The 136,351-nt window shown below is 31.6% G+C and overlaps 27 protein-coding genes across 44 annotated transcripts in view; 16 read left to right on the forward strand and 11 right to left on the reverse strand.

The window, feature by feature from the left end:
• Positions 1-730, forward strand: part of LOC123008215 (serine/threonine-protein kinase Warts) — a 9,563-nt gene extending 8,833 nt beyond the window's left edge. Inside the window, exon 6 of the mRNA XM_044403911.1 lies at positions 1-730. This exon is cut by the window's left edge and continues 1,084 nt beyond it. The gene's annotated coding sequence lies outside the window, so the exon portion shown is untranslated.
• A 138-nt stretch (positions 731-868) lies between these two features.
• On the forward strand, positions 869-5,710 carry LOC123008217 (ras-related protein Rab-11A-like). Its single transcript, XM_044403917.1, has 4 exons — positions 869-1,135; positions 1,440-1,561; positions 4,358-4,879; positions 4,933-5,710. Exons 1-3 carry the CDS (start codon positions 1,096-1,098, stop codon positions 4,841-4,843), a joined length of 648 nt encoding a protein of 215 aa, XP_044259852.1. The 5' UTR covers positions 869-1,095; the 3' UTR covers positions 4,844-4,879; positions 4,933-5,710.
• A 127-nt stretch (positions 5,711-5,837) lies between these two features.
• Positions 5,838-9,032, forward strand: LOC123008216 (phosphatidylserine decarboxylase proenzyme, mitochondrial). 4 transcript variants are annotated; one of them, XM_044403912.1, is made up of 7 exons: positions 5,838-6,102; positions 7,149-7,267; positions 7,562-7,744; positions 7,801-8,039; positions 8,220-8,374; positions 8,425-8,594; positions 8,646-9,032. In XM_044403912.1, the coding sequence occupies exons 1-7, from the start codon at positions 6,071-6,073 to the stop codon at positions 8,951-8,953; spliced, it is 1,206 nt and encodes a 401-aa protein (XP_044259847.1). In that variant the 5' UTR covers positions 5,838-6,070; the 3' UTR covers positions 8,954-9,032. The 4 variants fall into 4 exon arrangements, with proteins under 4 accessions (XP_044259847.1, XP_044259848.1, XP_044259851.1 ...); XM_044403916.1 differs by lacking the exons at positions 5,838-6,102; positions 7,149-7,267 and adding an exon at positions 7,337-7,526 and having other exon boundaries at positions 7,604-7,744; positions 7,801-7,839; positions 7,898-8,039; XM_044403913.1 differs by lacking the exons at positions 5,838-6,102; positions 7,149-7,267 and adding an exon at positions 7,302-7,463.
• Positions 9,033-9,317: 285 nt separating this feature from the next.
• Positions 9,318-10,606, forward strand: LOC123007653 (PRADC1-like protein). Of its 2 annotated transcripts, XM_044403061.1 has the most exons (5): positions 9,318-9,458; positions 9,538-9,628; positions 9,679-9,815; positions 9,865-9,980; positions 10,031-10,606. In XM_044403061.1, the coding sequence occupies exons 2-5, from the start codon at positions 9,541-9,543 to the stop codon at positions 10,317-10,319; spliced, it is 630 nt and encodes a 209-aa protein (XP_044258996.1). In that variant the 5' UTR covers positions 9,318-9,458; positions 9,538-9,540; the 3' UTR covers positions 10,320-10,606. The 2 variants fall into 2 exon arrangements, with proteins under 2 accessions (XP_044258996.1, XP_044258995.1); XM_044403060.1 differs by having other exon boundaries at positions 9,325-9,628.
• A 68-nt stretch (positions 10,607-10,674) lies between these two features.
• Positions 10,675-12,044, reverse strand: LOC123007657 (40S ribosomal protein S23). The gene is made up of 4 exons (XM_044403068.1): positions 11,886-12,044; positions 11,411-11,570; positions 10,857-11,055; positions 10,675-10,803 (listed from the first exon to the last, which is right to left on the reverse strand). The coding sequence occupies exons 1-4, from the start codon at positions 11,887-11,889 to the stop codon at positions 10,735-10,737; spliced, it is 432 nt and encodes a 143-aa protein (XP_044259003.1). The 5' UTR covers positions 11,890-12,044; the 3' UTR covers positions 10,675-10,734.
• Positions 11,945-15,101, forward strand: LOC123007648 (zinc finger protein 184-like). Of its 2 annotated transcripts, XM_044403053.1 has the most exons (4): positions 11,945-12,358; positions 12,513-12,610; positions 12,929-13,120; positions 14,917-15,101. In XM_044403053.1, the coding sequence occupies exons 2-4, from the start codon at positions 12,527-12,529 to the stop codon at positions 14,917-14,919; spliced, it is 279 nt and encodes a 92-aa protein (XP_044258988.1). In that variant the 5' UTR covers positions 11,945-12,358; positions 12,513-12,526; the 3' UTR covers positions 14,920-15,101. The 2 variants fall into 2 exon arrangements, with proteins under 2 accessions (XP_044258988.1, XP_044258987.1); XM_044403052.1 differs by having other exon boundaries at positions 11,948-12,358; positions 12,929-15,101.
• A 291-nt stretch (positions 15,102-15,392) lies between these two features.
• LOC123007636 (glutamate dehydrogenase, mitochondrial-like) lies at positions 15,393-17,093 on the forward strand. Its single transcript, XM_044403033.1, has one exon. It carries the CDS (start codon positions 15,420-15,422, stop codon positions 17,061-17,063), a length of 1,644 nt encoding a protein of 547 aa, XP_044258968.1. The 5' UTR covers positions 15,393-15,419; the 3' UTR covers positions 17,064-17,093.
• A 101-nt stretch (positions 17,094-17,194) lies between these two features.
• On the reverse strand, positions 17,195-33,637 carry LOC123007634 (guanine nucleotide-releasing factor 2). Of its 5 annotated transcripts, none has more exons than XM_044403030.1 (13): positions 33,402-33,637; positions 25,271-26,081; positions 22,348-22,476; positions 22,120-22,292; positions 21,603-22,073; positions 21,427-21,555; positions 21,306-21,329; positions 20,558-20,783; positions 20,121-20,506; positions 19,447-19,615; positions 18,757-19,395; positions 18,571-18,702; positions 17,195-18,518 (listed from the first exon to the last, which is right to left on the reverse strand). In XM_044403030.1, exons 1-13 carry the CDS (start codon positions 33,442-33,444, stop codon positions 18,389-18,391), a joined length of 3,462 nt encoding a protein of 1,153 aa, XP_044258965.1. In that variant the 5' UTR covers positions 33,445-33,637; the 3' UTR covers positions 17,195-18,388. The 5 variants fall into 5 exon arrangements, with proteins under 5 accessions (XP_044258965.1, XP_044258963.1, XP_044258967.1 ...); XM_044403028.1 differs by having other exon boundaries at positions 22,348-22,494; XM_044403032.1 differs by lacking the exon at positions 33,402-33,637 and adding an exon at positions 26,411-26,532 and having other exon boundaries at positions 22,348-22,494.
• Positions 31,173-32,638, forward strand: LOC123007652 (microtubule-associated protein Jupiter-like). The gene is made up of 3 exons (XM_044403059.1): positions 31,173-31,296; positions 31,689-32,252; positions 32,299-32,638. The coding sequence occupies exons 2-3, from the start codon at positions 31,691-31,693 to the stop codon at positions 32,403-32,405; spliced, it is 669 nt and encodes a 222-aa protein (XP_044258994.1). The 5' UTR covers positions 31,173-31,296; positions 31,689-31,690; the 3' UTR covers positions 32,406-32,638.
• On the forward strand, positions 33,621-35,763 carry LOC123007651 (leucine-rich repeat-containing protein 57-like). The gene is made up of 2 exons (XM_044403058.1): positions 33,621-34,001; positions 34,051-35,763. The coding sequence occupies exon 2, from the start codon at positions 34,085-34,087 to the stop codon at positions 34,799-34,801; it is 717 nt and encodes a 238-aa protein (XP_044258993.1). The 5' UTR covers positions 33,621-34,001; positions 34,051-34,084; the 3' UTR covers positions 34,802-35,763.
• A 787-nt stretch (positions 35,764-36,550) lies between these two features.
• Positions 36,551-41,027, forward strand: LOC123007642 (programmed cell death protein 4). Of its 4 annotated transcripts, none has more exons than XM_044403041.1 (4): positions 36,551-36,699; positions 39,299-39,749; positions 39,844-40,306; positions 40,361-41,027. In XM_044403041.1, exons 2-4 carry the CDS (start codon positions 39,371-39,373, stop codon positions 40,842-40,844), a joined length of 1,326 nt encoding a protein of 441 aa, XP_044258976.1. In that variant the 5' UTR covers positions 36,551-36,699; positions 39,299-39,370; the 3' UTR covers positions 40,845-41,027. The 4 variants fall into 4 exon arrangements, with proteins under 4 accessions (XP_044258976.1, XP_044258980.1, XP_044258978.1 ...); XM_044403045.1 differs by having other exon boundaries at positions 39,850-40,306; XM_044403043.1 differs by having other exon boundaries at positions 36,564-36,699; positions 39,287-39,749.
• Positions 41,028-41,054: 27 nt separating this feature from the next.
• LOC123007654 (high affinity copper uptake protein 1) lies at positions 41,055-45,223 on the reverse strand. 3 transcript variants are annotated; one of them, XM_044403062.1, is made up of 6 exons: positions 44,897-45,223; positions 42,688-42,815; positions 42,508-42,635; positions 42,362-42,457; positions 41,918-41,947; positions 41,055-41,674 (listed from the first exon to the last, which is right to left on the reverse strand). In XM_044403062.1, exons 2-6 carry the CDS (start codon positions 42,811-42,813, stop codon positions 41,473-41,475), a joined length of 582 nt encoding a protein of 193 aa, XP_044258997.1. In that variant the 5' UTR covers positions 42,814-42,815; positions 44,897-45,223; the 3' UTR covers positions 41,055-41,472. The 3 variants fall into 3 exon arrangements, with proteins under 3 accessions (XP_044258997.1, XP_044258998.1, XP_044258999.1); XM_044403063.1 differs by lacking the exon at positions 44,897-45,223 and adding an exon at positions 42,941-43,176; XM_044403064.1 differs by lacking the exon at positions 41,918-41,947.
• A 61-nt stretch (positions 45,224-45,284) lies between these two features.
• Positions 45,285-45,909, reverse strand: LOC123007658 (anaphase-promoting complex subunit 15). The gene is made up of 3 exons (XM_044403069.1): positions 45,692-45,909; positions 45,578-45,637; positions 45,285-45,524 (listed from the first exon to the last, which is right to left on the reverse strand). Exons 1-3 carry the CDS (start codon positions 45,812-45,814, stop codon positions 45,366-45,368), a joined length of 342 nt encoding a protein of 113 aa, XP_044259004.1. The 5' UTR covers positions 45,815-45,909; the 3' UTR covers positions 45,285-45,365.
• Positions 45,910-46,191: 282 nt separating this feature from the next.
• LOC123007649 (tudor domain-containing protein 1-like) lies at positions 46,192-47,180 on the forward strand. Of its 2 annotated transcripts, none has more exons than XM_044403054.1 (2): positions 46,192-46,384; positions 46,451-47,180. In XM_044403054.1, the coding sequence occupies exons 1-2, from the start codon at positions 46,192-46,194 to the stop codon at positions 47,062-47,064; spliced, it is 807 nt and encodes a 268-aa protein (XP_044258989.1). In that variant the 3' UTR covers positions 47,065-47,180. The 2 variants fall into 2 exon arrangements, with proteins under 2 accessions (XP_044258989.1, XP_044258990.1); XM_044403055.1 differs by having other exon boundaries at positions 46,261-46,394.
• Positions 47,097-47,832, forward strand: LOC123007655 (COMM domain-containing protein 10-like). The gene is made up of 2 exons (XM_044403066.1): positions 47,097-47,238; positions 47,287-47,832. The coding sequence occupies exons 1-2, from the start codon at positions 47,207-47,209 to the stop codon at positions 47,828-47,830; spliced, it is 576 nt and encodes a 191-aa protein (XP_044259001.1). The 5' UTR covers positions 47,097-47,206; the 3' UTR covers positions 47,831-47,832.
• LOC123007638 (U3 small nucleolar RNA-associated protein 15 homolog) lies at positions 47,828-49,668 on the reverse strand. Its single transcript, XM_044403037.1, has 3 exons — positions 49,413-49,668; positions 49,108-49,364; positions 47,828-49,063 (listed from the first exon to the last, which is right to left on the reverse strand). The coding sequence occupies exons 1-3, from the start codon at positions 49,500-49,502 to the stop codon at positions 47,848-47,850; spliced, it is 1,563 nt and encodes a 520-aa protein (XP_044258972.1). The 5' UTR covers positions 49,503-49,668; the 3' UTR covers positions 47,828-47,847.
• A 256-nt stretch (positions 49,669-49,924) lies between these two features.
• Positions 49,925-52,006, forward strand: LOC123007641 (DDB1- and CUL4-associated factor 12). Its single transcript, XM_044403040.1, has 5 exons — positions 49,925-50,550; positions 50,602-50,997; positions 51,044-51,259; positions 51,311-51,499; positions 51,547-52,006. The coding sequence occupies exons 1-5, from the start codon at positions 50,143-50,145 to the stop codon at positions 51,700-51,702; spliced, it is 1,365 nt and encodes a 454-aa protein (XP_044258975.1). The 5' UTR covers positions 49,925-50,142; the 3' UTR covers positions 51,703-52,006.
• Positions 52,007-52,073: 67 nt separating this feature from the next.
• Positions 52,074-56,395, reverse strand: LOC123007637 (poly(A) RNA polymerase gld-2 homolog A-like). 2 transcript variants are annotated; one of them, XM_044403036.1, is made up of 8 exons: positions 56,211-56,395; positions 56,035-56,161; positions 55,277-55,982; positions 54,659-55,164; positions 54,342-54,603; positions 54,124-54,289; positions 53,805-54,077; positions 52,074-53,367 (listed from the first exon to the last, which is right to left on the reverse strand). In XM_044403036.1, exons 4-8 carry the CDS (start codon positions 55,114-55,116, stop codon positions 52,916-52,918), a joined length of 1,611 nt encoding a protein of 536 aa, XP_044258971.1. In that variant the 5' UTR covers positions 55,117-55,164; positions 55,277-55,982; positions 56,035-56,161; positions 56,211-56,395; the 3' UTR covers positions 52,074-52,915. The 2 variants fall into 2 exon arrangements, with proteins under 2 accessions (XP_044258971.1, XP_044258970.1); XM_044403035.1 differs by having other exon boundaries at positions 56,035-56,395.
• Positions 56,396-57,824: 1,429 nt separating this feature from the next.
• LOC123007656 (E3 ubiquitin-protein ligase RNF181-like) lies at positions 57,825-58,624 on the forward strand. Its single transcript, XM_044403067.1, has 3 exons — positions 57,825-58,160; positions 58,212-58,321; positions 58,378-58,624. Exons 1-3 carry the CDS (start codon positions 57,971-57,973, stop codon positions 58,510-58,512), a joined length of 435 nt encoding a protein of 144 aa, XP_044259002.1. The 5' UTR covers positions 57,825-57,970; the 3' UTR covers positions 58,513-58,624.
• A 418-nt stretch (positions 58,625-59,042) lies between these two features.
• LOC123007644 (serine protease snake-like) lies at positions 59,043-60,506 on the reverse strand. The gene is made up of 6 exons (XM_044403048.1): positions 60,332-60,506; positions 60,074-60,265; positions 59,921-60,021; positions 59,754-59,869; positions 59,281-59,707; positions 59,043-59,232 (listed from the first exon to the last, which is right to left on the reverse strand). Exons 1-6 carry the CDS (start codon positions 60,399-60,401, stop codon positions 59,056-59,058), a joined length of 1,083 nt encoding a protein of 360 aa, XP_044258983.1. The 5' UTR covers positions 60,402-60,506; the 3' UTR covers positions 59,043-59,055.
• On the forward strand, positions 60,159-62,039 carry LOC123007645 (serine protease snake-like). 2 transcript variants are annotated; one of them, XM_044403050.1, is made up of 6 exons: positions 60,159-60,667; positions 60,750-60,905; positions 60,957-61,060; positions 61,119-61,222; positions 61,277-61,679; positions 61,729-62,039. In XM_044403050.1, exons 1-6 carry the CDS (start codon positions 60,598-60,600, stop codon positions 61,906-61,908), a joined length of 1,017 nt encoding a protein of 338 aa, XP_044258985.1. In that variant the 5' UTR covers positions 60,159-60,597; the 3' UTR covers positions 61,909-62,039. The 2 variants fall into 2 exon arrangements, with proteins under 2 accessions (XP_044258985.1, XP_044258984.1); XM_044403049.1 differs by having other exon boundaries at positions 60,160-60,667; positions 60,714-60,905.
• A 2,643-nt stretch (positions 62,040-64,682) lies between these two features.
• LOC123007640 (adenylate kinase 8) lies at positions 64,683-66,576 on the forward strand. Its single transcript, XM_044403039.1, has 8 exons — positions 64,683-64,878; positions 64,925-65,128; positions 65,183-65,282; positions 65,335-65,525; positions 65,575-65,749; positions 65,795-66,023; positions 66,073-66,241; positions 66,288-66,576. The coding sequence occupies exons 1-8, from the start codon at positions 64,792-64,794 to the stop codon at positions 66,534-66,536; spliced, it is 1,404 nt and encodes a 467-aa protein (XP_044258974.1). The 5' UTR covers positions 64,683-64,791; the 3' UTR covers positions 66,537-66,576.
• On the reverse strand, positions 66,571-85,933 carry LOC123007646. Its single transcript, XM_044403051.1, has 6 exons — positions 85,564-85,933; positions 80,208-80,427; positions 74,602-74,737; positions 74,489-74,546; positions 71,388-71,618; positions 66,571-67,929 (listed from the first exon to the last, which is right to left on the reverse strand). Exons 2-6 carry the CDS (start codon positions 80,278-80,280, stop codon positions 67,393-67,395), a joined length of 1,035 nt encoding a protein of 344 aa, XP_044258986.1. The 5' UTR covers positions 80,281-80,427; positions 85,564-85,933; the 3' UTR covers positions 66,571-67,392.
• A 5,480-nt stretch (positions 85,934-91,413) lies between these two features.
• On the forward strand, positions 91,414-94,589 carry LOC123007639 (dynein regulatory complex subunit 5-like). Its single transcript, XM_044403038.1, has 4 exons — positions 91,414-91,750; positions 91,797-92,136; positions 92,183-92,754; positions 94,339-94,589. Exons 1-4 carry the CDS (start codon positions 91,469-91,471, stop codon positions 94,570-94,572), a joined length of 1,428 nt encoding a protein of 475 aa, XP_044258973.1. The 5' UTR covers positions 91,414-91,468; the 3' UTR covers positions 94,573-94,589.
• On the reverse strand, positions 94,583-101,277 carry LOC123007633 (apoptotic protease-activating factor 1-like). The gene is made up of 14 exons (XM_044403027.1): positions 100,902-101,277; positions 100,672-100,820; positions 100,421-100,618; positions 100,126-100,140; positions 99,864-100,072; positions 99,570-99,813; positions 99,279-99,517; positions 98,693-99,224; positions 98,454-98,638; positions 98,279-98,402; positions 96,679-97,418; positions 95,769-96,618; positions 95,566-95,717; positions 94,583-95,519 (listed from the first exon to the last, which is right to left on the reverse strand). The coding sequence occupies exons 2-14, from the start codon at positions 100,810-100,812 to the stop codon at positions 95,297-95,299; spliced, it is 3,852 nt and encodes a 1,283-aa protein (XP_044258962.1). The 5' UTR covers positions 100,813-100,820; positions 100,902-101,277; the 3' UTR covers positions 94,583-95,296.
• A 1,907-nt stretch (positions 101,278-103,184) lies between these two features.
• Positions 103,185-112,517, reverse strand: LOC123007650 (BTB/POZ domain-containing protein KCTD12). The gene is given in 3 exon segments (XM_044403057.1): positions 103,185-105,571; positions 112,097-112,482; positions 112,485-112,517. Coding segments are annotated over 3 exon segments (771 nt in total). The 3' UTR covers positions 103,185-105,219.
• Positions 112,518-135,937: 23,420 nt separating this feature from the next.
• The window catches only part of LOC123007643 (chymotrypsin-like elastase family member 2A), a 10,100-nt gene continuing 9,686 nt past the window's right edge, over positions 135,938-136,351 (reverse strand). The window contains exons 4-5 of the mRNA XM_044403046.1: positions 136,258-136,351; positions 135,938-136,207 (exon numbers count right to left, since the gene is read on the reverse strand). The exon at positions 136,258-136,351 is cut by the window's right edge and continues 568 nt beyond it. Of these exons, the coding sequence (XP_044258981.1) occupies positions 136,011-136,207; positions 136,258-136,351 (291 nt within the window). The 3' untranslated portion in view covers positions 135,938-136,010. The remainder of the gene's footprint in view (positions 136,208-136,257) is intronic.

Raw genomic sequence — 136,351 nt, forward strand, 5'->3', positions numbered from 1 at the left:
CCGTACTTAAAGCCTCAGTTTCGACGTCAACAGGCATTTAATTAAAAACAAATCGAAATCGTTGATTTGTTGCCACAGTGATTGAGCTGTTTTGAAATATTTTTATGGATAGTCAGTTGTATGCAACAATAAATTATTATTATTGTATATTGTGTACAATACTTTAGGGATTTGTAAATATAATTAAATCATCGAATGTGTAATGATCGGTCTAAAGGTACTACTAACCACTTGCGGGATTTTTGTTAAGTTGTTAGATGGAAAATTGTGAATTAGTTGAAGAGAGCAAGAAAAATTAACAAGCACTGCCTTTTTTAACTAAAAAAAGAATAATTATTTAATAATCTTGCAGTAAATCAAAATAGTTTTGTAAGAGCATAATGTTTAATTTTTTTCTCAGAAAAAAAAATGCTGTGTTACAATTAGTTATAACGATACGCTCATAACTTAATGCTTAGTTAAAATATTTATTACATTTCTCCTCATTCTAAAATTTATTTGTAACACCCTCTTAGCTTAAGTATGGATTAATTTAGCATATAATTTTTCTAGTCTATTGGAATTTTTTTATCGTTTAAATATATTATTGATTTAAATGTTGTTTATAGGTCATAATGTTGTTCCTTAATTATGCAAGAAAAAATAGTAAAAAGCGATGCACTTAGGAAATTATGATTTGAGTGCCTACATAGTGTAAATGTGTGTAAATAATTATATATTTTTGGAAACATCCCGTCTTGTGATTTGTAACCTTGAGGCTACGCCACTGTGATGACACGCCGCTGATTGATAATAATGTGGCATTTCGCACGCATGCGTAGACAATCGAAAATCTGACAGTTCAAAGGGGCGTTCTAATCTGCGAACAATAAAAGAAGAGTGAGTCGCCATTTTGTTCGCTATAAAATCATAAAGATCTTACCAAAATTATATAAAACATCTCCGACCGAAACCAAAACTTAGCGTTTGAAATGTGTCTGTGATATAAACAGTGGAGTGTAAATAGCGGTATATTTGTGATATGCACTAATAATTGTCTGTGTGTTTTTATTTTGGTGCATTTTGGAGAGGGTGTAGATCAGCTGAAGGGACAAAATGAGTACGAAAGACGATGAATACGATTATTTGTTCAAAGGTAAGAGTCTAAATCGGGCCCTTGTTATCAAAATTTGACGTTGCGGACCTTGGAGGTAATTGACACTTGACGTAAATTTTGTTCCTGTGTGTGACAAGTCAGCAATGTCAGAGGTCAACTTTGAAGTCCTTACACGAAAAATAATCAATTGAAGAGGCATCAGGGTGCCCCCTTCATGCCTTTTGTGTATTAGTCACGCACAACTTCAATTAGGATAATCAATGAATTTGGCTTTTAAACCGTACCTGACAAAACGGTTCAAAATGCAAATAAACCGCTATTTACGTGCCGATTCTTTTTGCAGTTGTCCTTATTGGAGACTCCGGGGTAGGAAAAAGCAATCTGTTGTCTAGATTTACTAGGAATGAATTTAATTTGGAATCAAAATCAACAATAGGAGTGGAATTCGCGACTCGTAGCATGCAGGTGAGTTGAACCTCCAATAACATAAAAGGTTATTGTTATTGCATCTTATTTAGTCACGATTCGAATTTCCCGTAAATATCATAATCCCACTTACTCAAATCTCTTAGTCATATTATCAGATTCCGACAAATATTGGTGGGTGTAAGTGGACGCATAAACAGCTCAAGAAACATTGTTTTCCACTCTATCAATCTTGTGGAAGACGTCATAATCAGCTGTCTGAAGATATCCGATTATCGTTAATGCACCGTTGTGTCATTGGGTTGTGAAAGTTAACATCCCATGGCACACATATCATTCACCTAATTTGCATTATATATTTTTTTAAATCGGGAATCTGGGTTAAGTAAGTGTTGGTGGAAACGCAAAATTAACCATAATATTCAGAACAGCTCTTTTTAATAGTGAACTTCTGTGAGAACTGCAGAAGATTACAATGTAATGCATTTTTTTATGCCACACTCATTACAACACATAACAACAATGAAAATGTTGCCACTAATGACTATGACAAAGAAAAATCAATGCGTGTCTGTGATTCATACACATTTTTAAACTGTGCCAATTGGGTGACAAAATTTTCTGTTTGAGGAAATGTATTATCTAAAGTGCTGTTGTGGAAATTTGCTCCAGTTTGGTTATAAATAATTTAATGATTAATGGTAATTCGTGTTTCTGTACATGACGTCACACCTGATTAGGTTAATGTAGAGAAAATGTAAAGCAATCAGTGATTTTTTTTCGTTACGATCATAAAATACTCATATCGTTTGTGCTCCAAACGTAATTAAATGATTCCATACAACTTTTCATGAATATTTTTAAGCATTATTGATTAATATTTTACACTGATGTTGAGTTCTGGAACATCGAAGACTAGTAATTTCTTCGTTTTACGTAAAAAAAAATGTTTTATTCGTCATTTAATTTTTTTTATTGACTAGCAATTAGAGTTCTTGAAGACACGTTTCCTTGTAGTGACGTTCAAATATTATTTAAAATTATAGGATTGGTAAATAGACAGTAGAAGATGAAATTTGTTTTCAGGAGGAGGTTAAACTTTAGACAGTTCTAAACATGTTTTCGAACTTTTATTTATTAGGGAATAAAATAACCGTCCTGAGAAATAAATTTGCGGTTCAACCTTAAAGATATTGACCGCCATCAAACCTCAAGATAAAAACAGTTTTGAAACTTTTGTAAACGAAATGTGGTTGAATCCTCAGGGGAATAGATTTTTAAGAGTTCTTTCGACGTTGAGCTATAACATGACTAAATAAAAAATAAACTTCACTTTGTTGCTTTTCAGAGTTTTCTTTATTATAAAAACATTTAATCGATTTTGATGGTTTTTGTTCTGTTATACAGTATGTCCCCGGATTGAGTTTACAAGAGGAAAAAAATTATCTTTGATTTTACGCCAAAACTGCAAAGGAAAAAAAATTTTCCTTTACTTGAAACCAGAAAATCTGTAATTAAAACTTCATTATTCTAACTCAGTAGAAAGAAAAGTTCATTTTTCTCTTGATTTTGGACTTTTTATTATTTTGACAATGATGTAACTTTGACAAATAAATGAGTTTACGCAAGTTAAATAACAAAAATGTTTGTGAAAAACATAATTTTAATAAACAGCAACTCAAAGAAACAGCTTAAGATAAAAACCAAAGTCATTTTTAACAAGAACTATTATTATTAATTTAATAAATTATTTGTCAAAGTGACATATAGTTGTCAAATAATTAAAACCGTTAATGTGATAAGACTTAAAAAGCAGAGAAAAATTATTTATTAAGTCCAAAGTCCAAAATCAAGAGAATAATGAAGTTTTAATTACAGATTGGCTGGTTTCAAGTAAAGCAAAAACTTTTTTTCCTTTGCAGTTTTGACGTAAAATCAAAGATAAAAAAAATTTTCCTCTTGTAAACCCAATCCGGGGACATAATGTACAGTTGGAGACAAAATACTTTGGTCATCAATGTCACTTGAGAGACATTAAATTGTAAAGCATGCTTTAGGGCTGTTAACCTTATTTTTAGATACAGTCATAGTTAGATACTGTCAATCATAGTTGACAAGTTGTATGTTCATATTTTTGATAGGAAAATATAATAGCTGTCATTAATTTGAAATTGTCATTCATTTTAACGTTAAAGCTTGAATTACACTAAAGTGTCAGAAAAGTGACGACCAAAGTATTTTACCTCCAACTGTACATACTATATTAGTGGAGTTGCATTTTTCGTTCGTTAAAATAAAAATACAACGAAACTAATTTATTTATTTTACCCAAGAAAGTCTATATTTATTAGGAATTATTATACAGGGTGTCAGAACTTGCGTACCAGAGAAAAATGCCAAGCAAGATAAGATACCAGAAACATAGAAAATATACCTGTAGCAAAATTGTTGTCTATTTACTGTAGAATTTTAAATTATTGGAAATGGTGTTATTTTTAACAATGATCAAAAATTAACATTGCCATTTATTTTTATTCATGTCGAGTGTTTGAATTACCGTCTTTTTGCAACTTATAACTGTATAATATTTTAAAATTATCATCTAGGCTAGACAATCCTTGAGGACAATTTATTTTGTCGTATTTTAATATGAATTATTATTGCAACGTCGATATTTTACCTTTCATACCACCTTGACAAAAACCGCTCGACTATGCATAATTTGCCATATTCGTAATTGTTGATGGTAGCGTTTTTTACGAGTCTCGGAAACGAGCGAAATGAATCTAATTTTAACACGTGTACAGTCTTGAAAGCAAACTCTGATGCTTGCAGGTCGATGGTAAAACAATAAAGGCACAAATCTGGGATACGGCAGGCCAGGAAAGATACCGCGCCATCACAGCAGCTTATTACAGAGGGGCTGTTGGTGCTCTCTTAGTCTACGACATTGCTAAACATCTGACTTACGAAAATGTGGAACGTTGGTTGCGTGAACTCAGAGATCACGCAGATCAAAACATCGTCATTATGTTGGTTGGTAATAAGTCGGATTTAAGGCATCTACGCGCCGTCCTAACCGAGGAAGCTAAAGCTTTCGCTGAAAGAAACGGCCTTTCATTCATAGAAACGTCAGCTCTTGATTCGACTAACGTCGATTTGGCTTTCCAGAATATACTCACAGAAATCTACCGAATTGTCTCACAGAAACAAATTAGAGATCCTCCCGAAGGCGACGTTATTCGACCACATAACGTGGAACCAATAGACGTAAAACCAACGATGAACACTGATGGTGTGCGCAAACAGTGCTGTCAGTAGTGTACACACTGTAGCAATACACTAGCCCAAACACAGGTGAGACTGATAATAATTGATTGAGTTTTGTTTGTAATTTTTTTTTGTTGTAGAATTCTGCATCATGTAGTGAGCCTCTGTACCACCCACCCATGGCTATTTGTGTTTTTGTTATAATTTACATAAATCTGAATGTCCTAATGCTAACATATTGTGACTTAGCGTGGAGCCCCCACATCTGTTTGCTGCGCACTTAGAAGCTGTTACAGTTTTTGTATACTACTATAATTTTCAGTAAATTTTTTCTATATAAAATATATCTGTAGGTATTTAAGTAATGAAATGTTTATTTATCAATAATATGCTTTAAGGCATGTGATCATATTTAACGATAGTTTTACCAGTTCAGGTACAGACCTAAGTTAAGAATATCTGTGTCTCTTGGTAGATATTGAAAAACAATAATCTTTGGTTTTATTTTTAAATGAAATATTGTAAATGTGCTCTGTTATTTATGATTGAAAAATTTACTACAATATAATAACCGTTATTTACTGATTTTGTTGGTTTGGTAAGTTCAGACTTACGATTGTGCTAGACGTAAACTATCGTTTCAGAACCTGGAGTAAATTACCAACAGTACCATTCCAATGTATTTTTTTTCACAAGTATTGTGAAAGACTGTTGTCCAATTTGCTCAGATTAAGGAGTGATAGTTGAAGTTACTAAAATACGAGTTACAAAATGTGTTTTTGTTACTACCTTTAGCTATATTAAAGTTAATAGATTGAGATTGTACACCTGTAACAAAATAACGGTCTTTGTATGTAATATAAGCTTATTCGAAATTTATTATACATTTAGTTTTTAAATAAAATTTCTGTAATTCAATGCGATGTTTTATTGACTGAAAATTGCGTTTTAATCTTTAAAAATGTACTTACATATGCAACCAACTACACAATGTTTTATGAAAATTTCTAACAAAAATACATTTTTTATTTTCAACTTGTGGGACTATTTTGACTTGGTTTTTATTACGAGTATTTAGTATTTTAATCATTGAAAAAAATTACTCATTTCGGCCTAAAGCACAATCGACTTTTCTGTTACTTATAACTAGAATAGTATTCGGGCGCAAACTAAAATACCTGTCAAAGAAGTCAACCGTATAACCTCACTTTTGATGCAATAAAAATGTATGAAATGTTTTAATTTGTGTCTTATAATTTACGAGAAAATTTATCCATAATGTCTTTTTACATTTTAAATAATTCTCGCAAGTAAGTATAATTGAATATTGTTCTTATTTTTTTTCTAAACTGGAACATTTTTTATTGTTGTTACTTTGGTCGGTCTTTGGTAAATAAGAACTGATTCGATTCTTAGAATTGATAATATTTCTTTCTAGAATTTATTATTGTTTATAAACAAGACTTGTTTCACCAAAATATGGAAAAAAATCAAAAGTTTCTCCACAATCAATACGTTAAATTATTGAATAAATATTAAATAACTTTAACGTAGGTGTATTGAATAATTTAATGTGTAGTAATGGTTGATCACTAATTTGTTGTCAAAAAATGAAGACGCAGTTCTTCACCACAAAGCGTATAAAAATAAGATAAATAAAGATGAAAACTTTATATAATCTTTATCATAATTTTTGCTAAAACTATTTGAATCACGTATCTTTCAGTGGCAGCACGTAACTAAACCATTTTCTAAACATTCTTGTCATGATAATGATATTTAAACGAAAAATTACAATCAGTTGATTCCTGGTTATAATTAATTGCCTTTTGACGCAATTTATTATATATCATTTTTATTTATATTACGAATCTAAAAAGACTATTGCGCTATCTCAAATTGCAAATTTACTGTCTTTGGTAATAAATTGATTATATTTTGAATTTTAAAATTAAAAATTAAGGTCAAGTGTATTTTCAAAAGTTTTGAATCGTTTTTTAAAGATTCAGGAAAATTCAGAGATTGGTCCACTATTTTAACTGTGCAAAATTAACTGAGACAATGCTACAATACCGCCAGTTTTTATCGCAATTTAACACTTTGGGTCTATAAATAAAATTTTATGTGCCCAACAATATCAATAAATTAAGGCAGTATCTAAGCCACGTGATAGATTTGCATCAAATCAAATCAAACTTTGACCAATCTTGCGATATTTTTGTATTTTGCAATAACCACATTTTTTACTTATTCGAATAATCTGGTCTATAAATCATAAATTAACTTTTTTGGTTATCTCTTATAAAAATAATGATCAATTGAATTGATTTTTTGTTTGTTTTTTAAATAATTACAGAATATGTCAGCGGACCATCATCTACAAAAATTGGGGTTCAAATTTTACAAATAAGGGTTTAAGAATATCCTCCAATTTTATATCTACAAGAAACTTGTCAAGCAAGGAACGAACTTCTGGTAAGTATCAGAAAAACCAACAATACGGAAGGCCAAGGCAGATAACCCCCAGCATCACTATAAGTACGATAAAGACACTCAAAAGTAACCCATTTGCTTAATTCGATTAGTACTCACAACATGTCTCCGTTATTAATTATTTCTGAATTAACGATTTGGACAGTATACTCTTTAAATGAACAAATATTTTCTAAAGGTCTGGAAAAAACACACGTCATATTGGAACTTCATCAATCATGACATCAATTTTTAACTACTGGTAAAATTAATTTTTCTCTTTTTTTTTAAATCTAGATCGATTTGAATGGAAAGGAATTTTGACTAGATTCGTTCCAGTAGGAATCTGTCTCATTGCTGTGATGCAATGGCGTTCTTACCGAAAAAAATCCTCAGAACGCTTGGCCAAAAAATGGGAAATCGACTGTTACTGTATGTTGCCTTTGAGAACGGTTTCTCGGTGGTGGGGCTGGTTTGCAGGTATAAAATATTTTTCTACTTAATTGAACCTAATTAATTTGATTTTTATTATGTAGACAAAAAAATACCGGAGTTTTTACGACCTGTAGTCTATGGTTTGTATGCTAACACTTTCGGTGTTAAATTGTCGGAAGCTTTACATGAGGATTTAAGGTCTTATCCAAGTCTAGCGGACTTCTTTGCGAGGCCTTTGAAAAACGGAATTCGGACAATCGACCACGAGAGTGATTTAGTTTCACCTTGTGACGGCACTGTGTTACATTTTGGCACGGTTCACACTGGCGAAATTGAACAAGTTCGTATTTTTATCAATAATTCTAGAAGTTTGAAAGAGTTCTTTTCGGTTATCAACTTGTTATTCATTGACTCGTTTTATCAATTCGTGTAATTTGCTATTGTTTACAACATTGTAGACTGTTTGGTTTCCTTTGAGACACTGTTTTTATTACATACATGAGTCATGGTATTTTTTTAGGTGAAAGGTGTAACTTATTCGCTTGAAAATTTCTTGGGTGAAAACACTTGGAATAATAACAATAACAACGTCAAAGATTACAGAACGTCACTGCTCCACAACGCCCACACTTTGTATCAGTGTGTTATTTATTTAGCCCCTGGGGACTACCACCGGTAATAAAAAACTATAAAAAAAAAACATTTTTTGCTTATTTTTTTTTCAGGTTCCATTCGCCTGCAAATTGGAAACCAACCCACCGGCGCCATTTCCACGGAGAACTCTTATCAGTGAGTCCCAGAATCGCTAAATGGGTTCCTGGGTTGTTCTGTCTCAATGAACGCGCTGTGTATTTGGGTTCATGGGATCACGGATTTTTCTCATATGCCGCAGTTGGTAAAAAATCTAACATTTTGTTACTATTTATTATTGAAAAATGTATTCTAGGTGCCACAAATGTAGGGACAGTGAAAGTCTACTGCGACAAAACTTTACACACAAATCACCCCAAAAAGTCAGATCGTTGCAAAGATCTGTGTTTGGGAAATGACACGTATTTTAAAAAAGGGGATCCGTTTGGGGAATTTCGAATGGGTTCTACTATTGTCTTAGTATTTGAAGCACCCGTCAATTTTCAATTCACGATTTTACCGGGTGATAGAGTACAAATGGGTCAAGGCTTAGGTCGAGTTGGGCAACATAAATTTGTTGATAGATTACAACCGACCCCTCAATTCATTAATAAAGCGATTTAAATCTTAGAATAAGTATTAAGTAATATTTTAATTGTGATACTTAACTACGCTTTACAAATAAATATGTCTTTAATTTTTATCTTGTGTTTTTGATTTAAAATAATATTAGCTCTGTTCGCGCAGCATTTTCAGAACTAACCCTGAACTAGTGCTAGATTTATTTATTTTTCTGTACAAGTAGTTAAAATGAAAAAGAAATAACTAAATAAAAAAAATAAATAATTTTTAAAAGATTAAAAAAATAGAAACTGCATTAATTTTTTTTAATAAAATTATGGAGGTGAAAGTTACAGATTTTGAAACTTGAGTTTTCCAGAATATTCATCCGGGTACGCCACTGACCTGGACGCACTTGACATTTCGAGTCAGTGGCGGCGCATTGTCAAATGTGATTACAAATTTTGTAATAACTTTCGAAACTAGTGGTGACAAAGCTGGTTTAAGTAATTAGTGCAATTCCGAGGGTGAAACAGTATTGAATTACATAACAAAATAGAAATCTGTTGTAAGAATAATGATTAAACGCTCGAAATTACCTTCTAACCTAACTTAACAGCTTTTCAAAAATGTTTGATATGTTTCAGATCATGAAGCTCAGGCAGGTTTTGTTGTTAAAAAACTATTTCTTAACATTAGTCGGTTTGTTGGTTTTTGTTATAAAGACAGAAAGTGGACGTAAGTGTTTGGGGGTGTTCGGAATAATTTATTATGAATGTTTTTTTCAGCAAATAATTTACACGTTCATGACGGTGCCACAACGGCTGAAATAATAGCTGGTGATATATTTTTTGAAATAATTGACCCCCTAGAATTAGAATATACATACAGAATAAGGCCTGCCAAAGATTTTGGAGCACCTTTTGTAAGTAAAAAATGCGTTTGGAGGCTTTTTTGTTATGGATTTGTTTCAGAATGAATCGTTTTATATAAAACATGTCCCTCTTGTGCCTATTCAACCAAAATTCGGTTGTACGCCTCCTGAGAATCTTGAGGATATTGAAGGAAATGTTGCTCTAATTGAAAGAGGGTACGTGTTCATTTCCGTTTTCTAATACATTTTATTTTTCAATCTCTTAGGGAATGTTCATTCAAAATGAAAGCAATAATCGCTGAAAAAGCCGGTGCACAAGCGGTAATTATAACAGATGTTTCCAAGCCGACTGAAGAATACTTTATTGAGATGATTGATGATGACTCATCTGATGAAGTTCACATACCTGCAGCTTTTCTCATGGGGAAAAACGGTATTATGATAACAAAAACTCTGGAAAGGTTGAAAAGATCATATGCAATAATTAATTTACCCGTAAATTTAACGTTCACACCAGTACATGAAATGAATCAGCCACCATGGTTGGGATGGTAATTGATACCCCAGTTCTAAGTTGAATGAAACACAAATCAGGGTCAAGTTCCTCAATTTTTAACCCCATTTGGACACTGTACTTATTTTTATTTATTGCCAAATAATTTATTTACTGGTGTGGGGTTGTAATTTTGTACATATTAACATCGTCTGAAATGGCCACTCGTGTGCCATGTGTGGAAAAATTGCTCACCTCTAGTCAACTTAGCAATAATTTTTTAAAGAATTTACAGTTTTACTTGTTTGTACATATCACTTTATTTATTGAAATAAATTTTAAGACGTTATTTATTTCGTTTTTATTCCTCTACCAAACAAAGTAGGGAAAAATAAGGGACTAACACAAAACATTAACTTAATTCCGGAATTTTATTAAAATACCAGTATCCAAGTTGTAAAAATTAACAAATATAAATTACGACCTAGGTCTTTCCTTCTTTTCTTTGTATAACGCTAGTAGGGATACATTGGCTACTTTGACAACCTGTAACCAATAAAATGTAAATTGTCGCCTTTAATGAGGGCTCTTTGCTATACCTTGAACCTAACTCCAGGAATATCACCTACGGCATGACCTTTACGACCGAAACCTGCGACCAAAACTTCGTCGTTTTCCTCAATATGGTTCAAACAACCATCTCTGGGGACGAAAGCGGTGATTTTTTTACCGTTCTTGATCAATTGGACCCTAACACACTTACGGATAGCGGAGTTGGGTTGTTTAGCTTCAACACCTCTGCAAAAACATTAATCATTTCATGTCTCCCTAGACCAATTTTAATGTAATTATAAAAATAAAAAAACATGCACAGATCATACTTGCCTGTTGACGATGTCGAAATCAACTCCCCGCACAGAATTTTCCTGTGATTGAATCAAACTCACCCATTCACAAGCAAATCCTGCGCAGGGCGCTAATTACCCCAGGATTGAAATGTGGTACACATATCAGAGCGTAAAGTCAACCAAATTGACTTCCCAATGGTTCAGAGTACCATTCTTTAATATAGCACTATCAAAATATAAACTAAGGTACCAAGGAAGTACTTTAGTTGTCTCAAAGTGCACTTGTGTCAAAATAAGAAACTCACACTTTTTCAAGTACAATTCCTTTGGCATGTGAAGCACCCCCAAAAGGATTGGCCTTCCAGCGAGTCCCCAAATGAGCTTTTTTGTAATCTTTGTCGGCCCATCGTTGCTCTCGGCGATGGTTCACATGTTTTCTAGCCGTTCTCAAACCGCGGGGCTTGCCTGAAACACAAAAAAACATAAATCACAAAAATACAAATACGACGACGTTGAACAAAGTCTGTGGATCACATTTATAGCAAGAAATATCAATTTTATTTTCATTTAGCAAGAGGATGAAATGGATTTCTTTTAGAGGACTAAAAAGTGAGCGAAGTTACAATCAATATTTTGCAAGATAAGTTACCGTGAAGACACTTGTGGCTAATGAAATATGATGGACCAACACACAAAGTAATTAATTTTGGAAAATTTTGGCAAATTTAATGACTAAAACTTGAAAAAATGTATTTATTTACGGTAATGCATGACACTCACCCATGTTGGCTGCAGCAAAACTTCGGCAAAAGAGGGTCAGGAATGCCAACCTGACGCCGTCTAAAGTCCGAACGTTGGCAACGCCTCGAATTGGATTGTTATTTTTTGAGTTTATCAGTAAACAAACCTTGTCCTGGACTATAAATTGTGTTGCCAGTTTGTTATTAGTGCTCTAATTATGATTTCGTGTCGATTATGTGTGTTAATCAAAGAGCATTGCAATTTTGTTTTTGATTTTTTGAGAAATTGGGGTTATTGTTGATATTATGTTGGTAGTAGACTGGAATCGATCCAATTTTTTTGTGATAGAAGAGGATAAGCGATTTTTGACAGTTCGAAGCGCACTTTTTGTATATTTTTTTAAGCAACCTATCGAGTTCTTGGCTGTATAGCTTTTTTTGTACTTCTATTCTGGACCAAGTTATAATGTTTGCGTGGTTTACGTTTTTGCTCCGTATTTTCTAACAATTAAGGTAATTATCAACGCCTTCTTTTGATAGTAATCTAATTACTCGTTTGTTTATTTTGCGATTTTTGACAGTAGCAAAAATAACACACTCCGTAAACAAAAGCACATTTGCGGCTTATTATTAGAAAAATGATTTCCCAATGTTTGTTTTATTCCAGATACGGTATTGAACATGGAAAATGCTCAAGAAAGGGATTTTCACAGAAGTTTGGAGCCTGACGTGATCATTAATCATGAACTCAGTGAAGATGAAGAAGTGAGTCTAATTATTACCAAAAAGGCCCCCATAATGTGCTAAATCAGACGGAATAGGGGGACATTTCGTTTTGTAATCGATAAAATTTTGCTCAGGCCTCTTTAAGGCTTATTTTCCAAAATTGTGCTTTCGGAGCCTACTACCTATTCTGAAACATTTTTAACACAACTAAGTGGGCATCAGTGACATTTGATATTCATTTGTTTTCTTTGTTGGCGGTGCCGAAGAATTAGATACGCCGTTTTTTGATAACAACAATTATTAAAAGATCTTTTTGTCAAAAAAAAAATTCAATGTTAAATTATGTTTTTTTTTCAGGAAGTTACGTGCATAAAGAGCAAGGACGTCCACTCTTCAATCAACGGACATCCCAAAACGGTGCAACCAGACATATCCATAATTCCCTTAAATAAAAAACCCCAAATCAAAATAAAACTCTTCAAAAAGGAGTATTCCCCCTCAAAGGACGACACGAAAGTACAAAGCATCTCTCGATCTCCTCGTCAAACGGTAAGACTGGTATCAAAAGACGAAGCAGAACGTGCTGGCGACACGTACACTCGACGCAAATCTCTCCCTCTAGAAAAATGTCACATTTGCAAAAAATTCTTCCGTCGAATGAAAACGCATTTACTAAAACACGAACAAACCAATCGAAACCCAAACGATCCGCTCACTTGTACGTTTTGCATGAAGGGTTTCAACACTCAGAGCAACTTACTCATCCATATGAGGACTCATACCGGTGATAAACCTTACGTCTGTGAGGTTTGCCATAAAGGGTTCGCCCAGTCATGCAATTTGGTCAATCACGTGAGGATACATACGGGGGAAAGACCGTTCAAATGTCCTCATTGTGACAGGGCGTTTACCCAATCGGGGAATCTTAATAATCATATAAGACTTCATACAGATGAGAAGCCGTTCAAGTGTCATTTTTGCGATAAAGCGTTCGTCCAATCCGGAAATCTTAATTCTCATATAAGAAATAATCATAAGTTTGTTGATGATGGCGCGAATGATTCTGTTAGTGAAAAAGTAGAAGAATATAAATGCTAGCTTAGGTTTAAAGATGATGACTTGATTAAAGAAGAAACGGAATGAACTAAATGGTAATATTTGGGGTTTACTCATGTGGGTTAAAATGTTATTCTTTTTCGGCTTTTTCGAAAACAACATGGTTTGTTGATAACTGAGGTTGCGTAAATGACCTGAGAAAAAATTATAATTTTAATAATTATCTTTTTTGGGACTTGACAAACAAAAATTATCTCTGTGATTGCTTCACTTTTTTTGTTTTTGATTTTTATTTCAGTTATTATTAGCAGATGAGTAATTTTATTATTTAATCTTTAGGACTTTTCAGGGAAAAAATATTGTTAATTGATAAAAATTGTTTTCGTAGACATTCTAGGTGTGAAAGCCGTCAATAACACATATTATTCTTATGACCCACCTTTATACAGAGTGTTTCAATATGATATTCCTATGTGCAAAAGTTCTATTTGTGACGAGTAGTTCAAGGTGACTGTTAAAGGCACCATTTTTTATTTATTCATAGAGGTGTATTATGGGCAATATTACACTATTATTTCAAGGAAATATAATTTACTTGGACAAACATACTGTGTTTATGAATACCTCTATAACATAAAACTATTAGTTTATTTTATTCACTGACATTTATAGACTGTAAAATAGATAGATATTTTTAATAAATATTAAAAAATTACAAAAAAAAATCATATAAATGGATAAGTGTAAATCTATAATTAGTAACACTTAAGATTAATCCGTTACTATGTTTCTGGGTAAAAATTTTTTTTTACAACAAACATGTCAGCTTAATTATTTAATTGAATTCTACCAGTTGTGAAGAAAATTATTGTAGACTTAATACTTTTATTTGTAGAGTGCATTATGGCTAATTTTTACGTACTAAATTGCAATAATTCTAAAAAATCTAGTCAAAACATTGGAGCCATATTTTTTTAATTTTGTTTTTGGATGTAGCCAAAAGCAGCACGCTAATAATTGAAACATTCTGTAATAACATCATTAGGTGCTATAAAGTTTCCTATACAGATTTGCCATATTTCTGCTCAAAAAGAGTTAACGCAACTGTTTTAATAATAAAGATATTTAGTCAAGTCACTATCACGTAATACTCATTGCTTTCATGATATTCGTATTTTTGTAGTTACTCTATATTATCATTTTTTATACTATATTATATACTTACATAAATTTATACTTATAAGACTTAGTTTTTACAACAAAGTCTGTAAATTGTCGGATTGTTTTAGTGATTTTAAAAGACTAATTGGATGAGACTGTAAGTTTGCATAGTATGTCGCTGATAATTATTAGTGCAGAATGAAAACACGCGACAGCTTCCAGCAAGGAGAGGATTTTGAAAAGGAGAAAAATACGCTTAGGACTGGCACAAACTATGCAAGTTTTTTTAGACTATCGTGCAATAACTAGAGATTTATTTGGCCAAATTATTGATCTCGAAAAATGTATTTATTTATCGTCAATCACCGGTCATGTATACTCATCAATCTTCTGACTTCCATTCAATAGATTTGTAGTTTCTGTTCTATTATTATTATTGTCCCAAGTGTACAATATGTTCCTTACACTTAACTAATACAAATTTGTACTGTATTTTGCATGTCACTGTAGTTTTATATATAAAACAAATAAATATACGAGAAGTATTCCGTTTTAAATTCACTCCCATTCAAGTGAGCTATGTCACACTTCAATCAAATTCAACCATTCCTAGAAAGCCAAACTTTTTACGATGTTTTTATTGAAGACTATTTCAAGAAAACTACCTTTAAACCTGTGGAAATTCCCTTACTTACCTTTCTACTACCCTCAAAATCGAAACTATGCCGACCATAAAATCCCAGACCGCCTCAAAAACATGGAAGATGAAAGAGACCCTCAGTTTTTTGACATGGTCGAATATTTTTTCCACAAGGCTTGCATTTTGATTGAGGATCGATTAATCGAAGAGTTGGGGGAGATAAAAGGGACCAAGATGTCTATCGAGAGTCGTAAGGCTCGAGTAAAGGGTATTCTATCTTTGATGGAACAATGCGACTATATTCTGGATTTTTGTTTTCCTATTAAGAGAGATAATGGAACATATGAGACAATCCAAGCTTATCGGGCCCAACACAGCTCCCATAGAATGCCCATGAAGGGTGGTATTCGCTATTCACTCGACGTTAACATGGATGAAGTCCAGGCTTTGTCTGCTTTGATGACCTTTAAGTGTGCTTGCGTTGATGTACCTTTCGGTGGAGCTAAAGCTGGGATTAAAATCAACGCGAAGAAATATTCCGAGAATGAATTGGAGAAAATCACTCGTAGGTTTGCGTTAGAATTGGCCAAGAAAGGGTTTTTGGGGCCAAGTGTTGACGTCCCAGCCCCAGATATGGCAACAGGGGAGAGGGAAATGGCCTGGATTGCGGATACCTACTCCAAGGCTATGGGTTACAGGGATATCAACAGCAAGGGATGCGTCACCGGAAAACCCATCAATCAGGGAGGAATTCATGGTCGGGTTTCTGCAACCGGGAGAGGACTTTTCAACGGCCTTGACCTCTTCATCAATGACCCGCATTACATGAGTTTGTGTGGTCTTACTCCAGGGTGGCAAGGCAAGACTTTTATTGTGCAAGGATTTGGCAACGTTGGCTTGCATGCTACTAGATATCTACACAGGGCGGGGGCTAAATGTATTGGTGTCATTGAATTTGACGGTGCCCTCCATAACCTCGAAGGAATTAACCCCAAAGACTTGGAGGAATATAAATTAACCCATGGAACGATAGTTGGGTATCCCGGTGCTAAAGCTTTCAATAAGGACGCTCTCATGTACGAACCTTGCGATATTTTGGTACCCGCAGCTGCGGAAAAAGCAATTCGCAAAGACAACGCGGATAAAATCAAAGCTAAGGTTATCGCTGAGGGGGCGAACGGGCCAACAACCCCTGCCGCTGATAAAATTCTCGTTAAGAAGAATATTTTAGTTCTTCCAGATTTGTACGTGAATGCTGGGGGTGTAACAGTGTCTTATTTCGAGTGGTTGAAAAATATTAATCATGTTTCGTTCGGGAAACTGACCTTCAAATATGAAGAGGATTCGAATAAGCTATTGCTCAAGTCGGTTGAGGAGTCGTTGAAGAAATCACTAGGGAGTGCTTCTAGTAGAGTCGAGATTGCACCGACTGAGGCATTTAGGCTGAGAATGGCAGGGGCTTCCGAGAAGGATATAGTCCAGTCTGGACTGCATTATTCAATGGAAAAAGCAGGCAAGTCCATTAAACAAACCGCAGAGGAACATAAATTGGGGTTGGACTTACGAGCGGCCGCTTATATGAACTGCGTGTCTAAGATTTTCTCAACTATTAATGTAGCTGGACTTACTTTCTAAATTTTGTTGTATGAATGAAATTTTATTTAATCAGACATTTTTATTTGAGTACTTAGAAGTACAATATCACACTAACATACATACTTTGAAAGCAAATACACAAACATGTCACGAAAAAAAAAACAAATAAAAAACTATAAACAAATTTACACAATTTATGTACATCATACCATCACTATAAAAGTACAACTCATTTAATATCATGAATATGAATGAATAAAATGGCACACAAAGTAACACTCATATATGGCCGTTCCTAATAAAGCCAGTTAGCTGTGCCTATTTCCACGCAATCGGTGATCTACGTGTTATTAGGCACGGCTAAATCCATAACGGAACCGTATAAAGAATATAAATAAAAACACTTAAAAAAGTTGACATCACAGTTGTACAGAAATGTGCAACAAAAAGACGTCGTTTCATAAGAGTGAATCACAATCGAAAATAGTACGCCCCTATCACTGCATATTTTGCCATCCATGATATGTTAATATGCAAGAAAATTTCGTCTTACACATTTCTGCTGAAAGAAGTTTAAACAGAATAAACATCTACCTATAATACAATTGAGCTAAAAGTGATACATTTTTGAAAAAATACACTCCCGACATTTGCAAATCTAAAACACATGTATAATTGGTCTAAAAAATATTGCAACATAAACCACGAGTTTTGTTTGGTTTGATAATTCAATGGGTTTAGAGCAGTCTACTTAGCTGTCCTTAATTTAAATTAGCTTATATTTAGTTAGGCCTTCTAATAGTTAACTTTTTCTCTAACAGTAATGCTCGTACACATAACTATTAAGTTAATTAATCTAACACTCAATTTGCGGTTGCAATAAATGGAAGAAGTGCTGTAACATCGTCTTTATGTCGTTGAACTTACATAGTGTTTATTTTCAGTCCGTTAAAGTAATCAATACTTTTACAAATACCATTTATAACAAAAAAAAATAGAACATTCAGAAAATAGTATAGCTCAGTCTTATGCATAAAGCATTCATAATAACAGAGTAAAGACTTCGCAAAAAATTGATTGGTTTAGACGAAAGCTAAAAAAAATTCGTTGCATAAAAATTCCTTGTTTCATAAACATAATTTTTTAAGACCTAAGTTGGAGATTAAAAGCACCGCATTTTACGTTTTATCGCGACAAAACTCTTGGTTGTAAAGGACGAAGAAGTCTCACGAAAATTCTCCCTAGCTCATTTCATAAAATACTGTTTTTTACATGTACATTATAAATAAATATTATTTAAATACAGCTCAAAATTGCGTTAAAATCGACAAGTATTGCTATTACACTAAGATGGCCACTACTTACTAAGTAGCTTTTTTGCCACCACGGGGTTTTATGGACTCTGATAATTGCCACATTGCATCTTCACCAATGAAATCATCAAAGTTTTGGAAAAACTGAATAATACGGTCTTGTTTTTTGAAAGTATAGATACTGAAAAATAAAAATCAAATACATTGTACGTCTTTTATTATTGTGTATTTACCCTTTCTTAAACTTTTTCATATTTTCAACAATATTGTACTGTTGCCATCTCTTCGAAAAGTTTATTGTACCATCAGGTAATAAGTTACTATTTCCTATGTGAACAAAAGTTAAGTCTTGCAGAACCAACCCTCTGAAAAAAACATAAAATCAGATCCAAGTCAACAAAATTTGCCAAACAGCTTACATGTAGGGGATGCAAGGGGGCTGAGTCTCAGCCAAAGCCACTCTATAAGCCCTAAAACTCGACGAGCTGTCTATCAAAGCACAATACTCTTTCAACCCTTCTTGCACATGTTTCTGCCACTCCAACCTTCGAATCGGAGCCGAATCCAGCGCCGACAGCAGTGCCAAATACGAATTAAAATTATTGATTTTCCTCAAATGTTTCATAATTTTAATAAATTTCAAAAAATACTTTTCCCGGACATCTTTTCCCTCCGCTGTTAATATCCTCGTGCGTGCCCAATACGACATTTTATTAAAATGTTCAGTGAACCTTGTCAGATTTGGACTCCTCTCCTCGTTTTGTTCCTGTGCCCAAATCAACACTTCCGGTATTTCGATTTTCATAAACAAATCAGCATCAAGAAGAGTCATCTGTTCGGCGATTTGCTCCGATTTAAAGTCGAGCAAAGTCGAAGTTCTCGCGGTGAGTGAGAGACTCGTTACGACATTGGTGTATTTGAGACTCATTTGTTTGGCTTCATATCGTTCCAAGTGTTTCACTCGGAGGGCTTTAGCCAAGGTGATTTCACCAGAAGAGATGAGTTGTTGTACGAAATGCATGAGTTTGCATTGGAGCTGGTCGTCCAAATCAGAAACACTAAAATGTCTTATTTTTAGAAAAAAAATCGTAAATATGGTTTTAACTTACGTCAAATCATTGACTACGCGAACGATTAAAGCGAAAGCCTCCGATCGTAATTTCTTATTGTTGGGTTTGAAAGAAAAGTGTTCGTATCTTCTTATAAGTTTAGTAATTAGGTCGAAAGGGGTGATGAAAGTGCGGTATGTTGTTAAAAATGCTTCTTGATACGTAAAAACTAAAATAAAGATTAAAAAAATTATGCCAAAATACACTTATTATCAAGCACAGAACAAACATGCGAAGAAAAAAAGCAAAATTTCTAAGATTTTAACTACAACAATATTCCTTATTTTTTAGCTTTTTGACAACTTAACAAATAAGATCAACAATCATTTTATCATGCATTTGATGTTTATTATAGATTTTTTTTGTTGAAGTTTGTTATAGATTTAAAAATATTTATCGATGTAAATGTGGTTGGTTGTTCGTATTTTTTTACATTGTATTAATAAAAAATTGCTGAGTTTTGTTTTTAAATAAATAAATCGTGTATAAAAATGTCACAAAAATGGAAAAAAGTGAAGGAAAGTGGCTGAAAGTCTTAACTTTTTACGTACCATTTTCCTTTTCTTCTGCAATTCGAAGTAAAAACATTTTTATTAACAACACATTACACGGCAGAAAGCATAGACGTTTATGAACAGAAATTTAAAATACAAAGTTGTGCAAAATTTGCTTACCTCCATTTTTGGTGGCCTTTGTTGCTTGAATAATGAGGCCATCGATGGGCCCCCCTCTGATATCAGGTCCCTCTTCATCCGGTTTCTTCATAACTAACCAATCATCAACGTTTACTTCTTCCATTAAGTCTATATCACAGCGATTAACTTCACTAATTTCATTCTTATCTTCAGCAGTCTTCAATACAGAATTCGCAGTATGTTCTAGCAAATCCGGTAGTGTTTTAACCGGCGATTGCGGTTTAACTTCGTTATTTGTGGGTGTAGGCGGCGGCGACGGTTTAACCGAACTGTTTCGAGACCTCTGTTTAGGCGGGAGAGCTGGGGGAGGAGAATTTGATTCCATTATGACGGTGTTTGGGGAATGCAAAGGCGATGATGATACTCTACACATAAACAATGGGTTAGACAAATGATTTCTTATTATGGGGTTGTACCTTTGGTCCATTGTGGAATGTGGTGGTACGTTTAGAATTTGAATTTGAGTATGTGATGAACGACTAGAACTGTGTGAAGTGTGACTGAATGAACATGACTGGGTTGTTGGTAGACCGGGGGTTGGAGGTTGGGCCCAATGGGACTGCACCATGTGCACCGAATGCCGCATGAATTCCTGTTCATTGGCGTGGGAGCAGTTGCCGAACATTTCCATGTATGCCATTACTGGAAAAGCAATTCAAATTCAGAGGGTTTTCAAACCAATTTTGTTATTTATCAGTTATGTCAAACATTTGTATGGTGTGTGCCTTGTTAACATGCAAAAGTCGAAGTTTCATTGAAAAGTAAACTAAGCAAAGCGAAAATTTCAACAAAATATTTCAAATCAGTCTGTTTTGATATGTTCCAGTGAGAATGGTACGAAAGTGCACAAAAGGTACCAAAATTCCTTGCCCCTTGTACCGATTTACAGTTTTCTGTAACTGCTGAATTTTTGGTATCCTGTATCTACGCTTCCGTAAAATGGAGATGTTTTGCAAAAAATCTGTTAGTATAACCACTTTTTGCTACACTAAAAAAGACAAAAATTGTACAATGGACACTATAAACACAAAAATGTTACAGTTAGAAAAACAAGTGCTGAACCACAAATCACACCAAACTGTTTAGTTTGAACAACAAAAATTGGTCAAGCTTGTAAAAAAGAGAAAACGAAAAGGAAAATGTTCTTTCTAGCGGCTTACTTACCAGAGTAAGCCACAGACTGGAACACTATGAACAAATTTAATCGCATTAAAAACGTTCTAACGATCTATTTTTCTATATTTTCAACTATACGCTAATTTAAAGAAAATTAATTGAAACTTACTGTGTTTTTTCTTGGGTGGGAGAGGTGGAGGCTTATTGCTGTCTTGTCCTATCGTACTTGACATACTAGTACTACTCGCAAGGCTTTGATGGGATTGGTGCATTGGGCAAGTGACTAAAAGTTCCCCTCCTGAAATCACATTTCTAACACAATTACAATTAGTTAAGACCACGCACCTAAATTACTATCAGGTACATTATCATAAGGTGAGGGTTGCCTTTCTTTTCTCTTCGTTTTCTGTGGAACAGCAGGCGGGTGTATCTCATCAGCGTTGCTATCAATCTCGGTGATGCTCATTTGTTGTCCAGCACTGACTATCGTCGACACCAATGAACTGCTACTACTGCTACTGCTCGTCTTTTGATCGAAATTCTTGATAGTCAAAAGCGAATCGCCTTCTTTGTGTGAACTGTGCATCCTACTTTCGGTTTTAACCGATTCAGCTAACATTTGTTTCGACGTGTGTTGAGTCCACTGTGAGCTAACCGAACTCTGTTGAGAGCTTCGTTTGGAGTAACTCGATCGGTAAGACTGCGACGATATAAAACCTGAGTCGGTGTTTGATAGTCGATTGTAGTCGGTGATTTGACTGGATATGTTTGAGCTTAATGATGATTCCTCCCAGGAACTGTGAGACCCGTTAGCGCCTACAAAACACTGTATTTCTCACTTTAGAGTGGATATTCTCATTACCGAAAATATCAGATGAGTGATTATCGACTTCACTGTCACATGTCCGCTCCATTATTCCTTTAATTTCGTCGTCTTCCTCGCCACGCGAGTGATTTAATACCGAGTCTAAACTACCCGCACTTGCTGATAAGAGGGAAATTGAGTCTTCAGGGGATTTCGACCTAACTGAAACTCTAAATACCAAAACAAATCGATAAGAAGGTAACATGAAATAAAAGGTTGGCTCACCTTTCTAGACTAGAAGCAATAGGGGAGTTATCCATACTTGAACATTCATCTGTCAATCGATGTAATTTATAGTGTTTCTTCTTTGGAGGTAAGGGAGGTGGTGTTATACAACTGGTCGGTTCCGAGTGGCTTATATTAAACAAAACACTGCAATTGGTTTGGTTATTTCGACCTGAACACATACAACATTTAATGTAATAAGACAGAATTTATGATACGGTTTGGTCGTTAAATTGGTAGTAAATGCGGTTACAATACAATTAATAGGCCAATTACGTGACAGATTTTGAAGCCAGGTTTATGGACTAGAGTGGAGCTCTATTTCAAGCTTTTCCGCTTTTTACAATTCACGCCACTTTTGATGATTTAATTAAGTAGGTAATCAGAAATATATTGAATTTTTAAGCTTTCTTCAATGAAGTTTTCAAAATTATTCTGAATCATCGAGAGCTAAACCGTTTCATTTTCTTCTTTAAAAACTTTTGTATCTAATTCACTAAGCGACATGTCTTTTCTAACAAGCATAATTCTTGGTATCAGTCTTAAAACACACCATTTGGCGTTTTTATTGATAGTATTTTGCTTTTTCGATGATTTTTTTTCGAAAACTTTATGTAATATTTAATATTTTCGTGTTGTCATTTCGACAATTAAAAGATACAGAGTGTTTCACACAACTTTACGAGGCATGTGCCGAATGTACGCACCCAAATATACAAAAGTCACAAAACACTAGATACAATAAATACACATTTAATTATTTAATTTTTGGAAACCCATGACAGTAGTTGTCAAACTAATCACTGTTTCATTAATAGTCATAAACTGCAGTTTTTCAGAAACAATTATCATTTGTTCTATTAAGACACAGCGTGAATATGATTTTAGTTTATCTATCTTAATCACTAACTAACTAAAAACGTTGTAATTTTTTATAGGGTGAACAAACGAGAAGATTATTCAATTTTTCAAAATTTGTAATCGAGTTCGTATCGGAATATGTATTATTGATTGCATCCTACAGGCGCAGGCCTCGTAAAATTACGTGAAACACCCTGTATATCGAATTGGCTAAAAAAATAGGGATTTCCATTAAAAAAAAATCGATAACGTCATTATTCAAAAACCTAAAGTGTAAAATTTTAAATCAAGTGAAAATTGTGTATTTTTTTAAAAAAGAATTCGCCTGTTCGAGCATTTTTGCCAAAATAAAGTATTTTCAGTTTTAATAAGATTATTCCATAATTTTGCCGCTCACTGTATATGGAATTCGACAATGATGGGGGATTTCTGCAGGTTTCTGCAAAAGAAAGGCTTTACTCCTCAAAAAAAAACAAATACGAAATTCTTGAAAATATTTCTTTGTTAAATTTAGGTTCAATTTATTATCTAGTGTTTCATTTTGTGCAGTTTAAATTTAGAAATGGTTTAATACAACATGAGCGATACTTCGACCACTCTTTAAATATGAAAACAAAAATAACAAAAAAAACCTTACGTGACGGAAATTTCTGGACAAAATTACGTAGGATACAAGTATTTTTATCAATGTTAGAAAAAAAATTGCAAAAATGTCTCCTAGTGTTATTATTTTAAACAAAATTTTTGTTGTTTATTGCCAGTTTTTAATAAAACTATAACTTCACATTTGTATTTTTCTAGTCTTTGATAAACTAAAATAGGAACTGTCTTAAGAAATTTTTAGTTAAAATGTTTTTTTTTTTTCATTTAAATATTGTATTTTAACGTTTTGTGGTGGGCTAAACCGAAGCCTTATTTGTCTAAATTTGTTTATACCGGGTGCGGCATCCATTACGCCCAGAAAGAAAATCCCCACTTCTAATTAAATAAAATTGTTGAATTTTTTCACACTTACCTGGGCATTAGTAAGGTACATTCTCTAATTTTTTGTTAATTTTTCATTTACAAACAAAGCCAAAAAATAAATAAAAACTATGTTTCTCAAAAAAAGTTTAATTCTAATTTTTATACTGACCTACACAGATTCACTTCCTACAATTGGTTACAAAATCAGAAAAGAAATACCAATTAGATTTTGAATTAAACGCAATTTTCCGTCTTAACTTTGAAAATCATTTTTATTTATAACCTGCTACTTGTGCCATCGTAAATTTTGGTGACAATGGGGAATTGCAATTGGGGTAAGATTCCAAGATTTACAACAAATAGACCTTTTAAAGCGGTCGGCTACCAGTAAATGATTCTTTTGTTGGCAAATTATACCATTTTGTCATAAATCACGGGTCTGGTTTGTGTTTAAATAAAAAAAGCGATTATTTGGCTAACCAAGTCAAAATTTAAAATTGTGATATCAAAATTTTACAGATTCATTTAGAGTAAAAACTTTGTAGGTAGATTAACATAAAGTATTCATAAAACACACAAAATTGTTACGGACTCATTTATTATCAAAAAAAATTAGAAAAATTCTCAAATTATACCCTATCAATAATTTAGGTATATGAAATGTCGCCAGTTTTAATAAATTAGAAGTCGCGATTTATCAATGGGCGTAACCGATGCCGCGTATTTTAACAACAACACAACAAAATTTCGGTTGTTTATGAAGGTTTATTGTTAGTTTTTAATAATTAACAATTTTGAAAATGTTTCTTTCTACCTAGATGATAGTCTCAAGAACTGAGAGAAATTGTAATTTTTCCAACTATTGATTATATTTTCAGTTAACAATTTACTTTTCTAACATTTAAATTTCCATAATGTTTGTCACAATTTCATTAAGCAGTATCTTGTTTACTCAAAAACGCAAACAGATGTAAAGATAAACAATATCAACAAACATTGCTCCACTATTGCCAGATTTGTATGTTTGGCTTTACAATTTTAGTTTACAATCATAAACCCTGTCTTTTCCTTGAATTGTTTGAATTAAAATACTAACCCATCTGGTAGCGGGGGCTTGGGAGGTGGACTGGAATCCCTCAAGATCGACTCCGTGCTATGACTACTTCTCACAATCGGCGGCCCACACAAATTCTGCTCCAACAACTGCCTCTCCCTTGGAGTCAGAGGAATATCAGGTAAAGAATTTCGTTGTGCTGGCATCTCTAAACTGGTGTTAACGTACGAACTCCTTGGTGTTGTCTTATAAGAAATTTGTTGGTGCGCAATCTTCTCCTGAACCAACCTTATGAGCTCCTGCACCGCCACCTCGACTTGTGCCACTATTTCGTTAACATTTTCTTTCGTTAATTCGGTGCTTTTGTCATCAATCAAAGCATCGTCGCATAATTTGATCAATCTGGCAACACTCTGATACATGTGACTGGTTGCGGAAAAAATCGCGTTGCTCGAATCCGAATTGATCGACGATCTTACAACGAGATTTATTTGCCACACGGTGTCGAGCACTATGGTGCCATTCCCCGGCAACATTTCGAGCTTTTGCTTCGAGACGACGTCCCGGAAGTGTTTCAGCGTGGCCTGGGTCTGTTTCCAGAGGTTCTCCAGTTCCTGCAAAGGCCCTTTGGTTGTTGAATACGCGTGGTTGACCATATCCGATTTGGATGGTCGCTCTTTAGGGCTGTGTGAGCGGATGCCCGGGCCTGTGGGGCTGCGCATTTGGGAGATTTTGCCCAAAAAGTCGTCTTTGAAAGATCGAGCGCGGCGAGCGAGTTTGGTGCTTTTGAAAGAGGGCTTGTGGCCGCCGGGACCGGACCCGGCCAAAGGTGAAGCAATGGGACTGTCGCTTTCTACAAAAAAATATTTAGATTATTAGAAACACTGGAGTTATCACACCATAAAAAATGAAAGATGTTACATACATCACGTACTCGAGTGTAAAATGATACCAAAAAATTCTACATTTATATTCTGAGGAAAATAGAGACAACAATGTCAAGCGTTTGCAAATATTTGCGTTAACTCTGGCATAGTCGCTACATAATTACAACGATATACTCTGTTCATTCTATTTTATGTGCAATATTTGCGTTACGTAAGTTGAAAAAAAAACAAGATTTTACTTCTAGGTTTAGCCTATAACTTAAATTTCAAACACAAAACCAAAAAAACAACTTACCTATCATGATTACAAATAACTTCAAGACTTAATTTTTGTTTGTTGTTCACATAAAGGTAGAGTAATATCTTATTTATATTAAGATAATAAATATTGCGAAAATGGCAATAGGGAAAAAGTTTTTATGAACGTTTTTCAACTTTTATTAGGTGTGTAAGATTTTAAGAAGCAAAAACAATTTTTTGCTTTCCTGGAGTAATTGCAAAATACGTATTTTGTCAATTAACAATTAGTAACAGTTTAATTAAGGGTTGTTTTTCATATCAATTTTTATCTCCTATTTTATGGTAATTAGATAGCTTAATTTTTAACTGTTATTTCTCCAAATAATTTGATTGGTTGGTCCTAAAGTCATGGGCGCCCACAGGGGGGGCCAGTGGGGGCCGTTGCCCCCCCTGGGACAATAGTGGTTGCTATTTTATATAAAAAAAGATTTTTTTGATTTTTCACAATCTCGTTCTAATTTAAATTTTCATGAACGAAATAAGAAACTACTTTTTACATTTTTATCACGAACCGAGTGATATGAAAACAGACGAATAAAACTGTTATTATTAATTTCACTCTTTTTTTTAAATTTATTTAATGTTACTGATGATCTTCTTGTATATGTTTTTTTACAATTATTTAGTAAAGAGACAAAAATTTTGCCAATAAAAGTCACAAATAACATTAAACAAAATTACAATTTAGGATACAGCTTCCTTGTTTCCTCTTTTAATAGCCTATAGCAACAAAACTTGGAAAATTATTTTTCCAACAGAAATAAATAGAGTCAAAGTGCAAACTTTAAACCCTTATAACTTCGAAATTTTTATAGATAAAATTTTTTTAACATTTTTCCATGTTCCTGGTATCTTACCTTATATGGCATTTTTCTCTGGGGCGCGAGTTCTGGCGCACCTGTATATAAAAATCTTGATCAAGACCACCCTGTATAAAAACAGAGTACACAACTCTTTATACCTATAAAGGAATTTTTAACAATATTTTGAAAGTACTTTCGCTTCTTTAATTCATTACAATTTTTATAGGTTTTGAGTTGCGTAATTGCAAAATTTTGGCAAAATTATTAATCTTTTTACTCAATATTTCAACATGAATGGGAAAGTGGCTTGGTAAATTTTTTTTTGTTAGTATTTATTTGAAAAAATTGTGTTTTTTTATATTGAAAATTAAAAAAAAAATAAACTTACCTCACTTGCTGGTATATTTCCGTCTTTTTTTTTAAATTATCGTCATATTTGTTTAAATTTCTCGTCTCAATTTTTTGAACATTTTTTTATATAACTAAATTTTAAGTTCATACATTATCTACTATTCGTTTACTACTTTATCAGTTTTCATTTTTATCTCTTGACAACGAGTAGAGATAAAGTCACCTTTGGACAAATTATATTCGTACTAATGTAATTATTGTCAGTGACACTGATAACAACAATCCAAAAGTAATTATTATGATTATGCGGTTTGTCGGATGCACTTTCATCCGCATAGTGTTATCTTACTACACAAGGGAAGTAAAGTCGTAAGTAGTAATAAATGAATTTTTATTTATTTATTCAGAATACAGCAAATATTGTTACATTGCGTCTTCAAAGGATTTAAAATGAAACTGCTCCAATAAATTACAAAAGCATTGCAAGCCTATTGAATCAGAAATCGAAACCTACACCGGACTCGCTAAATAAGGAAAACAAGTTTTACTTTAAACGCTGTTGATAATTTAAACAAAAACTTCATGCCAAATATGGTATTAAAAGAGGATCATAAAATAAAATTAAAGAAAACTGAAAATAAAAAAATGTGAGAATCGTCATTTTCCTTGTACGGCACTAACCCCATGATATTTCCGGTCACTTAAAAATTCAAGATCAGCATCTAATCCCATAAAGACACTTCAGAGACATACGTTTTATAAATAAGTAATGAAGAGACATTTTTGAGATCGTCTTGTTAGGATGTCAGTCTTTAGCAATTTATTTACATACAATGTTACAAAATAAATTTGCATGCATCCTATACTAAAAAAGGAAGTGACCAAAAGTAAAGTTGATAAGTTTACCAATAATGACGTCAATGTGTGTCATATGTATTCGACGTGATTAATGTGCTAGGTAAACTTTCTAAAAATTGTAACAACTAAAAAGTTTGTAGCATTTAAAAAAATATCAAATTATTCAAGCCTTAAATAACACTAATAGTAAGTTTATAACGACATTGCAGCTATTTTTAAGTAATGATAACAATGATGTAACCACATAATTACCCAAAGGCAAGGTTTACAAATTAATTACTTCAAGTTATTCTTAATAAAATTTTAATAGTATTTACCTGTGTTGTTTTACTTAAAAAAACTTCAAGAGCACTTTTTGCGTCCAAGCCAAACAACAAACACATTGGAACTGCACCCAAAACCACTAATTAATAAACTTAAACTATTACTAATTACCATAAAATAACACTGACTAATACGAGGAAATAAATTTATTCCAGACAATGAGTCAAAAAATCACGAGCGATTTTACAGCCACTGAAAACATGCTCAGCTCGAGTGAACAAACTTAACTTCAGCAGTAAGGAGACGACTGATTCAAGAAACTGAGGACGAGTAGGGGAGTTATTTACTGAAACAACAGATACAATAATGTGTTGAAAAACATAACCTATCCCACTCGAATCTACGACCTCATATTACAAATTATTTTGTAGCGTTTTATGGGCCTAAATTTAAATGGGCAAAAGACGCGTAAAATGTACAAATATTTACAAATTTTCTGCATGTGTGGAATGTGAATCATACGTCTTCAACATTTTTATAGGACACGTTAAATTTTTTCGTGTTTATTTTTTAACACGTAAATATTTATAAGCAAAAAGTACGCTCCAAATTTTCAACACAGACAGTATACTAATACTATTAATGAATAAATATTTTCTTTTATTTTCACTGGGCCACTCTGTACACTTATTATACAAAAGTAGATTACAAGATAAACATGTGGCTTTGGTATGCATATCATAGAAATAAGAATCTAATTCTGTTCTGAATGCACTCGGAAAATGACAACATCTGTTATAGATTTTGTTACAGAGTTCTATTTTTGTATATTAATTAGTAAGTAAATAATATTATGATGACCTTATTGGGAATTATTTGACACGATGACGTAAAAACTACTGAATTAATAAATTGTCACGAATGGGTATAACACCTTCCAAGCCCACACAAAAATTCCCATTTAAATCATCACAAAATCTCTATTTTCGATATGTGGTAACGTTTACTCGAAGATTTTTATGATCAAACTTCCTGTATTACACCATCATCAAGTAAAGTGTTGTGTAATTTTTAATTAGACATAATTAAAACACGATTTTCTTAGTCTCGATGGTAAAATTATTACTTTTAAACGTATATTTCCCAAGACTAAAATCGCCTTCCAGAGTTCTGGAAAATTAAAAAAACTTTTCCAAAATTTAAGGATTTATTAAAAAGGCTTGTGGGCGGTAGTTAAATGCGATAAAAAGACGCTAATTAAACCAAAGATGTCTATTTTAATGTCATTAAATGTGCAAGTTACCTTGATAAGAAAATAATGCGAATTTGCTCATTTACTCTTTTATACAGGCTGCGCCAGAACTCGCGCCCCACAATTTTTTTAAGTAAGGTAAGATACCAGGAATGTGAAAAAAATGTTTACAAAATTCTATCTGTCAAATTTTTTTGACATTTGACATTTTTTAAATTTATTTAATGGTACTGATGATCTTGTATATGTTTTTTTACAATTATTTAGTAAAGAGACAAAAATTTTGCCAATAAAAGCCACAAATAACATTGAACAGAGTTACAATTTAGGATACAGCTTCCTTGTTTCCTCTTTTAATAGCCTATAGCAAAAAAAACTTGGAAATTATTTTTCCAACAAAAATAAATAGAGTCAAAGTACAAATTTTAGACCCTCATAACTTCGAAATTTTTATAGATAATTTTTTTTTAACATTTTTTCCATGTTCCTGATATCTTACCTTATATCGCATTTTTCTCTGGGGCGCGAGTTCTGGCGCACGCTGTATAAGGTTTGGCCAATTGTGTCAAAATTTTACTAGTCAGTATCTCAGATTAATAATTCAAATGAGTTTTTAAGTTGAATAAAAAATAGAGAGGGTTAAATTATTATTACCTCAAAAATTTTATTTTAAATGTTAAATGAGAAAAATAGGAGAATAATAATTGTATAGTTGAGTGAAAAACGGAAATAGTTGCAAAAATTAAGACTTTTTTTTCAGACAATTTCTCAATCCTCCGTCAATACTCAAAGTTAATTCTTTTTTCATAATAAATAATATAAACTCACAGACCCAAAATTGTTAATTTATTTTAAATGAGTTAGGAAATGCAAAACTGAAAGTTGAGAAAAACGTTTTCTTTTTCCAGTAATTCATAAATTAAAGGATAGTTTGTTAAAACCTTAAACAAATAACTTTAAAGCATCTTTTCTTACACCTGTAATCACGACGATAATGTATGTACCTGCATTAAGATAAAAATTTGTTTATTTACACTGCAACAAAGTAAAATTTACAACTTAAACGTGGCTCAAAACTCGATTTGTTTTAATGTTTGTTAAAACAACATATTTTTCGTAATTTGTGGAAGTTAATGGTCTTTAACAAACGATCTAAAGAAAAGCAAAGCAAAACAAAAAATAAATGTCTTTAAACTTTTATTAATCACTTTTAAATAACAATATCCTTGAAAACAAAATTTTGACATTCGTATTTGTATTGTTATTTTTGCATGTTTTTGGCATACGATTTGTAAAAATTTCAAAAGTTGAAAATTTAAAAAGTGTGTTAAGTGTAGACAAATCAAAGTAAAGGTACGTATTTAAAAGTCCCTTGTTCCAAATATGAATTTTATCAAATATGATGCTTAGAATGACTATTTTCAATCAATGACAATTTTAAGTGTCATTTTTTGGGAAATATTTTCGACCAGAAATCGATTATTGAAAATACCTCATACGGAATCATTTTTACGCATACAATTATTTCAATTAAAAGTTAAGTTAAATGCTATTTCGTGGGTGAAATATAAAATGTAAGCCATCCTTGAAAATGGATTAAAGCAGTCGTTGTGATTTGATGGCTGGCATATGTTTATTAACTTTGGGTGTTAATACTGTCATTTCTATTTTTTGTCTCTCACCCACACACTTTCACTTAATCATCTCAAATTGTTTAAATCAGTTGAAAAAAGACTGGATTTTAGTTATGGGTGACGTAGAAACACCATCAAACGAAAACGTTACTGAATCTCCTCCACCAGAAAACGCCACTTGCGACATTCCTAAACCTTCAATCGACATTTTGAAAGAAGCCAAACCCAGCGAAAACATCGCAATAAATGAATCGAATGAAAACGTGGAAAATCCACCAATTATAAATATAGAAACGACTTTAAAAACTTCAACGACTGAAGATCCAGTTGAGGAAGAACCAGTTGATAAATTAAAAAATGACAACAAAAAAGTGGACGAAAGTGTCCACAATGCCGAAGAAGCCGTAATTAAACAAAAAGAAAAATGCTCACTGAGAAACAAAAGCGACATTTTCTCACTGAATGAAAATAAAAATGCACCGTCTACGATTTTTTCGGTTGGAGGAGCGCCCTCAAAGACCATCCATAACACAAGTGTCAACTCAAGCAAAAATTCTAGTTCGAATGAAACCATCAGTTCAGGTGCCTCGAGACAAAGTCAGTTGAGAAACCCTTTGACGGGGATGGGAGTGAGTTCCAACGATGAATTTCGAACAAAACCGTCGAAAAGAAAAGGCAAGTCTGTTCCCAGTTTAAAATTAAATTTATTGAATTATTTCAGATGGCAATCCTTTGCTTGGTGTTGGTTACAAAGACGACGACCAAGTGTTGAACGCACCACCGAGTCAGAGAATCCCCCCCGGTGGTTGGTCAAAAGGTTTATGGTGAATCAAAGCAAGAAAAAATCAAAATTTTAGTGATGAATGAAACGCCAATCTCACCTTCATTCTCGTCTAGTTGCGAAACCGATAATAAAACAGTCCAGTGACGTCTTGGCCATTTTTTTCGATTGTACAATTTGTATCTTCTTCTACACCTCGTTTCATAAAAATCGTCAAAATCCGGCATTGCACTGAACAAAAACGTAAATCAACGTTTCAGAGTCGCGGATTTTTTTCAACTAAAAACTACGAATGACTACTAAACTAAAATTAATTCTGCACTAGCATCCAAAACCTATTTTTGTCTCTGATTGTCAAAGATGTTATTGTCATGCTATTGCGTTCATTGTAAACAATCAATTTTCTTTAGCATTAATCAAAATCAGTTTAACATCGATTCTGTTGGAATTTGTTAGGAGGGATTTTGTCGCACAACTTGACCACATTTTGGACTCTATCCAGAGGGATTTACAAGGTGATATTTTTAGATACGACTGTTCGTAGGTAATTTTTGATACTAATTAGATACTAAGTTCATTCACTTGCTGCACAAGTGACTTAGTTTGAGTGCATCTTCACCACTTGACCCTTTCAATTAGACATTACACAAGTGCAGCAATTAAAACAAAAATATGCTAATGCTAAATGCATGTTATAGCAACGAACTAGGACAAATGAAATGTAAAATGCCATCACCTGTTCTGATATTTATTTGTAAAGTGTCAGATAATAATCAATCAATAAGCGATAACGAAAATCAATACAACTTAGCAAATAATACAGTTAGGGACCTAGAAAGTGAACGTAATCAAAAATTAAAAAGCCTTAATAATTAATAAAAAAAGGTTGAAATGCCAAAAGGTCATTGACGACAACTTGCCAAAACAAAAGAAATTCATGACATAAGGCACCAGTTTAATGACAGCAAGAAATGAGAAAATATTTATTATGCAATTCACTTATTTGAGATAAATATTAATCCCAATTAATATAAAAAACTCACCTGATACATGTTTTCCAGATTTTGGTGTTGATGTAGATGTCATATTTAAAACACCCACAAAGTGAAAACTTAACACATCCACTCACATGTATTCTTACATTTTTTACGCATTTTTTTCATTTAACTAATTTGAAATTTTTACATTTTCTTTCATTGTAGCAAAATTAAATTGGTGGACGATAAAAAAATATACAATCAAGATAAATTGATGCAGGTGCCGCCATCTGAAATGTCAGTTGTCATAACTTGACAACAATCAATAATGTTGTCGGTAAAAAAGTTTTCGTATTGTTATACGTCTTTTTTTTAGTTTTTGAAAGTGAGTTTGTGGCAATTTTTGTGTAGGAAAAAAGCGAATGTGGTGAATAGGTTACTTCATGATAATCAATTTTATTTTTTCGGTGTTACATGGGGGCGATATTTGAGAATTGTGATTGATGATGATGGCAGCACTGTACCTGTCAAAATTACTCCCGTAGGAAAGAATCTCGTATTTTGTTTATGTAGGTCCTTGGGCTCTAAAATTATGCCCTTCCTCAGTCTTTCCTGTTTTGTTTTGTAAAAAAAACTGTTATTGATTTACTTTTCTTACGAATGAAGGTAAGATATTTTGACTTTATTAAATTGTTACTGTATTCGTTTTTGTCAGCTCATGGCATATTAGCTTCTAAAGAAGTCAAAAAATGGGAAATTCGGGGCTAAAACAGCATATTGTAACTGCTCAAAAAACGGGAGTTTTGAAATTATCTCAAGGACACCTCAATGGATTTCCTCCAGAGTTCAGACAACTAGAAGGCAATTTGAGAACCTTGGATTTATCTGATAACAAGTTTGTAAATTTACCAACCGAAATAAGTCGTTTTTTACAGTTAAAACATTTAAATCTGAATAAAAATAAACTGGTAAAAATCCCAGACTGTATTGGAGCACTTACAAAATTGGAAACTCTCAATCTTTGTCATAATAATTTAACCAGTTTACCAAGAACTCTATCAAATTTGATCAATTTAAAGCAAGTTTATTTGTGTGAAAACCATTTAAAAGAAGTACCTTTGATGTTTTGCAGTTTGAAACACTTAGACATCTTAGATTTATCCAAAAACGATATTACTTCTGTACCTGCAGAAGTTTCAGGTTTAAATGTTGTCGAACTTAATTTAAATCAAAACCAAATTGCAGACATTTCTCCACAAGTCGCGAATTGTCCGCGTTTAAAAACGCTACGTCTAGAAGAGAATTGCTTACAATTGTCTGCTATACATTCCAAAATATTGACTGATTCAAAAATCTGTAATTTAGCACTTGATGGAAATTTGTTTGAGTTAAAACAGTTGGCAGACGTGCCAGGATATGATGCTTACATGGAAAGATTCACGGCAGTCAAGAAGAAATTGTTTTAATTACAATAAGCCTATCAGAAACATGGTTGTGAAAAATAATTGTAAACTTTTCAGTTAAACTTTAAAAAGTATTCCCTCCAATTTTCCAGCATGTATGACCCAAAAACTCACTCACACTTTTCACATAAATTGATGTGTTATGCATAGAATATTGTTAAATAAAAGACAATCAGTGTAAGTGTTTTGTGTATTAGATTATTTCATCAAATCGTGATGTGCATTACAATACAATAATATATGTGCTAGCTTTAGTCCCTAATCTTCTGAAACGAGATTCTTTAAAAGTATTTTGGGGCCAAATATACTTTCAATGAAATGTCTGATAATTAGGGTAACGATAGTATTTTTAACGTGTAAATTACGACTTGTGATTATATTGTGAAGATTAGAGACGAATTCATCAATTTTCTTACTTTCACGTTTCGAATTTTTTGTGAATGACACCAATTTTAAGTCAACAAATTTGTGCCGAAGCAACTTTACTTCAAGCACTTATTTGTGCTTGCATATAAAGAAGCAATAAATTGTTTCTCACTTTAGCTATTCAGATTTATCTCTTTGTGAAACACTACGCATTTAAATTAATCTTTATTCCCTGTTGGATAGGATGTTATGTTATTCAGAAATAATATCTATTATGTAAATGTGTTGTTAGTTTAGGTGATTTTTTTGTTTTAAAAAATTCTGGAATAAGGTGGTGCCAATTTGTTTCATTAGCGGAATAATTGTGGATTTATTTATCAAAGATAAAAAGCGCTTATAATTGTACAGATGTTATTTATTATTTAATGTTATTTATAAATAAGTTATTGTTATGGAAAAAATACATTTCGAAGCCTCAAGTGTACTTCTCAATTACTATACTGTACTTTGTAAAGATATGTTGCACATTTGCTATCTCTATTTTTGATTCTACATTTATCCGATTTCTATCTAAACAATATATACAGCCTCAGTGAAAATTGTCTTTCATTTCAAATATCACTTATCGGTGCTTATTTTTAGACCAATATTTATGTTGTTAAATAACGATAAATGGTTATCAAAGGTTCTATTTCACTTTTTTCTATATTAATTTGTTATTGTTACTGCAATGGTCTAAACAGTTTTATATGAATATAGGTAAAAGTTGAATTCTAAGTCAAAATAACTTCTAAGTTTTTAATAAAACACCTTTCAATTGTTTTGTGCTCTTTATGATTTGAATAAAAACAATTGATCCACGCCGTTTTCTGGATTTATTTATGGTATTGTTATCGGTGAAAGTTACCAACTTTCAAGGTTATTTTTATTTGAACTGCAGCTACGCGTTATTTAATAGTAAATCTTATTTTTAACTTGAAAATCTCCTATATTTACTGGAAATTGGAAACGTGACTCATTGTTGATAATAACAACAATTACTACAGTCATTTGTTTTATCATTTGTTACCATAACAATTTCCCAAAAAATGTTTGGAATAATACCAATATAAAAACACCTTCAAAAATGACTGGAATTGTACCATAATAACAATAAAACTGATAATAAATGTTTAACAAGTGTAAATTTTTTAAATTTTGATCACATTGCATTATTTTTCCACCTCACCTCTACGCCTCCATCCTCCATCCCGTTTGGTGATGGAAAAACGTTAAATGCAGCCATTTTACGTTTTTTCTCAACCGTGACGTTATCTATCTCCGTCAAACACGTTGCAATTGTAATGGATTAAAAAGAGTGCGAATGCTGGTAAATGTAGTTTCCGTGTTGTAACTTCTCTTCGATCTGTATTGTTTATGGCTGTCCTGTAGTGGCGTGTTGCGCAAAAACGTATTTCACTAAAACTTTGTTGGTTTTGTGAGATTTTTTTGCTGGTTTAAATTCTTGTGAATTAAAAGCGTTCTTTGGATCATCGGTAAGTTGAAATTTTTAAGTTTTGAGCGATTTTTCACCTCGTTCTCCGCTCACGTAATACCCACCCAGACCCAGATGGTTTGTTTTTGTTTACCTCTTCGTTCGGCGTTCTAGAAAACGTAGATTGTTAAGTAATAAGCCCCGACAGAAAGTGTGGAGACTGTTTTGGGCCCCATTGGCGAATTTGAGAGTGCTTTTAATATTTTTCGAATTTCTCGCCGATTTGGGATAGGTAAAATGTGTATAAATATAAAATGTGTTGTGTTGTCGGTTTCCAGTCACGTAGACGTTTTGTCCTAGAGTTCGAAATAAGTTCACAATTATTTGTCTTGAAAAGACACTCCTGTTTGTGATGTCTACAAGTAAGGTTTTTTGGGGCATTATTAAAGCAAATGAACAAGTAACAAAATAACGTGCTTTTGACCTTTGCGTTACATAATAGATAATAGAGTGTAAGAGTCTCACCAATAATTAAAGCCAATTTGTCGTCAATCAGCAATAATTGCCAAATGTTAAAATAGTTTGATAAAAAAAATACATCGTGGTGAATGTCGTGTATGCAACCCATTAAACATACCTCACCTTCCATAATTTTTCTTGTGGCGAGTTAGTTTCACATAAATAAAGAATAATCGTGATGGAGATTGTAGATATTAGTTCCTTTAGTTTATTTTAATAAGAATTTTAGCATTATTGAAAAGTTGTAATAAAGTGTGTCCTAAATTTCGCAGAACACTCGCACTCTATGAACACTTGATATCAGGAACATGGAAAAAATGTTAAAAAAATTCTATCCATAAAAATTTCGAAGTTATGAAAGTTTAAATTTTGCACTTTGACTCTACATACAGGATGTTTCACATAATTTTACGAGGCCTGTCTGTAAGATGCAATCAATAACATATTCCGATAGGAACTCGGATTACAAATTTTGAAAAATTGAATTATCTTCTCTAGTTCACCCTTTAAAAAATTACAACGTTTTTAGTTAGTTAAACTAGAATCATATTCATGCCGTCTCTTGATAGAACAAATGATAATTGTTTCTGAAAAACGGCAGTTTATGACTATTAATGAAACAGTGATTAGTTTGATAACTACTGTCAAAAAATTAAATAGTTAGAAGTGTATTTTTTGTATCTAGTGTTTTGTGATTTGGGTGCGACAAGCCTCGTAAAGTTATGTGAAACAATCTGTATTTCTGTTGGAAAAATAATTTTCCAATTTTTTTTGCTACAGGTTAGAAGAGGAAACAATGAAGCTGTATTCTAAATTGTAACTCTGTTCAATGTTATTTGTGGCCTTTATTGGCAAAATTTTTGTACCTTTATTAAATAATTGTAAAAAAAACTATACAAAATAATTAGTATCATTAAATAAAGATCAAAAGTGTCAAATGTCAAAATTTTTTGACAGATACAATTTTTTAAACATTTTTTCTGTGTTCCTGGTATCTTATTTTACTTGAAATTTTTTTCTGAGGCGTGAGTTCTGGCGCATCTGTATATTTTTAACTAAAAATTAGGGTAATACAAATTTGTAATTTTCCAGTTTGCAAGACCCTCGAACTGTACGGTTACAGATGTAATTAATTAAAAAATTCTTAGAATTTTTTCTGTTCCGTTAATATTGAGCTGTAGGTATAGGAAAGGACTGCTCCGAGAAGGCAAACGTTTTTTTTAATTAATTATTTTCAATTAAAATATTGTGTTACAGTTGGAGACAAAATACTTTGGTCGTCACTTTTCTGACACTTTAATGTAATTCAAGCTTTAACGTTAAAATGAATGACCATTTCAAATTAATGACAGCTATTATATTCCTATCAAAAATATGGACATACAACTTGTCAACTATGATTGACAGTAGCAAAAAATAAGGTCCTAAAGCATGCTTTACAATCTAATGTCACTCAAGTGACATTGACGACCAAAGTATTTTGTCCCCAACTGTACCTCGCAAAAAATGTAACATGTTTTCTGTTAACCAATAGAACAAATACGAATGCAAGTTCAGAAAAATTCAATATAAATAGGTAAAAATATAAAATAAATTACTTCAGAATTGGCAAGGGTTAAAAGACCTATGAGATTGAACAATTTTGTATTATCGGCAAATATTTTAAAAATTTTGTGTAAATGACAACATATTAGCTTCAAATGAGTCAAATAAATTAAAATCTTCTAGTTTAAATTAATGAATTTAGAAAAAGTTTGATGGTTAATTTTTAAAATCTTCTGAATTGGCTGTTTGACTATGTATATCTTTTTAATATACACTAACTCAAGGTAACAAAAATTTCATTAGGGACTGGACGCAATGAAGTGAATTCAGCTGTATATGGAAAAGAACTCATTTTTTATTTTCTTCTAATACTCTTAATTTTTTTAAGAGTATCCGTTGTAAAACTTTTTATATTTTCTTTCATAAAATATGAAATTGAAGACCATGTACTGGTAAATCAAGATAAAGGTCATGCGAAAACAGCTGCGTAACCAAAACAAAAACAAACCAGTCGCCTTTTTGTTTTGTTTTTCCGTATTAATTGGCAATTGTCCACATCCCTAACTCCAAAAACCTTGATCTAGATTTGTTGTCAGGAAAAAATACAACCGTGTCCGTGCGTCAGCCACAGTCGATCTCGGTTGGTATTTTGGTTTATTTGGTGCGGAATGGCTGTAGAACAAGGCCATGTTGACGTCGATCTCGACAACGACATCGATAAAGTGGTCGATGAGGAGTTGGCTGCGAAAGAAGTAATCGCAGGCGGTGACGGTTCCAGTTCGAAACGTAAACCGAAGAAAGTCCATCGCCAATCAAGCAAGGAAAATGTCGTGGCTTCCGGTTTCATCCACGGACCGAGGTCTTGGAAAAACAGTCGACGCTCGAGGAATGGCTACGGACGGGGACTTCCTAAGAAAGGGGGCGCTGGAGGGAAAGGAGTCTGGGGGGCTCCAGGATCCGAATTGTTGGAAACTTACGAAGATGTCAACGATCCGAATTTTGATAATGAGAATTTGAGTAATGGGGATATCGAACTCAAAGCAATAGGTAAATTGAAAATTTACACTCAATGACACGAAAAATGTTCTTGGGTGTGTTTGGACGCATAAGTGTTATGGCAGTTACTTTGTTATTGTAACAGTTCCAGATGTCTCCCATGAGGAAATTAAGAAGAAAGTTGATCCGATTATTTTGGAGTATTTCGAAAATGGGGATACTCACGAAGCTTCCATCGCCATAGCTGAAGCTGTTCCTAAACAGTACAGAGACGTGCTAGTCGAACAAGTGATCGAAGTGTCCATGGACCACAAGCCTTCCCATAGAGAAATGACGTCAGTCTTGATTTCTGACCTTTTCGGTCACGTGATCTCTGAGACTGACATAACCAAAGCGTTCCAAAGCCTTCTTGCAAATCTCAGCGATTTGATTCTTGATATTCCCGATGCACCAACTTTCCTTGGGAATTTTATCGCTCGAGCCATAGCCGATGATTGTATTCCTCCCAAGTTTATTACCATAACGAAGGAAAAAAGTGATAATGAAGTTTTCCAAGAGGCTTTGAGCCGTGCTGACACTTTATTATCTATGAAGCATGGCCTAGTTAGGTAAGATATACTACATTTTTTCTAACTTCGCAAAAATAATTCCTCGTATTACAGGTTGCACAACGTGTGGGGAGTCGGCGGGGCTCTGAGACCGGTCAAAGCCTTAACTCGCCAAATGAACTTAACTCTGCAGGAATATATCTCGTCGAGGGATATTGAAGAAGCTAGTAGATGCTTGCGCAATTTGGAAGTGCCTCATTTCCATCATGAGTTGGTTTATGAGTCAATTGTGATGGCTTTAGAGGCGAACAATGTTCAGGTGGAAGAGGCCTTGTGTAATCTCTTAAAAGCGTTTGATGCTGCCGTTTTGATTACACCAGAACAAATGGAGAGAGGATTTTTGAGAGTTTTTGATGATTTACCTGATATTCAGATGGACGTACCGCTCGCTTATATCATTTTGGATAGATTCGTCGATCGTTGCCATAAGGAGGGATTTCTGACTGATAAAATTATTGAAAAAATGCCTAATAGAGGGCGCAAACGATTTGTCTCCGAAGGAGACCAACAATTTATTAAGAATCATAAGACATCGTAATTTCTACGATTCATTCAATTTCTTTGCGCTAGAACTGTGCCGTAGATTTCATATGTATTTGCATTTACGTTTTTTGAATTTTCTTAGAAATACAGCACGGTGTGCGTATTCAGTATACCCTATCATGTTACTTCTTTTTTTTGTATATGTTCTATGGAATAAAGATTATTCAAGTTAAATTTAGAAACCGAGTCTAAATCAAATCAATACTGCACATATTACTTTTTATTTCTTACGTTCACAAAAATCACCGTATATACAATATTTAATTAATAATACTAATTGAAGTTACGAATTTAAATACTTTTCTAAACAAATATAATAATAAACACTCTTAACTAGTAATCTCATACTGTAACTTCACCAAAAATGAGAACAATAAAATTACAAAAGATGGCTGCGATTTTGTAATTTTAATTCCTTAATAAAAAATGTTCAAAAGTTCATGATATGGATGTCTTGATAACTAAAACATTACAAAACTAAAAATTCGTTATGTACTTTAAAAAATTAAAAAGCAGGCACTTAACGAATGTCAGTCTTGCATCCGAATTAAATATATATTTTAATGCACCGGCAAGACAAATAAAATATAGTACTTAACCACTAATTTTCTACTAAACTATCGTTAATGGCAGTGTTCTGTCACGTCGACTATAACAGATTTTTTCCAACCGAAAAGAAAATAACCAACTCCCGCTCCTATAACTACTGCTAAACACAACCATACATTGTACGTCATAAAAATTAACATCAGAAAGTACGATAGGACCATTTGAATCATGTGAAGGACCGTTTGGTAGAAGTGCATGCCGCTCAGCATCGTTGGTCTGTAAAAATGCAAAATCTATTAAACTAAATTCAAAATGAAATGCAGTGTTAATAAGACCAACATTACAGATGAAGATAAATCTAAGTAAAAAATAAATAATGTCGGATAAAATGTTAAAAAATGTAAGCAGGATTGGTTTATTTGTAGGAAAAATTAATAAAACAAGGGAATGAAAGCAAGAACAAAAGTTATTGTGCTGGAGTTTACGTTAGGTGCATTTTCCATACTACTTTGAACTTACGGCTGTTTATGGATGACTTCTCCCACCATACTAGAATTAGTCGGAAAAATCAGATTTAATTAATTGCAAATTACTTAATTAAGTAAAAATAATAGTTTTATATCGTTTTTAAGTATTCTAATATATTACTATATAACACTGAAAGAATGCATGCATAAGATTAGATTGCGTAACATTTTGTGATAATAAAAAAATTAAAAAACATCTAAAATATTAGATTGAAGAATTTGAAATTAAATATATGAATGCCTGCTGATATCGTCCACGTAGTCACCTTTGTTTAATAAACTTTGGTATATAGAATACTGTATTAGTTTTAATTCAGCTAAATATTTTCTCACTTAAAAAATTGAAACAAAAGTTTTACGTTAAAAATGTTTACAATTTTGCAAAAATATGTGACAAAATAATTAATTTCAATTATAGATTAAAAAAAAAACTTACTGGACAATTTGATTGTCTTCAGATACGACTCCCTTTTCGGGAAGTGTTACGGCCCTGTATTGTAGCGCATTGTAAGTTTTCCAAAATAGGTATTCTCTAAAATCACCAAAAATACATAAGCGACCCAAAAAAAAATCATTTTTCACCTGTAATATTTTAAGCCTTCGTAAAGAGCTGCCATGAAGAAAATTCCAATCATAGAACCAATCAAACCACCAATTGTTGTAAATTTCCATTGGTCAAAAAGCACAGTTTCATTATAACCAGTATGGAACTAAAAAAAATCAAATTTGTAAAAAGTCAAACAAAAAAAATAGTTTTCCCACAGCCATGGACATATGGCTCATATCATGTTTGGGCATGGTTGTAGTGCCCATGTTGTGGCCCATACTATGGTCCATTCCTTTATGCATACTGTGGTCCATGTCGTGGTTCATGTGTTGGTGATCCATTTCTGAAAATATTTTATCCATAACAGGTGTGGTTCAAAAAAAATTACAAATTTTCAGTGCTGTTTTTAGATTTATTTTATTCAATCTTAAATAAATAAAATTTGATAAAATAAATAAAATGACTGACCTATGTTTAAAGTAAAAGGATTCGTTGTTGTCCGCTTACTACAAGGAACTGAACTGGTCTAACTTTCATTAATACGGCTACGGTTAGTCAAATAAAAACTATTCTACGATTATTATCGTCCACCGATACATTTGTGTGGAGGGAAGTTCTCACTGTCACAAACGGATATATTCATGTTACCGATTTTTTAAAAGAATTTCCAAAAAAAAATTGATGTTCAAAAACCAAAAAAATTGAAAAAGTCGTAATTGAGTATTTTAATTTTTTAAAATGTTATCACCTAGACTATTTTTATCAAATGTCTCGTGTGAAAACAATGAAAATCATTATTATCTTTGTTTCCAATACCGATGATGAAATATCAAACAGCATTTCTTTTTTAATGAAAATATGTGCCTTAAAGGTGACCGATAAAATAACACATAAATTGTATTTTTCTTAAAGGGCAACGACCTAAAATTATTTCTGCTAACTTCATGTAAAATAAAAAAGTCAATTTGGTGTTGTCGCTAATATAAGATACCCAATTACCATTCAGAGTAGTCGCAAATATTTTATTATTCAAGGAATTTGGAATGTTTAAAGTCTGAAATTTTAGCGGTACAATAGTCATCATGATAATAATACAGATTGGAATTTCCGGCCTTGCTAGGCGTAAAAACAATTGTGTTTTGCTATTTAATTAATACCCTACAACTTTCAATTTCTCTTAAGATTTTTGAGACTTTTTTATTTCGTCATTTTCTTTTGAGCATTTACGACACCAAAAAAACAACTATTTTTGTGAATTAGGAGTACTGATATCGACCGCATCAGTTCGTGAAATTTTCTGTGGTTTCCTGTGGTCAAAATTAACAGAAAAACAAAGTAAAGGACGTAAAATCCCAAAACTACAAGTTTTGTTGCTATGAGATCAAAAACTTGTATCTTCAATCCTCGTTCTGTTCATTTTTATGCAAAAACTTTGTTGCACACGACTGATTTTCGCATGCACACGGCACCACAAAAGTACCGTTTTCCCAAATTTGGTCTTTAAGTACACTTATATAAAGGTACTTATCGTGAATAAAGTCTTACATTTTGCACACGATACCACTTTCGTACCGTGTGCAACAAGTACGAACTGCTTGGTAGTCACGTAACTTGTATTTGGCAACAGTTCCAGGTGTTATCAGTTGATGTGAATTTGTTTTCGATTATTGGCAGTGATGTGTTTGCTGATAAAAAATAGGACGAAAAGGATTAAAGGAGTGTTAATACAATAAATTTAACCAAAATGAAAATGCAGAATTATTGAGCCGACATTCAACCATTACTACTAATTTATTGTGTGTATTGACATTATTTTAATTTCAATTGGCCTAAATAAAAAGGCAGTCGAGTGTCGATGGACCAGCTGCTGTGTTATAATTAACAGAGAATGATATGCACAATAAGAACAAAGAAAGGACAAGAAATTTAGTTTATAAAAAAAACAATACAAAATAAAACAACAATAAAAATTACTAATTGTTTGTATTGTATCGGTTTGGGGTCCTTAAAATTCTTGATGTTTATCTCACGTGCGTAATTTAGTTAATTATTGATTAACTAATTCAATTATATTTCTAACTGTTATTAAACACCAGTTGTAAAATATTTTCTTTATCGAGAATGAAACATACATAAAACTCGCTTTTTATCTCATACTTCCGCAATGACTGTTTGATTAGAAAGTAATTTACAATTATTTTTAATTAGTTTTGGTACATTAACAATTATCAAGAATTGAAACACCTCGACAATGAAAACATATGTTATAAAATAACATACCCCTAAAGTTTTATAAAAACAACACCTTAGAAACTTTTAAAAACGTTCAACGCCGCAGGTGTATAGTCCACCTTAGCTGCTTACGTAATTAAACAACAAACGTAATTCACAATTAGAAATTAAAAATTCAGTAAAAGTACTAACCTTAGACTTGTCCTTATTCGCAAAATCCCAGCTAAGGCCGAACTACTGTCCAATATTAAAAGTGTCGGTGAAAGCTCAACTACTCCAGTTTTAAATAAATAACAATTCTTGTGCCTTTCACTTTGATCTTAGAATATGAGCCACATTTTTAGGTTATGTCCGGAAATTTATATAAAAGGTATTGACACTAATGCTCAGTTTTTTAACAAAATGAGGATGTTGATTTGAGCGAATTGTTTCGTTAAAGCATTTTGAAGACCTAATTAAAAAAATATTTAAATAATTGTTGTGCAACTTCACAATTTGACATTTGACAGAAACAACTAGGACAACAGGGCTACCAATCCCATGATGCTTTTGAATATTGAGGTTAATTTACACAAATTGCTCAGTATAAATAATGTTATAATTACTTCAAGTCAATTATATACAGATATAATACTACAAACTAGACAAATATCTTAATAAATTACACCGTTGCATTAGGGTTTATTACGTCTACTGGTGAATTCCTTTCTTGTGAAATGTCCATTTCAATTTCATCCTCTTCTTCTTCATCATGGCTTTCTGATTCGTCGTCATCATCGTTATCGTCTTCATCCTCTTCATCATCGTCCTCGTCCAAATTCTGTGATTTCAAAATGAGAAAAATACTATTTAAATGTTTATTTCTTGCCTTACCTCACAAACGGCTTTGCCAATAGGTGCTAAATCACTATCGCGTTGTGATATAGATTGTAGCTGCAAAAAATTAAATCAGAATTTGTGAAATTAATCATGAATTGGGGTACCTACCCAAGCTTGGTGTTGTGCTTCTAGTTGTGACACTTCTTCTTCGTCATCGCAAGGCTGATCCACGTCAAACCACAGCGGATCAATTAACTTTGGTTTTAATTTAGGAAATAACGGTATACTCATGTTACAAAGGGCTGTAATTAACACAGACAATTTTTAAAACTGTTGTGATTAAAATACCACTTGTCACGAGCACTACTACCAAATTTAGGATCACAATTTTCCTAAGAACCTAATCTCTAAAAATTCATATTTTTATTGAAGTGGGTAAATAAACATAATGTCAATTACAAAAGAAATCAACAAAAAGTGCAATCGATATTTAATTTAAAAAATTTGGGCTTAATTTTCTCTATAAATAATTTTTCTAAATAGTCAAAATCACCAACATGACGTTTTCCATTTCCCTAGTTTGGATGTGGACATTTGTTGGAGGTTTGGTTATGATTTTTGTTCTTCAAAAGTTCAAATCATAGAACACACTCAAATATGAACATGACATGATGATGGTAATTAAAAACTCTTCCGTGAAAACTATGGAAAATTACCAAGTCAACAACAAACTTACTTCTTGCTTTGAAAAATGTGCTTTTAAGAAAGGACAATCGTTTCGTGCCAGAATTACACAAATCTATGACCCTTCAAAATTTTGGATGGTTACAAAATTTCGAGAACTCGAAGTGTTTCAAAAGTGTATGTTCAAGTATTATTATATGAACCGGAGTAAATATAAAATACCAAGGGATAAATTTGCCGTAGACTTGTACTGTGTTGTCTTTACTGATGGGGGCTATTATCGAGGTGTGATTGTTGGATTCCCCGTCACTCACCAGAAGGATCAGGAAGCACAAATATACTTCATTGATTACGGCATGTTGAAAATTGTAGAGATGAATAATATTTATTTCATGACTGAGAAGTTTTGTCAAGTGCCACGTTTTGCTGTGAGAGCGTCCTTAGCAGGAGTGTGTCCTAAAACTACGTCGCAATGGACTTCTGAGGATGTCTTCGAGTTTCATCAATTGGTAGACAACAAAATTTTAATGGGATTGATAGTTAATATTGACGCAAACAGACAAGTTTTGGAAGTGCATATTAGTGAGGAAAAACATGGTGTTTCTATGATTCCAATCCATAAAATGTTAATTTCACAAAAACGAGCCAGACTTTTTCATGATACAGAGGAAACTTTTGACAAAGGTGTTTTACAACCAAAGCTAAAATACCCCTATTTATTTCCTTCACATGACGCCATAGAAAGCGGGAAAATTCCTACCAATATCAGTGACGCTGAATATCAAATACAGTTCGCGTCGATGTCTTCAATTGTTGATCGTTATTATCAAAAAAGGGAGACCATTAATGCTGACTAAAACTTTCAAATTTGATGCCACATTTTTATGTTGGTAGATCTGCATGTCAATTCACATTTTTTTATTAAAGTGTGGTTATGTTTATTTTATATTTTATAAATAAAAAATAAAAATTTTGCTATTCTATGATAATAAAAACAAAATGTCTTTACCTTGGATCACAATTAATTCAACGTAATTTTAAAGTGGCTCAATAACAATTGTTTAATTTTATGATTTCAGACTCCAGGGAGGTGTCTCTTTAATTAACTCCTTGAACAGGAACAAATTTAATCTGTTATTAAAACACATTGTCCAGTCTGAAAAAGACGAAATTTTTACACAAGCAGAACTAACAAAACTTTCCGAATCTTTAAAATTAGATGACGCAAAAATTCAACTTTTAATTCAAAGTATAGCTCACATTTTCAAACAAGCCTCTAAAGTGATTCTAAAACCGACTATTTTGCAAGACCAATTGGTAGAAAAATTGAAATTTGATTCTGATAAGGCTGAAGATTTCGTAAAGTTGTGGACACAAGAAACCAAGAAGAATTTTGATGTGGAGAATTCAAAGAACTTGGATAACTTATCGTGGGAGTTGAATGTTGAAGCTGCTTCAAGTTTTTCAAACAAGGAGCGTTTTGTCCATTCGCGCTTGCAAATGGCACTTGTTAGTGTGAATGGAGATGAAAAAGAAGATGTGATTTTAGAATTAGATGAAAATGAGCTAAAACATTTGTACAACACTTTGGAGAAAATTCAAAATAAATTAGATTCTATTTAAAATGTATTTTATTGACGTCAGGTAAGATTCACTATAAGATTTTTTTGGGCCTCCTTACTTGGTAACAAATTATGATGAACATTTTGTTCTGGCCTTGCCTCTGTGTGTATTGTTGCTGCTGATAATAGCATATGCATGGCCCCTTGCAACTCGGTCATATCATTTGCAATTTCTGCTTCTTCTCTTAGGAGATGAGTCAAACTGATTAACAAATTCCTAACTTCTGGATTCAAAATTAGTGGATTTTCTTCATAAGTATCAATAAAAATATTTGCTGCATCAATTAATACCTTAGCAAAGCGATTTTCTGTTATATTTCTAATAAAAAATCGTAAAATTTGAGTCAATGACTTTACGTCTCGTCCAACAAAAGCTTTTTGTAATGCTCGTCTTTTTATAAGCTCTTGAATCACACTTACAGTCACTTGGGGCGTTTTATTTGCCACATAGGACACTAAAACGCAATCGAGTGCTTTGGAATATTCAAATTTACGCAAACATTTATCATATTTTGTTTCTTTTTCCTGATTAAACTGAGGTATGATTACGTCAACAGTGGGCTGATGCAAGTTTGTTTTGTGTTGGAAAGAAATCTGTTTTCTAACTTTTTCTGTTTTCTCATCTTCTCTACGACTTATCGCGACTAAACCGTCAACAAGGCCCACAACTACTGTTTCGTCATTTTTGGAAACCCCCATACTTAAAATAGCATTAGGGTAGTCTAAAGTGTGAACTGCTTTGTAACTACTGAGGTCATAGATTTTTACATGTCTATCCAAACTTCCTGATAACAATCGTTTGTTATCTGAGGCCAATCTGAGACAAGTTATGGTTTTGTGGTGTTGGGAAATACTCCCCAGTAATTTACCACCAGCCACTGTGTCCCATATTTTAATTTCCGTCCCTCCAGCTGATAGAAAAATACTACCACTGGGTAAAAATAAAAGAGACTCAACAGGACTACCATGATTCACATTGAGAATCATTTCATTTGTCCTTGTGTCATACATTTTTATAAAATTATCATATCCTCCTGCAAGGACAACATCAGGAACGGCAGGATTTGTAGCCCCAGCTCTGATGTAATCAGTATGGTCTGAATATGTAATAACGTTAGTCTCAGTAGGAATGTCCCAAATTTTCACGCTTTTGTCGTCCGAAAATGACGCAATTTGAGGCTTCCCTTCAATGAAAAATGTCCTATGAATTGCAGCACTGTGTCCTTTAAACAATCTACAACAAGAAATTAATACCACTCAAACACACAATTTTATTACCTTAAAAGACTTTTTGTCGAAACATCAAATAATTTAACACTGGCTTCTTCACCACCGGCACATATAAGCCGACCATCTGATCGAAAAACAGCCCCATAAGCACTTTCCCTAAATCTTGATAAATTCTTAGCTACTAGTTTTGTAACCGGATTGTAGACTTGCACACGCACTGAACATGTTACTGCAAAGTAGTAGGGCTCAACAGGAGAAAAATCGATGTAATCAATGGGGCCAAACTCCTTCACTAAGACAGGGGGCTACAAAATTAACTTTTATTTCATGGTAAAATGCATGGCAATACTAACACTAAGTTGCTTCCAATAAATAAAGTCTGGTGTGACCACAGACGCACTTTTTTGGTAGATTTTTGTATTCAATTTCTTGAACGAACTCATATTTTTAAAGTTGGTCCACACGTGGTTTTGACATTAGCCCACAAAATAATCATGCCTGAAATCCCATTAGATAAAATAAAACTCTGCAACTAGTAATTAGTTTTATTAATTTATTATTAACACAATTATAATTTCTGTAAATTAATTTTATCCACATTGGTGAAAGTACGCGTATATTATTTTTTTTTAGTAATTTGTATAATGATTTTTTGGTCATTTGACATGTATCCAACAAACGCCAATTTTTTATGCATATTTTAACAAAATAAATGTTTTGTATTTATTTTCTGCAACGTAATTCGATTATGTCAACTGTCTGATTGCCACCAACCAAAAAAAGCTATAAGTTTTGTAATATTTAATTAAGTATTTAAATAAAATTAATTGTTAATTTATTAGGATTGGCGTTTGTGAGATGTGGCGATTGTCAAAATCGGCAAAAACAGCGCGCGCGCACAACACTCGTTTGTTGTCAATCTCATTGTCAACATTTCTTTTTAATAATAATTAGAAGATAAAGCCTGAATGCTTCCCGCAATTTTTGATATAGTAACTTAGTTAATCTTGTAAAGATGTTATGTGTGATGTTTCGCTGGTAGTTAATTTTTCTTAAGGTCATTAACCCCTTGAATCTGTTAGGATGTCCAAAACGCGGATGTATCCCGTTTACGGGAAAACCCCAGCTTGTTCAATACAATCTCGACTGGAAGAACGAAGAAATAAAGCAAAAGCCTCAAGACTAGAGCATAATCGAAGAACTGACAAGCCTGAAGACTTCATTACTTATGAAGATAGTGACAGTGATGAAGAGACTGTAGCAATGCAAAAAGAAGTTTTAAATACCTCGTACAACTTTGTAGATTACATTAAAAGTAGGGAAATGTATGCCAAAAACATTACTTCTGTGTTACGTGACTATGGGTCTCGTCATATTCTCACGCATGAAATGTTTCGTGAAACCCCCGTTACCTTGGGTAACATGAATAAAGTATTTTGTTCTCAGTGGTTGAGTGACAGGCAGGTTGTTTTTGGTACAAAGTGTAATAAGGTATTTGATTGTCTTAAAATCTGTCCGAAAAAAATCACAAGTGCGTTCCAGTTGATGGTATACAATGTAGTAACACATAAACTCGATCAAATCCCGTCTTTAGTGAGTAGGAGAGATAGTCTGGGGGCTGAGCAAGCTCACTGTGGCTTACATTCAGTACAAATCAACCCCTCAAGGACGCTTCTAGCAACAGGGGCCCGAAACACGTGTGATGTAGCAGTATACAGGTTGCCAACCCTTGATCCTGTTTGTGTGGGTGAAAATGCGCATAAAGATTGGGTGTTTGACATGTGTTGGTTGGATGATGAGTTTCTGGTCTCTGGGTCAAGGGACACGAAAATGGCTCTTTGGAGGATAACGCCTGACTTGTTTGAAAATAAAACGGAGGTCCCTATGTATCATCATGTTTCTGCCATTTCTGTAAAAGAGTGTCGCAACTCACAAAGGGTAAATTGTAGGTTTTTGGCAAATAAAAATTTAATTTTTTTATCAGGTCAGGGCTTTGACTTTCAATAAGGCCTATGAGGAAATTGCAGCGTTGAGTTTAAACGGTTACATCCACATATGGAACGCAGAAACTTTTAAACAGAAATTGTCTAGAAAATTGCCTTCTACGCAAGAAAATGTGTGTTTAGCGGTCCAAGAATCAGGATTATATGCAATTGGGTGCAGGTCATACACATTGCTATTAGACTGCCGGACGCTTCAGGTATTTAAAGTAATTGCAAAATTAGTTTTTGGTCATAAAAAATATTTCCAGGCCGTTAAAAAGGTTTCTTCGCGTTATTCTGGGTGTGGAATAAGATCAGCCAGTTTTCAAGGTGATGTACTAACTGTAGGAACTGGGTTAGGGATGTTAATGTTTTATGACTTGAAAGCTGGAAAATATTTAGATTCTAGTATAAATTCTTCACGGACGGTTGTACTTAAAACCAGTAGAGGCTATGTGGTATGTTTGATTTTCGACGTTTCTGCAAAATGAAATTTTTTTTTTAGTTTCCTGACGACGAATTCGTAGATAATATACAGAATGTAAAATACGTTCCCGCTATTTATACACATTGTTACGATACTAGTGGAACGCGATTATTCACTGCCGGAGGGCCCTTGCCGGCCACACTAACAGGAAATTATGCAGGTTTATGGCAATAGTTGAATTAAATCCTAGTATTAAGAATGAAATTAAGTTTGAAATACTAAAAGACAAGGTCAATAATAAAAAGAAAACTTATATTGTATGTATAGTTTTAAATGGCTTTATTGTTGATGGATGTACTTGTGCAATGCATTCCTTTTTTATTTTTGATTTTTTTGTTTATCAAGTGGACTAGTCATATTTTATACTTTCGCCTCGTCACACTGTACATACAACATAAGGTTATTTGTTCTGTAATTGTGATATTAATATTTACTGAATAAAAGGGTGGCAGACCTCGGTTTATTTCTGTCTTTTTCAGATTTTTTTTTTATTTATCACAGGCCCTACTAAGTAAAGGTGGTTAGGTACGTAATAAAAAAAAATATTATGAAATGAATTATATTGATTGAACTGAACAACTAGTGGAAAATGTTCACAGTTCTTGAAGATAAAGATCAACTACAATTCCTACGTAAACAAATAGTTTTTCAAGTTATTGTTTACAATTATTGTATCCGATGTTAAATATTGTCTAATTACAAGTTTTTTAGAATTAACCTTACTTAACATTTGGCACATTGTGACTATTACATTTAAAGTAGTACTGAGATCAGACATTAAATCACAATATTTATCAAGTCTCAAAATTAACATCGACTTTGTGATTTTTACTTATGGCAAATAATTTTTGGTTTGTATCTCAGACGGTGGTAAACTGTGTAATCGTTGCACTTTTTGTTTTTTTTTTTAATTTTTTTAATTTTTTCGAAAAAGGCTAAGTCTCTAGACCCGTATTTGATATGTATGTTTTACCAAATTACGAGCACGATTAAGTTAACCTCTCGTAACATTAAGCGTAAAAATATGAGAGAGTGTTATTTACTTATATAATATACAAACGAAGTATAAAAATAAACACGAACCTGTACAAAATAATACTTTTTTCAACCACAATGAGTTTTTAAAAATGTTTCATTGCGGCAGCTGTTTTATGTTTTTTTTTGGTATTTTTTTTTCTATATAAAGCGAAAAAAAATCACAGAGAGTTTACAATAACAACAACAATAAATATCCCCTAGGAAAAAAAATCGGATTCAACACCGGGAACATATCAAGAAGAAACTTCTACAACTTATACTTAGATCAAATTCAACTGCTTAAAAAGTTACGGAATGTATCAGAAGGCCACTATTGCCACAAAATCCCATCATAATTTTTATAAACAATTCAATTATCTTTGACCAGTGTTACTGGAAGTATATTACTCAATTGTTTATTTCGTGCCAATTCTTTATACGATGCCGAAATCACTTGTTTGATATGTTTGAAAATTTCCAAATCAAACACGGATCTGGCAGTATTGGAGAGATCGAAAGGTTCCTCAATACACAAAAATTTCCATTGGTGAGGGTCGTTCTTAGGACTTTTTACCTGTTTACAGATTTCAATCGGTATGCGTGAACCGGTACGTACTGAAATAGCATAATGTTGATAGTTAAAATAGGAGTAATAGTGGAAAAAACCGATCAGTAAATCACCAAGACATCTTGTGTTTTCAGATTCAAAGTCCTTCAAACCTTCCACTCCTCCTTGCACGTCCAACGACCGGTTCTCCTGCAAATTGAACTCTTCGGGGTACAAGCTGTGCAGGCAAGGGAGCACCGCCGGAAACACCCCACCTACAAGAACCAAATTTCAACAAACACGCCGAAATGGACGCCAAAAATTAATTAAAAGTACACATTTACACGTTAAAAAATTTTCAAAATGATTTTTCAAGCTTAAAAACTTTGCTAAACAACACACTTCAATTTAAAGAAGTACAAACCGCGTAATTTATGTAAAAAATATGATCAGGACCTGATATACACAATTAAACATTAGATGGTAAAAAAATTTAAATTAAGGTCGTCAGTTCATAAATAAACATAATGTTGAATTACAAGTTTCTAAAATCTTAATTCAAAAGAAAAAAAAAATTGTAAAATCCTTATTAAATATCTGACTTTATTAATCAATTTTACGAGTGCAAAGTCTATACAAAAGTTGAAAAAAATAAGAAGTTAGATACGAAATATTTAAATTTATTCCAAGTTTTCCTCATTTTTTTACTTACATTGCAAATAGTGTATGACCATCAACGTCCACGAATAGCTTGAAATGGTCATATTTTTGGCATCATTAATGTTGTTCTTTTGCGCCCAGATCTTGACCATTACCACTAGAGGTCGCACTCTCCAATCAAGTTGGGCATAACAGTACAAGAGTCGCGTATTTTGAATTCCGACGATGTTATTACAATTCAAATCAATTTCAAATCCGGTTTCTTTATTTTTGAATTTTAAAATCGGTACCTTCGCCATAATTAGTTCAGCTTCGCTTGCCAGACCTACATTCAACAATGAATTTCCATAACTGTAAAAATTATATTTTACCATTTTCTAAGAGAGCGTGTTGCAAATAATCCAAATGGTGTAGCGAATCAATTCTTGGCTCGTTACTGATGGGTTTTGTTAAAAGACAAATGTCAATGTCGCTACCTTCTAGAGCGAAGCCCGACATGGTGGACCCCACTAAATACAATCCATAGTTATTTAACATCTGAAAAGTAATTATAATGTTTTTTTACATCAATTTAAGCGGATTCGTATACCCTAAAAAATAAAAATATTGCTTTCCATAAGTTGAGTTTACTTGTGTAAGTTTCTTGTTTTTGTATTTTGTTAGTGAAGACATCCCATATTGCTTGATTCAGAGGGTCCCAAGGGCCCCCATTTAGCAAAATTTGTGGTTTGGGATCAATTTTCATTTTATAAGCCCTTGACTGAAAACGGCGCATCAAACCATGTACCTTTCTTTCAGTTTCTTCCAAATTGTTAAAAAATCTCTTCTGGCCTCCACGATAATAATACTTGCTACAATGCCACTTTTAATATGATTGATTAATCGCAAATGGTTCGAAAATGTTACCTGGTTCTGCTGCAACGTACATTTGGTTGATACAAGTTTGGTTGATAAATACATGTCTGGTTGCAGAATTCACTTTGGTCAGTCTCTTTAGCCGTCTCAGAACGTTTAAACTTCATTCCTTTACTGTCAGGGGCGTCTTTAGGTGAATGTGATATACTGCTTTCATCGCTTTCGCACTCTTGTGGAGAGTTTGTACCTCGTTGCTCATAACTTTTCACTTGGATGTTATTATTGCAATTGACCATTTTTTGGTGTGAGGTGATCAAATTCAATGGCATCTTGTTTATTACAGATCCATTCACGTAATTGTAAAACTCTTGACTGAAGTTGTATTGGGGGTAATTGTGGTTTTCCTCAAAATTGTGAAAATCGTGCAGATTGAACTCTTCTTTGCTGCTGTACACACTGATCAAGTTTATGTTATTTTGGGGCGACATTGTATGAATTCCCGATGCCATTTTACCAAAAACTCCCCAAGTTTAGAGCCGAATAACTGTCAATCCATTCTGTAAAAAAGATTCAGCTTTTTTGTGAGTTTTTTCCCAAGTGCAAAAAATTGAATCAAAATGTGAGGTTAAAAAACTGACAACTCCTGTCAATAACAAACTTTGTACTTACCTAAAAGAGCAAATATTTTCAGTTTTAACATGAAATAACTTCTAACAATAAGCACACGATAAATTATTACACTTTTACAATTTATTTTAATGTTTATTGCCGCCAAATAACGCCTGCGCTCTCATTTTTCTAATGCCAACCTAAAAAATGCAGAACACCCTAGGAAATAAAAACTAATTAAAAAAAAACAATTTATTAAAAAACTAATCCAAATTTTGTAATAGGGATTTGATGAGTTCCATTTTTTCTTTGTGTCTTCTCTCACGACCTTCCTCTTTCCGTTTAAAAATCTCCCATAAGACATCCGCAAGAGATTTGTCTTTTTTATTAGAAATTTCTATTGTTTCATTTCTAGATGAAGAAGGTTTATTATGATTTGTAAAGACTGTCTCTGTATCATCGTTAGATTCTTGCCCCGCTTGTTTCCTCCATTTTCTTAATATTGTTTTATATCTGTTTTCGCATTGAGCAGCTGAACGATTTATTTTTAATTCAAGTTTAATATCTTGAGAAACGAGTTGCCATAATTCCCTTTTTGTTCTAAATCTCTTCTTAGGGCCGGTACAAACTATATATTTGTTATACTTTTTCAATAAATAATTTGTCTCTTTCTTGGTCCATTCAACTATATTTGGTGTTTCTTCAACTTGTAGTACATTTTTAGTATTCACAAGTAAATTTTGTCCAGTATTGTCATCAGAAGTGTCTATAAATATTAAAATTAATTCATAACACATGCCGATTTTTCGAAGACTTACCATTTACTACGTTTAGATCCTCCAACATTAAAGTCGAAGTGTCTTGGAGTTTTTCTGCAGATAGGTCATCAGAGGCCTCTTCATCGTATATTATTTGTATAAAACTCATTTTGAAAATAATCCCACACTTTTTTTGAAATCAGGATTTGCATAAGTTTGTTCTTTACTCCACTTACCCCCAGAACAGTTCTCTCAATGAACAACGGTAAGAAAACTCTAAGTGGCAAGTTCGACGACAAAAAAATTACACATGTTGTTAAATATTCTACGTAAATTAGGTCGTCTCGATTGCAATTATTTCTCTTAAAACCTAAAGATGTGTGAAACAATTTGCAGAACTACTCAGTGTCGGACCGGAACAAACACCATCTTGGGTATTTAAGCGCCAAATTTAAAAATTTATTCAGTAAAAAAACTATACAATAACGTGTTTTTCATAATAGGGATACAATTTGAATTTACCCAGTTTTTCCCCGTTTACATAATTATACGAGTTGCAACAATCGGTGCACATAAAAACTTTATGTTGTGGCAGTCTATCACTATCAACAACTATCCACTTTGCAAATGAAACAGAACACATGAAACACATTCTGTTTGCGTTGCGATTTAATTTCAAAACGTGAGGATAACACTGAGAATGCAGACAATCACTAGAATCCAATAATCTAGCATCAGCAAAAACAAATAAATGCTCGCAATCTCCTTGATGCAGATACAAGTAAGGGTAGCCAAATCTTGGTGTTAGACTGTCAATTCTTACATTTTCCATATTTTCGCATGACAGATTTTTTATTTTCTTTTCTTTGGTCCATTCAATTATCGGAAATGAATAATCTATAGAATTTGGGTCGCGAAAATCGTTATAAAAAACGTTGTCAATAAAAATAAAACCAGAAGGGTATATGTTCTGAAACCAAATAATCAAACCACATATTTTTGCAAGTTTTACAATCATACTCTCGCATTTGCCTGTGCTCTTAAGTCAGCTGATGTGTTTTCAACTTCTTTGCAAAGACCAAAATCTGATGAGCAAACAATTGTGTCTCTTAACTCAGTCAAAGTGTTTCCACCCAAAAGAACTATTTCGTGGCTGAATCTTAATTTCTCAGATGCGTTTTTTGCGTTGAAAAATTTAAATTCTATTGGTTTGTATATCAATACTGAGATGACAAAATCTGAGCCAGGTTTGAGGTCTGGGGGAAACGGCGGAACGGAAAACTAAAAATTCAATTTAAAATTAATAAATTTACTATACTGTGCATACCTCTAATTTTTTATGATAACTTCTTTTATTCATGGTACATAGCCGTGATGCATTTTTTTGTTTTTCAAGTTCTTGAATGAATTTATTTATTGCAAAGTGATTGGTTTCTGTTGTTATAAATGGGGCCGGAAATTTTGTACTGGAATTTATATTTTCTGGTAGTTTTGTTGGGAAATTTTTGGTATTCTCTCCCTCACAAGTTAATTGATCAATACTAAAAAATAAGTCTGATTTTCAGTTCGATGAAATTATAACAATACCTGCACTTTTCTGACAAGTGTTTTAATTCATTGTAAGATATTTCAGCACCCATCAAGTCCTTGATTGCTAATAAATATTCCGTTTCATTGGTGTTTCCTAGTTTGATATTCGGAACCCCCACGGATGCCTTGCCGAATTCCTCAAAATAGCTTTTCAAAGGAAAACGGGTGGAAGCACCATAACCTTCCGGTGGATAAATCTCTTCCATTATTTTGCTTATTTAAAACAATTTTCTTTTCCAATTCGCTTCAAAATGAGGTTAAGTATCTGTCACTTTGACAGTTGTCAAAATATGGTCAAAATTTGACAAATTATTATTTGTGGCTTGTCATCCCAAAATAACAATAATTTATTTGCGATTATGTTTGTTCATCGTTAAGTAGAAAATACAAAAAGTGTGTGTTAAAAATGGCAGACTACTTTCAAGAAATGGGGTGGCAGCCCCTTTCAGATGGTCAGGCCCCCAACCACTTGCTACATTTTGCTCGTTTATTTCGTGATTACAACATATTTGACGAGTCTTTAACCCAGACGTTAGCACCCCCGGCTTCAAAAAGTGTTGTGGAAAATTTACCAAGCATTACTATCAATGAACAAGGTGGGTAAACAAAATTTGTCTCTTACAAATGTACGATTTAGTGCATTTTAGGAGTAAAATGCCCTGTGTGTCTCAAGGAGCATGGAGAAGGTGAAACAGTGAAGAAAATGCCTTGTAATCATACTTTTCATGCTGAATGTATATTGCCATGGCTGGAAAAGGTATTATTATCTCTAGATTTTTAAGTGTTATTGTTAAAATCAATATATTTTTTTAGACTAATTCGTGCCCTTTATGTCGTTTTGAATTGGCTACTGATGATGAAGATTATGAAGCTTTCCGTAAAGAAAAACTTCGCGCCAAGGCGAGGGAGGCAGATATTGAAATATTGCACAATTCAATGTTTTCATGATAATTCTTTTTTTTTTTCTTTACATTTAATTGGTAGGTAATGGTTGTGTATTTGAATGAATTTATTTAATAATTGTGCAAAATGCAAAACGTTCAAGAAAATATGATTCCGATTGTGTATTTATATTTGAAACCATCAAAAATTCTCGCCACGAGTCCTAGCTATAAGTGAATAACGTTCATAAGTTCGAATAAAATATTGATGTAGTGACGTATTTCCTTTTTCGGAAATTTTGATGAATCAAGAATGAAAATTACAAACCTGGTTTTTTCTTCAAGATCAATTTATCCTCATGAAAACCTTTCATTGTTAAATCACTGTTAAATTGGGCGAGATCACTTTCAAATTCATTTCAACGCTTTCGAAAATTTTAAAAATATGATAATTCTAAACTAACTGATGAAAGTAATTTTTTTTCGTTTGCCTGCGCATACATTCCTCGCAAATAATTGAATATACAAAAAGATATAAAAATAATTGGTAGAAAACTATGTGTTGGTATATAGAGGGTTTCAAATAAAACAATGAAAAAATGAGCTAAATTCAGTGTTTTTCTGGCCATACAATATCCTCAATCCATTTAATGTAATGCGAAACTCTTGTATATATACCTGGACCCAGTCCACAGGCTTTACCAAAAGAAGTAATCCCTACTATATCATACATACACGAAATATCATCACCTTCGTGGTATATCTGTAACGGCCCTCCAGCGTCCCCCTTCAATTTTTAATTTTACTTTGTTGTATAAAACAGAGTCTAAATTACCTGACAAGTATCCTTCTCATCTTTCCCTGAACCAGCACATAGCTGAATATCGTCCACAACACCTCTTCGTAGATTTCTTGAAATGAGGTCTTTGTAAGTCATATTACAAAATTCATTGCTAACAAAAACCAGCTCCACTTTGTTTAATTGGTCACTTAGTGAACCTGACGCAAAACTTGTGAAACCCCATCCAGTAGCTATACCCTTTTCCACTGAAATTGATTTTTCTGTGTAAAGACAAGCAGGTCTTGCGTACGAATTTAATTCAATCGGCTTTTCAAGTTTTACAAGTCCTATGTCATTATATTTGGCAGGAGGTTTATAGTCTGGATGTGCAATGGTTTGTAATACATTCAGTTCTTGTTTATGATCAGTTTCATTAACATTAGTAACCCCAATTTTCACATATTTAAGTGTGAGGCCATTTCTTAAAAAATAGTTTCAACAATAGAATTCTAACGAATAAAACTCACCGTAAGGAAGTTACAAAACAATGAGCAGCGGTTAAAATAAACCTATCGCTAATAATTGTACCTCCACAAAGCCATTTTATGACTTCATTATCTTCGGTCTCATATCCTAAAAACGCCTAAAATATAGACGTATAGGTAAATGTAACCAATAAATTAAACTGATTTACCATGTGTGGAAATTCTTTTCTACCTGATACTACTCCACCAACAATCCGTTTAACAATTTTATGTCCACATTCATTTTTCGCATAAGAATATTCTTTGCATTCTGAAATTCAAGGCTAATAAAATGACCACTGGCTGACCTTTAGATAATTTACTTGTTTTCACAATATCACCTGGATTTCTTTTTTCTGTGACTTGTGGACAGCAAACTATAGTTTGAGTTTCCCGAAATCCACATAATTGAGGAAGACGTTGATTTTTTATTATATCGTCTCGCACTTGACGACATTCAGTTAACAATTTACAAGTACCTGGAAATCCAGACGGATTTACTGTGCATGCAGAACCTAAAATAGTAGGTATTTGAAATTAATAAAATTTTATTATTTCATATACCGTAATCATCAGCTTACCGTATACTTGGCCATAAACAATTTCGAGTGAAGTTGTGAAAAATCCAAGTGCAATAAGCAAATAAAACATTTCTTATTTAAATAACTTATGCGACTAATATGTAAATCGCATGTTTAATAATAAACAAGGTTAAAAGTTATCTCTTTCTCTGACTTCTTCATTGATGATAACTTTTTTGGTTTATCTAGTATATTGAAGTGGGAAAAATGTCATAAATAAATCATTATTAACATAAATATGTGGTTTGTTTAGAATTAAAGAAGACATGTTTCATTTGCATATCACATTTTTAGTTTTTACAGCTTTAATAGAAATTGTTTATGGTCACCTAAATGGTAAGTTACGGGACGAATATTATTTTTGTATACCTACTACCCACAGGTGCTTCATGCACGGTACATCCAACTGGATTTCCAGGTATTTGTAAATTGTTAACTGAATGTCGTCAAGTGCGACACGATATAATAAAAAATCACCATCTTCCACAATTATGTGGATTTCGGGAAACTCAACCGATAGTTTGCTGTCCACAAGTTACACAAAATAGAAAACCAGGTGATATAAGCAAGATAAGTAAGAACTACTTATAGCGAAGCAAATCATTTTCTTCATTTTGAATTTCAGAATGCAAAGAATATTCTTCTTATGCGAAAAATGAATGTGGACATAAAATTGTTAAACGGATTATCGGTGGAGAAGTCGCAACGAGGAAGGAATTTCCTCATATGGTAGGCAGAATAGGTTTATTTTATTAAAAAATGTGTATTTTCACTATTTATTTCACAGGCGTTATTAGGATTTGAGGAAGCTAGTGGGAACGTAACTTCGATTTGTGGAGGTACAATTATTAGCGATAGGTTTATTTTAACCGCTGCTCAATGTTTCTCACAGTGAGTTTTATTCGTTATTCCATTAGAATTCTATTGTTGAAACTATTTTTTAAGAAATGGTATCACACGTATAAATGTAAAAATTGGGGTTACTAATGTTAATGAAACTGATCATAAACAAGAACTGAATGTATTACAAACCATTGCACATACAAACTACGATTCTTTTTCCTTCTATAATGACATAGCACTTGTAAAACTTGAAAAACCGATTGAATTAAATTCGTACGCAAGACCTGCCTGTCTTTACACAGAAAAATCAATTTCAGTGGAAAAGGGTATAGCTACTGGATGGGGTATAACAAGTTTTCCGTCACATTCACAAAGTGATCAGTTAAACAAAGTGGAGCTAGTTTTTGTTAGCAATGAATTATGTAATAAGACTTATGATGGTTTTGTTGTGGACGATAGTCAGCTATGTGCCGGTTCAGGGAAAGATGAGAAAGATACTTGTCAGGTGAGTTAGACCCTGTTTTATACAACAAAGTAAAATTTAAAAATTAAAGGGGGACTCTGGAGGGCCATTGCAGATATACCACGAAGGTGATGATATTTTGTGCATGTATGATGTAGTTGGAATTACTTCTTTTGGTCAATTCGACTGTGGATTGGCTCCAGGTGTATATACAAGAGTTTCGCATTACATTAAATGGATTGAAGATATCGTATGGCCAGAAAAACACTGAATTTAGCTTATTTTTTTATTGTTTTATTTGAGACCCTCCACGCGGACTCTACCAACACCGAATATTTTTATATCTTTTTATTTGCGAGCAATGTACGCGCAGGCAAACGAAATAAATTTACTTTCATCGTATTTTTATAATTTTCGTAATTTTATCGTATTTTTATAATTTTTGCAATCTTAAGAAATGTACGAAGGGGTATTGTAGACGATATTCAGCTATGTGCGGGTTCAGGGAAAGATCAGAAAGATTCTTGACAGGTAAATTTTTACACGTAGTTATGGGTTTTTTACAATTTAAAATTAATTTTAAAAGGGGGTCGCTGGGGATCGATGCAGATATACCACGAAGGTGATGATATTTTGTGCATGTATGATATAGTTGGAATTACTTCTTTTGCTAAAGCCTGTGGACTGGCTCCAGGTACAAGAGTCTCGCATTACATTAAACGGATTGAGGATATTGTATGGCCAAAAAAACACTGAGTGTAGTTATAAGTATGAAACCAAGCGTTTTTTTTTCGTAAACTAACCACTTTAAGAAAAAAAAAAAATAGTGTAGCTTAAACTACAATTAAAATGTGACTATTTATCAAGAATAACATTTTTCGAAATTTTTTTCAGTTTTTGAGTTTTGGAAAAAAAAATTTATATGGCAACCCACCCGGTTTGTATTAGAGTACTGACAATAATTTTTTTATATGAGTGTAAAAAACATTTATTTGATGTTTTTATTTATTTGTTTACTTGTTTCTTTGTTGTAGCTTTGGGAAGTTTTGGTGTGTACTCTGTTTTTTCTTTAAATGGAAATTACTAAATCAAAATTTTGGTGAAAAATTTGTTAGCAGCTTGTCTCCATAGCCCGCCCTCTTTTGACATTTATTTGAATTATATTTGAATTTGAGAAAAATTGCCGACTTGACCGGGGGTCGAACTCTGGACCTACCTGCTGGAAAGCGGGACCTTATGCCGCTGAGCCACCACCGCCGCCGATAATTTCCTTCAATATATTTTACACAAAATTTTTCAAAAATTTATTTTTCGCATTTTTACAATGTTTTTGTGCTTTATAAAGTTTTTTGAACATCCAAGAGTGCAAATGGACAATTTTGAAGTTTTTAATTTTTTCGATTTTTGTCGAAATTTTGGGCGATTTTCCACAAAATCCACTGAACACAATGCAACAAGTTAAAATACTCTACGATGCATAGTTTTTGAGATATTGAGTAATAAAGTTAAGAATAAGGCCAGAAGCATAAGCACTATATCCGATTATGACCAAAAAATCTACATTTTTTGATGCTTATGAAAAACTAGTACTATACACTGTGTCAATTTAAAACTTGCAATCGGCAATTTCTCTCAACTGAAAAAGTTATTAATAATCACTCAAAACTGTTTTGGTGGTTCTTAGGGGGAATTAAAATGACATGATAAGTGACACACCTTCACCCACCCTTGAATATAGTAAAAAAAATGAAAATTTAACGTCTTCGTTTTTGAATAATTGGAAAAATAACTTTACCAAATAGGCTGTTGTATGACATTTTTGAAAAGCGCTTGTTATGGGCTTTTCAACGATATATCGCAAGTAGGGTCGTGCTATTTAAAATTTTTAACTTAAGGTGGCTGCGGCTTGAAGGGTGGGTGGAGGAGCGTCACTTACCATGCCATTTTGATTCCCCCTAAAAACCACCGAAACGGTTTTGAGTGAGTCTCAATAACTTTTTTAGTTCTAGAGGTATTGGCAATTGCAAGTTTTAAAAGTGTTGACAAATTTTTACTTTTTTTTATTTTATAAATTGCGGCAAAACTGTGTCTCAATGATATAATATTTTGACGTAAACCTACGTAAAATGTTTCGAGGAATCGATTGGCGTCAAGAAAACTGCAAAATTCCTAATAGTTTTTAAGTTATAGACGTATTTAAATTTTTGATATTTTTGACTTAATCACAAATTTTCTCGTAAACTATTTATCGTAGAGCACTGATCTTTTTTGTATATGATAGAAAATTACATTTTATTTCCAACGGTACCAAATATAACAAGTTATCTCCAATAAGTCCGGAGTTATTGCCAATAGACCGCTCCGGGTGGCAAAAATCGACCAAAATCTCGACAAAAATCAAAAAAATTTTCAACTTTAAAATTGATCCATTTAACGTTTTTTACATTTCTAGAGGTCTTAAAGACTCAAATAAGTGCATAAAACGCCATTGGGACAAGTTTCAAAATTTTTTAATTTTTTGAATTTTTGAAGATGAGCGGTAGTAAAATCGTAAAAATAGTCAATTTACTAAAAATCGTAAAAACGGTTGAAATATGGTTTTCTAGACGTAAAATTACGCGCTGAACACGATGCAACAAGTTAGAATACTCTGCGATGCATAGTTTTTGAAATATTGAGTAATAAAATTAAGAATAAGGCTAGAAAGCATAAGCACTATACTTATCCGATTTTGCCCAAAAATCATTTTTTTTTATTCTTATGAAAAACTAGAATTAACCGGAGAACACGCCTGTACAAACCGTTTTGACCTAGGACCCATAGTTTTTAAGATACAAATTAAAAAAATACTAAAAATGGCTCTGTACCCGGAATCATAACCCGGAGCAACTTTCGGTTTGCGCTGTTGGATAGATAATTTGAAGCAAATTTTAATGGTTTTTAGCTTTTTGCTCTATGTCTTATAGTTTCGTAGAAAAACGCGTTAAAAATTTCCCAATTTTGGGAATTTCTACTTTTTGAACGTTAATTTTTACTTTTTTTTTATTTTGTAAATTGCGAAAAAACTGTATCTCAATGATGTAATTTAAAAAAATAATGTTATTTTAAAAAATAAAATATTTTATCAAGTAGCTATTAAGTCAGAAAAGTCAAAATGGTTGATGCAACAAAAAGGCCTCTTCATTTACCTCCTTGGCAAATTCCGTTTTTGGAGAAACACAGAATCCTCGAATTATTTCATGTCAGTATCCACCAATTTACAAATTTTTACAATTTTCGAAATTTAGGAATTAGCCAGAGAACTTGTGATACAACAACCAGATGACCACGTCTTATTTCTGAAACAAATCCTAATAAATGCTGCTAGAAACCGAGACACAGCAAGAGTCATCATACTTTGTTCTCCAAAAGTAAACTGCTTAGAAATTGCAAATGCGATTGCTGAAATTACAAAACAAAATGTCATTACTGAACATTCCTTACTTACCTTTGTAAGAACCCACCAATATTAAAAATTAAAAAAATAAAAGTAAACAAATTTCTAGAGCGGACGTTCAGAAATACGAAGTCCTGACTTGAGGGCTAAATATATTGGTCACTTTGTTAGAACCGATAATGCATATGAAAATGGCTGGATACTTGTCGGTTTGTCACTGGAATCCTAAAAATATTATAATCAATTTCCTTGTTTTTGAAGATTGTATTAAAAATGAAAACGATGCCAAAGCTCTCCTAAAGCTTGGGATTCTTCCGACTCATGTTATCCACCTTATTCCTTCATTTCAGCCTCGTTTGACAGAATTACTGTACTGCCATGTCTCTGCAGAATGGCCCGAATACCGACGAACTATTCTAGGGCTAAGAAATGCCTTCAAACATGTTTTACGAGTATATTTAACCTCGCATGTTAACATTGACTCTATATTTTCCTGTTTAGGAAGTGTTTTTTCAACAGCGCAGCTTATCAGAAATCGTAACAGAATGTATAGAAATTTTGAACATTAAACCGGCAAAATATGCCATCAAACCCAGAGTTTTAATATTAGGTCCTCGAGGCTCAGGCAGGAAAACACAAGCCAAATTACTAGTCGAAGGACTTGGTCTTATCCACGGTAATTCCTTCTTCATCACAAAAATTTGTTTTATTTTGATTAAAGTGGATTTTGAACACTTGATCTGCGAGGCTTGGATGTCAGACTCCGACTTGGGGAAACGACTTCGCAACTGTAAGAATGAAGTTTGTTTTCATTCTGAACTACTTGCTGAAGTTGTGCATAAGAGAGTTTTAGAAGACGATTGTTTAGAACACGGCTGGGTTTTAACCGGTTTTCCGTTCTCTAAACGGGATTTTGAATTCTTGGATTGTATTTACACACCCCCTAACAGGTTGAAAAACAATTTTTTAAAATAAATCAACATGTTTGCTGTGTTGTAGAGTCATATTTCTTGAATGCGATCTTTCGATTTGTAAAGAAAGACTTTTAAATCGAAAAATCAATGTCCACACAGGTTCAGTTACAAACATTAAACAACACCCAGAGGCTGAAGTGACTAAAGAATTGAAACCACATCCAAAAGATAATAAAGAATTTATTGATGCCGAGGTAAACAACTGTTACATTTCTTGTACCAGTTTTTCACATTTTTCAGCTCTCTTACTATTGTGAGAATTATGGCGACTTGAAAAAATATTGTGGTGCAAGTGCTCATTGTGTAAATGGGGACCAAGCTGAACGTTGGATTTATGAAACAATCATTGCCATTATTTCGAGAGCACCATCTCCTCACAACCCTCGAAGACCTCTCGTTGATGTTTCTAGCAGTTCTGTGTCTTTAGACGCCTGTTGTTGCTCGCCAATTCCGTCACAAATTTTGGACTGTTACAACACAAAGTTGTGAAATAAAAATTCATCTGCAGTCATATTTTATTTAGAACATAAAGCTAATCTTAACAAATATTTTTTCTATAAAATTGTTTTTGTAAATATTGATATGGCATGGATACTTAACAAATTTAATACTGTTACGATAATATAAAAAATGAAATTTATTGCGATGATACGTATATGAAATGAAAGCAAAATCGAGCCTTGTTTGGCGTTTCACATGAAACATTTATACACTAAATCTACATTATCACATTTTAAAGAGTTTGTCTAACAATTATGTATATTTATGTATAATATATTTTTTCTATTTGTTACAGGTTTCAGTTGATTTGATACTTAATCTTGTAAAGCTTAAGCACAACAAAGTCCGCATAGTTATATCGAAACCAATTATTATGTTTAGTTGAATCTAATCACTTTCCACGGATTTAAACAATTCTATTAAAAGCACCCTTTCATCTTGAACTAACAGACATTTTAACAATTAATTACATCAATATATTTCCATCGGTATTGAAGTGTGTAAATCAATTTATTATCTTTCGACGCTATTTTTACCACGAAACGATAAAATTATATTACTTTGTACATCACTCTCTCAAAGTAACAAATCAACTCGTTTTGCCCTAAATTACCAATAAATTCAATCGATAGACTTTAATTTACAATCTTCATTTAAAAACAAAAATCACGGAATAATATTTTATTAGTACAGTTTGGTACAAAACTAATGTGACTCGCCACCTTTCAATCAGTCCAATAGGTGGCGTATTGTTCAGACAATCAAAATATTTGTTCCTGATTTTTCTATTTTGAATTCTATAAGAGGTACACAAAACAGCAAGTCCTAAAATTTACAGATATGATCACGTGAGTTCGTACTGCTTCCGGTGCAGTGCATTCATGTCGTTTTGTTGATTTTGCACTACTATAGGTATGGTAACACTGCTTTGGTAACTCCTCTGCATCCTAAAGCCTGTAGGTTGTTGGTTCTGTAAAACTTGATCCCTTGCTTCCTTGTACTGCTGGTACTGCATTTGGCTGTAGAACTGCTGTTGCAGTACCTCTCCGTTGCTGTAGACTGGTTTGCTAACAGGAGGGCCGTACAGTTTATGACTAGGACTATAAGTTGGTTGGTCGTAAGGAATGTGTTTGGGTGAATTGTTCATATAGGTTTTAATGGGACTTCCGTGTTGGTTATAGCTGGGGTACTGCCGTGGTGGGGGAGGTTGATAGGTGGGTTGACTGGTGTACATTGGACTAATGGCCTGGTATTGCATCGCGGATGGATAGGAGATTTGTTGGGGAGGGTTTTGGGTGATGTAGTTAGGGGGTGGATAATTTACATGTCTATAGGGTACTTGTGTTACACCGTACGATTGATGAATCACACTTTGTGGTATCTGGAAGTAGAACATAGAGGATATTAGCGAGAAGTAACGGTTGGGTGAATGTAATAATTTTTGGCGTTTTGTCAATAATGAATTTACGCCCGAATTCGACGGGAAAAGAGGTCATTACAGTGCAAAATAAGTTTTAAAATTTAATCGAATAAACAAATGTAGTACAAAGCATGGTTAACTAACTTAGTTTTTACACTTTTTGTGATACAACAACAATTAAAATTTCAAAAATGCATCAAGTGCTCATTTTATTTGTTCCTTCATTACTAATAAATTGTCTACATTTTAATTAGGTTTTAAAGTAACAACATTATCCCTAGGGTCGGTTTATAAAAGACGAATGAAAAATTAATCCGTTGTTAAAAGTTAATGCGCGGTTAACCCGTAAATCTTAGCATCTGGTTGGTTCAATTTGGTCACGTGATCAGTTAATCTGACGCTTGATTCCAATTAACTTAATGACGCTTCTATGTTTTATTAAAAACAAAATCTTTTATCCGTTTTAAATATAAAAAAGTAAGTAACTATAAAACACTACTTCAAAAAATTAAAGAAACAAAAAATTTTCCTTTTTTGGTGATTTTTGAAAGGCTGTAACTCATCGAAAAATGGTCATATCTAGATTAAAAAAAAACATTTTAAATTTTAAGTTTCTAATTTTCAGATCTTTTGGCAGAAAATTTTTCTGTGCTACGGTTATCTATCACACTAAGTAATAGCATGAGAAAAAAAATCTAATTTTTTTTGTTGTTGGTCCACGGACGTGGGAATTTTTTTTAGTTAAGTCAATGCATAGGCCGGATCGCATATTCGTTCACCTTTAACATGCTTTTTTCATATTCTCTTTACGTCGATTTGTCGCTGAGATATTTGACTTTAAATTAAATCTAAAATTTTGAATTTTTTTTATTGAATAAAAATTTGTTTAAGAGCTGTGTTGTTTTAAAAAAATAAGCAAAAAATAAGCATAATAAATGAAACACTTAAAAATTTGGGTTATGTAAAAAAATCTGCATTTTTCAATTATACAAAAGAAAAAGAAAACATATAGCACAGTGCAAAATAAATTTTAAAATTTAATCGAATAACCAAATGTAGTACAAAGAATGGTTAACTAATTTAGTTTTTAGACTTTTTGTGATACAACAACAATAAAAATTTCAAGAATGCATCAAGTGCTCATTTTATTTGTTCCTTCATTAATAATAAATTGTCTACATTTTAATTAGGTTTTAAAGTAACTACATTATCCCTAAGGTCGGTTTATTAAATACGAATTATAAAATTAATCCGTTGGTAAAAGTTAATGCGCGGTTAACCCGTAAATCTTAGCATCTGGTTGGTTCAATTTGGTCACGTGATCAGTTAATCTGACGCCTGATTCCAATTAACATAATGACGCTTTTATGTTTTATTAAAAACAAGATCTCTTACTTGTTTTAAATATAAAAAAGTAAGTAACTATAAAACACTACTCCAAAAAATTAAAGAAACAAAAAATTTTCCTTTTTTGGTGATTTTTGAAAGGCTGTAACTCATCGAAAAATGGTCATATCTAAATTAAAAACAAAACATTTTAAAGCTTTAAGTTTCTAATTTTCAGATCTTTTGGCAGAAAATGTTTTTGTGCTACGGTTATCTATCACGCAATCCTTAGTAATAGCGTGAGAAAAAAAATCTAATTTTTTGTTGTTGTTGGTCCACGGACGTGGGAATTATTTTTTAGCTAAGTCAATGCATAGGCCGGATCGCATATTCGTTCACCTTTAACATGCTTTTTTCATATTCTCTTTACGTCGATTTGTCGCTGAGATATTTGACTTTAAATTAAATCTAATATTTTAAATTTTTTTATCGAATTAAAATTTGTTTAAGACCTATGTAAAAAAATAAGCAAAAAATAAGCATAATAAATGAAATCCTTAAAAATTTGGGTTATGCATTTTTCAATTATACAAAAGAAAAAGAAAACATATAGCACAAAAGAGATTTCATTATGTAACACATTACTTTTCTTATTTTTATAAATAGATTTTGATCTTCAATCTCTAGATTTTCTAAAAGCCGAAAACTTGGAAAAATTTAATGAATAAAATATGAAATATTCAAGCATGGATAAGCAAAAATTGTAAGCATTTATGAATTTTACATATAGATGGTACAAATAAATAAATACAGAAACAAGTTAGTTTCACTTAAATAGGTACGTGAACACGAGAATCTGAATTGCAATTTGCAGTGGACAAACATGGATCTTTTTCGTAGCTCCAGGCCACCAATTTCAACAGATTGTTTATTTATCTCTGAAACTGTTCTTAGCCGTCGCAAACATTACTTTAAAACTGCTTAAAATGCCTGGGAAAATGATTTTTTACCTTGTTGGCGAAACTTAATCCACAATTTTATTTTTATTTTTCAAACGACTTTAGATTCTGCTTCATGTCTTATTTTATTCATATGACTTTGTAGCGTGACAATTTCTGAATGCGTTCAAGCTCCAGAGAGTGCCACATGCATTCTATGTCCTGTATTCATGATATAACTTCGCCTTAAGGAATAAAGAGTGCGGATTCCGTTCATATCAAACTCCACTGGAATCTTAATAACGACATTATCCTTCCAGGATAAAGTCGTAACCAGAACACGACTATTAGATCCTAGTGATAAATTGAATTATTGTCACAACGTTTGACAAACATTAATATTGCTTGTAAGTAATTTTTTGTCAATCTTAATCTGAAAAATAATGATAATGGAAAATTAAAGTACATAACTATTATTTATAACCTTGCTTCTATTACTTAGTCCAAATACAAGCACTTTGACGTAATTTAGTCTACTCGTGGTATATTGAAAATGTTTCCCAAGTTTATTGATTACAACTTTGAAAGGATATTTATTCTATTATGACTATAAACTATCAGAAACTGTTTCTTGTTATAAATTCATGACTTTGGTACGGTGGAAGATTTCTAATTACAAAACCAATATCAATAAGAAATTTGAGCCATACATTGGTTGTTTTTTAATTCATTTTCGATTTCGTTAAATGTTACTGTCGTTAAATGCTTGCTTGTATTATTTGAGTGTAATTAATTAACTGACCTAACTTTTCTGTTTGCTTCAGAAAAAGTAATTTTTAGATAAAAGCCAAAGAAAACCCAAGCTTTTCCTGCACTTTAACAAGAAAACTTTCATCTCGTATCTCCAGATGTTATCGAATTGAATTTTTCATTTATTACTCCAACCTTTAAATTTATTGAAAATTTTACAACCCTGTGGCACCTGTTTCTCCCTCGTCTCGAATCATCCCATTTACAATTTATTTGTTCCTAAAAGTAACTTCGCAGTTAAATATTTTATATGACGCCCTCGAGCATTTCAAACATTGGTCGAATAGCGATTTTGTAGGTTAAGCATCACCGAGAGTTGGAATTTAACCAGGAATTTTTTTGTACCTGTGAGACGTAGCCCCTTTCTGGGGGTCGAGGTCCGTCTCTGGCGATTTCAGCAGATCGCACGCCATCAGAACGAATTTTCTCTGCAAGCGGAGGCTTGGGGCGACGTTTGGGGGTCGCCGGCAGGGACCTAGAGCCCGCACTCGCTGTTTCCCAGTCCTTGAGAAGCGCACTTAATCTGGCTGCCTCGGCCGCTTTTTCAGACTCACTCTCTGAGTTGTAATCGGGACCCTATATGTGCAAAAACAAAGATAGTTTGTAACTGAAAAATCAATAAAATGCAAAACAATGAGGCTTCAGTTTGAATGAGCAAAAAGGAAGGAAAAGTGCATCTTAAGATAAAAGGATTTAGTTGTAGATTTTTCATTTTTTTGCGTGAAATAGTGGAATTACTTGGCTCTAAATTTGTATAGTTGTAATGCAGATCTTTTTTTTTAAATGGAAGACATAAAGTATAGAAGATTTTTTTATCAGAAGGATCTAAATAAAACATATCTTTTTATTTTATACATAAACCGCCCATACAGCGTGTCCCAGCGAGTTGAAAAAGTCCATTAGTGACCTTTAATTGGTAAAATTAAAACAAAATTGTATAGGACATTGATAGTGCATCTAGTACATCACCTAAAATTATTTTCAACCCTACAGCATGTCCCAAAAATAAGTTACGATACAAACTTGTGTTTTTTTAAATGAAACACCGTATGTTTTTTTTTTTTTTGGATGAAGCCTTTTAAATCAATGTTTTTGCGCTAAATTTTATTAGTCGATTTCGATTAGTTTTAGAAATAAGATGTTTTCTTTGACAAAGACATGCACTTTTTAAAAATTTATTTCACAAAAATTAAGATAGCTAGAACAAATTATTTCTTACTTCTGCAAAGTAAGAGAGTACAGAAGTACAGAATTTAAAGTTGTAGCAATTTTTACTGTTTCGCTTTTGTAAAGACTAATAAATTAAGAAGTTTGTTAAAAGTTAAATAACTTAAAAATTTTAAATGAAACATCCTATTTTTTATTTTTGCATTTAATAGATTGATAAATTGTCTATCTAAAAAAATAAACTTTTGATGTCTAGAATTGATAAATGAAAAGATATTTAACATTCAATTAATTGCGGCAACAGTGCCTATCAATATCTAGATCACTTATCCGTTGATTTATCCAGAAATTGTAAAAGTCGTTATAAATCTTAAAATTCGAATTATTTTATTGTAAAAATAAAGAATAATGGATTCAGTTTAACACAAATGCGATTATTAAGTAATATTTCTTCCATCTCTTGTGCAACTGTACACGTTTAGGCTACTGAAACAATAGTAATTTTTTTTAATGTTTAACGTTAAATATATTTTTAGATAATGATTATAAACACCTAAAAGTAAATAACTTAGAAAGACAATTTAATAATCTTTTAAATGCAAAAACAATAAATAGGGTGTTCCATTTAAATTTTTTAAGTTATTAAACTTTTAACAAACGCCTTCATTTCTTTATGTTTGCAAATGCAACACATTAAAAAAATGTTACAACCTTATAGCTTGTACCTTCTTCTTTGCGGTAGTGAAAAATAATATTTCTAGATGTCTTAGTTTTTGTGTCATAAATTTTTAGAAAGTGCATGTTTTCGTCAAAAAAACCGTCTTATTTTTAAAACTAAGCAAAATCGACCAATAAAAATTGAGCCTAAAAACATCATAAAAATCTACATCTAAAAACACTAAAAAACATATGGTGTTTCATTAAAAAAACACAAGTTTGTATAGTAATTTATTTTTGAGACACGCTGTATAGTTGAAAATAATTTTAGGCGATGAACTAGATTAGTATCAACAATCTCCTATATATTTTTTTTTATTTTACCATTTAAAGGTCACTAATGGATTTTTTCAACTCGCTGGGACACCCTGTATTAAAATATGCATTTAGATGTCATTTGCAAAGAAAATTTGTTATATAAAAACTATTTCAATAGTGAAAAAAAATTTGCTCTAAGTGAACGAGATAAAAATGATTAACTCATTTTTGACTTTATCTACTAAAACATCTTCGTTAATAAATTTTATTGAATAAATCTAAATTTAAATGAACCAATATTGCATTAGATTTTTTAATTAATTCAAACTCTTAAATGATTAGTTTTTCACGTTACATATAATAATGGCGGACCTAAGTGGGACCAATCACATTGAAATTAATCAAGCGAATGAAATTTTTGGGTTAATCCAAAATCTAAAGTCATTGGTTTCTAACATTATTATGATGGCCGACCTCAAATGGGCCAATCACAAGACTTACAACTTTTACTATGTTCTGTATATACCGTACGTTAATTCATAAATAGGTAACAATAATTTCTTTGAATTCCCCGCCCCGCACCATAAAATTTATGAAAAAAGGATTGACATTAACCAATTATTTATGAAAATCATGTTGATTACGACCAAGAAGTGTCAATGAAAATTTTTTTTACCATTTTTAACCGGAAAATAAGGTGGGTTATGTTTTTTTTTGGTTTTCTATCCCACATATCACTTTGTTCTCTTTTATCTTGAACTTGAAAGCGACATTGGCCGTGGTCTCTATGTTTTAAAAACTTAAATTTGATTTAAAGTTGTAAGAGACTTTTGCAAGTTGAATAAGAGTAATTGCAATTTGTGGCCCGAACACAATCTTGTGGAGTGGAAATATAAATCTGATTAGAAAGACAAATTTTAAGGGTAAGGCAAACCTGCATAATGAAATTTTAAACCCAAATATACGAAGCGAAATAAAGAGAAGTTTAGCTAAATATTTAAAACTGCTTTTATAACGGATCAACATAATCCGTGTCCATGTTAATACTTAAATTTAATAAGAAATTTATAGTGTGGGCTTAGATGTTGTAAACTTTCTCGGATTTTTCTGAAGTAAATAAATAATAAATACCGTTGTGAAATGTTTAAAGTAAAGGTGTGATTTTATTTCAGTCTATAATTAACCTCAAAAAGTAAAAATAGGTAGGCTAAAATTCACAAGAGAGTTATAAAATATAAACTGAATATGTTATGGCCCGTAAACAGTTTTTCGGTAATTTTCAAGATTTAAAATAGTTTACTTACATTTTGAATTTTTTCGTCTAACATTTTGAAAAAATCCTGCTGACTTGTTGAAATTTCTCTAGAAACAGAAATCAATCACAATTGGCTAAAATGAAAGATTGAAAGAGCATTACGCTTGAGCTAAGAGGGGTCCACCAAAAGGCTTCACTTTGATTGTTTTCCTCGCTTCGCAGTCTTCGATATTTTCGTTATTTTCCAAATCGGTTTCTACTCCTTCTTCTTCTTCCGCTTCTGTTTTTTCAGGAGTTGCTGAAACAAAATATTGTTTTAAACAATGTACTTTACCACTTTAATATCGAAATAATTTAGTAGCTTTTCCAGAAAATTCCAAGGTAAAGAACGCATTTCCTGTTCACATCTCATAAAATGTCTTGCGCTAAAGCTTTTATGCATCCTTTGGGAATGAAGAGTCGGAAATTTATCGATTGTGTAAGTTTTAAACTTGCCATTTTAAACGTAATCTAAGTTTCGGATTTTATTGGGTCAATAGAACAAAATCGGAATGTGTAAAATTATTAGAGTGTTAAGAAGTTGTAGGAATAACCACATATTTATATCATGTTATTTAGTGGAAAATTCAAACAAGCATGAAACTTCAACATACTAAACCCTCGTCTACGCTAATGGCTCGATGATGGCACTGTTGCTGGCTAAAATTAGGAAACGAAATCGATAGGACAGTGATATGGCTTTTATCGCAAGTTTCAGACGAATTTAGGACCTATAAAAATTTCTTTTGGGTCCACAACAACTATTCTAATACGGTGGCAAATGCTTTGTTTCTAGTAATAATTTGTTGGGTTTTTGTTTGTCTGTGAAGAAACATCTGTGTATATTTATATAAACTGTCACGCATGAGGACAGGACGATGACATGCTATTGACCAGTTATGTTGGTTATTGACCAATTTGTCTAATGTAGGAGTAGAAATAAATTTCGTGGATCAAAACACGTTTTTCGAAATGATTAATTTATTATTCATTATTATTATTATTTGTTATACTAATTTAATTATAATATAAGTATACTATCTAAATTTAATTTAAACTAACAAGTCTGTAGAAGTATTAATAAGCAGACCAGTTATAAATGAAGTAAGGGAAAATATGCAAATTTTGAACAAATAATTTTTTGGTACTCCTTAGAGAAACGTTGAATTTGCATTCGTTCGGAAACAGCTCCATTGATGTACTTTGTACTATTCAAGGTGTTAAAAAACGAGTGTCAAATATTTAAGAAGGTAATAATATGAACCAAAATAAGTATTTTACTAAACATAAGTGCGCAAAGCGTAGCTGCCGCAAATATCCTCAAAAAAATAAAATTTAATTGAAAAAAAAAATGTTTTTCTCATTTTGACGAAGATTGGACAATATTCAGAAACAATATGTACTCGTACAATTGTTCCTTTAATTCTTTTGTAAAACTTTGATCAATCGGTCCGAGACGTCGGTTTGATGGATCAATTTAGAAACTTACAGGGAAATGAGGGGGGTCGTACATTAAGCTGTAAAAACACCTAAAAACAATAGTCTCCCCATTAATATTAGTGAATACGCAGTAGATTTACTAAAACAACGCAAAAAGTTATTTTTTTCTCTTTTAAATCAATGTTGAGGGTGAAAAAATTTTTCAAAAAGTTATAAAAGGAGACATTTATTCCAGTTTTTGACACTACCTTTATATTCTCTGTGTGGTTATTGTTGCTGAGATATCGATGATCAAAGACAAAAGGATCTTTTTTCTTTTATAATCAGATATTTCAGTGACAAATTGACGTAAAGAGAATATGAAAAAAGCATATTAAAGATGAATAAACAGGCTATCCAGCCTAACTAAACAAAAGTTCCTACGTCCGTGGACCAAAACAAAAAAAAAACAAAAAAATTAAGATTTTTTTTTCCTCACTATTACTTAGGATTACGTGATAACCGTAGCACAGAAAAAAAAATTGTGCTAAAAGGTCTCAAAACTAGAGACTTAGAGCTTCAAAATAGTTTTCTAAAATCTAGATACAACCATTTTTCGATGAGTTACAGTTTTTCAAAAATCACCAAAAAAATTAGGAAAATTTTTTGTTCCTTTAATTTTTTGGAGTAGTATATTACCTCCTTAAATATTTTATATTTTTTTAACACCCTGTATAAGCCATCAAAAATATTATCAACTGTTGACAATATTTTGGTTATCCGTCTGTGGTTGACGATTTGGTTTCATAGCAAAAATTTGGTGTATGAATACATTTTTTAATTTGGAGTTAGTTTAATAATTTGGAATTTAATTAGGACATTGTGTTGCCAATCTGAATACATGTAATTTTTCTAGTGTAAACTATTTGATTTTTTTCTTGAGACAATTTAAAATTGGTCAGACCAAAACTAGTGTATATCACACGGCTCGAAACTGTTCTGCAAGTGCTTGCATTTATTATAAATAAATTAGATTCAGTATTGTTTTAAAATTACCGCTTTTTTAAAAGAGTTGAAGATATTTAGATAAAAAAATTAAAACAAATCTGTTAAACGATCATAACGTATTTATGAACCCAATTTTGTTTATTGCTAACTTAACACAAATTTTTTGAAATCAAATTTCAAACGTCAATGATCATGACAATAAAGGAATAAAGCATAAACTAAAAAAGAAAGTGACCACAATTTCCCCAAAATTTTAAACGGGTTACGCTTTATTACTATAAAGCGCTCAGTAAATAAATAAATAATTGATCAGTATAAAATGATAAATGATCAGTATTTAATTAATTTTTGCACAGTAAAAATAATAAATGGTAAGTAAAGCACGCGCAGTATTTTAATGTAATTTGTTCAGTAAAAACTCCAATTTGCACAGTAAAAATAATAACGTTCAGTAAGTTCAATCAAAATTAGCAAAATAACATAAAATTTAAGGAATTTTCAGTCTTGGTTACATAACAATGTATGGCCCCTGCGTAAGAATGATTTTAGCAAGGGCTGAAAACTGTGCACAAATGGTAATAATCAGTCTTATCAGCGTACGCCACTCTTTGCACTGCTGTGCTCCTGATACCACAATTTTGTTTTTGAACGGTTTGCGACATTCCAGTTTTGCATTTATTATTTTTACTGTGCATTTATTATTTTTACTGATCAAAAATACTTGCCATTTTAAATAATATACTGTGCATTTAATTTGTTGTCATTTTAAAATAACATAAATTCTATAGTTACAATTTATAAAATACAAACAGATTTTAAGTGTTATTTATGAAAATCACACGTATGTACATATGTACATATGCATGTACATACCAGGTGAATAAAAAGTATGGAACCAAACGTTTTTTGCTTAAACTATTTATTTTTTGAAAAAACTAATTGATGAGTGATAAAGTACTATAAAAATGCGATGATTTAACAAGAATAAAATTTTTCTAAATTTTCTTTTGTTTTTGAGTTCTACAAAAAAATTATTTTTTTAAATGGCAACCCACTATAATATAATTTTTTTCATAAAAGCTATACTCTAAGGATTACAACTATCTGCTTTATATTTAATTAAAAAAAAAATCACATATATTGCAATTTTGACAAAAAAAATCGCATAACTCAAAAACAAAACAAAATTTTGTTCTGAAAATACGATCACATTTTTTATATTACTTTAATTTATATTAATTATTATTTTCTGGGGGCAAATGATTAAAAATAAAACCGCTTGGTTCCATACTTTATATTCACCCTGTATGTAATTTTTTTAGACAAATAATAGTCTTGTTTGATAGCCGAAATCCAAGAAAATTTTCGTCTATTCTCCTGTTACTGTCGTCTTATCTCGTTAACAGTCAGTTGCACGCTTGTATGAAACTTCCAATTAGTCCAGTTATTATCAAGTTTATCAATTATTAATGCTTAAACTGGAACTTCTCAGTCCATTATAGCAATTGCAAACATTAATCATCAAAATGGTAAAATGTCAAAGACAATCAACTAATAATTAGTTAATTAGTGCTAAAAATAAAAATGACGAAACTTCACTGCGTTTGATTTATTATTATTTTTAATGATTACAAAATAAGCACCAGGGAATCAAAGTTTTGTCAGTTTCACTTAATACAACAAGTAAATAATTACACACCACATTTCACGCGTCGTGAATTTAAGAGCAAAACAAGTGATGAGGTCTAGACTTGGTTCATAATAAATCGATAAATAATAATTCAATTCGGAATTACAGCGTAAGATAAGGTCTGCATAATAATTTTCTAACGTTATTAAAAAACAAAATTTTGCGTGGTCGTTTCAATCAATATCTCGGTACTTCAAAAATCTATATTAAATCCCCATTTCCGGTTGTTATCAAAAGCCACTTTTCGACTTTTCCGCTATTGGTTTCGTGGACTTTTGCCAAATATCTGCCACAACCACAAATAGGCCGTCACTCGAAACCTTTTCCAGTGATTTATTAGAATGTGGCAAGTTTGGCAGGTGACAGCTTCACACTCTAAGAAAACGCTTAATACGGAGGCAATTTCAGACAATTAGCTAAATTAGGTTACACGGCGAATTCTAATCGATGCCAATAAGCTAGGCCACGGAGAAAATCAGATTTACCAGAACAGAAATCAGTGTTCCAATTTTATTAAAGATATGCGACGAGTTTATTTAATAAAAAAAACAGGGAAAAACACACACCGATATTTTCCCTGTTTGTACACGAGAAATCTTAATAAATTCGCAAAAATGTCAATCATTTTTCACTAGAATTTAATTGTTGCTACAATTTTTGAAAGTTATAAAAAAAAGTACACAGTGTTGATAAAATTCATGGGTGTGTTTGCATGTTCATTAGTTGGAAAAGTTATAATTGTAACTGAAACACATTTTCGCTAAAAATGTTATGAGTTTACGTTAGTTGCGGAGTTTGTTTCCTATTTCCTACGCCATTACAGGAAATACCCAATTATCTTCTTGACTCGAAATATCTTCTCTATTAAACTTTACACCATCTCGGTAGACTTTTACACCTAATAAGTGGGTCATATTTTTTATTAAACAAATCTAAATGAAATAAAAATCGAGCTTATACACTGATATAGGTCATTACATTTTGTTCGACTTGTCATTATCTGCGTTGCACATCCATTGTTTAGAAGAAATGAATAATTAAAACGAATCAATACGACGTAATAACAAAGGATAATTCTCTTGTTTTGCGACTTGCGGCTGACGTGTAGATGTACAGTTTCATTTATTATTGTTAGTTTTTCTTCGTATTGATGTTTCAATTTTCATAAAAAACTTAGAATGAAGAGAAGAAAAATAAAAAGGCGAAAAGTGGCGATAAGAAACGCGAGGTGATTTAGAAATGAGATATTATGGGGCTTTGTAACCGAAATATATGATATTGTCCAAAAGCTCATATTGCCTTCTAGCAATCATTATTTTAAATTTAATTTAATTTTACTAATAAGTTACAATAATAATTGAACAAATGTACGAGGTTTTATTATAATAATTTTGAATTTATTACCCAGCTGTAAATAATTAATTTGCTCTTAAAAAACAGCTGTCATGTTAATTTAAATAATGAAGAGGCATTATTAAAACAATAACAACATGGTAATAAATCCGTTTTTCTTTAAACATTTTTTTAATATGTTTTAAACAGGAATTAAAGAAATCATATTTTGAAACATCTTTTCTTCTTGCGTAAACAATTTTCTTGTTATTTTTCTTACCTGACTTTTTGTTATTCGTTTTATTTCTCGATTTCCTGGGATAAATGTTGATTTTGCTGTGGCCACAGCCCATTTCTAGATGGGTGCAGAAGGCAAGTAATACCACCGCAGCTCTTAGTTCGGTAGACGATCACATTTTCTTATGACCTGATTTTATTTATCAACCAATATCTGCACCATTAGCTGCCAGATGACCGTGAATTTTCAGTGAAGCTTCCATCTGCAAATAAATTCCCCACAGAATTATTAATTAAATGAAAGCATTAAAGCATAATGTGATTATTACTGCGCCTCACAAACGTCACAAATTTTATTAAAAATAAAGGAAAAAAACTAGTACGGTTGAAATTTTAATTATTATTTATGTAAAGTCCAATCAATAAACTTTAGAAAAATGTGCTCCGTTAAGACTTTGCTAACGAGACTAATAAATTTAGATGATCTGAAATTTATAACTTGAGTAAAATTCCTCAATAGCATCAAAAATACATAAACTGTTTTTTTGACTGCTAAAAAGCTTAAACTTTCATTGATTACAAATATCGGTCCATGCAAATATCCAATAAATATGTTAATAGCCTAGTAGAGGGTTTTAGCGATGATTCTAATTTTAGTAGCAACAAAGCGGTTAAATTCTTATTGGATCATAAACCGTTCAGTAAACTACAATGATTGATTCCTAGACAAATAACCATGTTGCCACTTCCGGTGCGATAAATATGGGCACCATACATTGCCTTTGCTCACTTATTTTAAGTTACGCAAACTTGGCAAATACTTTCAAAATTATTTAATTAAAAAAGTAATTTCCCAGTTTTCCAATTGACTGAATTTGACGAAATTGAAATACCAAAGCTTTGAGACATTCAATAATAAAGGAAGCTTTCAACAAGTGGTCCCATGTCTGAAAGCAGTTCGATATGTTCAGTTTAAGCATTAAAAGATTGTTTTCTTAGGGAATTAACGTGTACTAGGTGATGGTAATTTATGTGTATGCATATTTTGGGTTAAATTTAGTTGATGTTAACACAGTGAATAAATAATTGTAATAAAAATTGAAGAGAAACCAGAAAGGGAATATTAATGAGATCGACTTTTTGTGTAAATATTTTTCTTTCGTTACTGAGTTTCTAGTCTATTTTTTTATATTGAGTACAAGACGGAGTAGTTTAGTTTAAATTTGTCTTTATTTTATTCTAGAAAACAAATTTATTCCAACAGGAGACGTATTTACAGTGAAATAATTGCTTCTTCAGTAAAGAAGATAAAAGTTTGCGCATTCTCAAATAATTGCGTTTCTTGAAAATTCAATAAATGCCAAGATTAAAAATTAACAAGTTAGTTAAGACAATGAGTCAAGTTTTTTGTTGTGTTCCATTTTGAAATTGACAAAATTGTCTATTTTGGGAAGACAGTAAATGCTTATTAAAATCCTTTTCATGTTGTTAACTCAATTCGCTAACCACTCTAGAGAATTTCTCACGAGTCCTACATGGCTATAACAGGCTATTTAAACAAGCCCTCGCCATTTTCTCAGTCTAGAAATTCATAAATGATAAATATGCGAAAACAGATGTCTCCTCAACTTCTGAAAATTATTCAGAAAAAGATTGTCACGAGCACTTGCTGATTTTAATATAAATAACCTCCGCTTTTAATAAATCTATTGCACCAAATTTAGACTTGTGATCAATTTTTCACCCAAAAAAAAACAATTACCGCCCATTGAGAAGCTACTTTTATGTGTTGCTCTTGTCTCAGTATGTGAAACTTCTCTAATTAATTGAAACGAGTTCACTTAGCCATTACGTAGAAGAAAAGTTTTAAATAGAATAATGAGAAAACACGAGTTAATTCAAAAATTAATTATTATTTGTGGGTTAGTATAACTCTGTAAAATTTACGTCTCTTTGTAACAGTAAAACAAACAGAAAGCCCTATAAAAGCTTCACTGGGTAGTGCATAAATTTCCTAAAATGAGACTCAGCAGAACTTTTGGTGGCAGCAATCGTAAAACAAGCCAAAAATGCAAAAGTATGCTTTTATTTTAATCGCCCTCTGTCATATAATATTAAAGTTGTTATTTTTATATCTTTTCATGCTTGCCCTATTTATTATAAATAGACGCCTACATCGAAACTTGTAGATAGCATTCGATCAAAGAGCATTGTATCCCCTGCCTTCGACATAATATTACAACTATTCGAACAATATAATTGTGTAAACGATAAATTTACCGAGTTTTAACTTTGTGCTACCAATACTGCCTCAAGAGTATTCTCATGACATCAGTTTCTTTTGCTTCTCTTGTGTCATATCTTTCTAAGGGTGATATCGATTTGTCTTGTGAACTGGAACCCTTTCTTACAGATTCTACTTTATTTATCGTTAAAAGGCTCTTAGTGAGTCGAATCCGTTCACTTGTGTCTTTTAATGAGTTTCTATGAATGCTTGTTACTTATATTTAAATGATTGCAGAATATATTAATTGAGTTTGATATTGAGTCAAGTGTGTTTACCTCATCAAACTATATGTCTAATAAGACTTAATTTGCGTGATGTTTAGTCCCTGATAATGCGAGATTTCAAAATGTAATTTAACACCTTATTAGAGCATAGGAAAATACATTACCTTTACCGTGTAATCCATAAATGAGCGATGAAATACGCATAAACGGTAAACTGTTTGTTTTCAAAATTGTTTTATTTACATAGATGTAGATATCGGTGTTCCAAATGAAAAAAATTAATATTATTCGGAGTTTGTTTTCAATGTAAGGTTTCTGTGTTTTATGAAAAAACAAAGATATGCATACGAATGGATTATAAGTCGAGTTTTCCGGTAGTTGAGGAAATATAAAAAAAAGAATGTTTTATTACAATTTTTAAGAAAGAAAGAGAGTTTATGATTCTATTTAATTGAACTTATTCTCGAAATTGAAGGGGAAAAAATGGTGTACGCTATGAAATAAAAAACCTTTTAGAATGTTGAATTAGTGTGCTGAAAACTTAAAAGCTTGCAGCTGTTAAATGTGACCTAAAAAGACATTAATTACTAGATAGTATTAAGTAAACTTCGGTTAAATATTAAGAGTAAAGTTTACTTCTTACTTAGAAAGAGTTTTGTGAATTTAGACTGTAATGGATTGAACCACTTATTGGAAATTTGTAGTACGAAATTTGAGTTCTTTTATTTTGAACTGAATAATTTATACTCAAGTATTATTGCTTTTTTAAATACGACTGTATCTTATTTACAATATTGTTTTTGAGCATAAAGAGTAATTATTTCCAATTTTGGAGTCACAGTTACTTACATTTCTAACAATTCTAACCTATGAAGCAATATTGAAACAAAAGGATTTTTTCTAGAATATAAGTTTCATACAGAATGTTTTATATCACACAAGAAAAATTTCAAGTGAACTTCAAGATCTAATAAACAAAAAATAGTAAATGATTGTTTACAATACAAGTTCTTGCAAGATATGAGACATTTTAAGATGTACAAATAGTAATTTCAATTTAATAGGGGCACAATGAAGAATCAAAAATATCTCTTATTAAAGAAAAAAAAAATTTTTTTTGAAGAATTTCTTGGACTTTTAATTCTTCTAAAATTAGATTTCTCATATTGGTAAACATTGCCTTTTTGTAAAGGCTTTTAATTAAAAGTGATGAAATGGTGCAAACGTAAAACATTTGTAAAAAAATAGAAAGAAAAAATAAATGTAAAATTTTGATTTTAGTTGTTTTTTTACGGAATGATGAACTAACTACTTTTCCTAAAAAGAGCTTATTGATGTGTTACGACATATATTTATTTATTCCAAATAAGTAAATGGTTTTTAAAATGGTTAAATGTAACAATAAATAACAATAAATCACCAAATACCAAAATTCTGTAATTTTGATTTAAACAAGGTTTTTCCACAAACTTCTAAATACATTGATCTATTATTATTATAATAATACATGTAAAAATGTGTGGTTTACTTAACAAGTATTAAGAAGTACTTACGAATTACACTTTTACTTGCTGCGTTATTGTGCGTTAAAATGGCAAAATACAAATAATATTTATTACTTATTATTGATTTAACACTTTTTAATTAAGTGGTTTCCACTATCGCAGTATACATTTATTGCTGTTTAAAAAACATGTCTGCGGGAAAAGATTTTTATTACCCACCTGTATACCGCCTTAAAAAATTCTATATTTTTTTACAAAATCGAAAAATTTATTGGCTTTTTGATTTTATTGCGGTTTAAGTAGGAAAACCGTACAAACTGATAAAATCAATCAACAGTTGAAATGGGAAATAAAATCTAATCATCTCTTGGTTCATAAACAAGCTAAAACAGTACGACAAAATCGTTTTGCTGCTGCTCCATATTTCATCAATCTTTCAAATTGTAGACTGGTTTTACGACGTGGCTTAATATTAGATTAAAATAATATACAAAAAAATTATAAATTACCAAAATTACACAGTGAAGCTCCAAAAATAAAATATTAAGTGGACTATTTCATTTTCAAATGAAGGAAGTAAAGTAGATGTTTATTTTGATTTAAAAATTTGCATAAAAATTCAGCAGGATTTGCGTTAATAGATACGAAATTCCTAATTGATTTTCACCTCAACTGTGTAACTTAATGAAAATTAAATTATGGGGTTGATGAAACATTCTTGTTAATATTGCAGACAATAAACTCAATTTTACGGTCACTCACTTCTGAATATGGGATTTTTGCTACTAATCTAAGGTTTGCGAATTAGAAAAGTTTCTTCCATTGTATACATAAAGCATTCATGCTTTGTGTTGAGAAAACATATGCTGTTTAAGATAATCGGTGTTGTTACACTCAATTTTTCTACCATTTACAACGACATTAACTCGCTTAAATAATAGTTATGTTGCTATAGCTATAAATGTTATCTTCTCGTGTTATCCCGTTTTAATTGCTCCAGAAATGGATTAATCCAACTCCTGTGGTGGCAGTCCAATCCTCATTTAACTTCTATTGTACAAAAAATGTAATTGTATAAAACATTTTTAATTACGCACATAACATATTCTCATAATTAAAAAAACAAAATTTTTTTGTTAATAATTAGAAAATGCCCTTTGGGCAAAAAGTAATTAACTTCCGTCAAAAGCATGAAAATGAATACGCAGTTTCTAATCATTTAACTTATTTTAAATGTAAATGACCAAGATGTGACCTTATATTAATTGCGATTATCTGTAATTATTTATATATTATGAGCATTCCATTCTTGATAAAATTTAAAAAAAATGGGCATGATAGTTACATGTACAAAAAATTTAATAAAGATAATTGCGGACATACCTTACAAATCCTGATAACATCTGATATACCAATCACGCACAATTTTTCAATTCAATATACAAAAAAAAACACCAAGCAGATCACGAAATTCCTCGCACAATTTAAGACCTCACAGCTTTCTCACATGTTTTAAAATATCTTTGAAAAATAAATATGTTTACAGAGATGTTTGCATATTTTTAATAATTGAAATCGTTCCAAAATCTCTCGATATGAAAATATTTCCGCGTGTTAATCGCACGCTCACGTGAAAATTGGCACTGGAATCGCAGAACTCGATGAGTTTATAGATTAGTTTTTAATTGTTTACCTGTTTTACTATGAAATAAGAGAGATAATCAACGGCACAGTTTAATCATACGGTCGACGCGTCGCGACGCCGGTTCTACACTGGACGTGCGTATTTTCACGATTCGCTTCGGAAGCGGTCGGAAACAGATCGACCCTTAGCTGCGTCCGGGAGGGTTTCACCCCATGTCACCCCTTGAAAATCATACACTGGCTCCGGGGTGCACATGGAGAGGAGTGGGGTTGAAGTAGAAGACTTTATTCTTTCAAGCTTTTGAATTTTCTTTGGGCTTTATTGTTACCACATTACATTATCCTGAGACTATCGTACTATACTTTTTTCCCAAAAGAAATATAAATTTAATGAATGGAGGTATTACAAGTTGGAATCTCATTTTAACCAGAGAATTTCCTTTTCACGGAATGCGAGTACTAATATTATTTCCACTTTGTGCTAAGTAATTTTAAATGCAAAATAATTCTGTGGAGACGTTCCAAGTAAAAATGAATTAATGTTTAATATCTAATTAAAAAAGTTTTGTAGTGGTTTTGTAATTGATTCTGTCTTAAAATACCCCTTGTACATCTCTAAATTCAAATAGGTTCTTAATTCTACTCTAATTATTAATTTTTAAAATAAAATAATGTACTAATACTCGACCTATACCGTTTACAAAATAGAGTTACTCTTTTGAGTAAATAAAAATAATTCATGGATTTACTTCAAAAAATTTTTTTCAAGAAATAAGCGATTTTTGTTTTTCTTAACAAGTGAAGAATTTTTTAACAAAATACTGCAAGTAATATTATGAATTGTGTATGACAAAAATTACTCTTATAATCATATTTTTTACTAAAATATTTTTTTACTAGGAAAGCTGTTTACTGTTTACATCATTTTTTTGTGTAAATTTCTGAAAAATATTTGCTTAAAATACATGCATTATTGTAAAAGATTAATTAGTTAATTAGAAAATAAATAAACAGAATTGTTAAAAAATATTTTTTTGCTCAAACAAAATCTGAGGTAAAACAAAATTGATTATCTTTTAATATCACGAGAGCAGACAGCTTGAATTTACATTACGTGACTGAAAAATGTGAGATATAAATCATTTAAATTGACAGTTTAAGCTAATAAGGTGAAAAGTTTTTTTGTGTTTATTTCAAAAAGAAAAATATCTATGTCGGATTTATTTTTCGTCAATGGTGAAATACTCGTATTTCCTGATGTCAACTAAATTCAATGCACATATAAATGGAACATCTCTACAATACGTCTGTCCAAACCACACTAGTGGTAAACTCAAACCACTCGCGAGTGAAGTCTAACTTCAAAGCTTTACAAAAAACTATAATTTGTTGGGACTTTATCCAGATATTCTGCGAATCTAGTTATTTAATTAAATAATTTAGCTGCAGTTTTTCATCATTAGAGAGAATCAAAATGAATGAACTTTCTGACGAGTAAAGCACAAATATTTGTCTACACTCACGCAGAAAGCAAAGCTTCTTTGGTAAAGAATTGCATAAGCTTCTAATGTTCAAGTCAAGTTGTGTTTACTTTTATGAGACCAATTCTATTGTGATTGGGATTTTGTTTTCGTAGAATGGAGTGGGTATTACATTACAACATTCTTGCTTATATTTGTTTATTATCAAGGCTTAAAGAAGAACTGAACGAGCTTTGTAAACCCAAATTTAATGGAGTTTAAAAGTTATCACTAGGATACGGAAATGGAGTTTGTAATTGTGTTTTAAAGGGAATTTTGGAAATAAATCAGATTAAATGAATTGTAAAATATTTGGTATCGAGTTTACCCCGAGAAAAAAAAACAAGTAAATTGCTTTTCCCATCCTCACAACTTTGTGTTTTTATTTGCCACAATTTACTTTAGTTGCATTCAAGTCTGTAAACATTGTTTACGCATTTTTCGAACTTTTGTTTTACACTGAAGTAAAGTGTTCCTCCCATGGGAATCTTTGTAGAAACCTACCCTAACCCGCAACTCCTCCAGTCTTTTGTATTTCACCCTCTCCACATATTATCACCCACGTCCCGACCTAGGCGAAATTCTCCTTTTTTATAGCAAAGGTTGCGTCTGCCTGCTTACCCTGACAAGATTTACTGCTCAACAGTGCGTTATAACCAATATAAAATTTGACGTCAACTTCAAAACCAATTTTACAACAATTTGAATCGATAGAAATCGGACAAATTGCCGATTCTTTGTACAAAAACTAGAAAAAGAAATGTTTCAAAAGTAACTCTTTGTTCTCGTGTCTCTCTGTGTTCATAAAACTGCGTACTTTGACGTCGAGCTCACGTAAAATGGGGCGTTAATCACAATAATGAACATCCGGTTTAATCGTTTATCTCGTGACCCTCTGTTTTGTTTGTTCATGGTTTTTGGCCACGAGTCTCACAGCTGTTTGAGCTGTTGAGACAAACTAAAAACGAGGAAAAATTGATAAAGTTGGCGAGCTTTTGACAACAATGTATATGTAGAATTTTTATTGCGTAGCTGATAGCAAATTTATCAAGATTTTGCTTTAAGCCCAATGACTTTTTGGACATTTTGTTTTTATATAAAAAAAACAACGGAAATACACTATTCTTTATGTTTAATAAAAAATCACATACTCATGTTTTATAAATACTATAATAATAATTAAGTAGACACATGATTTATACTTCTAGTGGTAATGCGTGGAAATATGTACGTTGTTCTATTTACAAATGATTATAAAATTTTCAAGTCAGAAATACTAAAATATTGTACAGTGCGATCAAAAAGTCTTTCTATCAAGTAGGCGTCCTAGTTGAGGTTATCTAGATGTCAAAAATTATTTTATAAAAATTAAAACATTGAGCTAATTAAATTGAATTATTCTATAAAACGTCTCAAAACAAACTAAAATTAGATTTTGTTGGTGTTTATTCATAAAAATCGTTCACCACGGTTTCCTGTTTTAATTTACATAAAAATTATTTTGACATTTCTCATTTGTCACTGTGACATACTATCTTCTACAGACATACGTTTTAAATTTCTACGCTTGCTTGATAGACAGACTTTTTGATCTCACTGTACTTAAGCTTACTTAAGCCAATTTTTGAAAATGAATATGTGGAACATGTGGTTTTATAAAAACTTTATTTAAAAAAAAAGAGAGCGTTATTAACACAAACTTCAAAATTAATTTTTAGGTAGTATAAAAAACGATATAACAATTTTTACATAATAATAATAGTATATTATGTTATTAGGAGTAAAAGTGTAGTTAGCTTAAAATAATCCAGCTGAGCACATAAATTCACTTTTCCTCCAAATAACTTATACTATTTTATCCGCAAACGTATTCAGATCGAGAGTAAAGAGTAACACTATAATTAGCAAGTAAATGAACACAATAATCAAGACCCTTTGTAATTCATAACAACGCTCATAAACAAACATCACGCGTCATTATCCGTATTTGTCTTCAAATTTTTGAAAGTGTTTATTAATTTAACTAGCGCAGTTAGTAGTGCAAAATGTCGAAAGAGACATCAAGAAAGAAACAACATTGGTAAATGTCAATAATGTCATAGTTAAATTAAAAACGCTTAGGCGCAAAAATAGAATTTTTACTCCATGGCTCAAAGACAAAACTTTTACTTGTGACATTTAGTCGTAAAAGTGGTCACTTTTGTGACGTTTGTGAATAAAATATTGTTTTTTTTTTAATCTTAAGAATAAGAAAATATTTTGAATGGAAGAATAAGTAAATTAAAGCGTATTATATGGTCGTTGAATAAACTTACAAGAAATAATATTAACCGCTAAATTGTAGCTTTGATTATGCGCTAAACAAATATGCGTTTGAAAATCGTAAATGTTTGTTAATTATGTACAGTTACGGAGTTAAAATTTCAGGCAGTATTTTTCTGTCACTTCAAAAAGTTTACTGTAAACCACAGAACAGTTGTAAACTACCTTTTACTGTCATCATGACAGACATTCGACAGTTAAACTTTTCTGTCAGTGATGATATTTTTTAAGTCAAAATGACATAAACATAACAAGAGCAAAAAAATGAGGTTGATGTAAAGGTTGTTTTAGAGTTTACATTACGAAAATGACAATACTGCCCAAAATTTTAATTCTGCAACTGTACATAATTAATAAAATAATAGTATCATCCTTCTCAGAATACTTTCCTACCATACAAAAAGAATGTTTTAAAAAGAAAAAAACAACAAACGTCGCTAATGAAGCGAGTTCGAGTCGAGACTGCTTAACAAATTAGTGTGTTAATTCTGAAAAAATTGAATACAAATTTGCACGTGAAAAAAATAATAATTATATTAAGTATATAGGTACGAATTTAAAATTTAGGATCTGTGATTGTTATAGTATTCATGAATTATTTTCTGTATCTAATTATACTATTAATAACTGATGAGTAATGAGCAGGTTCATTAAACGTTATAATTAGTCAGGTTTTTATCTAAATTAATGATAAACTATTTGTAAACTTTGTGTTACAGTCTAAACCAATTGATTTACTGATGTATTCAAAAGTGTACAGGTGTGTCAAAACCCGAGCCCCACAAAAAAATTTCAAGAAAGATAAGATAACAGGAACATGAAAAAAATGTCAAAAATTTTTGACACATATTTTTTGAAATTTGACATTTTTTTATGTCTATTTAATGATACTGATAATCTTGTATACAGGGTGTTTCACATAATTTTACGAGGCCTGCGCCTGTAAGATGCAATCAATAATACATATTCTGACACGAACTCGATTACAAATTTTGAAAAATTGGATGATCTTCTCTAGTTTGTTCACCCTTTCCAATATTACAACGTTTTTAGTTAGTTAGCGATTAAGATAAATAAACTACAATCATATTCATGCCGTCTCTTGATAGAACAAATGATAATTGTTTCTGAAAAACTGCAATTTATCACTATTAATGAAACAGTGATTACTTTGACAACTATTGTCATGGGTTTCCAAAAATTAAATAATTAAGTGTGAATTTTTGTATCCAGTGTTCTGTGACTTTTGTATATTTGGGTGCTTACATTAGGCGTAAGCCTCGTAAAGTTACGTGAAACACCCTGTATATTTTTGACTAATTATTTAATAAAGGTGCTATAATTTTGTTAAAAAAATCCACAAATAACATTAAACAGAGTTATAATTTAGGATACACTTACCTTGTTTCCTCTTCTAATAGCCTGTAACAAAAAAACTTGTAAAATTATTTTTCCAAGAGAAATAAATAGAGTCAAAGTGCAAAATTTAAACTCTCATAAGTTCGAAATTTTTATAGATAGACTTTTTTAACATTATTTCTATGTTCCTAGCATCTTACCTTACATTTTTCTCTGGGGTGCGAGTTCTGGCGCACTCTATATAAGGCCGTGTTTTCCGATTGTCAGTTTGAATTTTTAAGCTGGCAACCGAATTTTGTCTTGACTGTATTGATTTATTGATAAAATTGATAAAATTGAAAAATTGTTATTATTCCTGTTGCCGTAACGTCACTCAATGACGTGTCAATGTGACCAGAAATGTCTATAAAATTTATGTTATGTCGGTTTAAAAAATTACAATTATGCGAATCCCTTACAAAATTAACAAAAACACACATCTCACTTACGAGGCGTCTCCTGAAAGTTTAATCCTAGTCGGAGAACCTGAGAGACAAATTCTCTCCGAAAATTTCCAATGGGACAAGAACCACTGTCCCTCACTAGCAACTCTATGTGTGGAAGTAATAAAATCAAAATTTACCGACAATTCTTTATTAGACGAACTACCATGTCAAGACCGCGATTACCTACTCGAAATTTTAGATCTCGCGTTACCTTTGCAGCTTGTAGTACCACTTATCGAGGTATTAATTGACAATGTAATAATTGTTGTATTAAAATAAAATCTAGGACGAAATTTATTGGCAAAGACGCTACCAGGATAAATTCGGAACGATTATTTACAGAAAACGTGAAACATGGACTTGGAAAAGTTTATTTATCGAAAGACATGTGCAAGAAATGATTGAACAAGCACAACCGGAGCATAACGATGAAGATGAAATGGACGAAATTTTGACTTTGTGTTCTTTCTACGTTCGGACTTTGATTGTGAGTCAGTTGCAAGCCTGGAAGCCTCCGTTACACTGGGATGAGGAAGACATCCCCGAATTCCACCCCACAGACCACATCAGTTTTGAGCCAATTTTCAAAAAGTTGGTCCACATTGAAGAGTTTGATGTCATTTATGGTACTAAACACGGCTTTTCACACTTTTTTTATTTATTTTTCCGAAGGTATGAACAGTGTCGGTGACAAATTCACCTGGCACATGTTTAAATTATCAGTTGGTGATTGTCAACGTTTAGGCAAATCCCTCCACCATTTAAAATCTCTCCGTATCTTGCGAATTCACAGAAGCAGATTAGAAGACCAACACGTGCGTGTTCTTATGCATGGCTTAATCAAAAATGAAACACTCGAAGAATTAGATTTATCTCATTGTATAATCGGGAACCAAGGGGCGCTTTGTATAGCCAAAGTATTATGTGTCCATCCGAAATTACGGTCTCTGAATCTCTGTGATAATAAGATTGGCCAGTTAGGATGCGAAGGTTTAGGTTTTGCGTTGTTGGAACCCGAGTGCTCGTTAGAGAAATTAAATTTAAAATTGAATCCGTTAGGAGAAGGTGGAGCTATGGGAATAATGAGAGCTTTAGTTAGGGGAACGAAATTGGAGGAATTCTCCATGGCGGCTTGTCAGTTTGATGATGATGCGCCGATAAGGACCGGCCAAATGTTGCTATTGAATAAGTCGCTAAAAAAGTTGGATGTTAGTAATAATTGGTTTGATGAAGAAGGCGGTAATGTAAGTTTATTTTTCAAAGAAATAAAAACTTGATTTTTTTCGCAAAATAATGTCATACATATGCAACCAACAATACACATAACACTAAAAATACTCCTGTAGGCAAAAGTTATATTTAGGCCCAAAAATTAAATAGGTAAAATACTAACATATTTTGAGTTGTATTAGCTTCTTGTAAATCCCAATTATTGAAATTTTTAAGATTTTGATCCATTTTTCAAACAAGGCAAATTTTAATTATTCTGTCGAGTTTCTAAGTACCTAAATAAAACGAGTTAATATACTAACTATACAGAATGATTACTTTGACAGTAAAGAAGATAACGAAATGCGGTTTCTTTTGGACGATGGACATTCATTTTTTTCTATGGTCCAAAAATATTTTCCTCGTTATAGGTAATTCCTATATAAGGTGGCGCAACAAAGTTATATTTTTTCTTATGGAACACCCGGTATATTATGAGCTTATTTGAAAAAGATTTTAATTCTAAGAATATACATAAAACGTCTATCATGGACCCTTTATCATTTATGGGCAATTTTATGAAAAAAGTACCATTTTTGAAAAATCACAACGGCTTTGCTAGAAAGAAAAAGTGCAACCATTTTTACTGAGTCTGGACCTAAATTATTATGGTAGAAATTCAATCAATCTTTTGCAACTACTGCAGAGCGTTGACATTCGCAAAATATCAATTATCTTGATTTTTTTTAATGAAACACCCTGTATGTTATTACTTTATCGTGTAGAGCTTTTAATAAGCTTTCTAAAAAACCTAGGGTTTGGAGGTCTAAACCTTACCTGTTTTATTGTACACCTTTTTGAACCTACAAAATTTTAAATTATTCTATTTATCGTTAAAAATAAAGTAGGTTTGCGTTACTTCCTCTTCTAAAAAAATTGGATAATTTTTTAAAGTTACGTTATCACCATACATCAATTAAGAAAACAGGTTGTTTATTGAAATACTAAGTAAAACTCAAAAATGGTACTTTTTTTCATAAAATTGCCCATAAATGATAAACGGTCCATGATAGACCCATAAAACCTAATCTGGATATTCTTAGAATTAAAATCTCTTTGAAATAAGCGGATAAGCGGGTGTTCCATAAGAAAAAATATAACTTTTTTGCGCCACCCTATATAGGAATTACCTATAATGACGAAAATATTTTTAAACCATAGAAAAAATGAATGTCTATCGTCCAAAAAAAAACGCATTTCGTAATCTTTTTACTGTCAGAGTAGTCGAAGAAATACAGAGCTCTGGGACAGCCTGTATGTAACTACCTATAATATTAGGACCTAAAAATCATTTTGTTCTGACAGAGTAATGAACTAATTTAAATTGACCTATGACCCAACTTCTGTAAGTTAGTTGCTGGGTTAACACACCCTTCCCATTAATTTAAATTAGGCCAGCAATTAGGTCAAATTAAATACAAATATTGAAGTCGACCCATGAAATACAAAGGACGCTTATAGTAAATAACTTTGTGCTTTTCAATTACCAAAGTAGTTCCTGTATGCATTTAATTATCTTCGATGCTTTAATTTTTGTAACGAAATTGTGTTATTTTCAGGCTCTGGTTGAAGGTATGGCTGTTAATAGGACTTTGGAATGGTTGGATATTCGTGAAACAGACATTACCTCCAACCAATACCACAAAATCAAAGAGTACTTGAAGCGTAACAGACTTGGGTTGGAAGAAGTGAATGAGGTACAAGAAGAAGTTTCGATGGGGCAGGTAGAACAAGCTTCTTACAGCACTGTTTCTACACAAAAAACTGCCGAGACTGGAAGTGTTATGGAATAAAACACCGTTTTTGTGTCTGCATTTTTTTATTTATAATATAGCACATGTAACATAAATGGTAGACTAGAAAAATAATATTTGTGCATGATTGCGACAACAATGGATTCTTAAAATAGTGATTACTTCTACACTACGGTAACACCTTTATTGGAATTTATGTACATTGAAAAGTAATTAATTCCATTATAATTGGCGTTTAGAACTGAACAAAATGTGATTAAAAATGCATACATGTACGTATCATACAAAACAGTTACCTACATTACTATTTCTTAATTAATCAGAATTATACAATACGTAATAAGTCTTGTTCTTAGGAATTTCGACACAAAACATATATAAAAAATTATATAAGACTTAAGATCCAAAATAGTGTAAATAATTTATATAAAAAATAATTTATAAATAAAAAACAGTCACAATAAACAATGACAAAAGTAAGAAAATTGCACACCAAAGCTGAGAATGTATCATTCAATATTTTTAGTCACTTATTTTTAAAATATTTAAGAAATTGACAACAGTACTCACATACAAAACTATTTTTAACTTAAAAACTGACACAATAATGATCAAACAAAAACTAGTAGAAAACATAACTAATAAAAATGTACAAGATACAGATTCACTCTCAGCTTAGAAATTTTACTACTTAATTACTACTTAATCACTTTTGAGCAATTTTCAATATATCACTAAATACAATTCGTTGGCAGCATATTCGTCAAGAGTCGATAATATCCATTTTAAAGATATTACCATCGATGTCGATTATCAAAAATGATCGAAAATCTTTAGAAGCAGAAATATACTGCAATCTCTTTCCGTGTAAATTTGTACTAGTGAGCAAGTAAGGCACTGTGTCATGAAGTTTTTTGTCTTGCCATGGATCAAAATTGAACACCAAAGACTGATGGGAATGGTCAGAATTTCCATTCATTTTCTCACTAAAGAAAAAAACAATAAAAAACGCACAACGAAATTTTAATTTACCTTTTCTTTCCAAAATCACTCAGATTCCACCACGCGATTTGATCTCCAAGACTCACAAGAATCGATTCAAAATTAGGAGCGAAAACCAGCTGTTCTACTGACTTTTTATGCAAAAGCAACAAATCTTTTTGTTTATTTTCGATGGAAAAGACCTGGAATAATGTAAGTAAGATTTGTGGCTAGAAATTATTTCGGAAATGTACCTCTATATCACCACTGTCACCACCAACTGAGATGAATTTACCATTGGAATTTAGACTCATACAAGTTGGAGTCACGTTCAATTTAGTCTCAAATAAACAATCCAGAGTCAAAGGATTATCAGAAATGAATGTAAGGACTCGCAAAATGTGACCATTTCCTTCATTACAAGCAATAGCTAGTAGATTTTTTCCTTTATGAATCGTAGCGACAATCACGTCTTTATATTTCGTAGAAATCCAACCCAAACACTGGTCGTCACTTACGGTGGCGATTGAAAATCTCCCTTTGACATCAAAAGCAAGCAATCGATTCCGAAGGTACAACAAGTCAGTCAATTCATCCATAATATCAAGCTCTAATTTCACTCTATTATCAACTATTATCACGACTTTTGAACTAGAAGCAACCACAACCATTCCATAAACACTAACACTGTCATCGTCAACATGATCAACATCGAAACATTTGATGAATTTTATTTCATCATCGCAAATTTTCAAACAATTCACTTTCTTCTTCTTGTAATTATAAAAGTACAACTTTCCCGACTCCGTCCCCAAAATCAAGAAATTTCCACACAGGGAAAATGAACAACATTTTATTTTATCGGTAATTTCATCAATTCCTGCCAAGATTGTCGAATGACCATAGAATATATCAATTTTATTTTCACTATTGACGATGAAATAAATCGGTTGAGACTCTTTCCAGTAGCAATTGAAGAGAGCTAGATTTCTGACTAAAGGTTTGCTACAGGGTTCGAAGTACAATTCGCATCGTTGAACACTTTCCTTATCGAGACAAATGAAAGCGACGCTTTCACGAAGGATGAAAAGTGAGGTGGGTTTCCTAAAATATACAAAATGTGTTAATTATGATGGTTTGATAAGCTGAGAAAAAAAAACTTACCCGTAATCGTTCTTATACTGATGCAATTTCTGACATCTATAATCGTAGAAGTAAATGTAGTCAGCTGTGCCCAACACTAAATATTCGTCGTTGATTACAGTGGACGTGATATTAGATTGAGTTTCAAAACTAAACCTCTTGATCTTTTTCACATACTCCCAGATTTCAAGCTTCCTTCCACTAATCACAGCAACTTCTCTATACTCCGAAACAATGGGAATCAGGACCAAATCAGTGATATCATCCAAAATCCCAAACTGTCCATTATAAACCAAATTCCCTCTGGCATAACAATAAACCTTGCCATCATATGCAAAAATCACTTGTTCACTATCATGCACATAGCAAATCCTCGAAATTGGCAATCCTAAAGCTGATGATTCCCTCACAATGGACGCAGTTCTCACATTCCATCTCATAATTTTTCCTTTATTCGAAGCCGTGATTATCTCATCACAGGTGTCATAAGGGAAAGCCGCAGAAGTTATATAATCACCATCTTGAATTTTAAAGGTTTTGTGGGGGATTGCGTTTTCATCAGGGGAGTGTAAATTCTTCCAATTGGTTTGTTTCAGTTTAGGCGATTGGGGGTCGAGTTCTTCGACAAATCGCCATAGTTTGGCACTGTGGTCAACCGAAATGGAGAGGAAGCTTTTTGAGTCGGGACTTATTTGCAAACTGAAGATTTGGTCGGAGTGGCCTTCAAAGCGGTGAACTTTGTGCTGATATTGGCGGAAAGACTAAAAAACATTTTTAATTATTCCAGTGGCAAGAAAAATTCAATAATTTATAACACACAATAACTTGGTTCTTTTAAGATTTTTATTTTTAATCTCTGTACCTTATACAGGGCGCGCCAGAACTCACGCCCCAGAGAAAAATGCCATACATATAATGTAAGATACCACGAACATGGAAAAAATGTTAAAAAAAAATATCTATAAAAATTCCGAAGTTATGAGGATTTAAAGTTTGCACTTTGACTCTATTTATTTCTGTTGAAAAAATAATTTTTCAAGTTTTTTTGCTATAGGCTATTAAAAGAGGAAACAAGGAAGCTGTATCCTAAATTGTAACTCTGTTCAATGTTATTTGTGTCTTTTATTGGCAAAATTTTTGTCCCTTTACTAAATAATTGTAAAAAAACATATACAAGATCATCAGTATCATTAAATAGATATAAAAAAATGTCAAATGTCAAAAAATAAATGTCAAAATTGACAGATAGAATTTTTTAAACATTTTTTTCATGTTCCTGATATCTTACCTTACTTGAAAATTTTTTCTGGGGCGCGAGTTCTGTCGCACCCTGTATTTTTTAATGCAACAATAAAAAAATTTCATTGTAAAACTAATTCTGAACTGAATATTCACATCCTACGTATAAAAACAAAAGAATATTATTCCGTCTGCCAATAGGATTGCTCCGCTAATCACGTGACTTATTACTTAAGTACCACCTGTTAGTTATTGACAAAATGTAGGAAAAAAAGCATAATGTAATGCCTACGAAAATATGTGTTAAAAATAATTTTAAACGTCAATTCGTAAGTAAAACAAGAAATAATTTTAAAACTAACATTTTTTAGCTTTAACTCACCTTTACTTCGATGCTGCCACTAGCTGTGCCCACGAGCACTTCTTTCGAGTCCACAAAACAAGTGGCAGTTGCTACAGTTTTAGTTTTCAATACTGGAAAATTCTTATGTCCACCAGAATAAGGCCTAAAATATACACTAAGTAACTGTTATTGCAAAATACAGATTAGTACTAACTCCAATTTGAAATACAATTGATCGGGATTGTTGCTGGCGATATTTTTTGCATCTTCATATACGTAATTGTTGTCATTAAAAAACGCAAATTGAACAATATTTGTCTCGGGAGAGATGTGTAAGTGGGCGCTATATGAGTGAACGAATTTTATGTAATCTTTCAGTTTACGTTCCAATCGAGATTCCTACAAAATATGTTTAGTATCTTCTTGTTTTCTTGATTATTATCGTGTCTGTACCTTTTTTGTGATAAAATCCCTATAGACTTCAAAATCCGTCAAGAGATCAGCCGATCCGACCCGTTTTATTTTATTCTCGATGAATCTTAGATCGAAATATTTCTCGAATTTGTTATAGAGTTCTGCATTTTTGGCATGATACCCGTAATAGCCAAAAATGTAGTTAGCGATGGGGTCATCTGATGGTGATTTGGTGATGATTTCATCACATTGTGAGATCAATTTTTCGTGATAATATTTAATGTCGACATTTGCTTTTTCAACTAAATACGTGCGTACTAAACTATGGATACTGTATATATACGATTTGAGATCTTTGTTGTAAAAGGAAACAATGAGAGATTTGTTTTCTAACTCTACCATTATTTGTCTCACTGCATAGTACGTCTTGTCCCACAGTTTCATGAGTATTTCCGGTCTAATGTTTACGTGTTTGGGAAAAACAGCCAAGCTATGGAAACATTTTTGAACTTCTGTGTCTAAGCAGGTAACAAATCTTTGGATCATGTGAATCACTTTCATTGTTGTGGGGCTGTGAATTAAATAAATTATCATAAAGTTTAAGTAACAACAAAATTAAACTTACTGTTGCAAGTAATCGTTTCTGATAATTTCATCTATCAGTGATTTCCAAATTATGTCAGTAGATAAGGCTTCTTCGCGACTATCTTTTAAAATTGAACCTATGATATTTAACAACATGGGGCAACCATCACACAACTCGTGTATTCTATTCGCTAGATTTTCCCTATTTGCAAGATTGTCAGTTTCCAGTGATTTTCGAAGCAATTCGATTGATTCTTTTTTAGTAAAACCTGTCGTAACCTACATTTACAAAATAAAAATCATTACATCAATTGAAATAATTAGATTTTACCTTGATAAAGAATGCTTCCGAATTGTTGGCAACATTTTTATCTTGTGTAGTCACAATAGTTTTGCAACTTAATTTAAAAGCATTTAAAACCTCCGACGACTTGACATCATCCAGAATGATATACGAATTAGCTAAATTTTCGTGCAAAAACAATGTTTTAAGTTCATTTTGCAAAATAATGATGTCATCTGGTCTATGGCTTAAAGCTACATAATCAGTAAGCTTAACAGCAGTCAAATACAAGCTAAAAATAAATATTTATTGATTAATTAAAATTGATGTGAAATGACTCACTTCCATAAGGGATGAATAATGGCACTGGTGTCTGAATATTCCCCTAAATTAATCCAAAACATAGCATTTCCAGACACTTCCAAAAAACGTTTAGTTTGTAAAACTTGATTTACTAAACATGATTTACCAAAACCTGGTAAACCATGCACCACCAAAGTACCACAAAGTTTAGGGTCGAGGTCGAGGGCTCTATCCTTGATAGTATTTGCCTAAAATTGCACAAAAGTTATTATCATAACAAGGTCACGGTTTTATGAAATACCACTTTGATCCATTCCTGTTAGCATTAATTACAAAAAATATGTTAATTGAAAATTCGGAAAAATAAATTATTTAGCAGCTTAGTAGATTTTTATAATAAATCTCATAAAAGAGGGGAACATAAATAATTCCTGAACAGGCTGTATTATTAATAATTGAGGTAACAAAATAGTTTTTTTACAAAATGATTCCCTTGAAATTTGTTTGGCCTTCATTTGTTTCTGAACCTTTTACGGTGTCTGTCAAAGTCACAACCTACTATGCTGCTTCTTCATTTTTGTCCTTAAAGTACTCACCACTGAATTTCTCACAACATAATTCAAGGAAAATTCCGGAAAACCGCCAGTAACAATAACTTTTCGTATTTTTTCGATACTGGCTATAATTGATTCAGAAATTTGTTTCATGCGGGCCACAGTTCCCAAAATATGAATGAATGTAGAACACCGCTTTCCATCTTTTATGATGATATCTAATAAGTACTTAACACGATTCTAACAAAGAAAATTAATTAGATAAAAAGAATTGTTATTGAAAACCCTCTTACATGTTGGTTACCCCAAATTTCAATGTAGAGTTTTTCATCAATGATCTTCTGTGCAATTAAAGTATCAATGACATCATCTAGGGTCAGGTTAGCTTCAATTTCTTCTCGAAACTCTTGTACCACATTTGTGAAGATTGCCATCGGGGCAGCTAAAATAAGTTTTTTGAATGAGAGGTTTCACAACATCAAGTGGTCATCTGTCACATTTTAAGTTAACAAATAAAGCTTACCATTAATGAGAGTATTTTTTCCGTAATGAATAAAGAAAAAAACGTTGATGAATCAGAATAGATATCGAAAATAATGGCGATATCACAAACACAAAACGACACTACTCTAAACACAATCACGTCAAAAATACCTGTCAAAACCTGTACGATTCAGAATCTTCTGCATGTCTATTCGTCAAATCTTTCATGCGGTCATTGACCACAACCACACAAACAAATTATGAGACGTCCGAATTCTCAACGGCCTTGAATTTGGTTATTTTGTTTGAATTCTTTTGTATAGGTGGACTTCAATTAACAATAGAAACCTTGCAGGTAAACTAGCCAATTAGATTATTTATTGTTAAACCAACAACAAAACAACGTCTAATGTCAAATCTTTAGCCAATGGAATACGCGGATATCCCTATTTGCGCGGTGATTGGTAGTCGCATTTGAGCGGGAATTTTGTCGTCAAATCGCGTTAAAGAGTTTTGTTTAAATTATTTGTTTACATAAACACTTTTGAATTAGTGAAACTCGTGACAAATTAATTTTTAAAAGATTTTTGTTACGCACGTAAATTGGTGTTATAATTACAGAGTGTAATCACAATTTGGGAAATACCCTGGTAATACATTGTTTAAACTAACTTTTTTTTAAAACAGATTTTGATGTGACAATAAAGACTGCAAACTACTTATTAGATGAGATTTAGTTTTTTTTAATAATTAGAGGCTACCAGATTGTGATAGTCATTATAAAGAAGTACAAGGAAAATTGAGATTTTAAAGGTCTAACAGTAAACTAAATTGTAGTTTAAATCAAAATTAATAAAATGTTTTGTATTAAATATTAATAACTATTCAGATGAATTAATAAATAAAAACTATTGCGCTCTTATATGCAACCACCAATACACATTTTTGTTGACTGCAGATTTATCAGCTTTAATAAAAAATATATTATCATTGATTATTATTTTTTTCACATAAGATGTCTTTTTTTAAATCAAAAACAACTTCATTTAGAAGTTATTCTGTGAGAGTAAAATATATTAATTTTTTTCATTTATTAGGTAAACTTGTATGCAAAAGAAAAGTATATAACTGCTGTGCACGGTTTTGGCAATATTTCATGGGGCTTTTTTCTGTAACTTGGTAACATTGAACTAAACAAAACTTCAACAATAGGTAACACATGTATTGTTTAACAAAACTTAATAATATAATTTGTGTGAAAGACTGACATTGACACATAAATTCTAAAATTTTTAAAAGCAACCATAGAAACAGTCCCATTTACACGATGAAATAGTAAGTGGACGCTTTTTTTTTGAATACAAGTGTACATTAATTGTTTTTTGATAGAACAAGATCCACCAAGTGTGACAACATTGTTGTTTCGAAATGTATCATTCAATTTTTTATGTTTACAAATTACAACTAATAACAAAACGATAGAAATATGAATACGAACTGAAACAGTTCATTTGCTATTAACACTTTGTGTAAAATATTATTGACGTAAACAAGATATACCTATAATTACCAATTGTAGGTATTAGTTTCTCTAATTATTCATATTTTGTTAATAATTTGTTTACACTAATCGCCATATCTTTTTTTTAATATTTCATGCAACATGTAATTAATTAAATAATACCACAGTTATTTTTAAGGAATGACTTTTTTAATTCTTTGTGTTTATATTTAGATACAATTCTGGTGCATTTGCAGCAGTATTTAAAATTCAAAATTCATAGTAAATTTACATGTAGATTCTTTGATAACTGAGCTTTACGTTGACATATATTATTTGATTTATGATAAAGTCCTTGGACAGACACTGTATTTTTTGCAAAGTACACAAAAATATGATTTATCTAAAATAGGTGTGAACTAAGGACTGTTTTAAAATGCATAACTCAATTTAACGTTACCCGTCAACTGTTATAACCGAAATGAATTTTTAATCTTCTAGTTACAGGTTTATAATTCATATACACATGCTGAGATAATAATGTAAAGTTTCATCATCTAGCACCGTAATCTTCTAATTAAATGTAAACGCAAAAACACCACAATTTCGCTTTGTTTTGTTTTCATTTTTATTGGGTACATGTCGACGAAAGATAAGAGTGATTTATCATTCCGGTTCATAAACCGAATATATTTTCTTTGTTGCGTTTCACTTCGTAATAATAAAAGTTACATACAGTATGGGACAACAAAAGAGGTTTGTGAATATTGCGTGCCCAAATTGATTTGTAAATGTCGGGGTGAGGTCAGAGATGGCTAAAATAATAATTTTCTTTATTGTTTTAACTACTTATATTGAACGGTACATTATCGCTATTATTAAAATCAATTCCTAAAATAAATTACAAGGGCATTTTTTACAAAATCATGAATAAAATTACAAGGATATGTACACGCTTATACCGTAAGTAAAGTCATGCTAAACGAAACAAACTTCTTAATTCATTAGTGGTATAAACGCAGGCATACCAAGGACAGAAACTACCCCTAAAATATGCAAATAATTAAGTTAAAATATCACTTGTTCAAAGACCCCCGCTTCCAGGGTGTTAGTACATTTGGAGACAAATGGAACCAAATCACATCAAACTATGAGGCCTATTTTATTTTAAAATTGTCCGAGTCTTGCAAGCCTAGGCCGAAATCAATACAGCATGTTTGAATTTTGAACAAACAGGTGCTGTTTGGTTGCAGGAAAGCAATTTAAATATTGTGGCTTTTTCGTTGGTAATCTCCGAAAAATTTCACTCGCTGTTTCCAGTTAATTATTTCTGGAATGTGAAGGATCCAATAAAACGCTCGATCGGTTTACTTTTGCGAAAAACCAAACAAATTTGTACTTTGTCGTTTATTTCGTTTCATAATACATGATTTTAGGGCCGATGCACAGTGATTTGCTCCCACATTTCAAAGTCATTTCAATTACTTTTATATACAATAAAATCGTACATGTTCGATGGAAATATAAACTTGGAAATTGATTGGAATACGTGGGGAAGCAGGTCAATTCATACATTTTTCATCCTCTGACAACGAGCAACAAGTCGCAAGGGCATGACTACATTAAAAAAATAAAACAAATTCTTGCTCAAGTGAGGAGTTATGCAAGCGACTTTCTGATGAACACGATTGGGGTGAAATTCAGCTGTTGCTCACAATCGATTCGGTTACATATTTTAGTTATATTTTATGTTATTCAACTAATGACAGAATTATGAGGCGGAATTTTTTCCCGAAGTAGACAAAAATAAATCCAGGATGAATCAACAACAATTATTGATTAATTTTCTCCCAAACATTCCGTGACAAGTTCAACGCAGCTGAGTTATCACTTTGACTCTGATTTATGTTAAACGAGAAACTTTCGATTCGATCATCTCGAAGCCTATTTTATATCAACATAAAAAAGACTTCTATTTACCTACCTTTACCTGCATATTTACAAGACGTTATAAAATTTATCTCCAGACGCTTCAAAAAGCCATCAAGTTTGACGAAACGTTTGATAAAGATTGCGTTAAACTATTACGTCATTTATGGTGCCATAAAGAGGAATTAAGGACGAAAATTCGTTACTTTTTCATAACAAATTTGCAAACTTAAGTCGATAAAATTACTGTTTCTTTTAAGAGTGCGACAAAAGTGTCACCATAAATTATTTCACTAAGCTAAATATTGCGGAAAGAAAATTTATGTCGGCCGAATGCTGCAGCCGTTATAATGAACCTATTAAACGCAGCAAAAGAAAGATTAATACGAAAATTAAAACGATTCATTTATTATCATTACCGCATTTTTCAAAGTATTACTTCAGATTAAGTTTTTACGAGTGTTTTAGGTAATAAATGACAATGTGACCGTTTCTATGTTTACAATTTCGTTTGAAGTATCCTAACAAAGGGTAAAAAAGATGAAAGAATACCGTAATCATCGAAAAAGTAACATTTTCTGCTTCCGTATTTCCTATTAAAAGTCACGTGACCACACTCATGGGTGACTTAAGCATGCTTTAGTTTTTTTTGTTGAAACACCCTGTATTAATAAAAAATATCATTGCACACAATAAATTTTTATTTAACATGAAATGACCTTTTATTTTTAATATAATTATTTTCGAATTGTAATGGAAGCACAGCATCAATGAGATGAAAAAATTGAATATTTTCTATTAAAAGTTTATATTTCCCCGATAATAAAAAGTCTACCTATCACCTACGTAGCCATGACTATGAATACTCGGTAATAATTTGAATAAATGCGATATGAAGGGGATTTGAATAAAGTCCAAATGCTCAAAGTTACTCTCGCACAAACACAAATTCGTTATAATGATTCCAACGGTTTTCTTCGGCATCGACTCCTGGTTTGGGTTCGGCTCCACAACCGGCGGTACCAGAGCCACAACTTCCTGCTAGTTTGAAGCCCTGTTCTATTAGCATGTCAAAAGCTTGCTCCAGGAAGGAGTGTTTGAGGAAAAATCTGGAGGTGTATCGTTCGGATTGGCCGTGGTCTGGGTCTCGACTTTCGTTGAGGGTCTCTCCGAAGACGTCGCGACATAACGTTACTCTCCCGCTGACCAGGATTCGGGAGAGTTTGCGGAATTTGACGTCGGCGAGGCCGTCTTTGCCGAACTGGAAACTGCCGCGGTATCTGTTCAGAAAAAGAGAAATTGAAAAACAACTTTGAAATGTACGAGCACAGTATTGGTTCAAGGATATTTTAATTATTTAAAAAATAGTCTTTTGATACGCTTTTATACAACAGCTGAATAATTTTCCTGATCACTTTCAGTCACGTTGGGCAAGAAAATATCAATACCGAATTTAACTTAATTAAACTCGATTTAAGTACTTTTGCTTTAAAATTTGATGAAAACTTTGCTTTATTTTCAAACTATTATATTATTTAATATGTATAAATATGAGTTTTATACAGGATGTTTCAGAACTTCCGTCTCAGAGAAAAGTTTTAAGTAAGATAAGATACCAGAAACATGGAAAAAATGTTTAAAAAATTCTATATTAGTCCGGTCAAATTAGTCATAAAAATAGTAGTCAAATAACTAAAATTCCGACAGAGCTAAATTTTGGTGGAGATCTTGGGTACACCATTAGAAATAAAGTGTCAAAAGTCCCCATCGATCTCATGTGTGCTAAAAAAGTTATTCGGGATGAAAGGTCAAAATTTGACGTTTTTAAATTTTTTTTCGGAAACGGTAAGTTTTATCAAAAAAGTAGCCCAGACAAAAATTATAGGTCTTAAAATTATCTACAAAATGATCTATATACTTTTTTCCTAAGAATCACCATTCCTGAGATATTGCGATTTTAAAAGTTGTAAGAGTAACGTTCTACATCATATGCACATACAGAGTGCGCCAGAACTCGCGCCCCAAAGACAAATGCCATGTAGGGTAAGGTACCAGGAACATAAAAAAAAATTAAAAAAAAAAAGTTTTTTTGCTACATGCTATTAGAAGAGGAATCAAGGAAACTGTATTGTAAATTGCAACTCTGTTCAATGTTATTTGTGGCTTTCATTGACATAATTTTTGTATCTTTACTAAATAATTATAAAAAAACATATACAGGGTCATCAGTATTATTAAATAGACATAAAAAAATGTCAAATGTCAAAAAATAAATGTCAAAAATTTTTGACAGATAGAATTTTTTAAACATTTTTTCAGTACTCTGGGGATTACCCAATTACTCTCTTTCAAGAAAGTGCGAAATTTTTTAAACACTGTATGTTTTACCAAAAAAATTCTTCTTAATTCCAATGGAATCGAGATATTCATAAGTTTAATGAAGTAGAAGAAAAATTTCAAGTAAGATAAGATACCAGGAACATGAAAAAAATGTTTAAAAAATACTATCTGACAAAAATTTTTGACATTTATTTTTTGACATTTGACATTTTTTTATGTCTATTTAATRATACTGATGATCTTGTATATGTTTTTTTATAATTATTTAYTAAAGGTACAAAAATTTTGTCAATGAAAGCCACAAATAACATTGAACAGAGTTGCAATTTAGGATACAGCTTCCTTGATTCCTCTTCTAACAGCCTGTAGCAAAAAAACTTGGAAAATTGTTTTTCCAACAGAAATAAATAAAGGCAAAGTGCAAAATTTAAACTCTCATATCTTCGAAATTTTTATAGATAGAATTTTTTTTTAATTTTTTTTATGTTCCTGGTACCTTACCCTACATGACATTTGTCTTTGGGGCGCGAGTTCTGGCGCACTCTGTATATGCATATGATGTAGAACGTTACTCTTACAACTTTTAAAATCGCGATATCTCAGGAATGGTGATTCTTAGGAAAAAAGTATATAGACCATTTTGTAGATAATTTTAAGATCTATAATTTTTGTCTGAGCTACTTTTTTGATAAAACTTACCGTTTCCGAAAAAAAATATAAAACGTCAAATTTTGACCTTTGACCCTGAATAACTTTTTTAGCACACATGGGATCGATGGGGACTTTTGACACTTTATTTCTAATGGTGTACCCAAGGTCTCCACCAAAATTTAACTCTGTCGGAATTTTTGTTATTTGAAATGTCTATTTTGACCGGACTAATGTCAATAAATTTTGACATTTATTTTTTGATATTTAACATTTTTTATGTCTCTTCACTACTTTACTATAAAGTCATTTAGTAAAGGTACAAAAATTTTGTCAATAAAAGTTACAAATAACGTTAAACATTGCTACAATTTAAGATAAAGCTTCTTTGTTTCCTCTTTTAATACCCGATAGGAAAAAAACTGAGAAAATTATTTTTGTGTGTAAAAGTTTAACTCCCATAACTTCGAAATTTTTATTGACAGAATTTTTTTGACATTTTTTTCTTTTTTTTTCTTACCTTACATGGCATTTTTCTCTGGGGCGCGAGTTTTGAAACACTCTGTATGTATACAGAATAGTTCAAAAGTCTGGAAACGGTTTTATTCTGGCGAAACTATCAATTTTTTGGGGAAATAAATTTATAGGTGTGCAATGGCTATAAAAGGCTATTCAAAAAAAAATGAATATTAATAATTATTTATACTTACGAGATAAACATAGTAACAATTTTTTTTTAATGGAAGTCTACTAAAATTTTCTTTAGACAACGAGCTTGTTACAAGAATTGTTGCTGTGCATTTTTTTTGTAAACCTCACACTTTTTTGTTAAAAAATTTTTGACTTACAAAAATTAAAGAGTATTTTTTTACGTATTCCTATTTAGTAGCATATTTATATTTATTTATTTCAACAAAACATGCAACGTGCAACTACTAGTATAGTATAAACGTCGTCATAAAATGAAAAGTGAATGTAAAAAAAAAATCAGTTTTCTCTTTTTTCTTATAAGAAGTTTTGTTTTATTTTGTTGCGATTATTATTTATTTATTTATTATATATTATTTATTTTATTTATTATTATTATTTATTTTTTTATTGCGATTATTATTTATTTATGCGATTCAAAGTATTTTTACATTTTTTAATTGCATTTGAGTTGAAGTTCCAAAAACCTGAATTAAAAATTTAGATGCATAAATATTTATAACTTAAAAAGAATTATATTTTTGGAGCGATGTTTATTTGAGTTTTTTTATAAAACTTCGTATAGACACAAAGTATTTTGTTTTTTGTTACTTTAACATAAAAAATGTAACTTTATTTAGAAAAATTAAGATGTAATACGAGATATTAATAATTATTTATACTTACGAGATAAACATATAAAATTTTTTTTTCTAAATGGAAACCTATCAAAAAATTTTTTTAGACTTGTTACAAGAATTGTTGCTGAGCAAAATTTTTTTCGTAAACCTCACACTTTTTTTTAAAAAATGTTTGATTTACAAAAATTAAAGAGTATTTTTTTACATATTCCTATTTAGTAGCATATTTGAAAGCATTAACAGAACTAGAGAGCACAGTATCTATTTCGTCTGTTTAGATATTTTCATTAGGGTTTCGTATATGTTCTCATTAAATGTAATGGTATCTAGTTAGAATACTACTCGTATTAGCAATCAGCCTTTACCAAGTAAGTAATTCAAACAAGAATATACTCATCAAATATCCTACAGTCAAAACTATACAAGATATCGCTAATTTTGAGTAATCCTGTTAATTTTACTATATTGGTGTTTAGTTTACGTTATTATAAGCAATGGTTGTTTCATTATTCAATTACAAAAAGAGTTTTTATTTTTTTGAAACTTTTTTTGCTGAAACAAAGTCAAGTTGAAACGATTTTCCTTTTACAACAAAAGCGTGAGTAGAAAGTGTGGTTAAATTTACGGAAGCTAATTCACTTCACCAGGATGTGAAATCGCCAAGAAAATTGCACATACACATCAGTATCAAGTAAATGTTTTCGAGTAAAAATAAGTAACTTTTAAATTTGTATTTGATGAGAGAATTTTTTCTAATAATAATATATTTTCTTAAAATTAATGGTGTTTGTGCAAACGTCTACTTAAATAGCTAGTGCATTATTGATGAGTATTGATGCCTTTATTGTATTAATGATGTGGATTGTGGAGGCAAAACGTGGCTTTGTTTACGTAGGTCACCACTCACTTCACATACCTCAATAATACAGTGGTATTGTTTGTATCGTTTTGCTTGGTCTGAATAAAAATATCTACATTTGTTTATAATTAAACAAATAATGTTTTTTTTTTATTAACACAGCTAATTAATTGCTTGAATCAGCAGTTTCCAATTAACTCAAAAACCTTTCTTGTTAAAATACTGTTATTAAATTTGTACAAATTTTTTGAATTTTGAATTAAAATACAAAATTCATGATTAACAATTTAGAGGTAGTTACCAATATATAAAACAATATTGTGTTAGATTATTTAAACGTAGAAATCTAAAGTTATTGTGACAAAAATGGTGGATGCGCCGGGTCAAAACTATAATAAATTTACACACAAATTTATTTATTTAAAATAAATTAAGTTTTTGTAATTTTATTGATGAAAGAAATCATCTACAATTGATTTTTTCACGAATAATTGTTATTCGAATCATGAGTAGTCATGCATCTGAGGCTGTAAAAAAGAACGTTCGAAACGCATTACAACATCCCAATTTTATGACTTCAAGTGCACAGATCAATATCGAATGAATAGTTGGTTACAGATTTTTTTATAGGAACAGTACATTTTTGTAAAATCATAAAAATGTTTCATGAATAAAATCCATTTCCTTAGTTTAATAATAGATAAATAGAATAATAGATTTAAAAAGTAATTGCTATACAAGTATCTTTCTTTAACGAAAAGCAGCAATTTGTGTATCTAATAGATTAGTCGTCATTTAAAAAATGGTACATAAGTGGAATCAAATATTTTTGTATCTTGTTTCCGAATCGTCTGCAATCGATTTAACTTGTGTAACATAGAGACAATATTAATACTAAAAACAGAATTGCACACGATTTTTCTCACATATAAATTTTTATTGGTCAGATGACACAAATATTTCTAAACATCGAAAACTTTTGTGCTACAAGTAAAGGAGATGGAGTAAATTTTGTTTGTTAAAAACATTCTGAGACATATAAAAGAAGAAATATTAATTATCGATTGTTTGGCAAGGTTTAGAAAGTTAAAGTTTTAAGTGTGGTATACACGTTGTGAAATATCCCAGGTGAATAAAAAGTATGGAACCAAACGTTTTTTGCTTAAACTATTTATTTTTGAAAAAACTAATTGATGAGTGATAAAGCACTATAAAAATGTGATGTTTTAACAAGAATAAAATTTTTCGAAATTTCCCTTTATTTTTGAGTTCTACAAAAAATAATATTTTTTTAAATGGCAACCCACTATAAAATTATTTTTCTTATAAAAGCTATACTCTAAGGATTACAACTAATTTAAAAAAAAAATTCACATAAATTGCAATTTTGACAAAAAAATCGCAAAACTCAAAAACAAAACAAAATCTCGTTCTGAAAATACGATCACATTTTTTGTATTACTTTAATTTATATTAATTATTATTTTCTGGAGGCGAATGATTAAAAATAAAACCGCTTGGTTCCATACTTTATATTCACCCTGTATCTTTTGTTTCTGTATATAGTATTAGGATGTAGGCGCGTTATTATTTTTTCATATTTTTTCAAAATGGGAAAACAATATTTTTTCAAAATTTTGACCTCTTTGTTGGATATTTCAAAACATTTATTTAAAAGTTGTAATATACGTATTGTTATTTTTACACAAATTTGAATTTTCTTGTAAATTGCGTTAAAACACTATACAATTATAAATATTAATAATAATTATAAAAATTGACTAGTAAAACTACACATGATATGTTTTTCACTCTTATATTAAAAAAAAATCAGATATTTATTTATTTCAACATAACTTTTTTTTATAAGTGCAGCTACTAGTATAGCATAAACGTCGTCATAAAATGAAAAGTGAATGTAAAGATTTATCACTTTTCTCCTTTTCCTTATAAGAAGTTTTAAAATAAATTATTTTTGTTCCTAAATTTAATTCAAAGTATTTTTACATTTTTTAATTGCAAGTTTCAAAAACCTGAATTAAAAATTTAGATGCATAAATATTTATAACTTAAAAACAATTGTATTTTTGAAGCAATGTTTATTTGAGTTGTTTTTATAAAACTCTGTATATACACAAAGTATTTTGTTTTTTGTTATTTTAACATAAAAAAATGTAACTTTATTTAGAAAAATTAACATGAAACACGAGATTAAATATTGTTTTGGCAATATGTGCAAAATGGTGGATGCGCCGGGTTAGTAGGTCAGGATAAAACTGTGCCAATTCAGATCATAGTTACTTTAAAATTGAAATGTTTTTATGATATAATTTATTTTTGACTTAAGGTACCGTTACTCAAGAGAAATAAATTCTAAACTTATGTTTACAAAACTCGTAAACTTACGAAATGCACATGTGGTCACACACATGGGCTATTTGTATTTTTATATTTATTAATTGTAAATAAAAAATGCGAAACAAAATGCAAGTAGATTATTAAAAAACTTGAACTTTTTTGAGGCTTTAATTACGCTCTTGCTAATTAATGTTATACCAACAGCATGCTTTAAAACAACATTTCTATTTCTCCCCCTTTCTCAACAAGCATTCTACATTCAAGCACAGTACCCGACGGTGATGACTCCCGACGCTCTACTCCTGCTCTCGCTGGCGATGGCCTCCACCAGCCCTGGAAGAACATATTTTTCCGCTTCCCTCTTCAACCTTTCTCTCTCCCGGAAACACTCCGGTAAGACGACGGTGCCGTCGCGTAAGAAATCCAACACGTACCGAAACAGCACGCCGTCGCGATCGAGGAAATATCGACCCTTGGCATCCTGGGTGATGGGCTCGCGGCCTGTGAAGATGGCGTTCAAGTGCGAGTCGGGTTGGCTGATGAGGGTTTTGAGTGTCGTGGTGTAGAACACGCCGCCGATGTTTAGTTCTATCACCGATGGGAAATCGCACCCCGACATACTTACGGTGAGGCTGCTGGGGCCAAACTGGGGATGACGAGGCAGGCGAAAGCCTCCCCTCTCTGCTCGAGCATCGACGGAGAGGGACGACGAGAAAGGGGTTTTAAATTATTTTATGGAAAGATCAAGTTTTTCGGACGGAGACTGTCAAAGAGGCTGGGAATCGTGCTGGGGTTTAATGGATGAATGGAGTTCAGAGTTAAATACTTTTATTTAAAGTTGAAAGTGAAAATTAGAGGAGTTTTATATAACTTTGACAGATTTTTTAAACTGAAAGCTATCAGACAGTAATGATTAAAAGTTTGTTTTTGTGAAGGAAAAGTTTGCGAGAGAACAGGAAAAGTGAGATCTGTATTAGAAGCGTGAAAAATATTTATTATACAAGTAAGGTAGAAATATAATTTATTTGCTATCTATAAAAATTAAAATAAAAATTAATAATTATAATTTCAGAGAATATTTTTATAAATTTGCTGTATTGTATTTAAGCTTCCAAAGCCGATTGCACCGTTTGCAATCTGTAAAGCCCAATTTTAACTTCTTGTTAAAATATCTGATAGATCTGATCAGATTCTTTGTGATTTGCTGAAATATGAAACAGTCAATCAAAAAAGATAAAATAAAGTTAAATGAAAAAAGTATCAGCTGTGACAAATTTATGTCTACAGTTTAAATAGAACTTATAACTTTAATTATGTAAAAATACTACTAATGATTGAGTACTTAAAAAACCTGAAGGTTTTTTGTACGCTTATAAGTGAACTAAAGCTAAAAACAATTAGTGTGTTTTAATTTCGTTGATATTAGATCTTACAAAAAAGATTACACAAATTGTTTTTAACTTCAGTTCTTAATAAAGCACCAGCAAATTTACTTACAAAGTGTCTTTCTTTTAATATGGTAGTTAAATAGTGTATTATAGAAAAGGTTTGAGAGTTAAAAATGGCTGATATACAAGTTAACTGCTTATTTTAATTGATGTCGAGAGGGTTCAAAATGTCAAAAATTTGAGAAACCTTATAATATGAGTATTACTTCATAAGTTCTAGATAACAATATAATAAAAATACAAAAAGTTTCAAATAAACACGTGTAAAAAAAGCATGAAATAGATTTGTCGATTTTAATTTCTTATAGACCAACTACAAATATTATTAAGTCCCTATTACAATGTTTTTTTGATTTTTAAATTAACACTATTGTAACCAACAAGTTGTATAACTTTTATATTCAGTTTTAACAAATTTTGAATGATTGTATTAAAAGCAAATATTAAAAAATTTAAAAAAATAAAAAATATTAAACTTATAAATAAAATGGTGGATGCGCAGGGTTAAAATTAAATAATATGTAGTTGGAACTTATAATTTTAGAAATGTACACTGGCGGACACAGAATGTTGGACGATTTGTCATTCGATTGACATAAAAATGTAAAACGGGCTTTAGACAACTAACCTCGGTTTTTGTAATTTTTATCCTGATAGCTCGAGCAAAAATGACAACAAATCAAAATAATTTATTGAACCAATGTAAAAACACATATTGCTGGTATCTCTGTTTCGAAAAATCGACGTCAAAAATAAATTTCAACTAAAACTTTCAACTTTTAGTTTCAAACGTCAATTATAATGACAATAAAGCATGGCTTACATTGACATTTTTTGAACTGACATAAATTTGATGTCCAAAATTTCGTGTCCGCTACTGTATTAATTGAAACATAAAATTAAAACACAAAATTTTGCTTCAATATACAAAGAAAACTGTTTTGGCAAACAGATTTAAAAATGTAAGAGTAATGTGCGGTAGGTATAATTTAACAATGTGATATAAAAAGCGAAGCTGAATGTTTAATTAAGACTGAATAAATTGTGTTTATTTTTGAGTATAGATGAACACGGTAGTTTTTCTTAATTTTTATGATGAAGTTCATTTAACATAAAACATTTTTTGATTCTTACAAGCTTAAAATTTTCGTGTTAATTTTCAGCACGGTTTGCGCTAAACTTTGCGCATGTTTCATCAAATGAAATGCCGTAACTGTAAAAAATGTGTCAATTACAGTCTATTAGCGGTGTCGAGGCTAAAAAAATACATTGGAAACTCTAAATAGTTTTTAGAAATGAGTGTTTTTATTATGTATGTTTTTGTATGTATACGGTTTTTAATTAATTGGTTTTTAATATTTTTTCTATTTTGGTTTATGTTTAAGAAAAATTAATTTGTGACATTTTGATTAAGACTACAAAAATGGTGGATGTGCCGGGTTAACACACACTGTTAAGTGTGTATTTTAATTATTTTCTTATTTAACTTTAAATTAGTTAAAATTCACCAGTTACATCAAAGGTTTTATATTGTTAAAACTAGGTAAATTCTACGTGTGTACATGATGTATGTTATTCATTCAAGTTTTTTTTTTTTGATCAAAATAAAAAACAATTTTAGTTTTTGTTTGCAAAAATAGTTTCACTTCAAATAAAAACTTTCTTGGTTTATTGTAATTTTTTTAAGCACAATTTCTAAAACAAGTATTTAACGCCACAAAGCAAAGCACTTATTTGTGTTAAAAATAATTAATGAATGTAGCAGGAAAACAGCTGAAACTTTATGAAAGCAAAACAAAAATTCTTAAAATAATTTCTTTCCACTGAAATAGCAACGTGTGTATGTGGAAATTAAAAATTTTGGTATTTGAACGTAGAGTTTATTTTGAGTAATAATTTTTAAGAACAAATGCTTATTCAATTTTTCTAAGTTTTTTAATATAATTCTTTTACTTCTAGACTTGTTCAAATAAAGTTATTTCTTTTAAATAAAAATTTGTATTTATAGTTAATTCATGTTAATTCAAGAATATAAAAGAAATGAATAAAGAGTTTTCACGTTTAGTTTGCCACTTCACTGCAGATGCAGTAAACGACTTTTCTAACGACACACTTACTTTCATATCTACTAAAATTTTATAACTTCTATTGAAAGCTTTTAATACTATAATGCACAAAGCACCAAAAATCACTTATAAAACGACACAACAAGCCTGTAAAACTCGAAACGTGGAAATTTAAATGTCGTTTCTAAACTTGTGCATGCATATAAATAATCGAGCTGCTTCTACATCATATGCAGTAATGATTCAAATCCTCAGCATGTGCCACAAATTAGTTATCACATTTCATGTTCCGTGCGGATGTCTGAGCCAGAATACAAATTGTTTCTGATGTAGATTTCCTAATTACGAAATAACATAAAGCGCAAACGAGGTTCTTTTATTCGCATTAAACAGTCGTTTTAAACAAATTGTCTTGTCACATTTTATGACGCGCAATTGTAGATAAATTTGAATTTAATCCAAGTAATGTGGTGATCAATTTTTATAAAGGCTTTCTGTGGAAATGAAATGTCAGGTATTTAAATTTACGCAAGGAAAAAGAGAAATAAAAACGAAAAAATTATTAAAATGCATAAAATTTCTTTCGGAACGTTGAAGAGAATTGAGTTTCGCACTCGATAATTTGAAGATTGGAGATAGAAAATAAAAATGCAAATTACGCATTTATTTATGTAAATATAGCTGCGAAATTGCACTTTAAAAATGATTAAATAAGAAGAATTATTGCCAATAGAGCCTTTGTTAGCAAATACCCATCTAAATGTTTTAAATGACGTCGCATTAATTTAATTAAAAGCACCAATTCACGTTTCGTTAATTAGGTAGACATCAACTATTAACGCATGAAGTGAAAGCTAACCATTTACTTAATTAATTTTTTTAATGGATGCCACTTTTAAATCTTTCAAGTTTGTGACAAATTGATTGAAGATGAGTTAAATAAATCACATATTTTTTTAAATTGTTTTTGAAACTTTGCTATATCCTATTATATTGATAAATTGTTCTCTGGCTCGTTTCGGATTAACCAAGCTGACGATATCGAGTGTTTAAAGCATCGAAAAAGATTAAACTGAAACCGGGGGATTTCAGTTAGCAGGTGCGACACATTTTGCGAATACTTAGTGCGTGTAATGCGATGATTGGCTTAATTAAAAACGTGAATTTTGTAGTGTAGAGTAGTAGCGGCGTTTTATTTTTTTGTTTACTTAGAAGCGAAAATGTGCTGATTTTTGCGTAAAAAAATAAATTTTCTCAAATTTGTTTTAATGTAAACGAGGAAATTTTCACGCGTCATGTAAAATAAATTAGTAAACAACAAACTTCATATTACTTTGAATTTGTTTTAAAATATTTTTTAATTTCTTTTAATGAGAAGAATTTAATTACCTAACTAATTAAAATTATCCTGCTTCAGTAGCCTGCTTTTTTAATTAAATATGTTTACTTTTAAACAAATTAGATTAAATCAAAAAAGAGTAGCAAAGAAATTTTTTTAATGAATTTTCTTAATCCAGTATCCTAAAAAGTAAAAACATCAATAAGTTTGTAATCAATTTGAATGATGATATCAGATAATGGGTTGATTTTTTAATAATTCCCAAAAGGGTTTATTTTGTAAGGCTCTATTAAATCAGCTTCAGCGCATGCAATAAGCATTCTCCTGAGCATGGAACCAATAATTACGTAAATTTAATGTAATAAGCGACGTCGTAAGTTTTAATAACTTTTATAGCAACTTACTACAGTGTTGAAAATAGAACTTTGAGAACGGGAAAATTGTATTAAACTTTAAAAAATTAATTTTATATTGTACTCAATGTTATAGAGTGCTTTTATGAACTAGTATCAGTAGATAAAGTAGTTTTTATCGTCTAGTGAAATAAAGTAATTTTTATCTACTGTTTATATTTTGTCAACTAATTTCAGTAGATAAAGTGGTCTTTTAACGTCGAGTGAAATAATAGTTATTTATTATACGGCTGATGGTTCGACGCTAAATTGCTCTCAAAGATAATGAAAATTTTATCGTCATGTACAATATAAAATTTTATTCAATCCTCACTAATTTGGTCGATATTTATAAATGTCAAAGTAAAATTCAACAATGAAATCTAATGTCAAAGATCGTTAGCAACTAACAACCGCACATATACAACAATGGATGTATTTTTTATCATGTAGACGATAAAATTTCATTTTAACATGAAGAAAAGAGTAGATAAAACTCAATTTTAACATAGAGGATTGAATTAAGTAATTTTTATCTACTGGTTATATTCAAGAAATTCTGGTAGATGAATACAAAATAAAACAAAATATTATACACGACGATAAAGATTGGTTATCTACTCGTAAACTTAACCTTTTTACTCGTAGATAAACAATTTCTTTATCGTCTTGTATAATAAATAACTATAATTTAAATTGCTTCATTTACATGCTTGTAATAGGTATTCCGAATTTAAATTTTATTTCGTGTCTTAAATAGGTATGTTTTTTAGAATGAATAAACTCTTTAGGCCAATAAAATGTTTTTTACACATCGCCCTAATAAAAGCATAACGCTGAAACTCGGAGAAAGCTTATAGGTCTATAAGAGGGAACAAAAACTTTCATAATTAAGACACTTTTTGCTGACAATAAGTGACATATCGGGGAATGTAACACAGATAAGAGCCAATTTCAGAAAAGAAAAGCTTTGTTTATTGTTGCTTCTTTAGCTAGCTTTTGAATTTCTTTTCACTTATGCTTGACTTCTTTCAAGTTGCATTTTGTAATAAAATTTAATAAACTCGGTTTTACCTAAAACAAAAGCAAAAGTATAACAGTTACGCGAAAAGTTACCTAGTACTCCTTTAAGTTTAAATCTCAACAAAAAGTAAGGACTTTTAGAAAGTTTTAACGATATTTTACTTGAGACTTATTATATTGCTAGTAATTTTAACGAAACTAGACAAGTTCTCTTTGAAGCGGCACAAGTTTTTATTTAAATTCGTAACAAAATAGACATGAAGCGGAAGTCGAGCACGAACTCGTATCACTAGACAAAGAACGGAAACGGAGATGTAGAAAGTTTACCAAATTACGGCTGTAATAATAAACCTACGTACGTTTTATTGGTAATTGGACTAGAAATTTAATTTAAATATCGAAATTAAATTACACAAACGAAAGCATCAGTTCAAAATGGGGCTCATAAATTTTACAATCTCTGTTTGGTATTTTTAGCTCTTGTTAAAAATTTAAAAATTTTGCCAGGTGTTAACCATTAAATACAACAGTACGTTTTATTGATTCGTCAAGCTTTTTCCCACTTTATGATTGCATTTACTCTCAAAACCGATACATTGTATTAAATTGAATCGGGTGACAGGTAATTTAGAAAACGCATTCATCTAAGAGACGAATGATGAAAAGTCTCTTTTGAAAAATAGCCTATTAATACATTTTTCGCATTGTGAGCAGCACCGATTTATCCACTCGGATGACTCTAAAACCACCCCTATAACCTCTCCACTCCACCTCAGTTTTTTCAATCTACTTGTTGATAGCCTCTAAGAAAATGAGTTCTCCGCCTGGCTTCTAACGTTTTGTCGATTGATGTCAAACACTGGACCAGCTTTGATCTCACTTGGATGTCGAGATCAAACAATATGAATTTTATTACCGGCACTAAGGTGATATTTTAGTAAATAGTAATGGGGCTGCGTGCGTATGATCAATACGGATCTCTGGGGCGCAGACTTTCGTGCGCAACTCTACCCGAAATGCACTATAAATAACCTGTAACCCATTTCTGTTTCCCCTGTTCCTCCTTCGGATCCTGTGGTTTCTTCATTTTGCTTTACCAGCAGTGTGCTGCCAGGTTCTTTGATTTTGTGTGCGCGAAAACAACATTAATTTTACATGAATATTAGTCGAGATCAAGACAAGAATCTTCAAATAAACTAAATCAAACCGCTGAAGAAAAATACCATTTCAGTCTAAGACGTTCATTATTTAACACAAGTAAAGAGCATAAAGTTGCAACAAGCTTATCTTTTATTTGTCACTGACTACTGTTACTAAAAGTATAGAACTTTTTAGTTATTTCTGAGTAATCTAACATTTTGTTCTTGTGTAAGACATAAATTTTTATTTTCGATAAAGAAGCTGCTAGTAAAGAGGATGTGACTTTGCAAATTACATTTGCATACATTTGAACGAGCGATATTTTCAAGCTATCGTTAAATTGCAATTTACATATACTTTTCGATTCCATTTGATGTGGAAAGTATGGAAAAAGTTGCATATCGGTGGTAGCTTTCTTTAGCTAAAACAAAAAAGTAATGGCACCCAAGCTTTAATTATTTAAAGTTTCTTCTATAAATATGTACAAAGAACTAAAGATTGGTGTGTATGCCAAACTTTTATGTAAATTAAGGTAAGAGAAATTCAAGTAAATTTAATAATAGGATAGAAATAGTAGAACCTGCAATTCTGAAGATTTTGAAATTAAAAAAAACTTTGATGGAGTGTCTGTCACATTTAAAATCGTGCTTCGAGTTCTTTCCTCTTTTATCAACTGTTTAAATCAATTATCATTTAATGAATCGCTCATTTTAAATTTGCAAACTTTTGAAATCAAATTTGCAAAAAAATTTAATTATCTTTTTCTCAACGTATATTTTAAAATAAATATTGTTTGATCTCTGGCTTATCTCCAATCGTTAGTCTTTCATCAAAGAACCATAACATTATACTTTATAATGCACAGCACGAAAGCAGAATTTTGTAACTAAAGTACATTTTGAATTTCGAATTTTTAAACGCCGATACGGCGAAACTAAAGGAGATAGAGCAAAATGCTTGGCAAATTCGTAATCAGCGCGTCAAAATCTATCGAATAAGATTTTTACTTTTTACTTTTTTAACTTGTAAATTGCTGCAAAACTGTACTTCAATGATATAATATTTTGACGTAAACCTATGTAAAATTTTTCGGGGAATCGATTAGCGTCAAGAAAACTGCAAAATTCGTAATAGTTTTTAAATTATAGACGTATTTAAATTTTTGATATTTTTAAATTTTCTCGATAACTATTTATCGTAGAGCACTGATCTTTTTTGTATATAACAGAAAATTAAATTTTCTTTCCAACGGTACCAAATATAAGAAGTTATCTCTAATAAGTCGACAGTTATTGGCATTAGACCGCTCCGCGTACCGAAAATCGCCCAAAATTTCGACAAAAATCGAAAAAATTAAAGACTTCAAAATTGTCCATTTGCACTCTTGGATGTTCAAAAGACTTAATAAAGCACAAAAACATTGTAAAAATGCAAAAAAAATTTTTTGAAAAATTTTGTGTAAAATATATTGAAGGAAAACATTGAAATTGTCGGCGGCGGTGGTGGCTCAGCGGCATAAGGTCCCGAGTTCGAGCCCCGGTCAAGTCGGCAATTTTTCACAAATTCAGATTCAAATATAATTCAAATAAATGTCAAAAGAGGGCGGGCGCATAAGAGCGCGATCTTTAAAAACATGTGCACATGTTCTAATAAGTATAAGAGAGAAAGCGCACAATACTAACTAAAGCACCACCAATAGATGACGGGCGTATAAGAGCGCGAACTTTAAAACAAGTATCAACAAAAGTGAAAATATTGTAAAAAGTTAATAGTATATAAATAAGTAAACAAAAGGTAAGTTAAAAGTAATATAAATAAAAGGTAAGTTTTGCATTAAAAATTAAGAATTTTTTTTATTAATTATTGTTATAAACAAAGTAACAGAATATTTTTAACACCCTGTACAATTATAAATAAGTGCGCATTTTTTTTACAAAGATAAACACCCCCTAAACTCTATCTTTTCCTGCGCCACTTGTCTTCAATTAATTTTGAGTAATAATAATAGAATTACATATTCTAAAACAATTATCACAAATTTGCTCGATAACTATTTATCGTAGAGCACTGATCTTTTTTTGTATATGATAGAAAATTAAATTTTCTTTCCAACAATACCAAATATAAGAGGTTATCTCCAATAAATTTGGAGTTATTGCCATTAGACCGCTCCGGGTGCCAAAAATCGACCAATATCTCGACAAAAATTAAAAAAAAATAACTTTAAAATTGCGACTCCGGATTTGTTTCATTAAATAGATAATTTAATGTAGTTTCTGATGTTTATTGGCATTTTGCTCTAAGTTTTATAGTTTCGTAGAAAAACGCATTTAAAATTTCACAATTTTGACAATTTTTAATTTTTGAACGACGATTACGACCAGATTATTAGACTTACAAAAATCAATCTATATTTTATTTCACATATAGGTCAAAAGGTTTATTAAAATTTTATGCACTTTGGTATTAAATTAAACAGTAGATTTAATTAAACCTCCCTCTATTAATAAGGCTTATGAACGAAAAAAGTCACGCATCCTGCTTTGTGATACATTGTCCTAAGCTGTTATCTACTAAATTCACTCACTTGTTATTAGTGATTATTAATTAGAAAGCAGATAAGTTATTATTTTGATCTTTGTGTAAAGTTCGAATACATTCATTTAGCACTTGTAAAATATTAAGGCCTTATTCCGTTTGAGACTTTTGAGAGTTCCGGCTTAATAAAAGGGATAAGAAGATTGCATAATGAAGTTGTTGGAAATGACTCAACCGGAGACCTCGTTAGCACGAACTCTTCTAATTTTCCATAGTTCGTCCGAATTTCTTCTGTATGGTAAACTTAATTAAATGCGCAAATAAATTTGATAGCGTTTCTAATATTAATCTTATTGTTAGTTCCTCGTTTAATTAAAGGGGCATTAACCATTAATTACGAACAGTAGGTACACTAACATCTCTTGATGCTTCCACTTCCGAGTTATTAATAAACTTCAGATTGCTACCCTACCTGTACTTGAAGATAATTAATGGCAAACTAACCAACTATCCTCCTGAATGCGAAAAAGTAGATTGAGATTCACAAATTAAATAGAAATTTTCTCATGTAGACACACGCTAGTGTTTGCCGTTATTAAATTACTAAACAAAAGGCTACTTTCTGAATTGCAATAGAACAAAGCACTAAAAAATTCATTTTGCAAACATCAAAAACCCCACACAGAGTCCATGTAAAGCAGCTCTCCGACATGAATAACCTAAAAATTACTTGTCGGCTATCGCTTGGCGCGGGCGAGCTTTATCTATTATTAAACGATTTTGCGAAACGTGACGTATTACCGAAGGTAAACTCGAGATAATAAATTTAAAAGCGGCAAGCCCAAGTCCCAATTAATAAGAAAGCTTTAATTATCAGCATTGTAAAGGCCTCGATTCGTCGATTATCTTATCGACGTTTTCTGTTGTATTCAAAAACGTGCATAAATCTCGCGTTTAAAAGGATTTCTCCCCGATTTACAGGCTTATAAATTACATAGGCTTGTAAAAGTGGACTTTTTGCACTCGATCGATAAAAAAAATATATGGTCAGCATACACGTCGCCATTTTGGTGGGATGCACTAATGATTTCAGTCTTGCTGAATAATTTCCGATACTCGTTTGTTTTTGTTTCTGGGTTATCTCTGCTTTTTATTGTGCCGGAATTTGAATTTCAAAAGAGAAATTGAATGGGAAATTATCATACTTGTTATTTTTGAAACAGCAATGGACTAGAAAAAAATCAACTAGGACAATTTTCGAACACATTATAAAATAAATGTCTCAAGTATTATTACGTTTTAGCGCTTCTGCCATTTATTTTATTACTGTCGGTTTTAAACTTAAGTGGCAAGAAAATCTAACACTAATGCTCCAGAATATTGATCCTGACGTTTTGTGATTTTTCTTTCCTCTACTTTTCTTACATTGGAACAAATACGATATTCACGCTCCCTGAAAGCTATTTTTTATGTAATTAATCTGTGTTTTCTCAAGACAAACTAGAGAAAATTGTGTGTTTTATGTCCAGCATTTTCAGATCAAAATGTCGGATTTCAATACTGAAGAATTTCACAGCTAATTTGAATTGTGCTATGCTGTTGCTTGCTGATGCGGCTTAAGAAGATTAAGGGGATTTTAATGAGTCAAGGATTGGGATTCTGCTTCTAAGCAAATTCTCTTTGAATATATTGGGAATTACTTGTGCACTTTTTTGTAAAAGTCAATTTTGAACTTGTTGACATGTAATGAAACTGATCTCTTTGACGCGTTGAAAACTAATTTAGTGTTATATTTGGATTCCAATTTGACGTTCTTAATTAAGTTAGATGTCTGATCAACTTTCCACGACGCATCAATTCATACCGAGTTTCGATAAAATTCCCTCAAGACTTACGCTTTGACATTTGCGGAATAACACAAAAACTTTCTTGAAAAACTTTGTTTCAGAAAATTAATTACATCTTCAAATTCTGTCACGGATTAATTAATTAACGGCTATTGGTTTAATCACTTTGAAAACGCAAAGTTGGATCTTAGTTTTTAAAAGGAAACAGTCGCTTAGTATAAAAAGAGTGTCTTAGCTGATGATATAATTAATTAATTAATTTTCAGCAAAGCATATACAGGATGTTTCACATAATTTTACGACGCCCGCGTCTGTAAGATGCAATCACTAATACATATTCCGATACGAACTCAATCACAAATTTTGAAAAATTGGATAATCTTCTCTAGTTTGTTCACCCTTTTAAAAATTACAACGCTTTTAGTTAGTTAGTGATTAAGGTAGATAAACTAGAATCATATTCATACCGCCTCTGGATAGAACAAATGATAATTGTTTCTGAAAAACTGCATTTTATGACTATTAATGAAACAGTGATTAGTTTGATAACTACTGATATGGGTAAAGTTGTGTGAAACACCCTGTACCAGGTGGGGCATCCGTTACGCCCAAAAAGAAAATCCCTACTTGTAATTAAATAAAATTGTTGAATTTTTTCACACTTGTATGGGCATTAGTAAGGTACATTCTCTAATTTTTTGGTAATTTTTCATTCACAAACAAAGCGAAAAAAAAATAAAAAGTAATTTTCTCCCAAAAAATTTAATTCTAGTTTTTATACTGACCTACGCAGGTTTACTTCCTACAGTTGTTTACAAAATCAGAAAAAACAATACCAATTAGATTTTGAATTAAACGCAATTTTCCATCTTAACTTTGAAAATCATTTTTATTTATGACCTGCTACTTGTGGCATCGTAAATTTAGGTGACAATGGGGAACTGCAATTGGGGTAAAATTCCAAGGTTTACAACAAAAAGACCCTTTAAAGCGGTCGGCTACCAATAAATGATTTTTTTGTTGGCAAATTATACCATTTAGTCATAAATCACGGGTCTGGTTTGTGTTTAAATAAAAAAGCGATTATTTGGCTAACCAAGTCAAAATTTGAAATTGTGATATCAAACTTTGATGCGCTGACAGGTATAGATAGATTCATTTAGTGTAAAAACTTTATAGGTAAATTAACAGAAAGTATTCATAGAACACACAAAACTGTTACGGACTCATTTCTCAAATTATACCCTATGAATATAATTAGTTAGGTATATGAAATATCGCCAGTTTTAATTAATTTGAAGTCGCAATTTATCAAGTGCGCGTAACCGGTGCCCCACCAGGTATAGAGGAAACATGTAAAGCTAAAGCTTTTGAGAGAAAACAACACCATAAATAATATAATACATATGTAGAAAGTTTCTTTAGCGATACAGTTACTACAAGCTCGATCAGGCAATATTATAGCAAGAGAAAACAAACAGTAATTTCTAAACTCGACTCTTGTGGCTTAAAGCTCGAGTTGTGGGAAGTAACACATTGTGTCGTGGGAAGCACCACAAAGGAGTTGCAAGGAATAGTCGACTCTAGGAATAACACTTTTTTACTGAGCAAAGTTTCATTACGACTCATTTTGAAAAGAACATTTAATTTAAAATATTCTTTCTATCAAACAGGACAACACTTTAATTACTTATTTATTGGTGTAGGAAATACATTGAAAAATTTCCAATTTCGATCCTAAATAGTTTAACTACCAATAAAAACCACCAATGTCATGAAAATACGTATTTTCGATATGTAACAACAGAGAAACTATTTCGCCGAGAATTGGAATTTCATCCGAACAAACAGAGCTTGAAATAGCTAGAGTTTGTTCCAATTTTTAACTTCGATGAAAAATTCTCGCATCATTGTTTTAGCTTCAATTACATCTTGTTTACATTGTGCAGACGTACACCGGAGGATTTATCTAATGTTCCGCATTTTTCACGGTTGACTTTCTCTAAATAAAACAAGCAAACAACCTGAGGAAATATAACACCGTTGTGGTAGAGATAATTCCCCAAAAAAAGCTTCCAGTGAAAGCAATTAAGCCCTTAACTCATAGGTAATGAAGCGTAAAATTGCTTTCGAAAAACACAAGAAGCTTATTTTGTCTTGTGAGGCTTTCCTATAGAAGCTAAATCGCTACATTTCTGTCAGACTCAAAGCAAGACCTGGATCAACTCTAAATATATACGCTTCCATTTTTCACTCTAATATTCCATCGTGATACACAGCAAAACGTGCTGTGTTGATGATGCTGAATCAGAGATAAATGGTGGTGTTTTACTTTTATAAATGTTAGACTTGTACTCTTAGTTAGCAACGAAAAAACGTTTAAAAATAAATTTAACTTTACTCAAGACAAAATTATATATCTATTATTTACCAGACACGTATTTATGGTTTTACTTAAAATTCTGGTCACATTTTCACTATATCTTCTCCCTTTCGTAAAAACTTTAAGAATGTTGATATCCATTCTTACATCTTTCACGGCGAAACTGGGGACAAAGTTTTTATATGTGAAACGCATTGTGGGTTTTAACTCAGGTCCGATTTGAAAGTGTTAAACTAATCCTGGTATAATAAATGAGATTTTGTCCTGACTTTACTAAAATACGACAGCTTTTTGTGCCACCTCATAAAAAATCCATCAAGTTAAATAAACGTAATTAAAAAAAAGCTTACTATCTCTCAACACAACTGTCTCTTAATTTGAGCGTTTTTAGACTCAATCTTGCCAATCCACACAGTTCCTTTCTCAACTCCCTTGAAACCCATCACCATTAATCATATTAAACGGCCTGGGAGATATTTTTTATACTCGAAAAACTTATCCATTTTCAGTAATCTCAAGCCATTCAGCTGCAAATACACCAAGGAAATTCTATGTTCGCGTGCGAGTCAAACTGACCATCTTGAAAAACACGCCTGAACTTGGGTCATCGAAAGATAAACGTATGCTGGAGATTATTACGCTTTTGCGTGAAGCTCTTCACTTTATAAGATGTCAAGGGAAATCAATACAATTGCAAACTGTAAACATGTGAGATTAAATTTCTGAGATATTGGCACCCGTAAACATGTTTCGCAATGATTAAATTGGAACAAATTTAACTGAATAGGTAAACATGTTGCGTGATTCTCAACAATGAAGAGTTTCTGTGTTATTTTGGCAAACAGCTATTCCAACTTTGATAATTGTGGAACAAACCAGCTGTTGTAGGTCGAGTTGCAGATTGGATTAACAAATACTTTTTGCAATTTTGCTTTAGCAGCTCAAATCTTGACGTGTTGTAAGAAGCTCAGAAACTCATTAAATATTTATAGAATGTCGGAAATGATGCCAAGAGACCCTCTTGTAATTATTTTTCTTTTACAACTCTAATTGCTTTGTAGTTCGCGTTGCTTCTCGTTACTTGGCATGTTTTTAGCTAATTAGTTAATCATAACACTTAATTAATTTTATTGATGAATTTTAAATTGTAAAATTATTTCTGGTAAAAAACTTTATAATTTGTGACTAGCCCGGCGCATCCACCATTTTTGCATTTCAACAAGAGATGCTACTTTAAAGTATGAAACGCTTTGTCTACATTTCCATTATCCACCTTTTATTCAAATAAAATTGATTACAATTGCTAATATGGTATTAATGTTAGTACTTTGCATTCACAAAGAGCTTTAAATAATTATTCCTAAGACTTTGTTTCAGCAAGTTACTGAATTCACCCTGCGAAACGATGAGTATTTTTTTTATTTAAGAAATAAATTTGCGTTTTCACGAACTGCAGTATTATTAACATCTAGTAAAAGTCAAAAAGTGATGTGTCGCAATAAAGTTATCGAATATCCGGTCATTTCTCTAGAAATTTTAAAGCCTAAATTCACACTTGTGTTTCTTCGAAATGCTTAAATTTTTCATTGTGTTTAAATTGTATTATTTTTGTTAATATCAGAAAGACAATGAGGGGAAACATGTTGCAGATTTGTCATAAGTTGTCTAAACTTTGGGGTGCAATTTTAGGCTTAATTAATTTAAATAATTTGAATTGTTTGTACAATGGAACGATATCTACCTCACTTTCAAATTCTCTGATAATCTATTTGTACAGCAATTTCATATTTCTAATTATTAACAAGCTTCTTGATACAAAACTGATTCAAAAACTTAGGGAATAAATTGTTATCTTTCTAATTAACTCCTTTGATAAATCTTTTTTTCTTCTTCTATGGCCCATTTAATTTACAGGTCTACAGGTGTATTAATTTAACCCTAAGATGCATGACTGTTCCAACCAACAGATTTACATAACGTGGGCTAAAAATACCCATTTTAACGTTAATTTGACCACCGCGATTTAAATTATTAGGTTGTATTATTGTTAAAATAATAGTTGTTTATTTAAACAAAAACTTTATTAGTATTTTTTTACATTTATGTCTATACAGTGTGTTTTTTACAAATAGGTTTGCTTCTTGTACACGCACTAAGTTGCATTTTCGGTTTTTTTTGTTGTTTATATAAAGCACTTTTTGTTGTTAATTTTTTACTGGTGTGTTGCTTGTTGTTTTGTTTGTGCATTTAACATAAGTTTTCTAATATCTTTTAAAATTGAATTAAAAATCACACAATGTTTGTTTGAATGCGTCGAAACAACCACGTTGTGTGTAATTCCTAAAAATATTTTTTTAATTTGTAAATTACAAAATTTGTAAAATATAACTTCAACTGTTACATTAAAAACAATATAAAGGAGACATAACTATAATTTTATAAAATTATCAGTAAAAATAAAAAAGAAATTTAAAACTGAACAGTCGGGTACAAAATACCCACGTTATGCATCCTAGTGTTAAGGTAGTTCAGGGAAACTTAGTTCAAATTTTCTAATAGATTTAAATCGTTGCAAATCATGAAAAACGTAAGTTTAGGATTTATTAATTTCCCTGACGTAATAAGCTAATAACTTAACTCTTACATCTCAATTAATTAACGAATGTTTATCAACGTTCTGGTAAAAAAAAAACAGAAAATTTTGCATAATCTATTTATTCATTTTTCTTTTGAGTTTATTTTATTTGATGAAGTAAATTAACAATCAATCAGAGCCAAGTTCTAATTATTTTATTTTTATGTTGGATAAATTTAAGTGTGGTTTAAAACTTGTGTTTTCATTCTCACAACGCGGCCTCGTTATACCTCAGGTCTTTTAGAATTTTCCTTTCTAATTATTTTCCTTTTGTTATTTTGAGAAACAACAGAACGTAGAGCAAAACGGAATTTTTTGGCGACCACGATTTCGAGGGTTCAACCGTTTGGAAAATATTGACTAGCCCTTTCCACAAAATATTACATTATTATAAAAGCGTTGCACTTAAAGGATTACAGAACTTAATGTGATAGCAAGGTCGTATTTATTGTATATTGTATTTCATACATTTAGTACACAATCGACACTAAAAGTGTTTGCTTGCGATGGTTCTGCTCTGAATTACTAAGAGTAAACATCATTCAATTCAACATAAACATGGTTTTCTTAAAACATGTAGAATGTAGATATGTATGTATCATTTCCCACATGGGCGTGAATGGATGTTTTGTAGCGGTAAAACCATAAATATTCTACTTATTGCATTTTTACCGACAAATTACTAGATTTCTATACTAATAAATCACGATCGTGTTGGAAGTTTATAAAAGTTCCGCCATTAATCATCTTTTTGAAGTAAAGCAGCACATTTGTTATCTTGAGCTTAACATCACTGATGATTAGCTAACTTCCGATATTGCTAGGTCGAAGCCATTGCCTGTGCTAACATCGTTAAGATATACGATCCTAATTACATTCTAAATAATTTTGATTTTATTAACCTTGTTCAGCGGAATATTGGCAGTCTGCTATATTTTTCGACCACATGCTGCTTTACGAGCACTTTCCTATTTTATTTTATTCTCTTCTTCCAGTCGTATATAAAAACACTAAACCTAGATGACAAAGGATAATTTGAAAACTAAAAGTTGAATTAACCAATGTGCAAAAACTAGTTTTCTGTGTGTAAATTGCGTGGAGGAAGAATGTCATGTAGAGTCGTCCTATTCACATAAATTTCGCTAGAATTTCGGCTTAATCTAAATATCTCGTTATGAAGGAAGTTCTTGCTGAAAGCCCCGTTTCAGCAGTGACAAAGTTTGGCCTCATTTCCGCACTCACGAGGAAATAGTGGTAAGTTATTGTTACGTTTATTCGTGCATGAAATAACTCGAAGTTTGTTAGTGGGTGGTAACAACGTACGCAACAGTGTGGTATTATACGTTTTTTTTCTGAAATTGCGTTTGCGCCCTAACAATCCTATTCCAGTTACTAATCAAATATTTCAAGCTTCTACCGGTGCAAAGTTGTTCTCCATATAATTTCCTTTCAGTTGCTAATTTGCCTTAAAAAAAACCGCAGAAAATTTAAAATTTAAATTCAAATTAACAGTCCTGTCATTTCATTTCGACTTCAAATTAAATGGCGAGTTTAATTTGGTTAAAACAACATCCGCTTCCTTTTTCACAAAAATGTAAACAAGGGAAGTTGAACACAGTTTTTAAGATTGATGTTTCGAATTTTAGCCGTAATTATTTAAGAAAGTTAGTGGCGAAAACACTTCCGCGTAGTCATCAAGGGAATCAATTAAACTTCGTAATTATTTTCAACTCACATTGCCATACAAAGCTCAACAACTTTCGGGGTCTTGATGCATGAAAGTTCATTAAGGAAATTCATTAGACCTCTAACTATCTTAGGAAAAAGACGTTTACCTGTAATTTAACAATCTGGTGTTTTATCAATTTAAATAAAAGTTGTACCTGTGTCTTACAATAAGAAAAAAATTGTTTAAAGAATTTAACATAAAAATTTAAAAAAACTGATAAAATTCAAAATTAAGATTTAAGCTTAGTTGTTAATTTTGTTTAATACCAGCGGAATCACAAAGTTTAAATAATGCATGCGAAACTAAATTTTATTAGTATTAAACATGTTTTTATGTCGCCCTAACAAATTTTTACTAAAGTCGCTAAATTGTAAACAAATTTTTCTTAATCTGATTTTGAGTTGTCACAACATTTTAAAAAAGAGTTTGTACTGAAGTTCAAAATTTACAAAAAATGTATCACTTGATTTATTTATTTTTTTATTAACATTGATACTACTAAAACTAGTTCTAGTTACTAGTACCAATAATAAGAGTAGCTTTAAAAACAAAACTTTTGGATTATAGCTTTAAACACAAATCTACAGTCTGTTCATTTATGGCTATTTTGGGTATTGATTACATGCCTCATTACGAAAAGATCCTTGTCAAACAAGTGAATGTACCGAGAAATTTAAGCAAACGTTGTCTTCCCTTTGTTCCCCTTTTTGTTCGTTTGAGAATAAATTCTATTCCAATCCAATTGTTAAATACAATTCCTTGTTTCATTAGTATTGTCTAGTCTGCGGTTAGCAGCTGTCTGCTCATCCACTGAAAGAAATTAATTCTAGATTTAAATTAAAAATCGACGGAAATCCTAAATTCAGATGTAGCCTTTTTCGCTTTGTGCTACGATTTTTTCGTTAAAAGCCTCTTCTAATTACCAAATGGTTTTTTCACATCGCCTTACTTTCATTCGTCCTCAATCCGACTCAAATCTAAAAACATCTTCGTTGGTTTTTACATCCGAAAAGTTTTCAGTGTTCATTAGCAAATGCACCAGTTATGACGGTTTTCAGTAGCAACCACAGGCAACATTTGAATGGCCCCTCGTAAATGAAACCGGAAAGCTTAAAGCTTTTAGGATAATTTATGCATAGTTTGAATCGCGTCGAAATTTGATGTGTGAACATCGTCAGAAAACGATTTTTTACAGAAAAAGCCGGAAAGTCTCTCAATGCGGTTTTACCCTTCCGGATCAATGCGACACGCACCAAGAATGTGTGAATGATAGATTCGACATATTGAAATTGAATCGAAATATACAGGGAGGTTGTTTTACACCTCACCCAATAATTTCAACAAAATCTAGCTTTAACTCGTCACGGGTGATAAAGTTAAAGAAAATAAACAGAAGCAAAAGCAATGACTATGATTTCCGTTGAAATTTATTGTGTGCATTAAAGCTTGGCGCTCTTTGCGTTTCCACCGTGTATACGGTTGAGCTTTTCCCCGGAAAGCTCTTTCGTGCAACCAACTCGGGTCAGATTCCAATGAAGATTAATGACCAATCCTGCTTTTCATTACTTTCACATATTTTATGGTACTTTGTCTTTAATTACGCGATACTGACATTTTATCAAGTGCGTGATTTTGCTAATCTTAAACCGACCTGAATTACTTTTATAAAGTGCGTGCAAACAATTTTAAATTCAATTTCACAGATTTTACAAGGGACGTAACGATTGTGCGTATGGAAATTTAACGTGCGTAATTTTATTATCGTGCGAAGCAGAGGAAAAATTGCTTTTATCGGATTCTGATAAAAGTTCACTGGCTTATACAGATATTTTCTGTCTCTAAGATTTCTCTTATCGTACGATAAACCTCATTTAAAAATTTTTGACCAAATAATCGTGCTACAATTAACCCTACATGCTTGGTAATAAATCAACAAATGTTGACGGTACTTAAACACGCTACGTACAAAATAATCAAAGTAAAGGGAGTTCTTTAATTATAAAAAATTTTTTTAGTAAATCGTAGAAGATGTTTTGTTTTGTTAGACTTGAGCTGTTTGTTAAAAAGTTCGAACTTTGGCCTTTCCAGATTCCATTTAAACGCAATCCACAATTCGAACTTGAGCAACTCATCAAAACTTCCGTTGAAAATCCTCCATTTGTTTCAGAATAGAATAATAATTTCCCACTTTCATTCGAAGCTAAACTTGCGAAACATTCGTGAAAATTAAATTGTTTTGGTTTGTTTCACTTTGATGGTCCGACCCGTTCAAAGTTTTGAGCTTCAATATTGAAAGTTCGTAAACTGGAAACGACCTGGGACACATTAGCCAAATTATAACTTTAATCAAATTTCTTTGGAATGAATTGATTGTGACGCAGTGTCCGGTATGCACCTGAACCGTAATTATCAAACATCCGTTAATTAAACTCAATGGCAGGCATCAATGGCTGGAATAAGTATAGTTCCACACAAAATTAACACTAACTGCATTAATGCTAATGCTAATGGCACGCAATCGCTCTGAAATTGATTACCTGGGTCCTGTTGGCTCTGTTCGCACTAATTTATGGCCCGAAATGCGTGATCGGTTTTCAGTTAGCAGGGGTTATCTGCAGGATGCAGTTGTGAAGGTTAATTAAATGGATAACACAATGAATTTTGATGTCATAAATAGATATGCATAGCACAAGAACTCACATGACACATGATAGATCATAATAACCAGAAATATGTTAATTTTTAATTTTATCCCAGTCATTGTGTGATGTTTACAATTTTTACTAAAATGTGCATATTTTGTTAATTTTTAATTTGTTAAAATTAAAATACAGGGTGCGTCAGAACTCGCGCCCCAGAGAAAATTTTCAAGTAAGGTAAGATACCAAGAACATGAAAAAATGTTTAAAAAATTCTGTCAAAAAATTTTGACATTTAATTTTTGACATTTGACATTTTTTATGTCTATTTAATGATAGTGATGATCTTGTATATGTTTTTTTACAATTATTTAATAAAAGGACAAAAATTTTAGCAATAAAAGCCACAAATAACATTGAACAGAGTTACAATTTAGGGTGCAGCTTCCTTGTTTCCTCTTTTAATAGCTAGTAAAAAAACTTGGAAAATTATTTTTCCAACAGAAATAAATAGAGTCAAAGTGCAAACTTTAAACCCTCATAACTTCGAAATTTTTATAGATAAAATTTTTTTAGCATTTTTTCCATGTTCCTGGTATCTTACCTTATTTTTCTCTGGGGCGCGAGATCTGGCGCAACTTGTATAAGGTACATACAAAGCCATAAATATGAAACTTCACATTTTTTGTAACCAAAAATTTAAGATCACGTGCTAAAGTAAAATATTTTGGCGAAAATACTTGAATTAGTTATGTACAGTACTTTGATGGATGATTGTTCAGGGACTACACCCTGTTGGCGGTGTAGAATGTGGTTAGTTCTGGTATTTCTGGTATTTTGGTAGGTAATAAACCCAAGAAAACTAAATTCAACGTCGTGTATGGATATCAATTTGAAAATGTAAAGAATTTTTTTGCAACATATTTAATGGTGGATTTATGCTTCCAAATTTAAGATTTATCTTTTAAGATTCAATTTAAGAATGACTGGATTTGACATTTTACCAAATTCTCGAATTTACACTTTTAAAATAATCAAAAAGTACTTAATTTAAGAATACACCGATGTAAATCTCGTATTTCACACAAACATTTGTAAAATTAGTGACGATTTGTAACAATCTATAAACTATATTCTCTAACAGTATCGACGAATGCAGCATCTTCCATATAAATTCTTATTATTTCAGAGTGTTTCAGAGAAAAGTTTTACTTTTCAAGTGTGACTGACAATTTATCAATTTTGTTTGTCATTTAACGTAAAAAGTTAAAAGTTGGAAACTCTTAAAGCTTAAATGTTAAATGATATTAAGTATAAATGTTACCAATAATTGATCTTCTTAAATGTCAATTCTTAATTTAAACCTTAAATGATAAATCTTAAATATGGAAGCATAAATCCACCATAAAACGTTGACATTTTTATACAAAAACTTACACTACACCTTTTTCAAGTGTAATTTAGAAAGCGTAAGTTCAGAAAGTGTTACGTATAGTTATAATTTAGAGTTTGTCATTTGTATTTGAGAATTCGTCAATCGTAATTCAGAATTCGTTATTTTCATTTGAAAATTATATTATAAAAATCTTTTTGAAAATAAAATATCTCATTTATTTTGTAAAATACCAAGTTTATGTAATTCTTTAATTCTGAAAATAAAATAATTCGTGTTTATGTGTAACTTCATTCTGAGATAACAGTAAGTTACTCATCTGAATTACAACTGATATTTTCTGGATTACATGTAACATGAAATTGAATTTATTTACTCTTCTGAATTCCATGTAATGGTTTCTGAATTACAATTAATACTAATTAATACAATTAATTAATACTTTCTAAAATACAATTGACTAATCTGAATTCCAATTTATGCTTTCTGAAATTAAATTAACTAATCTGAATTACATCTCGTGGTTTCTGAAACTCATTTTACTCTTCTAAATTACACTTTCTGAAAGACAATTGACTAATCTACATTTTAATTTACGCTTTCTGAAACTAAATTGACTAATCTGAATTACATGTGATGGTTTCTGAATTACACTTAAAAAAAGTGTAGAGCTAAAAAAAGGTTTTATTTGTTATTGTTATCGTTTAAATTATTTTGACAAAGAAACTACATAATAATTCATAAAATAAAAATAAAATGACCAAATCAGAATGATATAACTTTTTTTATCCAATCAATTAACAGTTTAAAAGTCAAGCGGTGTTTAAAATTCTTGGTTTTTGGCTTGTCTATAGCATCATTTTTTAAAACATAGGGAATATAATTAATGCGTTTCTTGTAAATTGTTAAAAATAATAATTTGAAACATCTTTTCTAACGATTTATTTCAAAATTTTCTTTCAGAAAGCCACTAAATGGTTGTAATTTTTTCCTACTTTACTAATTTTTTGCGCTTATAGTAATAGTAGATTTACATATCGAGGTGGGAGGTGCTTCATTAGCAAGGCGAAATTTGATGACTAAGGCGCAAAGCTCCGCGGTTAGCAATTAAAGAACAGAAAACTAATAAAGAATTTAGCAAATTTTAAAAAACGTGACATATAACAGTTCAGATTGAAAAGTGGCCATTTCCCAACCTAACTAAACTTTCAAATTAATTGTTAAATTACGAGTAATTTAAAATATGATACTTTCCAACTTTTCACAAGCAAAGTAATTTGATATTATTTTATGATTGTAACAAATATTGTTATGTAAATTTATTCCTTAGTGAAATTTTGATATTGGCATTGTTATATCGAGGTTGTTGTCGTCCTTTTTCACATACAGTAGAAGACATGAAGACACATATTTCCACTTATTAGTCACAACAAAGATTTATGTTTTTCATTTTAAGTAATGGCAAATTTTATCATGTTAAACATTCAAAATTGATTAAACATGAAACAACAAGACCGATGAAAAAAGAAAACCAACTTAAACGCGTTTTAATATCTTTTATTACATACACAAGATAATAAAATGAAACAAGATCATAAAAGTAAGTGAATATTTCTAAGAGACGACCTCTTGGATCCATTTCAAGTAGTTGGCAACGTCTACAAGGAGGATAGTACTCGCCCGATTGCATACATATTTATTTTGAAGACCGACGCCGACGTTGACGACGCCTTTCAACTCCCAGACTGGTTTTGGACCACCACTGAGGTACACCAAACTACTTCCAGAATCTCCAACACAGACAGAATCATCTACAAGAAATTACTGCAACTTTCTGCATCTTACTAGATTATTACCCCACTTTCAGCATAACTGGTACAAAGAGTATTATCGGTGTAAAACCCTTTCAGAAATGAATTTTTCTTGATACATTCCTCCTCGTTGAGCACTTCAAC

The sequence above is a fragment of the Tribolium madens genome, unplaced genomic scaffold (genome assembly GCF_015345945.1).
Source record: "Tribolium madens isolate multiple individuals breed KSU strain unplaced genomic scaffold, Tmad_KSU_1.1 Scaffold_3;HRSCAF=73;Tcas5.2_LG2, whole genome shotgun sequence".
Taxonomy (NCBI): domain Eukaryota; kingdom Metazoa; phylum Arthropoda; class Insecta; order Coleoptera; family Tenebrionidae; genus Tribolium; species Tribolium madens.

Bases quoted from the DNA above. Each gene is read 5' to 3' on its own strand.
- LOC123007640 (XM_044403039.1), top strand. From the start codon at position 64,792: ATGGTTGATGCAACAAAAAGGCCTCTTCATTTACCTCCTTGGCAAATT. The intron at 65,526-65,574 runs GTATATTTAACC...TTTCCTGTTTAG, and splicing joins CCTTCAAACATGTTTTACGA to GAAGTGTTTTTTCAACAGCG. The intron at 66,024-66,072 runs GTTGAAAAACAA...GCTGTGTTGTAG, and splicing joins ATTTACACACCCCCTAACAG to AGTCATATTTCTTGAATGCG.
- LOC123007657 (XM_044403068.1), bottom strand. The intron at 11,056-11,410 runs GTGAGTTTCTTA...ATGTTTTTGCAG, and splicing joins GGAATTGTACTTGAAAAAGT to AGGTGTTGAAGCTAAACAAC. The intron at 10,804-10,856 runs GTATAGCAAAGA...TATTGGTTACAG, and splicing joins TTCCTGGAGTTAGGTTCAAG to GTTGTCAAAGTAGCCAATGT.
- LOC123008217 (XM_044403917.1), top strand. From the start codon at position 1,096: ATGAGTACGAAAGACGATGAATACGATTATTTGTTCAAAG. The intron at 1,136-1,439 runs GTAAGAGTCTAA...TTCTTTTTGCAG, and splicing joins ATACGATTATTTGTTCAAAG to TTGTCCTTATTGGAGACTCC. The intron at 1,562-4,357 runs GTGAGTTGAACC...TGATGCTTGCAG, and splicing joins TCGCGACTCGTAGCATGCAG to GTCGATGGTAAAACAATAAA.
- LOC123007639 (XM_044403038.1), top strand. From the start codon at position 91,469: ATGCGAATCCCTTACAAAATTAACAAAAACACACATCTCACTTACGAG. The intron at 92,137-92,182 runs GTACTAAACACG...ATTTTTCCGAAG, and splicing joins AGAGTTTGATGTCATTTATG to GTATGAACAGTGTCGGTGAC. The intron at 92,755-94,338 runs GTAAGTTTATTT...TGTTATTTTCAG, and splicing joins TTGATGAAGAAGGCGGTAAT to GCTCTGGTTGAAGGTATGGC.
- LOC123007638 (XM_044403037.1), bottom strand. From the start codon at position 49,502: ATGAGTTCGTTCAAGAAATTGAATACAAAAATCTACCAAAAAAGTGCG. The intron at 49,365-49,412 runs GTTAGTATTGCC...TTAATTTTGTAG, and splicing joins TTTATTGGAAGCAACTTAGT to CCCCCTGTCTTAGTGAAGGA. The intron at 49,064-49,107 runs GTAATAAAATTG...TTCTTGTTGTAG, and splicing joins TCGACAAAAAGTCTTTTAAG to ATTGTTTAAAGGACACAGTG.
- LOC123007652 (XM_044403059.1), top strand. From the start codon at position 31,691: ATGGGTGACGTAGAAACACCATCAAACGAAAACGTTACTGAATCTCCT. The intron at 32,253-32,298 runs GCAAGTCTGTTC...GAATTATTTCAG, and splicing joins AAAACCGTCGAAAAGAAAAG to ATGGCAATCCTTTGCTTGGT.
- LOC123007658 (XM_044403069.1), bottom strand. From the start codon at position 45,814: ATGAGTATACCGTTATTTCCTAAATTAAAACCAAAGTTAATTGATCCG. The intron at 45,638-45,691 runs GTAGGTACCCCA...AATTTTTTGCAG, and splicing joins AAGCACAACACCAAGCTTGG to CTACAATCTATATCACAACG. The intron at 45,525-45,577 runs GTAAGGCAAGAA...TTGAAATCACAG, and splicing joins TTGGCAAAGCCGTTTGTGAG to AATTTGGACGAGGACGATGA.
- LOC123007649 (XM_044403054.1), top strand. From the start codon at position 46,192: ATGATGATGGTAATTAAAAACTCTTCCGTGAAAACTATGGAAAATTAC. The intron at 46,385-46,450 runs GTATGTTCAAGT...AATTTGCCGTAG, and splicing joins ACTCGAAGTGTTTCAAAAGT to ACTTGTACTGTGTTGTCTTT.
- LOC123007648 (XM_044403052.1), top strand. From the start codon at position 12,527: ATGGAAAATGCTCAAGAAAGGGATTTTCACAGAAGTTTGGAGCCTGAC. The intron at 12,611-12,928 runs GTGAGTCTAATT...TTTTTTTTTCAG, and splicing joins AACTCAGTGAAGATGAAGAA to GAAGTTACGTGCATAAAGAG.
- LOC123007637 (XM_044403036.1), bottom strand. From the start codon at position 55,116: ATGGCATCGGGAATTCATACAATGTCGCCCCAAAATAACATAAACTTG. The intron at 54,604-54,658 runs GTAACATTTTCG...GTGGCATTGTAG, and splicing joins GTACGTTGCAGCAGAACCAG to CAAGTATTATTATCGTGGAG. The intron at 54,078-54,123 runs GTAAAATATAAT...TGTTGAATGTAG, and splicing joins ACACGCTCTCTTAGAAAATG to GTCTGGCAAGCGAAGCTGAA.
- LOC123007655 (XM_044403066.1), top strand. From the start codon at position 47,207: ATGTCTTTACCTTGGATCACAATTAATTCAAC. The intron at 47,239-47,286 runs GTAATTTTAAAG...TTATGATTTCAG, and splicing joins TGGATCACAATTAATTCAAC to ACTCCAGGGAGGTGTCTCTT.
- LOC123007651 (XM_044403058.1), top strand. From the start codon at position 34,085: ATGGGAAATTCGGGGCTAAAACAGCATATTGTAACTGCTCAAAAAACG.
- LOC123007653 (XM_044403060.1), top strand. From the start codon at position 9,520: ATGTTTGATATGTTTCAGATCATGAAGCTCAGGCAGGTTTTGTTGTTA. The intron at 9,629-9,678 runs GTAAGTGTTTGG...TGTTTTTTTCAG, and splicing joins TATAAAGACAGAAAGTGGAC to CAAATAATTTACACGTTCAT. The intron at 9,981-10,030 runs GTACGTGTTCAT...TCAATCTCTTAG, and splicing joins GTTGCTCTAATTGAAAGAGG to GGAATGTTCATTCAAAATGA.
- LOC123007641 (XM_044403040.1), top strand. From the start codon at position 50,143: ATGTCCAAAACGCGGATGTATCCCGTTTACGGGAAAACCCCAGCTTGT. The intron at 50,551-50,601 runs GTATTTGATTGT...AGTGCGTTCCAG, and splicing joins TTGGTACAAAGTGTAATAAG to TTGATGGTATACAATGTAGT. The intron at 50,998-51,043 runs GTAAATTGTAGG...TTTTTTTATCAG, and splicing joins AGTGTCGCAACTCACAAAGG to GTCAGGGCTTTGACTTTCAA.
- LOC123007633 (XM_044403027.1), bottom strand. From the start codon at position 100,812: ATGGCAATCTTCACAAATGTGGTACAAGAGTTTCGAGAAGAAATTGAA. The intron at 100,619-100,671 runs GTAAGAGGGTTT...TTTCTTTGTTAG, and splicing joins AAATTTGGGGTAACCAACAT to AATCGTGTTAAGTACTTATT. The intron at 95,520-95,565 runs GTAAATTAAAAT...TTTTTTCTTTAG, and splicing joins AGTGATTTTGGAAAGAAAAG to TGAGAAAATGAATGGAAATT.
- LOC123007654 (XM_044403062.1), bottom strand. From the start codon at position 42,813: ATGGATCACCAACACATGAACCACGACATGGACCACAGTATGCATAAA. The intron at 41,948-42,361 runs GTAAGTTTTTTT...GACTAATTCTAG, and splicing joins GAAGACAATCAAATTGTCCA to TATGGTGGGAGAAGTCATCC. The intron at 41,675-41,917 runs GTAAGTTCAAAG...GCATTTTTACAG, and splicing joins GAAGTCATCCATAAACAGCC to ACCAACGATGCTGAGCGGCA.
- LOC123008216 (XM_044403912.1), top strand. From the start codon at position 6,071: ATGTCTTTTTACATTTTAAATAATTCTCGCAA. The intron at 7,268-7,561 runs GTAAGTATCAGA...TTTTAAATCTAG, and splicing joins AAGCAAGGAACGAACTTCTG to ATCGATTTGAATGGAAAGGA. The intron at 8,595-8,645 runs GTAAAAAATCTA...AATGTATTCTAG, and splicing joins TTTCTCATATGCCGCAGTTG to GTGCCACAAATGTAGGGACA.
- LOC123007644 (XM_044403048.1), bottom strand. From the start codon at position 60,401: ATGTTTTATTTGCTTATTGCACTTGGATTTTTCACAACTTCACTCGAA. The intron at 59,870-59,920 runs GTAAATCAGTTT...TCTATATTTTAG, and splicing joins GAAAAGAATTTCCACACATG to GCGTTTTTAGGATATGAGAC. The intron at 59,233-59,280 runs GTAATTTAGACT...TAAAAATTGAAG, and splicing joins ATGAGAAGGATACTTGTCAG to GGGGACGCTGGAGGGCCGTT.
- LOC123007646 (XM_044403051.1), bottom strand. From the start codon at position 80,280: ATGGGCTGTGGCCACAGCAAAATCAACATTTATCCCAGGAAATCGAGA. The intron at 74,738-80,207 runs GTAAGAAAAATA...ATTTTGTTTCAG, and splicing joins AACGAATAACAAAAAGTCAG to CAACTCCTGAAAAAACAGAA. The intron at 74,547-74,601 runs GTAATGCTCTTT...TTCTGTTTCTAG, and splicing joins GGACCCCTCTTAGCTCAAGC to AGAAATTTCAACAAGTCAGC.
- LOC123007636 (XM_044403033.1), top strand. From the start codon at position 15,420: ATGTTTTTATTGAAGACTATTTCAAGAAAACTACCTTTAAACCTGTGG.
- LOC123007656 (XM_044403067.1), top strand. From the start codon at position 57,971: ATGGCAGACTACTTTCAAGAAATGGGGTGGCAGCCCCTTTCAGATGGT. The intron at 58,161-58,211 runs GTGGGTAAACAA...AGTGCATTTTAG, and splicing joins CATTACTATCAATGAACAAG to GAGTAAAATGCCCTGTGTGT. The intron at 58,322-58,377 runs GTATTATTATCT...ATATTTTTTTAG, and splicing joins TATTGCCATGGCTGGAAAAG to ACTAATTCGTGCCCTTTATG.
- LOC123007645 (XM_044403049.1), top strand. From the start codon at position 60,598: ATGTTTCATTTGCATATCACATTTTTAGTTTTTACAGCTTTAATAGAA. The intron at 60,668-60,713 runs GTAAGTTACGGG...TACTACCCACAG, and splicing joins TGTTTATGGTCACCTAAATG to GTGCTTCATGCACGGTACAT. The intron at 61,061-61,118 runs GTAGGCAGAATA...TTTATTTCACAG, and splicing joins GGAAGGAATTTCCTCATATG to GCGTTATTAGGATTTGAGGA.
- LOC123007642 (XM_044403041.1), top strand. From the start codon at position 39,371: ATGGCTGTAGAACAAGGCCATGTTGACGTCGATCTCGACAACGACATC. The intron at 39,750-39,843 runs GTAAATTGAAAA...TTATTGTAACAG, and splicing joins TATCGAACTCAAAGCAATAG to TTCCAGATGTCTCCCATGAG. The intron at 40,307-40,360 runs GTAAGATATACT...CTCGTATTACAG, and splicing joins ATGAAGCATGGCCTAGTTAG to GTTGCACAACGTGTGGGGAG.
- LOC123007634 (XM_044403028.1), bottom strand. From the start codon at position 33,444: ATGACATCTACATCAACACCAAAATCTGGAAAACATGTATCAG. The intron at 22,495-25,270 runs GTTAGTATTTTA...AACCAATTGCAG, and splicing joins AAGCCCCCGCTACCAGATGG to TGTTTTGTTTAATATAAGCC. The intron at 21,330-21,426 runs GTAAGTTTCAAT...ATTTGTTCATAG, and splicing joins CCCACCCAAGAAAAAACACA to TGTTCCAGTCTGTGGCTTAC.